At 44.3% G+C, this 114,573-nt stretch overlaps 6 protein-coding genes across 8 annotated transcripts; 3 read left to right on the top strand and 3 right to left on the bottom strand.

The window, feature by feature from the left end:
* Window positions 1-1,771: 1,771 nt before the first annotated feature.
* LOC117898150 (probable E3 ubiquitin-protein ligase IRF2BPL) lies at window positions 1,772-13,000 on the top strand. The gene is made up of 4 exons (XM_034807352.1): window positions 1,772-4,074; window positions 11,518-11,607; window positions 11,671-12,272; window positions 12,343-13,000. The coding sequence occupies exons 1-4, from the start codon at window positions 3,108-3,110 to the stop codon at window positions 12,481-12,483; spliced, it is 1,800 nt and encodes a 599-aa protein (XP_034663243.1). The 5' UTR covers window positions 1,772-3,107; the 3' UTR covers window positions 12,484-13,000.
* Window positions 13,001-18,589: 5,589 nt separating this feature from the next.
* Window positions 18,590-73,147, top strand: LOC117903188. 3 transcript variants are annotated; one of them, XR_004649488.1, is made up of 10 exons: window positions 18,602-19,441; window positions 19,597-19,974; window positions 20,613-20,769; window positions 57,276-57,413; window positions 64,814-65,474; window positions 66,438-69,716; window positions 69,779-69,962; window positions 70,032-70,151; window positions 70,236-72,693; window positions 72,749-72,762. XR_004649488.1 is itself a non-coding variant. In XM_034815050.1 (9 exons), the coding sequence occupies exons 1-9, from the start codon at window positions 18,924-18,926 to the stop codon at window positions 70,420-70,422; spliced, it is 5,622 nt and encodes a 1,873-aa protein (XP_034670941.1). In that variant the 5' UTR covers window positions 18,602-18,923; the 3' UTR covers window positions 70,423-73,147. The 3 variants fall into 3 exon arrangements, 2 of the variants coding, with proteins under 2 accessions (XP_034670957.1, XP_034670941.1); XM_034815050.1 differs by having other exon boundaries at window positions 70,236-73,147; XM_034815066.1 differs by lacking the exons at window positions 69,779-69,962; window positions 70,032-70,151; window positions 70,236-72,693; window positions 72,749-72,762 and having other exon boundaries at window positions 18,590-19,441; window positions 66,438-67,777; window positions 67,812-67,960.
* Window positions 31,929-33,400, bottom strand: LOC117903202 (pupal cuticle protein 20). The gene is made up of 3 exons (XM_034815092.1): window positions 32,560-33,400; window positions 32,181-32,408; window positions 31,929-32,116 (listed from the first exon to the last, which is right to left on the bottom strand). Exons 1-3 carry the CDS (start codon window positions 32,838-32,840, stop codon window positions 32,014-32,016), a joined length of 612 nt encoding a protein of 203 aa, XP_034670983.1. The 5' UTR covers window positions 32,841-33,400; the 3' UTR covers window positions 31,929-32,013.
* A 3,449-nt stretch (window positions 73,148-76,596) lies between the features above and the next one.
* On the bottom strand, window positions 76,597-96,883 carry LOC117903193. Its single transcript, XM_034815080.1, has 5 exons — window positions 96,611-96,883; window positions 96,433-96,490; window positions 77,371-78,383; window positions 77,188-77,313; window positions 76,597-77,124 (listed from the first exon to the last, which is right to left on the bottom strand). The coding sequence occupies exons 2-5, from the start codon at window positions 96,451-96,453 to the stop codon at window positions 76,881-76,883; spliced, it is 1,404 nt and encodes a 467-aa protein (XP_034670971.1). The 5' UTR covers window positions 96,454-96,490; window positions 96,611-96,883; the 3' UTR covers window positions 76,597-76,880.
* A 902-nt stretch (window positions 96,884-97,785) lies between these two features.
* Window positions 97,786-103,243, top strand: LOC117899069 (Meckel syndrome type 1 protein homolog). The gene is made up of 3 exons (XM_034808839.1): window positions 97,786-98,115; window positions 98,206-98,382; window positions 101,536-103,243. Exons 1-3 carry the CDS (start codon window positions 97,816-97,818, stop codon window positions 103,165-103,167), a joined length of 2,109 nt encoding a protein of 702 aa, XP_034664730.1. The 5' UTR covers window positions 97,786-97,815; the 3' UTR covers window positions 103,168-103,243.
* A 1,330-nt stretch (window positions 103,244-104,573) lies between these two features.
* LOC117894922 lies at window positions 104,574-106,691 on the bottom strand. The gene is made up of 4 exons (XM_034802269.1): window positions 106,609-106,691; window positions 105,515-105,729; window positions 105,262-105,441; window positions 104,574-105,191 (listed from the first exon to the last, which is right to left on the bottom strand). Exons 1-4 carry the CDS (start codon window positions 106,618-106,620, stop codon window positions 104,795-104,797), a joined length of 804 nt encoding a protein of 267 aa, XP_034658160.1. The 5' UTR covers window positions 106,621-106,691; the 3' UTR covers window positions 104,574-104,794.
* Between the last annotated feature and the right edge of the window lie 7,882 nt (window positions 106,692-114,573).

The raw sequence follows: 114,573 nt of genomic DNA, 5'->3' as shown, positions 1-114,573 counted from the left end.
AGAATGCCCTCTGCAAAGGGTATCACGAAATAAACAGTTACACGCCAAAAGCCGTAACCAATGCACCGTTACGGGCGTGTTATGTTATGTGTCGTGTGTATCTTTCAGCGTCACGCATTGCACTTTTCCAGAAAGCTTCTTGACGCGCACACTCGCCCACGCAAGTACACTTGCATACGTATATGTATATATGTATATATATTCATATGTGTGGGCGGGATGTATGTATACATACATAAATACAAACAAACATATGTACAATGTATGTATGTACATAACATACAGCACGACAGGTTGTATCCATCGTGGATTTTGTCCCAGACCATGGTTCGTCGGATCGATAAAGGCCAACAGCCCAGGACAATGTATACACACCCACTAGCTGGGAGAGAGAGAGCCGACAGAGCATGCAATGACATATTCAAGGTCTACCTTCGTGTATGCACACCCAAAGAGTGTCCCTTCAACAGCCAACCACCACCCAAGTATACATATACAATATTAAAGCACACACAATCATGTTTACATACATACATATGTAGACAAATGTACATTCACCTAGCCTGTATCCCATGGGGCGAACACGAACACCAACAACACAAATGTCGTCACCATTATTGGCACCTCTGGTCTTACCGGGCACGGAATGGACTAAATGGGGCATGTTCAATTTGCAACAATCAGCCAGAAGGAAGCATTTCGTTTCTTCCCACCTCTCTTAGTTTATAATTTGTAAGTCACCATTAAACGGTCAGATCCTCAGTCCCCCTCCTCAACATTCGGTCAAAAATTGTACATATGAATGTGTGCACATATTTACAAACTAATGGGTATCCTAAGTTGGGCTAGGCAAACGTTCCTGGTTTTGTTGCTTATGACGTGCTCGCACGTACGCAACTGTTTATCCAACCACCGCCAGTCAGCCCAATACACATACATACATAACAATACAATACAATGTGTATACTATGTTAGTATACACATGTATGTATATGTACTTCCACATCTTGGACCAGGAAAAGCGAGTGTGACGTCAAGGGAAGCCAGGCCGTTTCCAACGGCTAGGAAAAATTTAAACACGACAAAAAGCTGCCAGACCGAATATCGTATATCGTGTTTTACGAAATTTTGCAAATTATAGGTACCGAGACTATCGAGATCGAATTCATATACATGAAAGGTATATAAATAGGTTTAATCATAAAATAAGCTTGGAAAACAGAATATATTGAATTAATCAATAGTCATAGGGTATACACCAGTTGACTAGCAGCAAGTATCAAATGACGTAACATTCCATTCGCATTACGTTAAGGTCGATTTAGACGCTGATTCTGAATCGCTTGGAGCTTTCATGTATGTGAGGAATCACGCTTTGTTCACACGTTGAATCATTTGGCATGAATCGTGGATCATAGCTGAGGGCAGCACGAGAGAGACACAGCCGAAAAGCTCCGAGCGCAGGAGTCGCTCAAATATCTAAATCGATTTAATATTCTGTGAATCATTGTGATTGTATGCGGGAAATGAGAATGTGAGCATCACACGTACAGATGAATCAGCGATTCGGACTCACCGTGTAATTTCAGCTTTACACTTCATCGGTATATTTTGAAAATGATAAGGTATATTTTGGTATATCGCTGCGGTATTTTCCTGCTCATATTTGCACCGCAAAAATGAGTCGACTTCGCCATGGCAAGGTATGGACAGCAGGCAAAAACGAGCAAGCTTTTCACAAGGCTCACGCACAAAGCTCACCTGGCCCTGGCCCTGCTTGTACAATATATCTTGAAGTTTGAAATTTAAAAGCTGGTGTTACAAGCATCGCCAGGCGAACGTGCCGGACCAAAGGGAAAAACAGAAAGTTGAATGAATTCGGAAGCATCCGTTGATTGTTGATATATCCCAGAAAAATCTCCATATTTGCAACAAAAATATCACCCACAAATATATGTAGTAAAAAAAATATATCAACATTCGATATATATGTATGCATGTACATACATACCTACCGTGCACAACGACAACGCAACCCCAGAAAATAACGAACGACGTCGTGCCGAGTGCTCTGTATACTCCGTGTGTTTTGTTTTGTTTTTCCGAAGTAAATACATAATAAAACTTAATAAAATAATTAATAAGTGCGTCCAGTTGAGTGCGTTCTCCGGAATTGGGTTCGATTGGTTCCTCCACGTTTTTTGGCGTCGTCGGCTGTACGTGTCTTGCTCGCTCTATCTCTCTCTCCCTCTCTATCTGTCCTGCTCCGCATGCAAGCGCAACGAAACGAAGAAGAAACAGAAAACGTAAACGCGTACGTACACATCTGCATGTGCGAGTGTGTGTGTGTGTGTGTGTATGAATGCCGCAGCGCAATAGAAAAAATGAAATGAAAGAAAACATGAGACAAGAGAAGAGAGCAGTACGCAACCGAAGTCCCCCCAAAATAATTGTTCTACCATTGTTTTTTTTGTGTGGTGCTAAATAAAATACACAAAAATATAAACAAACAACAGAAGCGTTTAAAGTAAATGAAAAACAACTGTAAAGTAATGGCCATGTGTGTGATGGCCTGGCCCATGTACGTGTGCGTGTGCGAAAATCAATAGCAAAAAGCAAAGCACGAAAACATAAAAAAAACGAGTGAGTGGGGTGTGTTTGTGTATGAAGGGGATAAAGGGGGATAAAATGAACAAGCAGCCGCCCGTGTGCCCAAGAGCAATGCGTCGCCGGTTCCAGCTCAAATCCGAATCCGAATCTTTGCAACGGCAATTTCTGAACATTCACATCAAAAGCAATTAAAAAAACAAAACGCTGAACTGAACGCTAAACAAAACGAAACGAAGCCTAAAGAAGGAGGATAGAGCAAAACAGGAAGAACAACCCCAGAAGAGGAACAGTTGGTGAGAAGAGCAACAGCAGCAGAGACGCCAACGCCGACGCCAAAAGTAGGGCGACTTGCGCGCGTAAATTTGGGTCGTCGACTGCAACTGCAACAGCAGCAGCAGCAGAAACAAGAGCACATCCAGTGGGCATTCCATTGGAGGATTTCCAGTGTTCCATCGCAACGCCCCCTGCATTCTCTCTTCAATACAAATTATCGCAAAATGTCGCTCCAAACGAAACGACAGCACTGTTACCTATGTGACCTGCCCCGCATGCCTTGGGCCATGATCAATGACTTCACGGAGGCGGTTTGTCGCGGCTGCGTCAACTATGAGGGTGCCGACCGAATCGAGGTGGTGCTGGACGCCGCCCGGCAGATGAAGCGACTCCATCCGAGCAGCAAGCGTGCTCACGAGAACGGCGAAGTGGTCGTCCTTCAGCAGCAACAGCAGACAGTGGCCGGGCTCCAGCAGGTACCAGGATCGCATCGTGGAGCGCCTAGTAGCAGTGCCGGCGGACCTGGTCCGTCCGGCGCCCCTGGTGGACCTCTTTCGCTGGGTGGCAGCTCCGCTGCAGTGGCTGCAGTTATGCATCATGCCGCCGTGGCGGCCGCCTACCAGATGCCCGTTCCACGCATCGGACCGCCGCCGCAGCAGACCACCAGCCTCATGGACTATCCGGTCAAATTAGAAGCGTCGCCTCATGACGGGTCTGGCGGAGTGCGACCTGTCCGCATCTCCCACATGACGCCCCACCATATGCCGCCCAACTCGGGCCAAAGGGCCGCTTCCGTGGCCCAGCAGCAGCAACAACAACAACAACAACAACAACAACAACAGCAGCAGCAACAGTCCGGTGTGGGCGGGGGCATGACCGGCGGTGGAGCCGGCAATGGACCCACGCTACCACCCGCCCTTTCCGTCAATCTGAAACGTCCCTCCTCCGAGGATGTGGACGATCAGCAGCAGCCTCATGGCCCCCACGCAGTTGTCCCATCGGATGGAGCTGGTCCACCTGGCGTCAAGAGAAGCGCTCTTGACGATCCCAGCGGCGTTCGGCCGCCCCTCACACGTGGAGAATCACTGCCCGCCGCCGTCAGCTACGTGCCAGAGCGGCAGCTTAATTTGCGGGACAAGCAGCAGCCGGTGCGGGCGCCCAGCTTCGATGCTTCGACCTTCAAAGCAGGCGGTGAGTACCATTCCACAAAAACAGAAAAAACAATGGGTTGAGAAAGATAGAGGGAGAGCGCGAATCTAATTTCAGTAGTGTGTTCTCATTACACCATATGTAGAGGGTTTGGAGGAGCCGCATGTGAATGCAGTCTTTATAGGGAAGAGGCCGATAAGGCAGCCATGGAACCAGGCCAGAATGTGAAAGCGTGATTTCTGTTGCTGTAAGGTGGTGGGTGGAAGAGGGGTGCTTATCGCCCCTTGGAACTTGATGGGGGAACTAGGCTTAGGGCAGGGCTTCGGTGCTGGGTTGGTTGCTAGAGTACGTTGACAGGGGGGATGGGGATGGTGGGTGAGCGATAAGCGGTGTCGTTGCTGGTGGACATGGCTGATAACCAGGTCCGGCGAGATTAGATAACACGGTCAGGCAGGCAGGCCTCTTATCAATCCATCCAGTATGTTTTGAGTCTTATCAGGGCTCTGGTTCCTCTCAAGCGTTAATGTGTGTGCGTGTGTGTGGTTAGGTAGGTATTGGAAGCGTGGCAGCAGCTTTTCCAGGCTCTGGGCCACAACAACAGATGTGTGTGTATGTATCCAATACATACACCAAAACACCAAAGAAGCTAAATGCAACCCCCGCCTGGCAAGGGCTGCAAACCCTGGCCATTGTCATGCGCACTTCGTATCATGCACACTCAGCCACATTTACACACACGTATACGTACGTATTCGCATTCGTCCGGCTCCTGCTACATCTCTAACACACTAATACAAGGGCATTGTCACATGCACGTACGTAATCGTAATCGCTCAAAAGGGCGGTCGACGCGACGCTACGCGCAGAATGTAATAAAAACAAAGACGTGCAAAAATCGTCGTCGCTGACGTTCCCCCATGTAACTGTGTGTGACCCCTCCAACCACCCCACATTGCCATCCCCAACAATCGGTCGTTCTCTGTCACTGACTATTCTTCCTCTTCTCACTTGCTGCTGCTGACCGAAAACCCGTTTCGACTGCTGGTTTTCTGTGTGTATCCGTATATATGTATGTAGCAGTGTATGTGTGCCTATATATGTACATATATATTTTTTTCTTTTAGTGCGCGCGCAAAACGTCATTAAACTTGTTTTGGTTTTTACTTTTTCGTCTGTTCGGCTTTTCTGTGCTGTTTTTACGCTATGCGCGATAACCGGAGTATAGATAAATTTTGTTAGTTTGTATATGTACATACATATGTGCATACTATGGTATGCGTAGAGGGGGGAACGGGAGAACTGCAGTGACAAGATCACTTACTGGAAGAACAACTGAGAAAGATGAAGACAAAAAGAAACTGCAATAACAACAGCAAAAATAGTTGGAACTGGGGGGAACTGCAGAACGCGATGCCGTCATCAGCCCTACGCACAGTGGGCCAAGACAGCATATGATTTGAGAACGAGGAAAAATAATTTAAAAAAAAACGGTACAACAATGTTTATGTCGTTAATAATTTTAAATATGTACATATGTTCTTGGTTAGAAAAAACGTTGCACTGTGGCAATTTTCAAGAGCTTTTTGTTTTTGATTATTTACCTTACATTTCTTCGTATGTGTGCGTTTCATGACCAAAATTCCTTCTACGGCTATGTACATATGTATGTATGTATACATACATATAATACATATATTTTGACTTATGTACGTACATAAATGCATGCATGAATATGGATGTATGTACATACATATGTATATGTACATATGTACCAAAAGTATAACAAAACAATTCCACGGGTACATACAGGAAAAAACTTGTAAAACGTGCGCGCGCTCGTTTCCAAGCCCCATCCCGCCACCAGCCGACGGGCTCCACCTCCTTTTCGTTTCGGGCCTCCTCGTTCGCCTTCATCTTCATTCAGTGCTTCGTGTATGCTTTGTGTGTATGCATTCCCACCTAACGAGTCGAGTGCGTCGGACTGTGTGTGTCTACCGACTGACCATTCCAATGCGTTCGCCAGGAATTTGTCTCTGCATGCCAAAAAGGGGATGTGTTGGTTGGAGAGGAGTGGAAATTAGGCAGACATGCGATGCGTGTGCTTGCATATGTGTTATTTGACTCTTTCAACAGCGCCAGAATTTGTCTGCCCAGCGGCGTGCACAAGAGAGATGATAGAGCTCAGCGTGGAGTGGAGTTCGCATGTTAACCGTTAAACACGTGAACAAGCTTGATGGGGCGGTACTGCTGCTACGCCGGTCTACTCTGACACTGCTCTGTTGCGGCACCACGGCTGCTGATAAGATAGATGCATTATTTCAACTGTTGTTGCTGATGGCCTCGCACAGTGGCACCGCAGTCATGCGCCCTTGCATCGGCTTTCTGTGAATGAAAGCGACAATGGTTTCTGTATTATACTTGTACAGTTTTATTTTTATGTATGTATGCATGTACATATGTACATATGTATGTACCATTCTCTCTGGGGAGAGTGTCAACCGAGTGGCACTTTGCTGTTATATATTTACATATGTACATACATAGATAAGCAGCTTATCGGGGATAAGATTGCGCCATCGACCTAGTCGTACCCATACAAACGATAAATGTACATACACATGAATTTACAAACATGTGTAGGTGTATCTGTATTTATCTTATCATATCTGAGGTAGCCGACCATGTGGATAGATAAGACAAAAAACTGCTCGATAAGGGGACTAAAACCCATGACATGCGACCAGAAAGGCAAATATACTGAAGAGTCTACGGTGCTCTCAGAGGAACGCACCGTACGTCCTGATATGATATTACTGATGTTGATAACTTAGGGGGCATTTGCCCCGGGCGCCCAAATTGACGGTCGCCGATTTCAACTCGAAACTATTAAATTTTGAATATAAAGGGTTCGCCGCGGGCGCAAATATTCCCATACTTGGCCCTGTGTATAACACTTACCACTCCATTCCACTTTCGTTTGCTTTTGGCCGGTTCTATAAACACAGCTGTTTTATTTATTATCTTATCGTGAAATTGACGGACGGGCTGTTCGACGGGGTGTCTCTCCATACACGTCCTCTACTATCTTATCGTCCATGGCCAACTTTGACTGATAGCGAAACCCGGTACCGGGTCGTGTCTTACCTCTCTGGCTCTTGGTGTGACTGTTCAACACCCTGTGAAATATTCATGCATATGTAGAAATTTGTTTATTATACCCGGTAGTCGAAGAGTAAATAGGGTATATTGTATTTGTGGTCGAAATCGGATTTATGTAACGCATAGAATACAACGTTTCCGACCCCATAAAGCATATGGTCTACATATGTATATATACATATATGTATATGTTTATTTACATATATTCTTAATCAGCAGCAATAGCAATAAGATCAGTACGTCTGTATGTCCGTCTTGCTTGACGCCTCCTACTCAGATAGCATATGTACCAGATCCCTGAATTAAGATCAGATTTGATCATTATTATAGCCAGAATGACGAAACTCATGTCCAGTGCCTACCCCACACCACTTCTAGCTGCTTTGTTTATTGTTTTATTATTTATTTATTTAGAATAGCATATGTACATACATACATACATACATACATACATACATAATTAGAAGGGCGATTTTTAAGTGGTTTGGCATTAGGAGAGAGGAAACCAAGACAATCAATGAATCCACTTAAAATCGTAGCGCTTTTGAAAGAGTCTGAACGTTAGGTCGAATCAAAGTACATATGTACATCTTTGTATGTGCATATGAAACAGATCCTATTAAAGACGAATAATTGGAATTGCCCCGAAATTCCACAGATACAAAATATCATACTTCTATCAATTGGAATTTCCATGGAAACCCAGAACTATAACTTTGGTGGGGTGTGTTTGGAGGCAGAGATTTTGAGGAATGTGCGGTGTCTGATAATGAGATTGATCGAAGAATCTTCATTCATACGAAGGTAAATAGTTTATTTTTTTACATAGCATAGTATACACAATATGGTTTATTTTTATTACCATAGAAAGTTTTATAAATATTGAATTGTTTACAATGAGTGCCCCCAATCCAAAAATGTATCTGTATACATCTGTAATCCGTAATCCAAGTGTAAACAGTGAATCATTCCTGCTTCTGCTGTTCCGCTGCTCGGGTAGTGCGAACTTTCGATCATGAAATACGGTTCCATAGGCAGGCAATATGTGTGAGTCGGTTCGTGTCGAAAATTAAAACGGATCTATAAATAGAAATCATATTCGATATGGAGAACTGGGATCGCGAAAATGGATGTTGCTTATTCTATGCAAATGCATGGGCATGTGGTGTGGGAATTGGGGTGTGTACTGTATATGAAATTCGGTGGAAATGGGAATTGTCATGGGGAACCAACACTTTTATAAACAGAGCAGCCTCAATCATAAGAGGCCGAAAGTGAAACGTGCCTCTTTCTCTAAAGATTCTGTTCCGATTCGATGCGGCCCACTGTCCTGAGCCGGCCCATCTTCATTCTCGGAACTGTGTGTAACCTGCGCAGGAATGTTGTCCCTCTCTGGCTTGCACTTAACTATCTGCACATGCTTCTTTTCAATGGGCCATGTGCTGTTCTGCTGTTCTTCTCTACTCTGCGTGTATCTGCGTGAGAGCGAAAGGGACAGATTTGCGTGAGAGAGGAAGCTCCGTTGCAGTGCTCTCGCTGGTTTTTACATATGGTTGCAGTTGTTGCTTTTCACTCTCGAATGCAAAATATAAACAAATGCTATAAATATACCAACTCACGCACACATATTCACTGACACGCGATCAGGCACAAACACTTCCATATACCACATTTATGTACGCCCGTGCGTACATGCTGGGGCCACACAACATGCACGACGACAATGGGCGACACCCCGAAATTGGCCATGTCGACAACGTCCTTTCCCCTGCAACTTTTTAAAGACATGTGGCCACTGCCGCGTAAGCAGTTTAGTCATAGAGCAACAGTCTTTTTTCTTTCAAATAAACAATTATAACAGCACACAATGCTGTGAGTCGCTGGCCATTTCGTATGTGTGGCCATTTCGTATGTATGGCTGCCGGCCTGGCGGCTCCAACTGACAGCGTCGTCGACATTTGAGCAATGTGCTCGTGCCGTGTTGGGCATACAAATTAAAGATCGCTAATGTCGTCTCTGCCTTCTTTTTTCAATATCAAGCAGCAGCAGCAAAAGTAAATTGTGGATACGCGTGCGCGTGCAATGCCTACGAAAAGCGGTACGAGTCGTGGTATAGAAGAGTAAAAACGGCGCAGCCAATAAGCAGCAGATGTGGCAGCAGCCCTAGCGGCAGCAGGGGCCTGTTTAAACTTGCACGCTTCGTCGTCATGTCACGACGTGACGAAAAATGAAAACCCAAAGCACAGTCACAAAAAAACTAAAACAAGACTTAATTGAAGAATGATAGACGACTTACTTTGCGGCTCGAGCCTGTCGATACCCTGCAGAGTCAAAGCTTTTACGGTAGCTTCGAACTGTATGCATATAGAATTTTAAATAATTTGACTAGTTTAAAAACTGTGGTATTATCTACCGTGGAAAAAGAGTGACATGATGATCAAGGTCATTTATGAATATGAAAATACTTAGTGTTACAAACACGTGGCAAAAATAATCATACTGTATGCAAAGGGTATAATATTCGAGCTCGCTGTATGAGAGTTGTGTGTGTGTTACTTGTGATACATACACAGTATTGCATGTCATGCATGCAAAATATGAAAACGAAAAGGAGTTGCATGAAGATGACCGAGGGAGAAGGAGAAAACGTCTCGGGCAAACAACTGCAATTTTTGCCGCGTTCTTCCTCACCCTCTCTCACTTGGTTGCATGCAAACCGCCGCTGTCGCTGCCTCGGCTTTGTACTGTGACGTATTTTCTGCAGCAGTGCTACAGAGAAAACTTGTTTCGTTTCATTTCGTCTCGTTTCGTTGATGTCGTGTCGTGTCGGCTGGGCACATTGCCAACTGAACTGACGTTGACGTTTGCAAAAACGAAGCAAAAAAAGAATGCGCAGAAAGTAGGAGAAGAAGCTGCCAAAAGCGGAACAAACAACAAAACAAAACAGACACACACAAAAAAGACCAGCTGGGACGGCGCGGTGCACAGTGGAACCAGACTTTAAATGCCACACAATGACACGCAATTATGTGGGGCTATTGTGACGTCATATATATTGAATGGGGTTGGGGTATTGGGGCTTGTTGGTGAATGAAATTTGTTGTTGTTGCTGCTGTATCTGTTGCTGCCGCTGCCCAGATATACATATATATACAAATATGTACATATGTATGTCTGTATGAATTTTGTATGCATATAGAAATATTTTTGTGCCAAGTTCTAAAATTACATTGAGAGAAGAAAAACTAGCCGAAAAGAGGAGAGGTATTCCAGCAAATGTTTTTGCTTTGAAAGTTGAAGGAACCATAATTTGAGTTCGATTCATAATTCGTACATACATACAGTCAAAATAATAATAAAACTAGATTGGGAATTACATGTTGCTAATTTTTCCGCTGTTCCTTGAACAATACAATTTGTTGCCTTCCTCGAAAAACTGTCAAGCCATTCCATGCTTGATTATAAAGTTATAGTAGCGTGTCCCGTTTCTTTGACTTTTTTCGGCAAACATCACCTTTTCGATGCGGTCAAAATAAGGGTAGTGCTACTAAAATGTTTGAAAAGTAACAAATCCACTAAAGTTTCCTAAAAATACACTTGATATACTGTAAAAACAGCGGAATTTCGCCAGTTGATGGGTTAAAATCATTGGATCGCCATTTATATATTCAGATATCGATCGATATGATGCCACTGTTTGCATCTGCTGATATGAAGCTTATTTGGGCGTCCCGGGAAGACAGCAAAATACTGGTTCGGTGCCAATAGAGTGCATTCTATGGAATGACCCTTTCGGTTACCCGATTTCAATTAAATATAGAATTGATCAAGTAATGAAAAGGAGAAGTCTCACAAATAAAATACTCAATCTTTGTGTCGTTTTTCAAAAGTCCTAGAGGACGATTTCTATGGAGAGGTAGTCCCTTTTGAAAATTTTCACTACTGTTTCAACTTTAAAATTTGTTTCTGAAAACGTTGATGATTTATCAAAAGTGTTTTATATTATTGCAATCAGCAATTATCGTGGCTATCGTGCAATACAATTTTTAAATGTCTTGTAAAAGTGCTCGTAAGAAAGTAAGATTAATTATATTGGCACTACTATTATTTTGACCGTAGCTGTATGTACATAATTGCATAGAGCGTAGAGGGGCCAAGGCGCCCCCAGGTACAATAGCACTTGGCTGCTGGGGAAATAAATAAGTACAAATGTGTTGCACCTGTACATCTACATATGTACATATCATAAAAAGATAGTCGTAGTATCAATAATTATCCAAAACATACATTTACCTAATTCAAACATCCACCTGCCCTACATTCCAGATCACCTATCACCGGCCAGTCGACGAAATGGCTCTAGCCCGCCCTCGGGACCGCTGCCCCCACGAAGCGTACACTCACCTAATAGTTCGGGTTAGTTGTTCATTCATATTTTCGGATGTGTCAACTTCTAGTGTCAATTTCGTTTTCATACAGGCTCCTCGTCGGGTCGGCGATCGTCAGGCTCCCGACACGTGTCTAGCACAACAGTCACAAGCACAGAGGTGGGCGGTGCGAATGCCGGGCAGACGTCCGTGACCGGTGGCCTGGGCGGCGGAAGTGGCAACGGAGGAGGAACCGGTTCTTTGGGTGTTCCGGGCGGCGGCAGCAGCTCCCAACTGTCCGCTGGCAGTGCCACACCTGGCAACCCAGGACCCTCATCGATGCCGCCAGGTGCGGGGGCCGGCGACGGCAGCACGGCCGGGGGCAGTAATGGCGGCACCGGACTCGGCGGTGGCGGTCCATCCGGAAGTAATGGCAGCGGAGCAGTGAATCCCGGACCTGGGAGCAGTGGCAGTCAGGGCACGCCAGGCATGGGCAGCGGTGGGGGAGCTGGTGCCGGGATTAGTGGGGCGCCGGGCGGCAGTGCAGCATCAAATTCCGCAGCAGCGGCAGCGGCTGCGGCCGCTCAGAATGCAACGCTTAAGTGCACCTTATGCCAGGAGCGGCTCGAGGACACGCACTTTGTCCAGTGTCCTTCGGTGAATCATCACAAGTTCTGTTTCCCCTGTAGCCGCGAGAGCATCAAGCGGCAGAATGTGAGTACCATTAGCTTTTCTTCACTTTCTTCAAGGAGCGTTTAACTGATTTTCTCTCTATCTTTCCCAGGGACTGGGCAACGAGGTGTACTGTCCGAGCGGGGACCGCTGCCCTCTGGCGAACTCTACAATACCGTGGGCGTTTATGCAGGGCGAGATCACCACCATACTGGGCGAGGAGGTGAAGGTTAAGAAGGAGCGCGAGTCTTAATGTCCGTTTTACTGTAAAAAGCTGCGAAGAGCTTTGGAGCACTTTTGAGAGAATTGTGTGTGTGTGTGCGTGTGTGATCTCTCTTTCCCTTTATATCTCTCGTTCGCACACTCACTCGCCAAAACTCTCCCTCTCTCCCTCCCTATTGCACACGGTGTCCTCCAGCTGGAGTACGCTGTGTGAGTATGTGAGGTGAGTGCTTGAGAGGCAACATTTTGTACGTGGCAACCGCAGCCAGTGACTCCGGAGGCGGTGGTAACGTTAGCGGTAGGAGAGCAGTCAGCATTAAAAGCTTTCTCCGTCTTTGTCAATGGCGACCGACCGAGCGATCGATAGACCGACCTATCAATGAACAACAATAATTTTGTAGGAGTAAGCAGCAAAGAAGAACCGCTGGGAGCATGTTCCACCAGATTGTAGGGGAACCCCACAAACAAAACAAAAAAATGGAATCAAATCAGAGGCGTAAGCAGAAATACAAATTCAAGCCGTAGAACGGGAATAACACCAACCATACCAAGAACCCACGATAAGATGAGGCAATTTAGTAGCATACTTATGGGCGGAAGAAAGGAAATGGAGCTGATAACGGAGAAAAACCACGAGAAGCGAGTGAAAAACTGAAATATTTCTTATTAAAAACAAGAAAGAAACTCTACAACTTATACACCTAGAAACAGATCATAGAAACAGCAAAACAGAAAAATACACTTGCATAGATGATAACCTTCCTTTTTTTTAATACACGTAGATCTACATATAAATACTATGCGATAACTATAGATTTTGTTATGTAGGCAGGTTCAATCGAGAGCGATTTCAATAATAAGTTTACCTTTAGTTTGTACTAATTACCTAATTTATTTGAATAGACGTTGCCTAATTTACTTTACACCCATACACCCCATGCGGGGTGCGGATAGCACTACTGGAACGAATCCCAGTAATATAAATATATATTTTTTGTTTTTTTTTGTATTATTACTTAAATTGTCTTTTAACAGATATGTACACATACATACATAGGCTATATAACTTTTTTTTGTACTCTTAACTAATTTAAAATTATGAAAAGAAATAACACGTAATGAAGAATGAATGAAGAAAAAAGAAACCATGAGAAGAGCAACTACTATTGCTAAAGAGATCTGTACATACATGCATACCCCATAATCGGAATATAAATATAAAAATACTATATTTAATAATACATACATACAAAAATATTTTCGATGTTGAAACCGGAGAAGCAGCAACCAGAAGCAGGGCCAGAGCCAGAAACAGAATCCGGGGGCGCACGGGTATCTGTCTATCTGGCCACAAAGTCAAATTTTTAACAAATTTTTTAAAATAAGCGAATGCCGCAGAAAAATTAAATGAGACGCACACAAAAGAGCAGCAGAGCCGTATATTTGTATCCATGTTTTCGTCGGATCGGAGATGGAGGTAGTGCACTGCAATTGCAGTTGCATCGCGTCGCTGCTAGACATCTGGCAACATTGAATGTGCTCCCTTGGAAATTATTTTGAAGTTTAAGGTGGTTTAAGCGCTGGCCAAGATCGATTAAGCGAATTTTGTAGCTCTACATTTCTGAGCCGATAACTGAAAACGCACAGGACCAAACACCGAACCCGAACCACATCGGGTAACATTTAGACCCAAAAACAAATAATGGATACAGGGTTAAATGAAATGTGTTTTTTGATCAGGTCTAAGTCCATGTACACGGCCTTCGTTTTGTGGGGGACTGTGCAGTCGATCGCGACTGTACTTTTTTGCAGTCAAAACTAAACTAATTTACATGCATTTTAGTACATTACTTAGTACTTACCACTAGCGGTTTTTTACTAGAAAATAGCGAGCAGCGTACAGCGCACAGCAATGGAGGAAATAAGGAAAAAAGAAAACAGCAAGAATGTATACTTACGCCGGGTGAGGAGTCATTCTCTGGAGCACCATGACCTTGTAAATATACCCGGTAATGGCAATTTCCAGGGGGATATCCATTCATATACAATTTTCGTATGCATATTCATAAATACACAAATATACATACATGTAGTGAGGTATCTGAGGTGAGGTATTTGAGGTATCCCTGAAAGGTATTTGAATTGAGCTTAGAAACGAAAGCAATTCGGTGGGGAATTTCGCAGACTCGTTCTATCAATTCTTTCAGGAATACCAAGTTAGCTATTTATCTAATGAGGCTGGTTATCATATCTGGTCTCGTTTAGATAGGGCTTAGCCCCATTATGGCAATGACATAGTAGCTGTTAATCTCTGTGTAGCCTTTTCTAGTGGCACGTTTGCTTCGATACCATTCCCCTCCCTTATTTCAGTAAAACCAAGAAACGAAAAAAAACACATTTTGTGATATAGCCTAGCAAGAAAATGATGGAATGAAAGGAATAAAAACAGGATAGCAAGAAGCAGTGGACTAAACAAGAGGGATGTCAATCGTATCGCTCTCCCACTGTTCAAGGGAAAGAGCCATTTCGAGTTAAGGCGAAAGATATATGGATACTGATGGCAAACACAGGTCCCCAATACTATCCGAACTATCTGCGAACAGTGGTCCCAAAAATAAACAAATCTCACATTCGCAATTGACAACAAAGTAGTATATACATATAATTACATACATATGAAAACAGAAGACAATTTGAAAACATTACCCTCTGCTAGGGTATACAAAAGTACATACATAAATAATAAAATAGGCCAATACCAACGTTTTAGCAATCTAAGTTTAAGAATGAAACTAATCGAAACTTTCTTTATAACATCAAATAACAAAACAAACCTAAAAAAAAAACCAAAAAAAAATTTGAAAAACGTTTACAAACTTGTGCGTGTGTTTGTAATACAGTAGTTCTATATAATATAGATCAGATATCGCCTAATGCATCAACCATATATAAATACGATACATATTACAAAAAACAAAAGAACTAAAAAAGTAACAACTATAAAATATATGTATTTGTGTGTTTGATGTCAACTAAATGTTAAAGTCAACTAAAGGTCTAAAGGTCACGTATGTAATTTGATTGAAAGCCCAACATTTTTTGAAACAAAGCAAACCGAGGCGATTCGATTTAGCATGAGATCAATCTTTAAACTATACATACATATATACATACATACATTACATATACATATGCACATAAATAGGCATATACATATGTATGTGGTACGACTTTGGCAAGAGAATATGGATATGGCTGGCGGAATAAAGGGCTGAGCTGAGGCTGACGACGACGATGATGATGATGATAACAGGCAAAACAATTAAAAATACTATACAAAATCGAAAAAAGAACGATCGAAGATATGTATTTATTTCCTTTTGAGTTGTTATGCCTGGGTGGGCTTCAGTGGAGAATTCAATGGCACGCAAATTTACTGAAACGATGCGAGGACTTCTATGACGACTTCCAAGATTTTCTGGCTTCTCCAAAGGGACCCAGAGTTTCAACCTTTGCTATTTCAGACAACACCCACGTTTCCCTGTTGTTTCCTTTGCATATGTGGCGCGGAAGACGAGTCATAAGAGGTTCGGGTTCGTCGTATAAGGATCCCATGAAGATGGAAAGATGCACAATTATTTGCAGGTTTCTTTATCGTTATCGTTATCGATATCGATACTTTGTTTGTACGATAGTTTGGTGAATTTAATTGTTTCGCGCGAGCATCCTGAAATCCGGCTACGGTGTCCCAGGTCCAGCATCGACGGTGATTCGGATCGATTCGGATAATCTCTGAAGGCCAATATATTGCAAATATTATCCAGTATTACACGTATCAAGCCATAACGCTCTTCAGCTGGATGCTGGGCTTCATAGTGAGCTTGTCAGATCCCAGGGACTGACTAGGGTTACAATTTAGCATTGTGCACTATAATTTTAATTATTTTAAGTTATGACTTCAGTTAGTTTTATAAGTATTTTAAATAAATTAATAAACGCATCCACCATATACACTTAGTGTTGTGTGGACAAAACTTTTCTATCGATATGAAAATGTTGTTGCAAAAAATCATCGGTTTTTGTAATGGTTTCGGTTACGTACCGTGCCGTGTCGTGCCTTGGCGTGCCTTGGCGTGCCGTGCCGTGCCGTTCGCTGCCGTGCCGCGAATCTTGGTTGCAGCCGCTGCTGCTGTAACCTGACGCCGCCAGAGCCACTCTGTTATTTGTGCGTGCGCGTTGCCAATAAACGGGCAGCGGCCTCTGCTCTGCTCCTGTGGCCAAGTGGCGTAGCCGATTTGTGTGATAAAAATGTGAATTTGGATTGCCATTGGACTCTAAAATAATAACTAAACAAAAAGAAAGTCAAAGTGCAACTCCAACTAAGTAAGCTAAGACCATCGTGGTGCGTGGTAGTGTCAACGTGTGTGTGTTCTGGTCCCAAAATGTAGGCAACAAAAACATGAATTGAGGCTGCAAAGCGGAAGAGAAAGCATCTGTGAGCTGTTATCGACTCGCTCTTCCTCTTCCTCTCCCGCTCCCTCTCCCGTGTCATGGCATGGAATTCCTTTGAAGAGAAATGTGTTTGTGTTATACACAGGACACGGCAACACGAGAAACGGCACGGGTGCTCCAGGACAGGAGCCTGACAGGAAACAATGCTCTGTCGCGCCATTGCCGTGCCTTGCCTTGCGCCCACGCACCTCCCGAAGAGAGAACTCTTGCTTTCTCTCTCTCGCTTTCGCTGTCTCTCTTTTTGCGATGGTTACTCTGGTATGTACAGTGGCACAAGACCGGCAAAAAGGAGTTAGTCGGTTTCTAAAAGGAATGACACAGTTCAAGATGGGCATCAAATATTTTAAAAGCACTAAAAACTCATATTTTGTTGTAGTTTTTGAGGAATTGTTCTGATACATTGGACTATTAGAAGAACTTAAACAAGTTTGAATGAAGAAAGCAATGGCTAGACGCTGTGATATTTAAACCTTCTTGGAATTTCTTCCTGTAGTCTGAACTGTGTATCCCTCCAAAGTGTGCAGTGTAGAAGCCCAATTGTTTTTTTTTTTTCGTGTGTTCTGGTGAACAGAAATCATGTTGACTCAACGTGCCAGCAGCCCGCCAGCCGGGCGCTAACCACAGCGGAAGTAGGAACCAGACCAGCAGCAGCATCAGCAACTGCAAAGAGAGGGAGCAGCTGAACCGGGCTGACCATTTTAGCCACAAAACCTGACAGCGGGCTGGTATCCTACCAATACGTTGCATATTGCAAGCCTGTGTGCTTGTAATATTGCTTATTATTTATGCAAAATTACACAAATATTGTGCGCAATTTCCTGGTCTTCACCGCAAGGTGTGTGCGCGACTGCGGTGTTGCTCTCTCTCGCTCTCGCTCTCTTTCTCTCTCTCTCACTCTCTCTCAGTCGCACCGTTTGGAGTGAGTGGAGAAAAGAGAGTGAATGGGTGACAGATATGCAGGGACTGAGAGGCTTAGTGGCCCAACAATAAATTCCATTCACAAGTGCAACGAGAATAAGAACAACAACAACCAAAATACAATATGAGTGAAGCGCGTGCTTAACCTAAAAGTGCAAGACAATGGGGTTCTTATGCGGCCTCCACATACCCACATACCCACAGAGATAGAGAGAGTATAAAGGGCAGAGAGAGAAAACTAAACTCGATTCATGCTCTTTGTTTCTACTTCCGTCATTGCATAGGCAACAACAAGCAAAAGCTGAAAGCTGAAATCGAAATAACAAAGAACAATCGAATTGACTCGGACACTATTCGAAGTTAAACTAATAAAATTAAACAGCTCCGGATTCAATCAAAATTTCAATTATAATAAAATAATTATCGAATTAACATTCAAAACGATCGAAATTGAAGCTACAAACGCCAGAATCGAAATTAAACTAAGGCAACGAGAAATATTCACAAGCCACAATGACAAAAATTCAACATTAATCCATATTCAAAGTACGCCAACGAGTAAGAACGGAATACAACAACAACTAGAGAAAATCAACAACAATCCAACTACGGCAACAACTTTTATCGAAGAACTAATTACACTAACGAATATTATGAAAACTACAAAACCAATGCTCCACATATAAACTAGACAACAATCGTGCAAAAACTAAGAAAACTAAAAATCAACAACAAATTAAAACAACAATGTATAGTTCCTTCTACGTAGCTTTTTTTGTAAATGTGTTTGTGAGTGCAAGTGGGAGAGAATGTTGCAAGAGAAGCGGGCAGGTAGCGCAAATGAATTCCACGAAACTCAAAACCATAAGCGTAGCCCTCAAACATTAAGGAGACACCAAAAAGTACGCGCTGCTGAAGGAGGAGTTCCAGAGGCGGAGGCGGAGGCGGAGGTCCCTAGAGCCCCAATTTTCGTAGGTAGTTCAAATTGCATAGGAAAAGGAAAGCAAACCCCTCCCCCGAAAAAACCTACACGCAAGGAACATGGAGCGCATGTGGCGGAAAGTCAACCACAGCTTGCGCAGCACCAAATCCCAAAGCCAGCAACAGCAGTCGAATGTCACCAGCGGCTGCAGCGGGGCGGGCACCACCGCCACTTCCATCGCTTGTGGAGCCAGTGGAGGCCTAGCCGCCACACCACAGTCGACCGACACTATCAACTCGGCGGGTGGATTCGGCGATGCGCAGCTGGTGGTTGCCGTTCAGGGATTGCCCAGTGCAGCAGCAACTTCCGCAGGAGCGGTTGTAAGCGCCGCTTGTACCACGACTGCCACTGTCACTGCCACCGTAGGCAGCAATGCCACTGGCAGGCGTCTGGCCAGCATCGGCCAAACGTTGCCAGTTTCTGGCGCCTGCAAGTCGCTCAGTCAGCATGTCCTGCAGACGCGGACAGCCTCCTCCGAACGGCGTCGGCGCCGCAGGCGCAAGAGTCGCCCACGACGCGGCGGAGGAATGGGAGCCGTCACCAGTTGTGTAGGCGATCCGAGCGGCGATAATATGTCGTAAGTGTCCAAATACAAGCATGGGATCTTGACGAGTAAGAAATACGAGTAGGTCCCTGGTTCTGTGTTTTCCGAATTGATGTTTTCATATTGGTTTACCATTAGATTCGAAGTACATTCATTTCCAACCGAACCTTGGTTTGTCCTCTTTTCAGATCATCTGGCGGCTTCTATACTCTAAAGGACCACCACCAGTACCATCGTCACGGGCACCATGGCCACGGAGCCGTCGGCGGTGGAGGGTCTAGTTCCTCGCGTCGCCTGTTTGCCACCTCGGCGCCCAGCGGCACAGTGATGATGTATCCCAATCCCCAGCGAGCGCCCACACTGACAGCGGGCGTTGGATCTGGATCTGGATCTGGATGTGGTGACGCCGTAGGTGGAGGACCCATTGCAGTTGCCAGTGCTGGGGCTGGGGCCGGGGCCGTGGCCCAGCCGGACATCTCTTTGCGCCAGCGAGCGGTTGCCAAGCTGCGGATGTTCAACTTCCACCTCAACTGGGATCTGCACATGACGCATTGCAAGCCCTGCGGGTGAGTGACATCTGGATTTGCAAGTGGATGCTACCAAGTGCTTACCACTTGAGTCTGCTCCAGTGGCTTGTGCTTTTGTGTGCCGCAAAGGGAACCCTTCCCACCTGCTTCTAGACCACCCCTCCCACCCTCTCTAGCTTTCCCATTGGTTTTTCTTGCGGTAAAATGGGGACTGGGTTCACTTGGACTCCATTCAAGTGCCCCAACCCCGCAGCACGAAGCAGGCGTTGAATGAACCCAAATGCAAAGTGGGTCGCCGCTCCATTCCGTTTTAAGTTTTCTGCCATCAACTTCTCTGTGGCTTTAAGCCGACGGATGCATCGTTGCAGGGTAATAGGGTAAATGGAGCAAAGTTCTCTTTACCAGGCCCCCAAATGTGTGCAATTTTAATGAAGCGCCAGCTAACGAGCTATGGCTACGGCTACGGCTATAGCTGTGCCTGGTATTTGGACAGGATAGAGTCGGTTGCCTAGTATTTATTATCCTCTAACATTTTTTTAGAAATTCCGAACACACACTACTCGAAAAAGCCCGACTGGTGAATTAATTACACATCTCGTATTGAAACATTTCGCAAGCTTGAAATCCTGCATCCGTTCGACCCGACTAATCCAAAACAATTCAATTATCTTCGACAGACCCCGCCTAAGTGGGAGTGGCAATATCATCACGCGCCGTCTGTGCCGCAACCGGAGGCGGGAAGACAACGAGCTCTACCGCTCCAACAGCTTCAAGTTTGAGCGCTTCGAGCGCAAGGAGTGCCTCGAAGAGCTCTCCAACACATTGCAGAAGCAGGTGAGTACAGTAGGTGTCAAGCCGTACTCCAAAAGTACTCCATTGTCAGCAGTGCGACAGGATGGCTATTGACCGGATGGTTATTGAATACCAAATACGGCTTTGTGGGCTGCAGGGTGGAATGGTAAAAACAATTAGCCCTGAGGGCTGGCCACGGCGACCGCAACATGTTGCATGCCATCGATCGTGGCGCTGCGCTGGAAATTTTATGCGCATAGATTACATCTAATTGAAGTGTCCAAAAAGAGAGCCAGCAGAGTCGGGCACACTAATTAGTGGTGCTGCCACCTGCTCCAGAGGTGTATTCAAACGGGTGGGGTGTCTGTCTGAAAGATGCCTGCCTCGGAGGAAAGTTCCAGTCTCTCTTTCGAACTCATCGCCCAATCCACATCCCAAGCCCTATCCATACTCTCCTGCATCCATCCGTCACTGAGTGCCAGTGTAAGTGCCAGTGCCGGTGCCCGGGGTGTGGGAGAATCTAATTAAGGGCGCTCAACAAATTGAATTTTAATTGAGCGCCGAATTTGATTTGGGGTCCAAAAATGCTGGGGCATGCTGGGGCCACCGCCGATAACAAAGTTAAATTGAAATTGAACCTTAGGCAGGGCCAAATTTATAATTACTATTAAAGTCACTAGATTAAGATGAGAAAAATGTTTTACCGCTTTAGCTGCTCGTGCTGGGAACAGGTGAACATGCTCCACGGTTACACTTTCTTCTGTCTTCTGTTTTTTTATAAATAAAATGTATTATGGCGCCGCCAAGTGTGGGTAAATAAACACTCTCATACCGCAGAGAAACATTTTGGCCGATCAAGCACTCCATGACAACAACTGATTAAATCACGCTTAGTGCTTCAATCCTTTTCTAAAAACACTCATCGTGTTTTTATAATCACTCGAGTTACTCACCAACCGACCAGGCAATGGCAATGGCAATGGCTATGGACATGACAAATACATGAATACTTGATTTGATTTTCAGAATTTATCCCGAGACCTGGCCACCTGGCAAAAAACTTTAGCTGCAGCTTCTGCTCCACCTCCTTTTCCAGATTCGATAATGCGATTTTTAGAACGCCTCAAGGCGGGCCTGTCTGCTGACGCTGTGCGGTTCCCGCTTGGCTGAGTGGTTGGGTGGGTGACTGGGCGGGTGGTTTTTTGTTTGGTATGGAGTACTCCATCAAGAAGCGGCTGAGTGACAGGCAACCATTTATCAGCTGTCTGGTACGCTGCGGTTTCCGCTGTCTGCAGAGCACTTCAAATCGCTGTCTCGCTGGCTCATCTTCATCTAATCGTGAATCCTCCTCCTACTCCTCCTCCACCTCGTCCTACAATTTGGAAGAGCATGTACAACTGTCAGCTGTCGGTTTCGATAAGCTGCGTGGACAGTAAACGAAACCGAAACAGAATCCAAACTTTGCTTCACCTGCAACAATTCGCTCTAAAAATAAATAAATAACCCGCATAAGAGGAACAGGCTGACCAGAAACAGAAGTGTCATATACCCTGAAAGGGCACTTGCTAATGTTGTGTCATCTGTGAGAATATATGGCATGGACTTGTCAATGGTTACAGAACACAGAGCTCTAGTAGAACCAGATGGTATTCCCACAACAGCTGCAGATAAGACACCACAAGGAGTCCCATGTACAGCAAATATTTAATCAATACTACGAGTAATTATATTTAAATCAGTCTAAATTCGAAACCATACGATTCTCAGCCAGGGTATGAAAAAAGATTCTTGTTCGTTTTTGACTCCCCTTCCCCGCCCTACCCAATGCCCATTCGCATGGGTTATTCCCATTTCCCCGATTTAATGTTTGACTGCTGGAACTTCCGGATGGAATGGATTTTGATGGATTTATCAGGTGTGGCAGCTTCAAGCACACTACATCAACCCAAAGCCACACAGCATTGATTTATGTACCCCAAGACGTACACTGACAACTGTCTCGGGAGCCGTCGTGACCCTCGTGACTTACGTGGGGCACTCTTACTAATCATGGGGGGAAGTTACAATACCTGGCCGTGAAGGACTCCCATTTCCTACGAGTATCTCTCAACTCCCAGTCCCAAGCCCCAAGCCCCAAGTGTTTGGACTCCATCCAATCCCCAGCCACTTGTGGCTGTCGCTGTCAATTGGGTTTTCCCCTAGTATGAAGCCAACAACAAGAAATAATGCATAAACTGTAGAGACTGGAAAAGCTGCAGCGAGACAAAGACAAATGGCACTTGAAAATTTCCTGGCAGCTTAAGTAGTTCCACCCCACGCCCACTCCAATGCAACGTTAATAAAAACTTCAAAATTGTTTTCATAACGCATGGCAGGGCAGGGAAGGGCAGGGCAGGGCAGGGCAAGGGAACACATCACATCACATTATTCAAGGATTTATGGGGCGTGAGTATTGAGGCATGGGGCATGGGGCATGAAGATTTTTGATTCTGGTTTTGGGAATTGGATTTACCTTGGGTTCTCTTCTGCTTTTCCTGGCTCGAGTGTAGCTATAGAAATGACCTCAAAAATGAGTAATTGATTTTATATATGTAAACTTAGTGTTTGTTTGTTTGTTAAATAGGACTTGTTTAGAAATGTAACTATTCCTCGAGTATGTCAAATAGACATTTTCTATAATTGGTATAAGTAAGTTCCATAAAACGGTTGATAGTTTTGAACATTTTTCAGGCTGAAATTCTGATCTCTTTTGTGCTTATCTTGGGATAAGGATTGATCGGTACTAATATTATATTTGAACGCCATTCAAAACAACTACCCCTCAACTCTGTCCATCCCTATTTCACTCTCTCAGCTACTCTCTTTTGCCCCTTCACCGAATCTATCTCTCAGCTGATTGCATAACATTCCTTGCTCTGGCCTTAGTTTAAAATTCGAGGATGCATACACATGTATGTACATATTGTACATACATACATACATATGTACATATATACATATATGCTAATATATTTGTCCCTGGCTAATATTAATTAAAGTCGGCTCAAGGATTATGTTTTCGTTGCAATATATTACTTTTCATACTCAATCCTTAACGATATATATTTTGGGTACCCATATCTCAGCCACTTTGGTTCATTCATTCCTGTCCCGCCTCTATCTATCGCTCTCTTCTTTTTGTTGCTCCTCCATTTGTCACTGTTCAACTTTGGCCCATTCTCCTACCCTCTGCCCAAATCACCGTCTTACCATCTCCCCGCTTGCCACAATGGACTGTCGATAGGCATCTCGAACTCTCGCCTCTCGCCTCTCTTCTCCACTCCACTCCTCTCATTGTCCCAGATAATTTCCCTCATGTAATACGTTGTCGTCGGGGTACGAGTCGGTCCTGGTGGTACGAGGGGAGCATTACCCGCCTAAGCATTATTTTTGATGGCACAATTTTGAGCATTAGAGCCGCTATGCTTCCGCCCCCCTCTCCATCCGCATTCCCATCGGCATCCCCATTCCAAGGGCTGCTCTGGCGGAGATTGCTCAGTGATCTGTATGTGCGCTGGCAATCATTAGACCCAATGTCCTGTCCGCTTGTCACTAGTCGTGCAAAAATTGTTGATTGCTACCCTTCTGGTGCCTTTTGAGGTCTCTGCTCTCTGCTCCCTGTTCCCTGCTCCCCGAACCCTGCTCTGCAGCCTGACTACCGTTTGTTGCGTGTGAATTATTGTAGGCAATAACGTGGAATTGCCTTGTCAGTCAGCAATCTGCGAGAAATGAAGGCCTGGCCTTCGCTTCGTCCGCGTCTCGTGCTGCCTGTCTCTCCTTTGACCCATAGATGTGGCATTAAGGAGCCAGAGGTGACCTCCATTTCCATTTCCCCCTCGCACTGCCGCTTCCGGCCTGGCATCTTGCAATGGAGCACAATAAAAACAAGCTCATTTCCGATGCACAAATTTACTTGTGCCAACTATGCCCACCCACTGATTCTCCTAAAAATGTAATCAAACACTCACATGCGAGAGGGAACGAGGAAGAAAGATGTTAGTGGCGCAGATTGGGTGCGGTTAAGGAGGTGCCACTGCCACTGCCACTGCCACTGCTACAACACTCGTTCCAGGCGTTTTCTGTGAAACAATTTCAACTTGTATAACATTCATAGGAGATTTTCTGGGCAGGGGAGGATGTTTTGTACTATTTGTGTGTCCCTTTCCACACATGAGGAAAATCACAGGAACTAAACAATCTTGAATAATAACGAAAAGAGGGACAGGTAAAAGATCCTTGGCACAGGAGGAGCACATGAGAGTAGCAGCAAGAAAACTTTCAAAATGATCGATGCTGCAAGGAGTGAAGACTGATTGGTTTAGTGCAGGGCTCGGCACCCATACAATTAACGAGCCGTTTTTGCGTTTGTGTGTGAAGACGCACGCAAAACGGAACACTGGTATTGGTACGAATCACTGTCATACGCTTGTACGTGAGGGCAGCGCAGCAGCACGCAGCAGCAGCGCATTTTTACGCACCCGAGGGATAGAGCGTGCCGAACCCTGGTTTAGTGGATTGAAAATAAATTAACATCCAATCCCAAGCCTAATGAAAGGTGCTGTGTGTTTGCCACGTTTAAATTTGCCCATTTCAAACTGATAAATGAAATGGAATAAGTATCGATAGGATCTTTAGGGCAATTTTTGGCTAAGAGGAAAAGTGTGGCTCTAACTTTTTTGAAACCGAATGCATTATGGAGAACACTTGCATCCTTCCAGTTCACGAGCTCACTATCATATGCTCTTTTAATAGAATTCAAGTAAACATATGCCCTTAGTTCGTGTTTCGCGATAGTTCCGTGATGCAGGCGCAGACCCCCGACTTTGAGCAGAGATCCAAGGGCAAAGCCGTCTGCTTATTCCCATCTTTCTCATCCATTGCCTTTTCCGTACCTAAACATGTGACTTTCAGCAGTTCAGCGTCGTGCCATTCGATTTCATTCCAAGCAGAAGTCCATCGCGCCATGCAACATACTTGACTGTGTCTGCCATGCACTTGTCGCCCCTGCCGCATTATGTGCCACACCGAATTGATGCGCGCAATTGTGCTGATTGGGCGTTGTGTAACGCCCTCCCCACATATCACCCATGTACCCCATATCCTCCATATCCCCACTCCATGCGAAATGGCGCTATATGGCCCTTTCTTTGTGCCGGGGCCTACTGGTGTGACTCGGAGTGGGGTTCTCCCTGGGATTTCTCATCTCGATTTATCCATTTTCCGGTGGGGCTACAGTTACATGGCTGCCTCTCATCGGAGGCTGCACGTTCAGCGGTGAAGCGTTTGAGCTTTTCCGTTTCTACGGCTCTTCTCCGACAGGTCCTTTGTGTGTTATTACTCAAAATCCAGTCAATAATACGAGACGCGATGCTAATTTATTATCCCAAATACGCACCCAAGATGCTTCAAACTGTCGGGGCACTTTCTTGTGAATATTTTACGAGGGATAAGGAGCGGGGGAGTTTCGAGGAGTTACAATTACATTGACAGCCAGCGAATACCGTTGGCCGTTAACATATCCCAGCGTGGCCAATACACACACACACACACATAAAAAAGCACAAGAATTTTTGATGCAGGATATGGGAAGGGGTATCCTCCTACTCCAAAGTGCGTGTGTCCCGGATGCTTTTCAATTGTATCCCTTTTATTGGCTTGGCATTTGTTCCAGCTGCTTAAAATTCATGCAAAAATACGAGAACATGCTCCTGCTCCTTCTTGTGTGGAGCAGGACTGCCATGGATTATGGTGGGGGGTTACCCAGCGGCTGGGATTGTGTGTTGTCTCCTGGGGCTGGGTCCACAGGGTCCACAGGGTCTACCGCCAACTGTCTGCCTGCCAGAGAAAAGTTTCCCTGGCGCTTTGTGCAAATTAGTTTATTGGAAATTCTTGTTTTCCATTTCGCTTCAATTTATTTCGATCAGAAAGTGTGGGGGAAAGTACGAGCACGGGTATAAATCTGCAAGAGAAATCGCATGAGTTCCCTTAACTCGAATCACTTTAAGTCGATTCCCTAAATGATTTCACCTAAAATCCCAGCGGTGTATTGAAGCATTAAGATTCAATCAGTCGTAACTGAAGCCGATTAGCGGGATGGATAGTTGGGTTAATTGAATTTGATTGTCAGTTAACTGTCAGTTAACGTTTAACTGGAGTTTAACTTCAGTTAAAAAAGCTCAAATATTCTGCAGGCTCTTGTGGTTCCTTAGTCTTCTGTTCTCTTTGAAATTATGACTTGTAGGTACACTTGTGAGTATCAACAACAGATTGTAAAATATTCCCTGCATTTCCATTTTGTTGGAGTATTATCCTCAACTCTCTCTTTGCACACATCTCTCTTTCCCTTAGTTTGAGTCTTTCCGCCTGGTCATCCGCATTTTTGCTAATTAATTATCTTTTGATTAGTTTAGTTTCCTTTTGCTGTCTTTTGCCTAGTCGTGTATCTGCCAGTTCCTGCCGTAAATTCAACTTTTCCTCCATTTCTTGTGCAACAACTAAAAACTAAGTTGTAACCCTAACCCCCAGTCGAGATGAAACCCTTCCCTTGTCCTGGTGCTTTCCCCCAATAGATTGCCCATATCAGTTTAGTTGTGCGCATAACTTCTTAAATTTATAATATTACGTGTTATACACTGAATGTCGGGAGGAAGCAAGTGGGGAGCCAGTTGGTCAGGCTGTAGGAGTACATAAAACTAACTGAGGAGGGCTGGGACTATTAAAATTTTAATGAAAATGCTGTCCGCTGGGACGGGTAACAACATTCTCGCATTGCCAGTGACGATGACTCACCAGAAGCCAGAGCCCAGAGCCCGCAAGAAATGTTGAACATGTAGAAAAGGGAGTAAGAGGGGGCCGACTGAGAGAGTGCGTGGTGGCGTCTTGTGCGTGTAACTGCCATATCAATATCAACACACTCGCTCTTAGCGGTTTTGTGTATCTTTCTTTCTCACATGCACACACACGTTCATCCATCCTGTGCCGCATAGGTGAATTAACATTGAAATTGACTGAGACAAGTGGCAGGTGGCAGGTGGCGCCAGACCACCCTCTTCGGCTCCAGGGACATACTGGCACACGCAACGCACATGAATTCAGGAAGCTTTAAGTTCGAGCTTAGTGCCATACCGGAAGCTTCATCGGTATGCCCGGTATGCCCGGTATGCGTACACAGACTCCATATAAACATTGACGATCCCACGATATTCTTGATACGGAAAATGACGATCATCTAGGGCATAACAAATGGCATCATGCAATACTGAAATCATCTTCTGGCGTTTTCTTCTTTTTCTTTTTAGTTTTCTTTTATCTTAAAGCTTGTAGATTTGGGAGGTTTCCGCCCTTTTCCGGGGGCGGGGCTCATTTTTGAAATACACTTGTAACAGTGTGAGCATATAGAAGTATGGATGCAACATTTGGTGGCTCTAGCTTTTATTGTCTCTGAGATCCAGGCGCTCAACAAGACGGACGGACAGAAGGACAGACGGACAGACAGACAGACAGACATAGACTCGGCTATTGATGCTGATCAAGAATATATATACTTTATGGGGTCGGAAACGTTTCCTTCTGTGCGTTACATACAACCGTTATTCGCACAAATTCAACATACCCTATTTACTCTTCGAGTACCGGGTATAACAAATGTGTGTGCTTACCGTATTACTTGGTTCGTTTAATTTGACTTTGTGGAGTGCAAACATTAACCAACTACAAAAAGTGAAGATCACCTAAAAAATCCTGAAAATATATCATTTACAGGGCATTTGCTGAAGTAAGGCCAACTGTACCTATTATTTTTCACATGACTGTATATTAATGATACATACAGACAACAGCGTGTCTTTAGGCCTTCTGGATAATGGTAGAAAGTCTCACAGATCATAAAGTATGTACAAACTGGATGAAGAGTTCGATGCACATATGTATGTACATACATAGGCATGAGCTTGTGGCCGAGAGTGTCAGTGTCTCTTCGAATCCCCCACCAACTCTAGAAATCTCGTAGCGCTCTGACCTACACCGCCCCCGGCTTCATCCCTAGCTAAGGGTTGCCGTTCGCCTGCGGCGCAATGCCAAATCCGTTTAAATTTATGGCGTGTCATTGTTTTGGCATAAAATTAAGTGAGTATCTCGAAGGCGTAGAGAGGGGAAGACAAGAGCGAGGCTGGGAACAGGGGAGAGCGTTCACTCGACATGTAGTTAAACATGCACAGACATGCATGCAAATGAATTCACTGGATCCCTGGAAACAGAGACGTAGACTTGGGCGGAGCGGAGCGCCCACAGTTCACACGTTAATGAAATTCAATAAACGCTGTAACTTTGAGGCGCAGTATGGCAGAGAACCTTCCTTCAAGCAATTGTTCATCTTCCCCAGAGAGGCCGCAACATGGAAAATAATTTATAAAACTCATAAGCGCCTTTAATTTATGAGAACATCCTGCCCCATTCCATGCACCACAATCCCCGTCGTTAGCCCCAAGCGATTCTGTGTAATTTTAATTATTGCTAAAACGGAATGCGAATGCTTAACGCACCAGACGCAGGACAAGCAAGTAGAAGGGGAGAGAATGAGAGACGGCGAAACAAGAATAGCTAAAGAAAGAAGAATGCGGGAAAATCAGCGAAAAATAGCCCGAAAAAAACAGCAGAGGAAAGTTTAGAGGCAATAGAAGAAAGGATAGAGATGCGAAAGAGATGAGACTTTTGCTTTTGAAAAGGCTTAACAGTTCACATTTATATTTGTGTGGTTTACCGCAAACACCATTCGTAACTTATGGTGCAGAAATGTACATACGTAGCTTGTTCACGTAGAGAAATTAAATAAAGCGAACTTAATTGTAATTAAATATGCCTTTAGTACAAAGACACACAATGCATATTAGAAGTTTCTCTTAAATAACTTCCTACAAACAGGTGGATCCATTTTTTTACCTTGTGCCTATGTATGTACATATAATACGTGATCCGCAAGGGCATTGAATGGTGCAGAGATGGTCCGGAAGTTCAAGGTCTTTCTCTTTATACTCGGTACTCGAAGAGTAAATAGTGTATATTGTATTTTGCTCGAAAGTGGACGTACATATGTAACGCACAGAAGGAAAGGTTTCCGACCCAACAAAGTACAAACATTTGTATATTTTTGATCAGCATGAATAGTCTAGTCTATGTTGCATGTCTGTTTGTCTGTCTGTCTCTCCTGGATATCAGAGACTATAAAAGCTCACACTGTTACAAGTGTACATATGTACATATTTCCATATTTCGCTTCAAAAGGAGCAAATTTTTGACGCGTATGAAGCGTCTCACACGTCCCTCCTCGCTTTTTTTATACCCGGTACTCGAAGAGTAAATAGGGTATATTGTATTTGTGCACATAACGGTTGTATGTAACGCACAGAAGGAAACGTTTCCGACCCCATAAAGTATATATATTCTTGATCAGCATCAATAGCCGAGTCTCTGTCTGTCTGTCTGTCTGTCCGTCTGTCCGTCTGTCCGTCTGTCCGTCTGTCCGTCTGTCCGTCTGTCCGTCCTGATGAGCGCCTAGTACTCAGAGACTATAAGAGCTAGAGCCACCAAATTTTGCATCCAGACTTCTGTATGCTCACACTGTTACAAGTGTATTTCAAAAATGAGCCACGCCCCCTTCCGCCTCCGCATAAGGGCGAAAACCTCCCAAATCTACAATTTTGAAGATAGCAGAAAACTAAAAACGCCATTTCGTAGGGAATGACCATATCTATCAGATCACCAAATTGGGATACGATTGGAGCATTATTATAGCCACAATGAAGAAATTAATTTGCAGTAGCCAAACCCACCCCGTCCCGCAGCATTCACACTCTGCTTCGCGCTGTTTATGGCCTGGCCCCTGACACGTCACTGCCTCTGCCGCTGCCTCTGCCGCTGCCGCTGCCTCTGCCGCTGACTCTGCCGCGACTCTGCAGTGTGTGTCTATAGGGGAGGGTGGCGAGCTAAAGGAGCGTGTTGGCGTGAGTAGTGTTGTTGATGTAGATGACAGATGAAGAAAAAATGTAAAATTTGACAAATAACCGCTAAGTTGCAGATGTAGTACTGAGTGCCGGGTATAAAAGTTGTGACGCGTAAGAAGCGTCTCACACGTCCCTTCTCGTTTTTATTCTGTTGGCTTTCTGCCGTAAACCTCGAAGTTACTAATATGCTCTGGAGGAGAGTGTCGGAGCGGAGTGACTGTCATAAAAACTGAGGGGATAAGACAAGGGATAGACGGCAGTTGACTTTACTTATGATAAATGCCATTGTCGCCTGAATGGGCGAAAAGTTCAAGTTGGAGATGGCCGATGAGCGGTAAGGAGGCAAGGATTGAGCTTGTTTTGATTCCAGACTTTGCAGACTCGTAACTCCTTAACTGTATATTAATCAGCTGTTGGGCGCTCTGTCTCAGTCTCGGATCTGTCTGTGTTTGTATAGGCCAATTCTCTTATTTCGGCAAAAGTCAAAAACGAAAAAAAGGACAGCAAAGAACAGCAAAGAGGCGGCCCCCATGTGTTGTCTTGGCAGGATTCTGGGGCGTGGAAAATAAATTGTTTCCCCAAGTTAGATATCAAGACCGTTTCGCTTTCTGTTTCTGTTTTTGCTGTGCAAAAAGAAGAGCCCTGAAGAACCCAAAGCAACTTTTTCAGATAGATTTCGGGTATTCAATTGTTTTAATGTTTTAAAGATGTTATTTAAGGCGAAATTTTGAAATACACTTGTAACATTGTCATATCCCAGGCAGCTGGATGTAAAATTTGGTGCCTCTTGCTTTTATAGTCTCTGATATCCAGGTGCTCATAAGGACGGAGAGACGGACAGACAGACATGGCTATATCGACTCGGCTGTTGATGCTGATCAAGAATATATACATATATTTTGTTGGGTCGAAAACGTTTCCTTCTCTGCTTTACATACATTCACTTTTCCCCAAAAATACCCCATTTACTCTTCGGTTACCGGGTATAAAAACGTCTCATCACACCATTTGTAAGCCCCTCATCTTTCAGAAAAATTTGGTTTGGTTCCTTGAGGGATGATCGTGTTCTTCAGTCCTCATCGAATTAGTTGATGAAATTCTATTTTAAATGACTGCGTTCTAGACTGTATTATGGAATGGGGGGAATTTATTTTCAATTTATATGGAATATACAGGGAAAAAAAGGATCGGTTCGGATCGGATCTCTGATCAAGGATCATGTGTTGGCAAAGGCAGGATCCCAGTGCCCTTAGTAGTGTCTTCGCTGACGATAGCCGGGCGGCAGATATCTTGTGTTCGGTGCCTGGACATGCGACGAGGCCGATCCCCTGTAGGAGGCTCCGGATGCCCGTCTGTAGATTAGAAAAAAGAGTTTGAAAGGCTTACGGTTGCTGGTAGCAACGCGAGACAACTCACCCTGCTGGGCCACCGACGGGAGCGTGAGCTGCGGGCACTGATGGAGATGTTGGCAGATGGGCGCCCTCGGCATGGAATCCGTTCTTGTCAGCCTTGTAGTTCACCGTATATTGTTTGCCATCGTCACCCGTGTAGGAATAGGAGCCGCGCACTCCCAGCGAGCCATGGGGCCATCCGCCGCGGAACTCTCCGGTCTCATCGCGGTGGATGCCATTTCCCGTTTCGAAGCTGTTGGAAGATGCATGGAGACAGTGGGTTTTTATTAGAATAAGATCTTGGCGTGACCGCAAAAGCGGTTGCTGTTGTGCATATGTACGTCCTTGGATCTTTGGTTCGCATGGATTCTTATTTTGTGGTGCTTTTTCTGAGGGGTACTCACCCAAAATTGTAGTTGCCATTGGCATCGCTCTGGTAGTCGCTCCTCACGATGGGAATCTGTGGCTGCTGCTGGCGCTGATAGCCCGAGGCGAGCGAACCACCGACACCGGCACCATGTCCGGCTGCAGGGCGTGCGTGTCCCTGTCCACTTACGCCGTGGTAGTGGAGCTGCGAGGCCTGGGGCTGGGGACTGGGCAAATACCCCTGGCTGAGGCGTCCGGCTAGGGTGGCAGCAGGGACGGTCAGGAGGAGGCTGGCAACCGTCAGCAAAAAGCGCCACATACTGCAAGCGCTCGAATCACACACACCAAAAAAAAGCACAAGAAAAAAAGATCACCAAAAGTAATGGAGTCGATTGGCAGATGGAGCGCGGGGAACGCTTGAACGGCGACTGTTGCTGGCTCTGTCGAATCATTTGGCTTTATAGTCTCGACCACGATTTTGGCCCGGCCAACACACATTCACATACAGACGCACAGGGACAGCCACTGGAGCAGTCCGTTCTCAATTTTAATTTTGTTTTTTTCAACTTCTTAGACGCTTTTTGCCGGGTTGTGTTTGTTTTTTGGCCTCTTAATTAGCGAAAAGTCAGACGCGACTACCGTTGCACCAACGAACAATTTTTGGAGTAGTTTCTCGCTTCGCTGCACCTCTCTCTTTCTCCCTTCCACACTGCCCACTCCTCAGGGTGTCGTCTCCGTCTTGTTCTTGGGTCTCGTGGCTAGGAGGGTTTCGGGAGGACTTGAACCACCCCTTGAGTCGTAACGCTGGGTCGATGTGCGGTTGCGGTGCGGCTGGGGTGGAGTGCAGCCCGCTGTACGATACATGCCACTTGGCACTTGCTCAAAATGGTGCGGCTAAAAAAATTAGAAGAAGAAATTTTAGAAGTAAAAAAAACAAAAACGCGGTTTTTGTCACTCTGCATTAGAAAAAGGGTTAATGTATTTTAATCAGTAGGCTTTTTATGAACTGTATTGTATGTTAAAGTGAGTCCTTCAATATCAGCCAATTAGTATTGAAAACTAGTTTTTGAAAATGATTATTTAAGAGACTAGTCCCACCTTGCAACCTATTGTGTGTCGAAGAATAATAAATTCTTGCCCAAATGTATTAAGTTAGAAACTCCACATTTGACCACAACTCTTCAAATTGGTATTAATTGATCATAACTTAAAATTAAAAATGTCGGTGTTTTTTGCTGGAGTTGCCACTCCCATTTCTTCAAGAAACCTTCCTCTTGCTATTTTAAACTAATATAAAAAAACGAAAAAACGAAATCAAAAAATCTTGTTTCGTTCGCGTTGATAATTTTGGCCAACAAAAGTGGTCGGTGGGACCATAGTGCGATGGCATCCATTCTGACATGGGGCACTCCGCCAGTCAGTGGCGTAGTCTCCGAGAACTCGTTAAAAATGTAACTCTAAAGATCTTCTTTTTTAGCTCAATGTCCATTTCCTATGTACATATGTACATATGTATCTCTCTCTTTGAGCATGGTAAAATATGATTATTTTACTTTTTAAAAAGGATAGGAAAAGGTTTCCCCCCATTACCCTTTGTTACAAAATCGAGTGGACGCATCTGTCTGCTATTATTAGCTGAAATCCCAAAACACGAAGAGCAGCAAAAACTCATTTGCGGAGTTCCGGTTCGTGGGGCTGGAGCTACCCAAAAATGCCCTCACACACTCGAGGGCCATTACAAAAAAAGTTGCCGCTTGTCAAATGCTAACAAAACAACTTCAGAGCTGGAAAATAAACTGCGATAGTGATCGGCTGGGCTGAGCTCAGCTGAGTTGATGAACAGATGATGATGATGATGGAGATCAGTTGATGATTAAGATCAGTTGTGAGTGAGATGATAATCCCAGAGAGACAGTAGCACACAGTCCAAGAGACTCCGCTGTGGACTCGTCAACTATAAATATTCTGATGTAAAAAAATGGATGTACGTAATTCCCCCTGTGGCTCAGCGTTAGCAGAATGTATTCGTAAATACTCGTAACGGTTGAAAACTTTTACTTTTGTTATGGGTTCCACTTTCCCATGACAATCGAAAAGAATACACCAATCATTCCCATTTAGGGGGGGAATTAAAGCTTAAAAATACTTTTGCAGCATCATCGTGAAGCACCTCTCCCTCCTACCTCGCCTACGGAGGGGCTGCAGTTGAACCTAAAAACAGACTTGGAAACTGGTTCTCAATGGCTTCTTATGAATTCTGCGGATTTTCCATGGTACGAATTGAACTATACTCGTTTTCTACTCAATTCTTTCGCTTGGTATGTATGTACATCCGCAATTATTATGATAATCGCAGTGAATTTTGTTTTGCCCGTTGGAGCTGCTAAATAATAATTAATAATAAATAGCAAAAGCAGCAGGCAGCAAAAGCTGACCAAAGTTTCAGTTATTAATAATAATAAATGATGAACATATCAAATAAAAGCGTGAAAAGTGAAGCTGCGATCTCAAAGCTAATGATGTTTCGGGCTAAGATCGATCATTAGTGGTTTCGCTTCTCTGTGGTCATATCCATATACCATAGACGATAGACGTACCCCACCGGATAGATAGTCTTCAACTGCAACTGCCCCCCAAAATTGAACGCTTCGCTGAAGCCAGAAACTGCATAATGAATAGTTAGCTACGACAGTCACTAATGCCATCTCATTATGTTTCATTAGTGGTGACTGTACCTGTACCCCACTTCACTTCGTGCATCATCTACGGATAAATACGAGTGCGAATAGATCTACCTGTCATCCTCCTGTTTCTGTTATGTTCTGTTGTGTTCTTCTGTTGCTTGCATAATTTATGCGGCAGCGGCGCAAAGCTTTCGTGTTGCGAGTCCCCGGCTTAAGCGCTTAAGCGGATGTAATGCCAGCAGCAAATGAACTTGTAATTTACTCGTGCAATGCATCTGACACTGACAGGCCTGATGGCTTACAGTACTCGCGTACTGGTACTGCTTTTACTCACTGTTGCACTTGTTCAGTTCTGGTAAGGTTCGAGGGTATATTGGCCTTCATGCGCCTTCATTGCTGCTATGAGCAGCAGTAGAAGTTGGCTAGTGCCCCCAATGGTTGATACATCTTTAAAATATCTTCGATGTGAACGGAACATGTACATAGCGGAAAATATCTGCTCCAAAGGACATTGTTTCGGGGAAAATCTGTCTTGATCGATGGTTTGTTGTTTGCAGAGAGAAAATTTAGAGGCAGAAAAGTCACTCCTCTTTTTTGGGGCACATTGGGCGCACTTGTCTGTGGCTATTTGAATCATGAACGAAACTGAAACGTTTTCAGTTTTTCAAATTTTGTCATTGCAATTTAAGTAATCGCCTTAAAAGAGATGATGCGATTAAGGCAAAGACTGAAGGAAATACAGAAACGCAAACATTTGCGTAGGCCAGGAGCAGGAGCCTGTTCCATTTCCGTACTCCCCGCAGCTGCCTTCGATGACTGTGGCCCGATAAGAACTTCAAATAGTCATCGACATCGTCTTCCAAGCGGGGGGGTGTGTTGGGTGGGCAGATTTGTAGTGAAGGGGGAGGATTACCAAGGGTGGGCCAAGGGGGATGTCCTCTATTGTGCTGTCCTGATATTGTGCGCTGTTGCTGTCAGAGCTCATATCGGGCTCGTTCTCTGCCCATCGACCTGCCGTTATTCCGTTTATGATTTTCTCTTTGAACTTTTTTACACTCGCAAAAAGGAAAACGTAAAAATGTCAAACTCAGCTATTTGTTTAATTGAAAATAAAGCAAAGACAGCGACAACAAAACAGAAACAGCAGGAAAATGCCCTTCAGCCTTTAAGAGGGGGCGTATCCAATTGTTGCTGTCATTAATTTTAACTTGAGCTCGATGGCCCCCATTTCGCCTCGATTTGCTACTGCTACTGCTAGATGCTCAGCCGAACGAATCATCGTCTTCATCCTCTCAGCCCAAAAGTCATCATCATCAGTCAGGACTTGCGACAGGGGACTAATTAGGGAGATTCTTTGACACTACAATACGAGCATATGTAAATCTGTTAACGCAAAGATGTAAATCAAAAAGGCATATACTTTTACCTATTCACTCAATGTGAGAACAGCTGAGAAAGAAATTCATCGTCGGAGTAGACACATGTCTATGAATGAATGTAGGTCATCGGTGCTGTCACGAATATGTTTTGCAAATCAAAAAGAAGACAAGACACAAATCACGGGAGTAAGTGATCCTCCCAAGTGATCCTTGCGCATCATTCCTACATACCCCATTCCACCACGAAACCATAACAAATTAGATACTAAACTAAGATCGTTGCGTGACTTCCGTGCTTCTTTATTTAATTGAATCTAACAAATTAAACGAGAATATATGTTATATTTCGATTGATATTGATATGAGCCACCGAGCTGAGGGCATACTTGTTGGGATATCGTCAGTACCATATGAGACGTTTCTGTAAATAGATAAAAGAAGAAGAAATTTTATTTTTTCTATTCAACGCAGTCTATTAATTCAATAGGATCGTTTTTCCTGTATTGTATCCTGCAAGGGACAAAAACTCCAATGACCTCAGTTGAGTTCACAATCATGTGGCTGTGCGCTCCTACTTATGTATATTTCCTGGCCCACCAGTGTTCTCCCACCCTCAACTCGCTCCCCACTGCCCATTGGAGTCCCACTTCCACTTCCAAGTAACTTGAACTTTACTCTTGTCGCTTTCAGCCTGGCAACAATAACAATTTGCTGCTAATGCACATGCCCCAGCCACTGCCTCTACCCCCACCCTTAGCAGCCTCATCTCAACCCCCTCATGGAAACGCCTCTGATGGAACCCACATTATGGACCTTCAATTGGCGGCGGGAACATGAGCTAAACTACTCATTAAACCAACTTTGGCGCTTGTCCATATGAAACTCCAGCGATTTGTCCAGACTCACCGATGGGGTTGGTCTCAATAGAGATGACATGCTGGGATATGTTTTAAATGTTTGGTTGGAGAGAATGAGTTAATCCCAGTGCCATGTTTGATTAAGCAATTCCAGGAGGAAATTAAGTGGACACGCAAAACAAACTCCGAGCTGGACACCTGGTAAAAAGGGTGCGCCTTTTAGTTAGAGGGAGAGAGAAGGATAGAGACTGATACTCGTGGCTGTGGATACAGGAGGATTCTCCTTTTGGCCTGACCCCTGGGATGGGGTTGGGGTTGATGTGGTGTCTCCATCAAACTTAACTGAGCAGCGATCAAGTGAGAAGATTAAATCGCTATAAATATTAACTACAGTTACTTCCTGCAGGCAGAAGTGAGTTGGGGGGAAGATAACAAAGGGAAGGCACAGGTGGAAGGTGAAGTTCGGTAGCAGCTGGACCTCAATGTGGGCCTGGACCTGTGAAAGGTACATAGTATATAAGACAATTTGAAAGCGGTTGCCTTGATTTAGTACCGGAAGGCACGCACATCACGTCCAACCCCGCCAAAGGTCCAACAACTGGTCCCCTGGTGTTGCCACGCCTTTACCACTCATCCTCACATCCTTTCCGCTTGCCAATGCCAATGCGAATGCCTTGGGGCAAGTGTACAAATCAAATGATTTATTAGTACAACCGTAGAACTGGAGCATCTCGCGTGAGAAGCCGCCAAATAATTGAAACGTACGCATGTCAGTCTTTCAGGAGAGGGGAAAAGAGAAACATGATCTAGGTAGAGCTAGGAAGGACGTGTAAGACGCTTCTTACGCGTCACAACTTTTGTACCCGGTACTCAGTAGTACATCTGTACCTTAGCGGTTTTTTTCAAATGTTACATTTTAAATTTTTTCTGCATTTGTCATCTACATCTACATAACTTCTCACTTCAACACGCTCTTTTAGCTCGCCCCCTTCCCCTAGAGCCTCACACTACACGAAGCTGAGGAATGTAGAATGAGAGAATGTGCAAAAAACAAAAAAAAGCAGCTGGACGGGGTGGGTTTAGCCACTGCAAATTAATTTCTTCATTCTGGCTATAATAATGATCCAATTTGATCCTATTTCGATGATCTGATAGATATAGCCCTTCCCTACGGAATGACGTCTTTAGTTTTCCTTTATCTTCAAAATTGCGGCTTATGGATCATTTCTATAGAATGATGTACATATGCGTAGGCATATGCATATTGTACATACATAGAGGCTTTTGTGGTAGTAGAAGATTTTTCCGTTATTTCCACTGGAAATGTTTACAGTTTCGTGTTAATTTATGGCCAGCAATGGGCGTTGGGTGGAGATGGAATAGACATTTGCTCTTGTGGCAGTTAAACTGAATTTACCACCACCTCTCTCCTTGTACACCCCTCCCCAGGCAGTCATTTAGCGGTAGCCCGATTGCATTTGCCGTTTGCTTTTGGCAAATTTGCGTTGACTAGAAGCATTCGAATCATGAACCAAACAAACGGCATACACCGCACGCCGCATCACCCTGCATTCCGCTTTTCACCGGCCGGTACTGTTTAACGTAACAAGATTTCATGCGATTTCGGAGCAGCATCCAACAGTGCCCCCTCCGACCCCCACCCATCACATTGCCACAGTAGCGACCCGCCAGTGCTGGCCATTCAGGAATCAACCCCATTTTCAGTTAGTTAATTGCTAATATAACACAAGTGCCAGAGCCGAGGCGCACTAAGGTATGCCATCCTCTCTCTCTCTCGCCTTCGCGAAAGCTTTCACTTGCTCTCTTTCTCTATCTCTCTCTCTGTCACTCTCTCCTTTCCTTTTTTTCTCTGCCCACAGAACGCTGGGTTGGTTACCGCACCGCCCGAATTAAAAGAGCTTACGATAGCGAAATTGGATGGTCGCACGACGATGAGTCCGCATTGACCAGGTACTTCAGTTTATCTTGGGGGAATATTAGAAAAAAAAATATTTTACTGAAAATGTTGAACTCATTAGGAGTTATTTGCCGAACGGACAGCAAAAATAGAATGAAAATTTAACTGGAGGAAAAATGTAGTAAATATTATTTTCTACTTATGGAAAATAATTATATATTTTAAGCTCCTAATACATAATTTTTTAATATATGTATGTCGCAATCAGTCCACATACTTCCAAACCTCACTGTTTGATCCGTTATTGTCACTATTTTTGCGCAGGCGCTGACAGCAGGCCGGCAGACCCGACAGAGACCGGCGCAGGGTTGCAGCGTTGCCTCTGTGGTTGTGATTTCCCCTCTGCTCTTCTACTTTCGCCATCACCCCCTGCTCTTCACTGTTTTGGGTGCCACGGCACGTGCCAAGCTTTTGTCCTGCGTTGGGGGTTGCTGCGGCAGCCGCTGCCAACAGACGGCGCGAGAGCTTGCTTCCTCAGAGCCAGAGCCGACGTGGCAGCGGCTCGTCACAGTTTCGCGAACAGTTCAGCATCAGCCCTTGCAACCAGCGCTTCGTAACGCGGGCGCCGCTGTCTTGCCTGTCGTCGACGACACCTGAAACGCAACCAAACAGCATTAACAGTAACGGGAAACAAGTGTAACTGTGAACAGTGTGTCACAAGCAGAACGAAGGCAAGAGTCCAGAGCGCGCGAAAATATCTGGACTCGAAGAAACAGTTCAAATCCATAAAGTGGCTTCATTTTTTCTATACATTTTTGTTGTTGTTATTGAGTGAGTGAGGCAGCGCACGAACAACAATAATAACGCAACGAAGAAGGCAAGGCGGGTGGCTTCTCTCAGTGTGCACCGTAACCACACACAACAAACATATCAGCACAGTGAAAAAGAGTGAGATAGATGCATGGGAGAGAGAGGTGAGTGAGTGTTATTCAAATTAACAGCTTTAACAAAAACAAATTCGTGCAGGAGAGCGTCAAAAATGCTTAATTTAACCACTAATAAAACTCTGCGTTAGAGCTTGTGCCTTAGGGCGCAATTAATATAGGAAAGATTAATAACAATAAGAGACAAAACACGAAATACAAAATACACGAAAACACAAACAAAACATGTGCGCAAGTCGAAATTGTCGTAACATTGCGAAATTGATTTTTCATCTGCCCCTGGTCTCTTCTCGCCAACCAACGGTGTGTGCCAGCAAGAGAACTACGCTCTCTCTCTCTCTCTCTCTTCGAGAGAGCGCCAAACTGTCTGGGAGTCGCATCGTCAACCTCTCACAGTAGCAACAACAAAACGAAAACGCTTGTTTTTTTTTTTTTACGACGACTAATCAAAGCGGTGCGTTTTGGCAGCGACTTGTTCCGCTGGAAGCGCGCTTCTGTCGTCATGACCTTCATGACTCATCGTTTTGGGGAAAGCTCTCTTGAGCTCCCAGCCCCAACCGCCTCAACGACGAGTCCCTCCACCCCGTCGCAAGCCTGCTCTGACTTGCTTGGGCTCGCCATTTGCTCTCTCGATATTTCACTCTCTTATTACGGCAACCACTGTCCGGCTTTGGGTTTGCTGTATTTGCGCATTTAATTAAATTGTCTCTGCATATTAGCCGTCTCTTCACTCGGCACCCTTCATTGTTTTTGTTGCATCAAATTGGAGCGCGTTTAATTTATAGTTGACCCATTGTATCCATTCATTCGTTCTGGCAGCTCTGCTGAAACCACACCTTTGCTGGGAGAGCGTGCTGGAACGGGCCTCATGCCTGCTATGAAATTGCGATTCCCTTTTGAGAAAGAGGGGAATAATGGTTTAGATCAATCGGAGGACACGTTTGATCTCATTGGGATTGATCTTTGAAACTTATTTCTCTTACTATGACCGTCCTTCTATAGCTCTACAGAAACAGTTGATTTTACTATTTTTATAAAATATAAAGTACATATGTATGTACATACATACATATAAACAACTTCATTGTTAAATAAGAATTCACTGCGGCAATCAAATATTAAATCAAACCAAACAATCAAATAAAACAATTATTTTTCATAAAAAAGTAATTCTCTTTTTGTACCTTTAAGACTTATGTACATATGTATGTACATATGTATGTATGCTCTCTAAAATAGTTGCTTTTTGTTTGTATGAATATTTCCACAGTAAGTCCTTTTAATTTAGTTTGAAATTTGTATTTGTTGTTTACTTTTTGGACCAAGGACTTCCTCACACTATCTGTTCGTCTCTGCCTCTTGGAACACAATATTTTATTTTTGAAACAGGCAGTGGCAGCGGTCTGTGTCAACTTCTAAGCCTTTTAAAGAGCCTGAGGTCTCTCCTACCTGACAGTCAAACTTAATTAAAAGAGTTGCCAAACAACCAACAAAATATGCAAATGATTTTAGCAACACAAAAAATATATAGTAAAATGGAACGAAGCGAAACGAATTGCCAGGGAAAACTTTTTCGGCTGTTGGAGGCGTTGCCGGGTGGGATATATATTTACTGGACTAGGCGTGCCAGGGGCAAGATCATGGATAGGGACTGTCGGATAGGGACGACAGTCTAATACCGAAAATAGAGTTTCCATAATAAAAAGGAATACCGAACCGAATCGAGGAGAAATATAAAGGGGGAGAGTAAATGTAATCAAAGAGCATGCTGCTGTCCTTTTTCTTAGCTTTTGGTCAGGCATCCTCGTAATAGTAACAAATGGCAGTGCCATCAATTTGAGGCTTATTTAATGTTCGTTCAACAATTGCCCCGAAAAAGGGAAGGCGGCTACTGTCGCATTACGTATGCCAGCCACTGTCAAATTATATAAGCGCCTGCCTCACAATCACAAAAAAATCCACTGAAAAATGGTCGACAGTGGGCAGTGGCAGTGGCAGTGGCAGTGGGGACGTGAAATAGTGGGTTCACTCGAGAATTTCTGCATATAGGGACATGAATAATAAATTATCTGAAAAGAGGGCAGCCACAGCAACCCTTCCTACCTGCAGCCCCCTCCCTGCGGTGTATGTAGTCGGTGCTTTATGAAGTGATTTTCCGCAATTTTCCAGAACCTGGCAGACGTCTGTCGAAGACAAGATAACAAAAATTGTAGGCCTCACAAATAAATGTACCCCATTTTTGTTATGTCGGAATGGTGCGTTGGGTTAAGGGGTGGGAGTGGGATTGGGCGCGGGTATTGCCTTCAAAGAAAAGGGCCAGAAAAAAGAAAGCATCAGAGGAAGAAGTGACACAAGCCGCTTAGCGATGGCCCGCACGTGGGACTCTGTGAAACGCTTGGTACGCTACACTCTTCTACACTGTCCAAAACAGACATTTTGATGTAAATTGGATTTACTTACATACATACATATGTGAATATGTGCATACTTTATTTGTGTAATGTGAATTTTGTATATTGTTGAATTCGTGGAATTATGGAAAATACCCATAACCTTGGCAAGAGACACCTGAGACAAAAGAAATTTTCGAATGTATCGATTTAGAGTTCTGTGAGAGAGGAAGTACTTTCTGTCAGTTCAGCCAGTCCGTGGATGATGATGGGCTGACTCACGCCTGACCCACACCCTCAGACTGAGAGAATCGTGGCTGTAGGCTGCGTCATAGACAGGCACTAGTATTTTCGCGCTAATGATTAATGGTTTTCGTCCTGTCCTGTAAGTCTTCGTCGTTGTTGTCGTTGTCGTTGTCCTCGCCCTTTGCCTGCGGGCTGAAAGCAGCTAAAAATGCAAAACTCTCAGCACCCCCAGAGCAAACCTTGGGTGTTGGCTCCTCCTTTCTCGTTTCATCGTTCCACTTGTCGATGGCAGCTGTTGCAAATCTCAGTTCAGAGGAGGAAGATGTCTTGGGTCCATGGCCCTTGCTGCCAGTGTTGACAAATGCATTTTGCCCGTGCAGCGTTCGCCAGGAGACTGGAGACAGGGGACAAAATACTTGAGTAACCAGCTTATTGGCTCACAGATAAAAAGAGAGACAGAGAGCCCACTTGCCCTTCCTTGCTTTCGTTCGACACCTCTCATCAAGCTATATGTTTCGTCAGTGGTTCTAATATCCAGTACTCAAAGAGTAAATAGGGTATATTGTATATAACCTCGAAACTGGATATGTATCTGCTATTCATTTCATTCATTAAATTCAGTTTGGATCCTCAATTAGATTGTCTGGATGTTGGGAATGGGAAAGCTCTTCGCTACGATAAACCAAATGAAAATTGACCAGTTCACGCTTGCAGAGGAGTATTTATGTTTTATAAACAGGATGACAAAAGAAAAGGTCGCAGGGGAAAAGAAAAAAGGAAAAAAGGACAAAGCGTGGGTGGGGAGTTTGGTGTGTGCGGCCGGAATCGTTTATTGAATTTTAAAATGCACGTGACAGGGGCTCCAAACAGGTGCAAAGAAATAAGAGTGAATCGATTGATTAGTCACTTCGATTGCGCCCATGGCTTCGTTTTTGGCAACCCGAAACATGGTTATCATTGAGTTCTGATTCCAGATTTTCTATTCGTCATGGTAATGGACATCACAGTCGACACTGTAGAGTGCAGTAGACTGAGATCTCGTTGGCATTTACATTGAAAACTCAAAAATTTTAAGCCAGAGTTTTCTTTCGGAAGTGTTTGCTTTGAATTATCGTGACAGATGATCATCAGCATTTTCTGGAGCAGATAATTCGAGTACACTCATTTTAGAAACATTAAACATTTCCTTTTTCATTAAATTTTAATTAAATTTCTGCCACTACACTACTGCTCCACGAAACAGAACGAGTAAGAAAATTTGTGAGACGCTTCGTACGCGTCAAAACTCTTATAACCGATACTCAGTCAGAATACATTTAACATTTTAAATGTTTTCTACATCTGTCATCTACGTCTACATCACTTTTCCCGCAAACACGCCCTTTTAGCTAGCAACCCTCCCCAAGAGATGCACACTGCATGAAGCAGACTGTGGAATGAGAGAATGTGCAGAATATAAACAAAGCTGCTAGATGGGGTGTGGGTAGCCTCTGAAAATTTTTTGTACTTGTATTTTGTATTTTTTTATTTTTATTTTATGGGCAAAATTGTGGATATATCAGATTTTCGGCCTTTGAGCTAGCGGAAGGAGGCGTGGCTGAATTTTTAAATACACCTTGATTCAGTGTGATATCACATGAGTCTTCACACAAACTTTGGAGACGGACAGACAGACAGATATAGACTCGGCCATTGATGCTGTTCAAGAATATTTATTCTTTTACATAGGGTCGCAAACGTTTTCTTCTGTGCGTCACATATGTATATATATACATCCCATTTTTGCCCACAAATACAAAATACCTTATTTACTTTTCGAGTACCGGGTTTCAAAAGGGGAAATCTTAATGTTTCTCTAGTGTAATCGCTAGGAAATCGCGTTGAAAGGTCGCTCGCTGTAGCTCTGTCTTACCCTCTCCCTCAGAACTTTATTCATATGGGAATGAAAGTACAAGAAGTACAACAAGAAAGTACAATAACAACAACAAGTGTTAAGTCTAACACCTTTTGTGGCAAACCTACCCCACCCCATCAAGCTCCTGCTACTCCTGTTCTGCGTGCTCGTGTTGCCCAGAGCAATTTGTCATTTGGTAAATGAAAATGGAACAATCGAGGAGGAACGAGAAGGGACGTGTGAGACGCTTCTTACGCGTCACAACTTTTATACCCGGCACTCAGTACTACATCTGCACTTAAGCAGTTATTTGTCAAATTTTTACATTTTTTCTTCATCTTCCATCTACATCAACAACACTGCTCACACCAACACGCTCCTTTAGCTCGCCACCCTCCCCTGGAGACACACTTTGCAGAGTCAGGGCAGAGTCGTGGCAGAGGCAGCGGCAGAGACGTGTCAGGGGCAGTGGCTATAAACTGCGCGAAGCAGAGTGTGCTGCTATAAGCTGCGGGACGGGGTGGGTTTGGCCACTGAAAATTAATTTCTTCATTGTGGCTATAATAATGATCCAATCGGATCCCAATTTAGTGATCTGATAGATATGGTCATTCCCTATGGAATTGCGTTTTTAGTTTTCTGCTATCTTGAAAATTGTAGATTTGGGAGGTTTTCGCTCTTTTGAGGAGGCGGAAGGAGACGTGGCTCATTTTTGAAATACACTGGTTTCAGTGTGAGCATACAGCAGTCTGGAGCCAAAATTTGGTGGCCGACAAACAAGATGGACAGATGGACAGACGTACAGACAGACAGACAGACATAGACTCGGCTATTGATGCTGATCAAGAATATATATACTTTATGGGGTCGGAAACGTTTCCTTCTGTGCGTTACATACAACCGTTATTCGCACAAATACAATATACCCTATTTACTCTTTGAGTACCGGGTATAAAACACTGAATGGAAAAGTCTGGGGCCAGCTCTATTAAATATTCATCCCTTTATGTTGTTTTTTCGGCCAAAAAAGAGAGAACGGTACGCTAACCTGCCACTTGCCACCTGCCACCTTTCACTTCCTTTTGTAAGTTGTCGTTGGTTTGCTGATGTTTACAAATTTTCACGCGAAAATTAAAAAACTTTTTCGGCAAAGGTAAACTGCGGTGGGAAGGAAAGCAAAAAGGCATGGGAAGAGGTTTGAGATCGAAGGTCGCTCTTATGCAACCATCTCCTTATGGGTACGTGAGTCGCCTTCAGCTGGAAACTTCTTTTGTTTTGGCTTTTGGCTCTTCAGCTGCGGCTGCTGCTGTTGTTGTCGTTCTGATTTTCCTGTCATGTGCCAAACGTTGAGGCGAGTGAACAGCAGAAACGAGAAGGGACATGTGAGACGCTTCTTACGCGTCACAACTTTTATACCCTGCACTCACCAAATTGGGATTCGATTGGATCATTATTATAGCCACAATGAAGAAATTAATTTTCAGTGGCCAAACCCACCCCGTCCCGCAGCTTATAGCAGCACACTCTGCTTCGCGCAGTTTATGGCCTCTGCCCCTGACACGTCTCTGCCGCTGCCTCTGCCACGACTCTGCCCTGACTCTGCAAAGTGTGTTTCTAGGGGAGGGTGGCGAGCTAAAGGAGCGTGTTGGCGTGAGCAGTGTTGTTGATGTAGATGACAGATGAAGAAAAAATGTAAAATTTGACAAATAACCGCTAAGGTGCAGATGTAGTACTGAGTGCCGGGTATAAAAGTTGTGACGCGAAGAAGCGTCTCACACGTCCCTTCTCGTTTATACTAAAGGCTGTCTAACACACACATAAGGAGTGTCTTTCATTGAAAATAGAAGCAAACTATTCAGAGGAGAAGGATATGAACATCCTTGTCTATGTGGTGGTGGAATGTCTGGAATGATATTTCTTATTATTTATTTTTGACTTAAGAATCCTGCAACGAATAGTATGCCTCCCATTTCCATACCCCCAAAAGATTGTAACATGTAACATTGTAGTCTCTTTGTATAACGGGAATGTAAATGTAGTTGCTCCAATTCCATGGACAGGATGTCACCACAATACCTTTCATAATTAAAACGCCAACCCCCACATGGGCAGAGAACAAGTAAAGAGTGAGAGGTGAGTCCTGCATTCCACGATAATGCCTAACGACAGCCGGCAACAGTTTGCGTAAATTGCTTATTTATGCCTGCTTCGAGGATTTATGGTCCTGTCTGTCGTTGTAGTGCAGGTTCTGCCTTCGTGCCCTCCATGAGTATACATTCATTCCCGCTGTATTCGTTGTAGTTGTTATGTAAAGTGCGCTTAGCCGAATTTTTCGGCCAATCATAAAGGTTGTCCGTGTCGCGGTTACCTCACTCTTATCGCAATCCTCGCTTCTATTACTCTACACCTGGAATCATTCATATCTTTAGCGCTTTGTCATTTTAGTTGATTTGTCACGTACGCGCCAAGAGATGGCTCAGCTGCGGTTGGCTCAGCGATTGACCGGCCGGCCGGCGGCAACAGGCTCCAGCAGCGTGTGTTTAAATGGCGAATTTTGCTAATATCTGTGCATATGTACATATGTACATACATATGTACACATACAGGAATATATGTACATATGTACATACATACATATGTACATATGTATGTATATGTATCTATCCCAAGTGGGTGCTCTCTGTTTGGTTTCGCACATTTAACGTGTTAAAAATCTAGTTTTCTACCGTCCCCGTGTTATGTTTCATAAAATATTTACATAAAAAGGGGAGCGGTATCTGATAGACAGACACCGTACCCCAGAGAGAGGTTCCACATGTGCCGCATAATGCGTCATCGTCATCGGCGTCTGGCGCTGCCCTAAGACATACATACATATGTACATACATATGTACATACATTTGTACATACATACATACACGTACAGAAAATGCGTAGTGTCTCCACATGTGCGCAACAAATTGCGTCTGCCGTTTTGTATTTTAGCGGTTACATTTCCGTTGCAACGGCGACAAAATCCCACGTCCCACTTGCCACATGCCATATCCACCTTCCATATGGACGTCGATGGTATTTCAATAAGCAGAAGCCGCAGCCAGAGGCAAATGGCAAAGGTGGAGCTCAAGCATCGAACTGAAACGAAAGACTGCTCTCACTCCGCCTAGTGATTTCGAGGCAGACTTATTTTATAGTGGTGCAAAACTTATAATTTGCATGATGTAATCTAGAGGCCAATATTTAATATCTGATTAACTGCACTGTGGTGTTCGTTTGTTCGGGGTTTTTTTTTTTTTTTTCAGAAACAGTATCTAATACGAATCCACTTCGAAGTTCAGTGATTCTCGAATTGCCATCAACATTCGTTAGATAATCATTAGAATCTATTAGCAAGCGCTTTCCTGGTCTTTTATATTATTTTACTGGTATTTATAATTATATTTTTTACTACATATTAAAAAACATAGCTACTTTTTGCGCCACTGTGTGGCCCTTGTAGCTCACAGAGTGTGTAGCACACTCATACTCATACATAAATGAAAAAAAGAAAATATATGGGCCCCTCACATGAGTGTGTCCTGCATGTCTGGGTTGCCCTGGGTGCTTTCGAGGGTGCCTCTCAGAGGCATAGAGATAGAGAAAGAGACAGCAAAAAATCGCTGCAAATTCGCACCAAATTTTCATATATATGTACTATGAATTACAAATTGTGAGATTATGGAAATGGCTACATATGTATGTATGTAAAAGCCGAGAGCCCCAGCTGCGATTGTGGGAAGCCAGAGCTTTAGCTCTAGACTCTAAGTTCAGCTTCTGTCCGTTATTGATCTAAGCGAGTACAGTCACGTCTCCCATCTCTCATGCACGCATGACGATGACTGTTCATGCAAGAGTGTACCACAGATTTAAAGCATAGTCGTCCTTAGATATTGATATTATGACTCATCTTGTTGAGGCTCTAGACTATTGAGATATAAACAGAGTGGGGATTATGTGGCTTTCGCTAACCATTTGCACTCTGCGATAGACCTAATACGACAGCAGACAGCAAAATTATTCCATTTCATAGCAAGTAATACCTGTGGACAAATTACAAACAAGGACACTGCCAGCTGAGAGGACGTGGATGGGTGAGTGCGGAGAGTTCGGAGAGTGCGGTGGATGGCTGTGCGCCGCATATGGCATATTTAATGACAAAGAAACTCGTGTCAAGGATTACTAATTAGTGTCTGGACGTTGGTGAAATCCTGACGATGATGATGATGATAATGATGATATGGTTTATGTGCAGGGTTGATGAAATATTAGGGGATTGCTGGATTCCTCAATTCCTAGATTGAGCGGAGCTTCAATCTGATGTTTGCTTTTTAAATTGACATTGGTCGAGATCCCAAACTAAGTTGTTTCACCCTCCCCCTCCCGCCCGTTCCGCTGACTACCCTGTCTACCGTACGTCTGATAAGCGTTACATCTCTAACCTGCGTGTGTGTGTATGATAATGTAACATGTACAATGTAATGTACGATAATGCAACAGTTCCCATAAGCAGAGCACAAAGTGTACATCACAGAGTGATGTATGTACATACATATATTTCTAATCAGACTTGCATAACTGTATCTGGTTTGGTCCATTGCCCCCCCTATTTAAAGAGGGATTCCTCTCTGTGTAGTGGATGTTATTCTGGCAATTATCATCGCTGCGTTGTGGCTGCTGCTTAAGCTGATTTGTTTTTAATGAGCAGCAGAAGGCAGACAAATTACTGTTACTGTTATCGTCACGATAGCAAAATGAAAACATTTTCAAGACATTGTATGGGCTCTGGCCTCGTGCAATGCCCCTGCTGCCAAGGGGAAATCCCATTCAAGTGGCTTCTGTGCCTACTGTATCCTGTCGGGAGTGGACTTTATCGCCCGTTTTCAGGCGGTTTTGCACTGCAGCTGAGGCTCTCATAAGAGCGAGACACCTGTCTGCGGTACATCAGCGGGTCTGCAAACATCTCACATTTTCCCACTCATATTTGCCCAACGAACATCATCGACAGTGCTCCCAAGCAATTATTTGTTTCTCTTGCGGCAAGTGGATGAGCGGATGGATTCGTTGATGAATTGGTGGATGGAATCGTTGCATGAATATGCAGAAGGTAGCTCTGAGGGACATAAGGGATGATTATCTTCTGGAATATTATTGTATTTGCTTAGCATTATGCGTTGCGTTTTGATGGTTAGCCCCTGGCCTTTTTTTGCCTCAGCCCCAAAGGAAAATCGTCGCAATGGGGGATTAAATAAGTTAAATTCCTTAAATATTGTGATAAATATTACATTTTCATGTGTAACCTTTTGGGATAGCGAGTGCTTTCCACAACGAAATGGGGATGAAGCTAAGTTTGCTCAAGTTTCTTTGATCCTGTACACAATAGATTCTTCCGTTGAGCCTCTCTTAAAATTGTTTTCTTCCGTGCGTTACATACATTCACTATTTACTCTTCAAGTTCCGGGTATAAATAAAACATCAGACCATTTTTAAGCCCCATTTCTTTCAGAAAAAGTTGGCTTGGTTCCTTGAGAAAAAATCGTGTCGGATAGTGTAATGAGGACGATAAGAATGGGCTGTGGTATTGTGGGAGTGTTGGAGTCAGGGTGAGACGTTGAGTTGTCTCCCATAGCCGTAACTGAATCATATACAGGACATAAACTGTTCTTTGGTAGTGAGTGGCAGAGACTCCCTGAGTGTGTCCTTGGCTAGCCGAGCTGGTCTTTTCTCTGTCCTTTCTGCTCCTTTCTGTTGGTGCCACACAACGGACAAGGCTTAATCGACTTTGCCAACATTTCATGTGAGCGGTTAGCCCAAGAAGCCCAGTGGCGGTGGCATGTGGCTGGGAAAAGTAACCTCCCTCGTAAAAATGATGTGAAAGACAGCATTCACCCGCCCACAAAAAAGCAGAAGCGTGAGAGAGTTGTAGCACGCCGGGGGGGATCTGACTGTTGTATTATTTATGCCCATAAAAATATTATTGCCATTTTTTCGCTTTTGGATTTCTTTCCCTCTTTTCCCCCCCTTGGGGCACGACACAGCAGCAGAAGCAGCAGCACAACACCAGCGTCTTGTAAAATGTCAGGCGTGAAGTGTTTGTTGATGAGCCGCCAGCCCCAGTGGCGGTGCCACACTGGGGGGCAATGGGATGGGAAATGCAGGATATACAGGATATGCTGCGTAATTGGACCCATATGCTTAGGAATGCCATCAAGGAAGAGAGAGAGAGAGAAAGGAGAGGGTGATGGGTGTGGAACGTGGAACGTGGGCATTTCTTGGGTAGTTCCTTGGTTCCTTGCTTGATTTCTTTGATTCGCTCGGTGGTTGCGTTGGCTTGGGGTTGGCATAGTTGGGGTTCCTGCAAGTGGAGCTGGAACTGCCATCAGATATTGGATTTATGGATTTGGACATTTATGCCATGGCATGGGACAGGGTTTGCCACTCGGAGCATTCTCATGTCATTCCAAATAGAAGAGTTGCCAGTCGAATGCGAAGGGCTTTGCAAATCATTCCATTGGAATATGCTGGTCATTCTACTCCATTGGTACGAGTATGTCATGCCCAACCTGACGATTCCGATTGATGCGAATTGTATACAAAAATTCGTCTCAATGAGTCCACGCTCCAAGTTACTCTACAAAGAAGTAAGAAAATGGTAGGAAATGGGCTAATGATTTCCCATAAGCGAACGGACTCGTGTGCCAGTCAGACGTATTCGTGTGAGATTTGAAGTAATCGTTCAAAGAAATCATAGATATAGCAACAATTTCCTCCGAAAACTCCTCAAAAATATATTGAAGGCTGAACCGAAGGAAAGAAATCATTTGCATCACAAAATTCGCAATTCTAAAGGGAGAAAGCTCTACATTTTTTTTGAGAAAAGGCGTAGAGTTCATGGAATTTCAAAAAAGGTTATATTGCCGATTGGAGGAATTTTCAAGCAAATCGAGAGTGGTAATGCCAATGATTGATGACCTACGGCAAACCGATTTGTGGATAGAGACAAAAGTCTGATTGCATTTTGAGGTTGAATCGAGACTAAAATCCGCATCAGCAAAGAGCCAGACCCCAAGACCCTGGACCTAGTACCCTAGCGGGCAATCGTGGCAGGGGCTCTGGGTGGGGCTGCAATTTCCGATATGAAATGGCCATTGGGGTCTCAATTATTGCCACTTTGCTTTGTTGGCCATTCATTTGGAGCTTGCCACGAAAACGCCATTTAAATGTACAACAACCAACCCACCTCACTACCAACACCAATCAACAGCAAAGAAAAAACTGTAGGGAGGCGGAGGCCGAAATGTTCGCAAATAAAGTGGCGATTGGATATTACAACTTTCCGGTCACTGCATTTCTGCAAAGTTCACAAAACTACAAAGGTGTGGGGAGGAGTCTGTTTGAGTCCTCCAACCTCACCGTTCAGTCACCCGCGCAACTTCCGCTCCCATAAGCAGAACAATTTTCAGTGTTCGCTCAACTGAGGTGGCAACAGAAGGGTGAACGTGCCGTTGGAAGGTGGAAGGGACACAGAACAGAAAATACCCGTACTCGTACTCGTACCAGTACAGAAAGGATACACACGGAACACGAACAGGAAAAGGAAGTTGGCTTCGCTTACCACAGAGTTCCATGCAGAGTGGGTGCCACGAGTGGTGGCAACATGTGTAGCATTTAAAATTCAACCGGCCTTGGGTCAGCGATGCGACGGGCAAAGGCAACTGCGGGGGGTGCCGCAAATGAATTTATTTACTTTACCGTTGCTCTTCGGTTGCCATATTTTCTTCTATTTCTTCCTGTTCTACCGTGCCTTTGCATATTCCCCATTCTCTTCTTTCCATACCCTTCTGCTGGAATGGTACCTCTATCTGAATCTGTATCTACCCGTCGATATGTGCAGAAAGCTGTCGAGAAAACAAGAATGAAAGCAGACTGTCGGAACTTGCGTTTTCCTGTGGGGTTTCTCTCTATTTGTTGGGATTGCACGGATTGTACGTCAGGGTATTTGCGTTGCCTGCTGTTGGTTTTTTGTGTGACTTTCATTATATTTTGGCCAAACAATTTATGTGGCGGCACATCAGCGTTGTCGATGTTTCTGCTACTGTCCCTGTCACTACCTACTGGTGGTGGCTGCCCCTGCCTCATGCCGCATGCCTCATTCTCCTAGTCGTGGTCGTGGTCGTGGTCGCGGTCCCGAGCCTGCCCAGCCACCCTTGACTCTTGGGCAAAGTCAAATGTTGTCTGTTTGGCACGCATCGCAGACATCACAGCAATCGACGAGTGGTTTGAGTGTTGCGACATTGAAATTTATAGACCCTGTACCTCCCTTTAGCCACTGTCTGGTGTCTGTCAGGTGGCACAGCATTTCGAGTGGCGTATGCAACCCGCACCCATGAAACCTCCTCTCTCTGTCTCTCTCTCTCTGCTCCTGCGACTACTTCTGCGACTGTCAGTCCTTAAAAAAACCACGGAAACAGTAATACCAACAAAATATTTAATTAAAATTGATATACCAACCCTTAAAGGGGAAGGAAACTCAAGGGAAGAGTCTGTCAGGATCTGCTACAGCCACTGCCCGCTTCAACATCCGCTTCATTCCGCCATTGGCTACTGTCCACTGATGTCCGCTGATGCCTCCTGCCACCTGCCACCTGCCTCATGCACCACATCTCCGCATGCTCGTTGGGGGGTCATGACGATGGGCTGCATGCCTTGGCGATGACACCCTTCAGGACCTCCCTCAACCTTTCCTCCACCTTTCCCTATTCCTCTCTCTCTCCTCCCATCACTCCTCTAAAAAGAGGGGAGATCTGGGGAGCACTTGAAACTTTGCTTTTTACCGTTTTGCTACCCCCCGCTTACTCGTTCTCCCCAGCAGCAGCTTGCTTCCACCCTACTCCAAAATGTGCCATTGACGAGGACGCGTCAGCCATTTTTAATGTTTCCGTCGTTTGTTGCTGAGGGCTGTGGCAGGGGCAGGGGCATGAGCAGTCAGGAAAATTACAAAAATTGTGCATACTTTCCAGAGCATATGCCGAAAAAATACCGCCGCCCTAAGAGCTTTTAAAGAGTTTCCCAAACTAGGGAGTGAGGTAGAGTAGCGGAAAGGAGGGAGGAGTAGTTAGAGATTGGCACAGGGAACTGTGGCGTGGCATACAGTGTTTAACCATTTCCACAAAGCATGCTGCAGGTTAACATTTACCTGTAATCGTTCCACACATTACCCAAACAAATCAATTGCGCGTTAAAGGCCAAAAAGGGCATCCACACTGATGCACAGAAGGGTCATGAGGGGTGGCGAGTGCTGTGTGTGTCAGCCTTGTTGGTAATTGGTAATTGAAAGTGACCCTTAACCCCTACCCCTTAGCCTTTACCGGTTGGACCCGAACCGCCTACTAATCAATCAATTGAGCAGCCGACGAGCAGTGAAAATAGCAAGCAAAACGGATGGGCAAGGCGAAGTGGAAGTGGAGCAGCGGGCGACAGGGCAGCGAATCGATTAAGCAATCAATCAATCAGCTAGAGGGGGAGGAGAATGAGGACTACTACCAGGCGATGGCAAAGGTCAAAGGCGTCCTGCATTTGTTGCCAATTAGCAAAGCTAATTATCCAATCTGATCCCATGATCTGATACATATCCTCCTTCCCTACAGAATGGCATTTTTAGTATTCTTTAATCTTCTAAAATTGTGGATACAGCAGATTTTCGCTCTTTGCGGGGCGTGGAAAAATTTTGAAATACATATGGGGTCTGGAACGTTTCCTTCTGTGTGTTACATTCATCTACTTTTGTGCACAAATACAATATACTCTATTTACTCTTCGAATATCGGGTATACAAAATATGCTGGACGGGGTGGCGGTAGCCACTGCAAATTAGTTTCTTCATTCTGGCTGTAATAATGATCTAATCTGATCTCAATTCGGTGATATCTGAGATATGAGCCTTCCCTACGGATTGGCAGTGACCCGAAGCTGGAAAAAATACGTCTTGCCTTCTTCTTGAGGTGCTGCAACTGCAATCTCCGCAATATGCAAGACAGCAGCCAGCAGCCAGCAGCTTCACTTCCTACCCGAATAGCCAGAATGTGTCACACAAAAGAAACACAGGAGGTTGCAAGGGCAGCATGTGACAGCGGCAGAAGGGAACGGAAAACGGAGGCACTGCTGCAGTCAAGTTTCAATGTGTTCAGGGCGTTCGCTGTGCCAAAGTGGCTGAGGCTATGCGCCATGGAGGAGACACCGAAACTGTGGATGTTCTGTGCCTGTGCCTGCCCCAAGGCTACCTGCGACTGTGGCTGCTGCCCATTAATGCCGCTTCAAAAATTTATGATATTTACTCAACCAGACAAAGGCAATGAGGCGGGCCGCTGTGCCTATGCCGCCTCCATTTATGCCTGGCCAAAAGGAGATGAGACTCTTGGCAGATCTTTGCAATCACTAAAGTCTGGTGCATGGGGCATGAGTGGCTGCTTAGTAAGTCATCAAGAGGATGGTTTGATGGAGGTTTGTATGTGGTGGGTTGGTGTATTACACAACTTTCACTTACAGAAACTGGCACTGAACGCGTGGCTACTTTTTAGATGACACCATTTGATAGTGGCATGCCACAGGGCGTTGGTTTTTTCTCCATATAGTATGCACACTCAGAATTGAGTGTCCAGTACCCCACTGTCACCACCAGACTTTACCTATATGAATCCTTTGCCAAGATGATCCACAATCCCCCGCTTCAAATGTTTTACAGTGTTGGTTTCGAGAACAAATTCCACAGTTAGGGAGAGCTTCTTTCAAGTTGTTGCCTTTGCAGCCCAACGCGATCCTTAACCACGGGTTGTAGCTCAATTATGTTGTAGAGTGCCAACACCAGCCATCGGGTCCCAGCCCCAGCATTCATCCCATCTTATCAGCTATTCTAGTTCGAAAAATGGCCCCAGGGGCTAATGGATGGTGGTGCGAGTACGCTGGAAATGAAAGGACTTAATATTGGCCCTAGTTAGAGGTTCTCCCCCGCCACCCATCTCCCTCTGTCCAATGGAGGGCTTGCTCTGCGTTCAGTGCGCTGCACGCCGTTTGCATGTTAACACCTGAATACGCCTCCGCGCCTACTCCTTTCGGTGTCTTTCAGTGGAAGAGTTTTAATTTACCAAAGTGTCGTTGTTGGAGGCAAAGGTAAAGCCGAAGCTAGAGGCAGGGGTTGGCAGGCAGCCGTGGAAATTATTAGCAAATGTTCTGTCGTCGCTGTTGGATTGATTTTAGTGCCGGCGAGGATGCCGCATCAGTGGTGTGCGTTTGCCATTGTGTCGAGCGATTCCACCACATATGTGTCGATGTCCCCGGGGACACTACTTTGGCGCGTGAGCTACTGCATTCTAGCATCCCGATCTCTGGCTGTGGCACCAACTGCGGCTCTGCGTGGATGTGGATGTGGATGCGGATGGGCATGGTATTGTCGCCATTGTCGTCACCTTTATCGCCTGAAATTGTACTTCGAGGTACGGCTCGTAAGTGAAACTTGACATTTAATGGGGCGAGCAGACGGTGGCAGTAGGGGCAGTTGCCTTCGTGCCCTCCTGCATCTTGGTCTTGGGACGTGCAGCCGACAGAAGGCATCGTTTGACTCTGAAGGCTCGAGGCGCCTTTGAGGCGACTGTACCAAGTGACATCTGAATGAGTCATAATTCAGTTTTACTTTTATTCAGATATAATTTGTATGCACAAAGTAAGAGTATTACTATTCAAAACTGCACAGAATTCCAACCGAATCAGCACGTGGGCAACTGTACTTTCCTGTCTGTGACTCGCTATTGGCTTTAATTTGTTGGTGGCTTTAATCTGTAATCCATTTGAATTCTGTCCGTTCCTCCCCCCGTGCGCCTTTGTTTTCCCACTTAACGATAATTGCAATACTTGAGCATTCCTTTCTGTTGGCATCCCTCTATCGGCGGCAGAGCATCCGACTTCTACATTCCACATTTATGTATGTATGTATGATGTATGCAACAGTGGAAGGAGAAGGGTGGTTATAACAAAAGCGAGACGGGATATGGCAAAGGGGCGTAGGAGCAGGAGCGGAAAAGGAACCGTCGCCATTTTTAATTGTAACTGTAATTTAGCCATTGTTGTGCACTTTTGCCGACGCAGACATTCGCTGGCTGAAGACTCAAGACGACTCTGAAGCATTCTGAATTTGTAGCACCCAGCAGTGTGCAGTGTTCTGCCGCTGGGGCACAGAATTGTGTTGTCTAGTGTTTTGTTGTGCTCTACGTGTGGTGAAATTTGTGGCGTTCGTTATTTTATGTAACATTTATTTTTAGCATACTAATGTGTGCCACTCTCTCTTTCTCTTTTCGCTCTCTCTCTCTCTCTCTATCTCTCTGACTCTCTGACCATTTTCCATTTTTATCTTTTGCAGATTGCCATCTGTGATGATTACAGCCTGCCCGTAGACTTTGTTAAAAAACGACCGTCCAGCTTCGATCCGTGTCTGGCGGAGGCGATACCATCGAATCCCGAGCACTGGATAGTCCCCAGTCCACAGCAAACGGAGTGTGTAAGTGCAGCACAACAGATACGTATTCTAATCCACATTCCCATCCTTTATTCCTCATTGCTCATCCCATCTGCATCATTCATCCTTCATCCTTCATCGTTAAGTGGCAATTAACTGTCCTGGACAGCTAATTGATAAACTGCACGCTCCAGCAGCACTCACGATTCAGGGACAGATCCCAGATTAAGAGTCAGAAGGGGAAAAGGCCCTGCCACTTTGGCTTCTCGCATCTGAGCCGTATTATCAACAACAACAGTTTTTGATTTAGTTTTTTAATATTAGTTCATATTAGTGAGAGAAATGTATGTTTTAAAAATAGTCGTGGTAACACCCTTTCTTCAGTTTAAAATGGAATTTTTATTTTATTTTTAAATCGTATCAAACAAAAATGATGGGAATATATCAAGTCATACCATATTATATTGAAGAAGCTATGCCTGGATTTAAACAAAATGGGGAACTAGAAGAAATTACGATTTGTACATTGACTTCCATGTAGTATACTGCAAGCAGCTTATTTTCTTCGAGTTAAAGATTTTGTTGACAAACAGCACTGCACGTGAGTGCAGAGGTACTGCAAATTTCTCGATTTTAATATAATTACGCGATTGTACACGAATTTACACAATCTGCATATTTAAAAGAAAGTCTTCAAAGGGTCTTCAAAGAGCACTTATCGTTCTCAAAACTAGTGGAACTACCGCTTTAATGCAATGCAAATTGGCATACTCTTTTGCAATTTAATAGGTCAATGTGTTCCACCTTGAAAACAACTCGCAATTTTCGAACGTTAGGTCATATCACCTACATTTAAATATCTGCGAAGACGCAGAGACGCGCTATAATTGCATTCATTTTATCAAGAATTGAATACTCTACAATATCCATTCAGCTTAACGCTTCCAGGAGTTGGCAAACACATTGTAAGCCATATAAGACATATTTTCGTCACATATGTAGACTTGTTGAAAAACTAGCCCTTAAATATATTATGAGGTCAATTTTTTTATTTAAACCTCACAAACACATTTTAAATACCTGTCTGAATCGAGTTAATTTTAAACGAGAAGGGACGTGTGAGACGCTTCTTACGCGTCACAACTTTTATACCCGGCACTCAGTACTACATCTGCACTTTAGCGGTTATTTGTCAAATTTTACATTTTTTCTTCATCTGTCATCTACATCAACAACACTGCTCACGCCAACACGCTCCTTTAGCTCGCCACCCTCCCCTATAGACACAAACTGAAGAGTTGCGGCAGAGGCAGCGGCAGATGCAGAGGCAGCGGCAGAGATGTGTCAGGGGCAGAGGCCATAAACAGCGCGAAGCAGAGTGTGAATGCTGCGGGACGGGGTGGGTTTGGCCACTGAAAATTAATTTCTCCATTGTGGCTATAATAATGATCCAATCGGATCCCATTTTGGTGATCTGATAGATATGGTCATTCCCTACGGAATGGCGTTTTTTGTTAAGGAGTCGGGGCTCATTTTTGAAATACACTTATAACAGTGTGAGCATACAGAAGGCTGGATGCAACATTTAGTGGCTCTAGCTTTTATGGTCTCTGAGATCAAGGCGCTCAACAATACGGACGGACGGACAGACAAACATGGTTCAATCGACGCGGCTATTGATGCTGATCAAGAATATATATACTTTATGGGATCGGAAACGTGTCCTTCGTTACATATGTATATCCACTTTGTGCACAAATACAAAATACCCTATTCACTCTTCGAGTACCGGGTATAAAAATTATGCAAGGAGAGAAAAACTGCCTTTGCGTGCACCCACACTCACTTATCGAGAGGTGCAAGTGTAAGGAGAATTGTTTTTGGTTAATTTCGAGAGCGTAAAGCCATAGGGTACGGCAATAAACAAAACAAAAATAAGTAAAGGAAAAAAATGATCGTCACTGAGAAAAATATACGAGCATTTGCGAAAACAAAGTATAAACTGTAAAGCAAACATAAAACATCAATTTTCACTTGCCTTTTACATTCTTCTTTTCCTCATTGCGCTTCTTCTTTTCGCATGTGCCGTGAAGCACTTATTGTCCTCTTTACACACATGCATACGTAACCCGCGCGACGATACGACGAAACGAACGAAACGAAATAAATGTAACGGGATCGAGCGAGAGATTCTAATAAGAGCACAGATTTGGGCACATTAATTTAGGGTGAGGCATTGGGACGGATGTTCGTACGCACACACTCAACGAGAGAGAGTCAGACTTGCACGAATTGGGTTGCCTCACCCTATTAGGGGACACTTGAAATGAGAGCGCTGACACTCGCTCTTCTCTTTGCTTTTTGCGCCTCTTCTTTTTTCTTGCGCTTTTATATGACTGCACAGTAAAGGGAGGGGACAACTTCATGCCTTTTTTGGCACATTTTCACACACACACATTGCAAGCCCTTGGTGCAAATTTAGAACATTTTAGCTCTATGTACGTACATATGTACATACATTTGTTCGAAAAAAAAAACACATTTAACACTTCACTTTCACATATTGCCGCATATTTCCAACGCCGATCTGCTTTTAGCCTTGTTGTGCTCCTCCGCAATTGATCTCGCATTTTTTGCCCATTAAATGCTCAACCATTTCACCATATTTCACTAACACACACTTCACTTTCACATATTTCACAATTGATCTCGCATTTTTTGTCCACAAAATGTTCAACCATTTCACCATATTTCACTGCACTTCACTAACACACACTTCACTTTCACATATTGTCGTATATTTCGCATATGATCTCGCATTTTTTGTCCACAAAATGTTCAACCATTGCACCACATTTTATTTCACTTCACTAACACACACTTCACTTTCACATAATGCCGCATATTTCCATCGACGATCTGCTTCTAGCCTCGCTGCTGTGCTCCTCCGCAAATGATCTTGATTTTTTATTGATTTCACTAACACACACTTGTTGTTGTACACTGCACAAACTGCACGATACTTTTTCCCGTTTAGTTTCCCGAATTTTCCCTTAATTTCCCGATTTTACCCGATTTTTTCGATTTTTCGCGGACCGAATCCGTACCGGACCGAACGCGCTGACAAATTTTTAACTACTGAGTGGGGATGAGGAAGCTGCAAAAAAAGTAAACTGCGTAGGTGTTGGTGGCTTGGGCCGCGCTCCCCTACTCTCAAATCTAATGCACATACATTGTGACGTGCACTTGGGCCTACTGCTCTCTGGGATTTTGAGCTAGCCGACCAGACCAGATCAGTGTAGGGTGAATCTACGTTTTTTTTTTTTTTTTGCGCTCTCTTTACATTTAGCTAATGAGGAAGTGAAGAGGAGAAAGAATAAGAAAACATTGAGAGCGAGAGAGCAAAGTAACGGCGAAAGATTGCGAGACTGAGCTGTCGTTCTTTTTGCCTTGTATGAGTGAATAGGAGATACACTTGGATTCTTGGTGTTGGTGGATTATGAGTCGCTCTCCTACTTTTGACTCGGAAATTGTAAAGGGAGTTACATTTAAGATTTGTTATACAGAAACCATCATAATGCGCCGTTTCTTCTTTTTGCTTTTCTCTGGTTTTCGTGTGAGAGTGAGATAGCAAAGTAACTGTAAAACAACACAAGACTGAGCTCTCTCGTTCTTCTTTCCTTATATGAGTGAATAGGAAAGACAATTGGATTCTTGGTGTTGGTGGATTATGACTCGCTCTCCTACTTGCAAATCGGATGTACATTTATTGTGTCTAGCACTTTGATTATCGGTCTCTGGAATTGTCAGTAAAAAGGGGGGTGATGAAGAAGATGCGCTGCTGGGTTTAGCTACTGCAAATTAATCATTCTGGCTATAATAATGGTCCAATCGGATCCCAATTGGTGATCTGATAGATATGGTCATTCCCTACGGAATGGCGTTTTTAGTTTTCTGCTATCTTAAAAATTGTCGATTTGGGAGGTTTCCGCCCTTTTGCGGGGGCGGAAGGGGGCGTGGCTCATTTTTGAAATACACTGGTTTCAGTGTGAGCATACAGCAGTCTGGAGCCAAAATTTGGTGGCTCTAGCTCTTATAGTCTCTGAGAACTAGCCGACAAACAAGACGGACAGACGGACAGACGGACGGACGGACAGACAGACATGGCTCAATCGACTCGGCTATTGATGCTGATCAAGAATATATATACTTTATGGGGTCGGAAAAGTTTCCTTCTGTGCGTTACATACATTCACTTTGTGCACAAATACAATATACCCTATTTACTCTTCGAGTACCGGGTATAAAAATTCACTTAAATGTATCAAGTTAACAATTTTTTCCAAATTTTTCTTGATGAAAGAAATTCTTGTTCCGAAAACTTTAGCTTGTTCATAGCAAACAGCTGACTTAAACAGCTGTTATTGTAATATTGGTGTTAAGTGCGGTTAAAACTGGTATTATTCTTATGTACATACATATGTATGTATGTATATCGGTTAAAAAAAAAATTAATTTATCGTCTTTTGGAAAATAAGTTTTGGCCATCAAAACTGGTCAAATTTCTCATAGTGCATTAGTGCATTGGAGGGTATTCCTTTAGACATTCGTGCGCCTGCTGCTTCCTGCTACCGCATGACAGCTTCAATATTTGCTGGGATTGCTCGTATTCTTATCCTGAAATGGCAGAAATAGTGCCAGTTTCAGGACAAACAAAGCACTTGCTCAAACAATGCACGGACTATTGGACTGAATATTGCAAAGAAAGAGCGAAAGGAAAAAAACCGACCTTCGGCTATCGACAAAAATAAACCAACAAACGGAGAGAGCGAAGCCCTACGATGCATCGTCCCATCGCGATGGAACCTGATGGCTGGCCATAAAAAATAGCCACAGACAAAAGAGAAACAGAGAGGGAGAGAAAAAACGAAAGAGCAGGCTGCGGCAAAAGCGGCCCGAGCCACAAATCTAAATCACGACGATATTGCACCCCACAGAATTTACTCCAAGCCTCCGCACAAAACGGCACCACTCCACTCCATTCGTTTTCTGTGCAGGGTTCTTCTGAGTTTTTTTATGGCCCTTCGGAAATATTTGGTGTTTTGTCTTCTTTTTGCAAATTTCCTTTAAAAATAAAAATGAAAGCATGAGGTCATAAAAATTGAGCAGGAGGCAGTAGGCAGCAGGCAATAAGAAATCAGCTTGCCCCTTGAAATGCATTTTATTGAAATTTGTTTGTGAATTTGATATGCAGACATTTTTGAAGAAAGAGAGAGAAAGAATATGGGAGATGGGAGATGGGAATGAAGGAGAGGCAAAGTTGCGAATATGATCTTCGGCAACGACCTTCAAAGAGTTTCCAAGTTTGTTTAGAATATTTAGTGATATTTAGTGCGATCCACAGTCTTGCGCTTTTTCCGAAGAATTTTACATTTAACATTATAAATTTTTGTACATGTGTCATCTACATCTACATCACTTCTCACGCCAACACGCTCTTTCAGCTCGCCCCCCTTCCCTAGAGCCGCAAACTTCACGAACAGAGTGTGGAATGAGAGAAGATATGTAGTTAAAGGATGAGGATGAGGAGGAGGAGGAGGAGGAGGAGCATTAGTATTTAGCCAGGCATTTACCCATTTCTCTTCTATGTCTCTGTCTATCTGGCAGCACCTCTCCCTCAGACGTGTACGTACACCCCCATTAGGATTCCTCTTTTATATTTATATGTACAATACATATGTACATATACATACATACATATGTACATACATATATATATTTTTTTTTCATTATAAAAATCGTACATACAAATCACGTTGCTGCGGACGACATTCTATTCCGACTACCAGACAGGGTCCAACAGTTTCCATTATTTGCCGCACACCCTATGGCCACGAACCACTCAACCTTCATCTCATGTTACCCCCCACCCCACAGATTGGTTGGGGAAATCGTGCATGAGGAGAAACGAGTACGATTACGAGAATCTACGGCTAAATGGTACTTATGTACATATATACATATGTACATATCGTATGTGTATAATCAAAGGCAAATATTTAAACGGGAAAACACTCGATTGGGTATGTGGAGAGGAGGGGGGGGGGGGTGGGGGTGGTTGCGAAGAAACACACGCAGCACAAGAATAGCTGCAGCGAAGAACGCACGCAACTAACCCTAACAAGTCCCCCAGTTGGATGCACCCTAACCCTACCACTACTCCTACCACTGGCATGCACAGAGGCAACCCCTCTATTATCAATATGCCTCGCCCCCATCGCAATCGTTTTTGAAACAAAGGACCTGGCATGGCACTGAGGTCTCTGCGGCAACCATTTTTTTGTGCCCCAAAAGAAAGAATGTGCAGAGACATCAGCATCAGCTATCTGCTTTGCATTCGGTTTCAAGTTCAAATTCATTAAAAATCGGTACCAAGCCGCTTCTCCTTTTCACTCCCTCCTTTGCCTCTCGAATGGAGAAGCCTCCCCATACAAGTGGTCTTTATTTATGAGTTTCAATTAAAAATGTTTTGATGCACAATGGCCGTCTGCTCCTGCTCATGCTCTTTTTCCTTGTTCTGCTCCTCCTTTTGCCTTCCGCATTTATGCAACTGCTTTCAGGGATGTTGTCTCCTGAGTCGCCCGTGGCCAAACTGAAATTTCCCCTGAACAGGAATATGGATATGTATATATGTAGATATGTAGATATGTTCATACATACATACATATGTAGGATTTGGTCGGATATGGTCGTGTTAGCGGAAATTTATGTTTAACATAATGACCAGAACGCACAGTACGTACAGGATGAGGACAGCCTCATAATTTGCAAATGTACACTAGGAACATGTGAATGTCATAGTGTTCCATAATTTTCAACTTTTTGTAATGCTTACGGCGGAAGTAGATCGAGGAACAGGACAACGAGACTCTGGGAACAGAGTATAATGCATACTTACATATTTGCATATGTATGCATGTAAACAGTGATTAAACAAAGACGGATGTTGTGATTACAGAGGAATTTACATTTGTGACAATATGGACTGAATTCTTGGGGAACCAAGCGAGATACATACATTGTATATCAGAGGAAAACTTTTCATAATTAAGTTAGCCCTGCAGATGCGTTAATCCATTTTCTGAGAAATATATTAATGTTTAATGCAAGGAATACGATAAAAGTATTACATGTACATATGTACATATGTACATACATACATACATATGTACATCTATAGACATGGTGCTGTGGGTGTTGTGAACCCTTGGGAAAACTTGCAATCGCGCAAGCGAGTTTCCATTTGGATTTTTTTCCTTCTCCATTTTCCTTTCAATTAAATGCCAACAAATTGAAAATTAAAATGCAAATCAAATTAGTAGCAAACACATGCTAATGACGCCTCCCTGCCCGCAACCCAATCTTCTCTTTATTTCCGACAGCTGCCATTCGGGGAAGCCCAACAAGCGACGCAGCAAGTTGCAGCAGCGGCAGTACCTCCTCTACCCGTCCCCTTGGCCACTTTGCCCATTCAGCAGGCGGCAATCGCAGCGACATCATCTGCTGCAGCAGCAGCCCAGCAGCAGCAGCTACAGCTGAACAATAACAACAACAACACGCACATCGGAAACCAATCGGTGCACCAGCAGCAACATCATAACAAAACATCCAATAACAATAACACGTTGCCAGTTGGAGCACAACAAGTGCAGCACCAGCAGCCCCAGCAGCCCCAGCAGCCCGAGCAGCGTGCAACATTGCAACATCCGCCGCTGCCCAACAGCAATATCAAGCAAGCCTCAGTGAAGCTAATAGAAGGCTACTCTGATCCGAAGGACACACGCCACCACAGCAGCAACAGCCACCACAAGAAGGTATACCATAAGAAGGTCAAGCGCCGCACGGCCCCCAGCCACAATCGACACCAACAACAGCAACAGCAGCAGCAGCAGCAGCAGCAAAAGTTGCAACATACATTGCCGACGCCGCGCAGCTCCCAACAGCAGCAGCAGCAGCAGCAGCTGCAGCGGCATTCCACCTACAACAACAACAACGACCACCAGTACCAACGGAAGGATAAGCGGAATAGCCACTACGATTCGGGTGAGTGTGTGTTGGCAAGCATAAGGGAGCAATTGATGGAATTCATTCAATTCATTCATTGATGTCATTCATTCAATTATAGGAAAAGGAGTAGCAACGTTGTGAGATCAAAGACAATGCAAGAATAAGATGAATAAGCGTATAATGGGGAGGTTGGCAAGCTAAAAGGGCGTGTTGGTGTTTGAAGTGATGTAGATAAATGTAGATGACAGATGTAGAAAAAATGTCAAATTCGAAATGCGATATGCTGATTGAGTACCGGGTATAAAAGTCGTGAGGCGTGAGCAAGCGTCTCACAAGCGTCCCTACTCGTTTGCTTTTACTTTATAGACTGCAAACAAGTATCAAACAAAATTAAGATCACCTCAACATTCCTGACAATAGACATTTTACAGAGCATTTGGCCGAAGTAATGCCAACTTTCCTTATTATTTTTCATTTGACTGTATTTATGGGCTGACTGTGTTCCGGGTAAAAATGTTGTAGCGCCTAAGACGCTCATTGTCTAACAACACTCCTCCACGTTTTAATTATGCAAGTTTGATAACGAACTTCTAGTTAAAGGGCGGAAAGTGAAGGAGCAGGAGCAGGCCTTCACTGAAGGATGACAATTAAAAGGAGCCCGAAATCCAATGAATGTTCTAGCTTGGGATGCAGACACTTGCGGCAAAGTCAGCTTCGATTAGCCAAGCGGAAAATGGAAAATGCAGTCTCTGCACTTGCCTTGGGGCAGATCTCAGACTTAACTCTTAGGAATGGCGTTAGAATGGCTGGAGACTGGAGGCTGGTTAGGGGGTTATCCAACCGCAAAATAGACTACTACGGCGACGACGACTCCGTTCCTTTTGGGTGGCTCTATGCTTGAGGCCTTCTTTGTGTTAGCGCGACTTAATTGGAAACTGTCAACGATGTCAGCGGTGTCAGCAGTGTTACATCTTTTTCATATTTATCTTTTCTCGGCAGAGTCCTCTGCGCCCAAGTCCTCCGATGAAGAGGCGGACATAGACGAGGAGGCTGATCAGCCCCAGAAGCAACAGTCACAGCCGAAGCAGCAGGCTCCGTCTCAGACTGAAACGTCGGGTACAACTCCTGGAGCGGTTCTCAATTCGCCAGATTCCATATCGGACGATTTGGTGCGCCCACTGCCGCCCCAACTACAACGGAGCCCACGAAAGCTGACCGTCGCCCCCGCAGCAGAGTGCGGCAAACGTCAGCCTTCGCCCTACTACTACTCCGATCTCCTCAAGAGCCGCGATAAGGATAAGGACAGGGACAGAGAAAAGGCCAAGAAAGAGGCCAAACAGAAGTGCCGACAGTCGACGGCCAGCGAGTCGCCGCAGCAGAGAACAGAGCTACCGTGTCTGGGTGGCTACCGCAAGAGCTCCAGCTTGGATGTGCGCCAGCAGGAGCACGGAGAGGAGCCGCCGTCACCAGCAGTAGGAGACAGCAACGAGGACAACGAGGACAACGAAAACAAGGAAAAAAAAGCAAACAACGACGACAAAGCCGACGACCACGACCACGGTCAGAGGGAGAAAGAGGCTGACCGACTGGAAGACGAACCGACGGAGGAAAACAATCGTCTCGAGGAGGAAGAGAAGTCCGGTGAGCCAACTGGCGGTGACCAGTCGACGCCCAAGCGCTACAGCTTCACGGAGGAGGGGGTGCACATTATCCGGTGTGAGACACCCAGCACCAGCACATCGGAGGAGTCCGACTGCAGTGAGTGCCTGAAACGGCGCGAGTGGCATGCCCGAGCGTTGGCCCTAGTCCGCAAGACCTGCAACGTCCAGCCACGTCACCAGTCCCAGTCTCATCCATCTCCATCCACTAGCAGCGAGCTCCAGCTGCAGTTGCAGCACTGTGACGCCGGCGAGGGGGAACTGCTCAAGTGCTGCCCCCCGCTTCCTGCGAACGCCACGAACCCCACAGCCGCGACCTCAGCGGAGTCTTCGCCGCCGATGCCACCGCACCGTCTGCTCGGACCAGCAGCCGTGTGCGGAGCCTGTATTGCCACCACCCAAGCCGGAGGCGGAGGTGGATCTGGAGCTGCAGGTCGACTGAGCGATGAGCCGGAGGAGGAGCTCGAGGAGTACTTCCGGCCGCGCAGCATCTTCTATGTGCACCCGCATGGCGTGCACGAGTGCGCCGAGTGCGCCCCGATCCCAATCCCGATCCCGCTTCCCCTGCCGCTGCCGCTGCCACTGGTCCGTTCCGAGAAGCTGTTACTGAGCGGACGCTCAGCTTCGCAGTCCGTCAACTCGCTCTACGGGGACGACGAGCGCGAGGAGGAGGACGACGACGTCGACGCAGACGCAGACGCAGACGCAGACGAAGGCGAGGAGGAGGACGATCCCGACTCGGACATAATGGCCAACCGCAGGCGACAGATATACGAGACGGCCTTCGACTGCAAGATAGCCAAGTCGGACGACGACCTGGACGAGGTGGACCGCATAACCAACCATTCCGTGCTCCTCCAGCTCAGCAACGGCAACAGTGAGACCGTTGCGGCGGCTGCGGCTGCGGCTGCGGCGGCCAAGGCAAAGAGTCGCCTGGAGTGTAAGCGAACGAAGAACTCGAAGAACCAGGCCCTGCAGGAGCAAAAAGGCGATGGCCACGCCCACGTCCAAGTGCACCAGGTGCAGGCAGAGCTGGGAAATATGCAGCTCGAAGGTGATCACCAAAATCAGAACCAGAGCACCAACCCGGCGGCGGCAGTGGGAACGGCAGCGAGTGGAGCCAGTGCCTCCAGCACGCAGCAGTTGCCAGTACGGGGCTACACGCCCTCGCCACCCTCGACGGCACCGCTGCCCATGAAGTTTCCTGGGAAACAGGAGCGCTACATGAACAGCATCAAGAGCGCCCCCAACCTGCCCGCCACCAATCCTGCCCATCCGCGGCTGCGCGACCTGCGCCTGCCCCTCCAGGCGATGCGCCTCCACCAGCAGCAACAGCAACAGCAGCCGCAGCCGCAGCCGCAGCAGTTGTGTGCGTCCAGCAACGACAACAGCCTCACCGACAGCGCCTACGTGAATCCGCCCTCTACCAACTCAAACTCCGCCTCGGCTGGAGCCTCGGCTTCCGCATCAGTTTCCGTCACAGCATCTGCTTCGGCCGCCGACCGGCGGCCACGCTCCTTTGTGCTGGAGTCGGGCCGAGTTCTGGAGCTGCGACGCAGCGCCCAGGCCCACCCGCAGCAGCAGCGTCAGCACCACCACCACCACCATCACCATGCCGCAGGTGTATCGGCAGCACGACGCACCCGCCACGGCCAGGGCCAGGGCCAGGGCCAGGCGCAGGGACCCAACTACAGCTCCACGGAATCCATAGCCACATCCAGCAGCGGGGGCAGCATGGAGTCGCTGCGTTCGAGCACCAGCGAGGGCAACCGGAGCACGTCAAGCTCAGAGTCGCGCCACTCAAGCTCTCTTAGCTCCCACAGCTCGGAGAGCGGCAGCTCCAGCGTGGCGTACCCGCTGCGGCCGGCACCTCTCCTACTGCACTCCAAACTGCACATCCTCAGTCCCATCTCAGACAAGTCCTCGCAGGAGCCTGCCTCGGTCAGTGCCTCCGAACAGTCACAGCAGCCATCCCAGAGCCAGCCGCAGGCCCCTTCCCAGGAGCAGCAGGAGGCCCTCGTGCCGGGCACCTCCGCTGTCGCCACCTCCGCTCCGTTTTCGTCCAGGCAGCAGCGCAACCAGCGGGGAGGAGGTGCGGCGCCCAACAAGGCGCTTCTGCACTTGGCAGACGAGCTGCTTGGCTCTGACAGCGGAATCTCGCTGCATTCTCGTGAGGAGGGCAAGCCGCTGCCTGCCCTGGCCGTACAGCGCCTCACGCTGCCCAAGCTGCAACTCATTGGGGCAGAGCCCGTCAGCCAGGGAGCTGGCGGGGGATCCTCGGCCGCAGGTAGCTCAGGCACGGGCACTACCGCCGGCGCAGCAGGAGCACCAGGATCAGCCAACGTTGGCATACCACAGGAGCTGCGCGACCTGCCCTTCGACATGCCAAAGCTGCGGCGACGCAAGACGCTGCAACAAGAGGCTGCCTGCACATCCGGCAGCGCCACCTCAGTAGACCTTGGCGAGCTGCCCTTCGACATGCCCAAACTGCGGCGGCGCCTGCGCGCCAACCAGGCGGAGATCAATAACCTACTGATGCACAGCACCGAGTCTAGTGGCATATCGCAGACTTCTTCCAGTCACTCGATGCGGGAAGATCAGAAGCTGGCCAGCAAGATAGGTAGGATATAGTCGTCGATATCGGAAATAGTTACCCCCCTCTTTGTACCTACCCCCACACAGATACAGCGCTCTTCCGGCAAAACCTCACGCTGAATCTAAGTGAGCCGCGGCAGGCCACGAAACAATTCGGAAGCCTCGACCTGCGGGGACTCAATAGCGCCAAGGAGCTTAACATAAATATATGCCAGGGCTATGTGACGGCTGTGGATCTGATTGATGTCAGCATACCGCTGGAACGGCAGGGGTAAGGGATACTCTTTAGTCAATCGATTTCACCGATATATGCTAATCGATGAATGTCTTGGCATTTCAGTTGGTATCACGGCGCTATTACGCGCATCGAGGCGGAGACAACGCTCCGTCCACTGACAGAGGGCTCTTTTCTGGTCCGAAACTGCGAGTCCACCAAGCAGGACTACTCCCTCTCTCTCAAGTGAGCGTGTAACCAGCGACATACTGTCACTCCATATCCATATCTTGCTAATCGTTCTCTCTACCCGTTTCTATCCGTCACCAGGGGAGCCAAGGGCTTTATGCATATGCGAATTCAGCGCAACGAAACGGGACAGTACATCCTGGGGCAGTTCAGCCGTCCCTTCGATACAGTGCCTGACATGATCCGTCACTTCTGCCTAAACCGGCTGCCAGTGCGGGGTGCCGAGCACATGTGTCTGATCGAGCCAGTCATTGCGCAGCTACTCTAGGAGGATCGTCGCAGCGCAGTGGAGCAGAGGGAGCAGCAGTCATCGCGATCGGATGGAAACCAAACAGAATTACATATTAATAGCATATAGAGGATATATAGGAACAAACAAAATACAACATACAAAGCGAATTCACTAGTTATACATACGTATATGTGTGTATATGCGATAGTTTTAAAGCGAACTTGCAATTCATTTTTCTTCCCAGGTTATTTTTTGTACTTGCATCGTTTTTGTACATCTTCGATCTACAAAACAGCAAGGCAGAACCCCTCCCAAGCACACACTCACACACCTTCTCCCTCTGAGATACAAACTATTGTAGTTTAGCGTTTAAAATACGTAGCACATTCAGACAATACCAGAAATTGACATAGAAAAAAAAACCATATTTATATAGAAGGCATATATACAACCAAACATACAATGTAGTATATACACATATACATACATACATACATATATAGTATATACAGTATATACATATATATTGATATTGATATTGATATAAAAGAGCACTTGACAACAGTTGCTAGACGTAGTACAGTACGACACACACGATATGATATAATACAAGAAGAACGAGAACAACATTTTTTTAGATGTGTTTACACAGTGGATAGCAACAGCAGCAGCAGCAGACGCAGAAGTAGGAATGGAAAGGACTACTCCTGCCAGAGGCAGTGGCAGAGAGCATCTCACGTTTGGTTAGAGGTTTGTGGTAGAACACACAGATCTTATTACTGTACGATCGATACTTAAGCAACCTAAGAAACTTTCTGTAGCACGCACTGACGCTCTGCACCAAACACACTTCTTACACACACACACACGCACCAATGCCGTCACAGAAGGCCCCACCTCTGGTTGTATTTTAGTTGCGATTCCGCTTTTCCCGGTCACTAACCGTAGTGTGGGGCAGGGGCATGGATACCGCTTAGGGCACGATTACGCTAAGAATGAAAACAGTTTCAAGTTTCGGCAAGCAACTCTAAAAATTTGTTGATTAATTTTATGTTACGATGAGGAAAACGGGATAAAACGATTAGAATCAAAGCAAAGACGAGACCGATAATGAGAAAGAATATGAAATATGTAAATGTACGTGTAAGTTAAGCAAAGAGGATTCAAGCCAAGAGGATTGTGTCATTTTTTTGTCTTAGCTGTACGCCAGAGGTAGAGGACTCTCTCGCACGTATGTAGAAGTAGGACGCTCAAAGCGGTCTCAGTTGGTTGATGAGTCGAATCGATGAATGAATGTAGGGAGAGATGGATGAGGGATATGGATGAATGGGGCAAGGATATAGCAACGCATATGAAAATTTCGGTTTTAAGTTTTAGTTTCTAATTGAGTAATTGATGAGGGGAAGCGTGCAAATACGAACGCAGAGCAAAACTACATACATACATATGTATATACATTTATACATTATGTATTATGAAAGCAAACAGATTATACATACATATATATATACCTACTATTTATATTTCTATATATATACACGACATACATATTAAAGAGCAGTCAATGGTTTTTTGGTTCCAGTTCCAAGAGAACCAACTTTGCAGTGCCATTGGCAGTGCCAGGGTCTATCCCAGTATACCCAGTATATTCCCCAGTGTCAGGATCTAACTAATTATCGTTTCTAGCAGTTTCTTTTCTGTACCACCTTTGTACCGCCGAGCATTACGAGTATATTATTATTACATTGACATTGTATGGTATGTGTGCAACAACTGAATACCAGTCCCTTATCCAGAGCTATGTATGTTTTCTACATTAGTTGTACATGTGTGCCAAAGTATTACGCTAGTCTTATGATATATTTTATTTTCGTTATATTGTGTTTTTTTGCCTAAATTATAATCCCAGGCAATCCGATGCAGTGCAATATACGTTTATACTTAACTAACGTTTGACTAATTGGTGACTAATTTACGAGTGGCTTTAAGCTTTCCATACTAGTAGATACGGGTATGTGTGCAAACAATTTGTCCATCAGATGTCAGACCACATTCCTGCTTCCGGGGCGATAGTTTTCCCATTTTCCGTACTCCCTTCCCTTTCCGCACCTGGCCAACGTGTTGGTAAACAAAGCTGCGTCAATTTGTAAACGGCTTTTGTAAATATAAAAAAAAAATCCAAACATATACTATATACACCAAAAAAAAAACACTTGAAAACTCGAGTGCATACAAGTACAGTACGATTTTATTTGAAATACAACCGTTAAGCATAAGATTTCAACTTCACATAGTACGAATAGCAGAGTTAGCAGTGCAGCTGCACGTGCATTGTCCATATGTTGCATCGAAGCATCAACAGGCAACAGGCAACAGCATCCCAAAACAATACCAATACCCATACATACATACATACATACATAGCGATGTATTTGAGGCTTCCGTAGCAATAAAGAGCGAACCAACACCTACCACACTGGTAGAACCTCATGTGGAGACCCACAGGTTCACAAAGAGCAGCCCCTTATAGCACACATCCGTTGTTTCATGATGAGTGTTGATCAAACATTCGTTTCAATTTCTGTTGTGTATAAATGTACTTAGTCTTGTACTCCAACTATCTCTCTCTATATGGTAACCAAATAGTATCTGATATCTGATTAATTTGATTAATCTGAGTACAATTAATAATACACGCTGAACAGCAACAAATCTAACAAAAATAAACCGTAAAACCAACCACAACAACAACAAGAACAACAGCAACAAATAAACCAACAAAATGTATTTAGCAAAAATAATTATAAAAATTTTAAAATATAAAAAAAAGCATCTATTTTGTACTGATTCTTTTTCGTTTTAGTTAAACATACATATGTATGTACATATGTACATATGTAAGTATACATAAGGTGTGCGAAATAAGTCACCTTACAATGCCTATGATCTGCTGTCAAATCTTCTTCGTTGGGTTTGTTCTATTGTTTTTTGAGCAGATGTGCTCCTTAATGGCAACTGCAAAGTACAGTAGAAAATCCAATTAGGTTCCGATGTAATGTAAACGAGAAGGGACGTGTGAGACGCTTCTTTCGCGTCACAACTTTTAAACCCGGTACTCAGTAAAACATCTGTACCTTAGCGGATTTGATCAAATTTCATATTTTTTCTTCATCTGTCATCTACATCTACACGCCAACACGCTCTTTTTGCTCGCCACCCTCCCCTAGAGCAACACACTGCAGAGTCAGGGCAGAGACGCGGCAGAGACGCGGCAGAGTGGCGGCAGTAGCAGTAGCCACTGCAAATTAATTTCTTCATTGTGGCTATAATAATGATCCAATCGAATTCGGTGATCTAATAGATATTGTCCTTCCCTACGGAATGGCGTTTTTAGTTTTCTTGTACCTTCAAAATTGTAAATACCGCAGATTGTTCACGATTTGCGGGGGCGGAAGGGGGCAGGGCTCATTTTTGAAATACGCTTGTAACAGTGTGAGCATACAGAAGTCTAGATGCAAAATTTGGTGGGTCTAGCATTTATAGTCTGTGAGATCCAGGCGCTCAACAAGACGGACGGAAAGGCAGACAAGTGAGTTTATTCTTGTTATGAGCTGTTTCATATTTAAAATTAGTTTATTTGCGATAGAATTTCTCAAAGCCTCTGTATTTCTAATAAAGAAAGTGCCAAAATTTCAACTTTTCGCGAAATGGGGAAAATGGGTAAAAGATCCTGAAAATCAACACAACCATAAGAATGGTTAGTGATTCATCAATGGCACCATCCATCGGTTACTGGCTGCTCAATTACTTTTTACATTCTACTCTTTATGCAAACTTCGTTTGTTGTACCTTAAGCGCCCTCTAGCTGTCAAACCTTTGTTCGAAAGCTACTATAAGCAGCACGTTAGCACCCTCTGTGGGTTATTCTTCACTTTTCGCAGAGGGCACTGAGGCGAATTTGCACATATGGGATATTCTTGGCATATTCTTAGGCATTTATTGTTTAATATTATTTCAGAATTTGTTGTTCTTAACATTTATTATTCAAAGATTATATATGTATCTTTTTTTATACCCGGTACTCGAAGAGTAAATAGGGTATATTGTATTTGTGCGGATAACGGTTGTATGTAACGCACAGAAGGAAACGTTTCCGACCCCATAAAGTATATATATTCTTGATCAGCATCAATAGCCGAGTCGATTGAGCAATGTCTGTCTGTCCGTCCGTCCGTCCGTCCGTCCGTCCGTCTTGTTTGTCGGCTAGTTCTCAGAGACTATAAGAGCTAGAGCCACCAAATTTTGGCACCAGACTGCTGTATGCTCACACTGAAACCAGTGTATTTCAAAAATGAGCCCCGCCCCCTTCCGCCCCCGCAAAAGGGCGAAAACCCTTCAAATCTACAATTTTGAAGATAACAGAAAACTAAAAACGCCGCTCCGTAGGGAATGACCATATCTATCAGATCACCAAATTGGGATTTGATTGGATCATTATTATAGCCACAATGAAGAAATTAATTTTCAGTGGCCAAACCCACCCCGTCCCGCAGCATTCACACTCTGCTTCGCGCTGTTTATGGCCTTTACCCCTGACACGTCTCTGCCACTGCCTCTGCCGCTGCCTCTGCCCTGACTCTGCAGTTTTTGGCTCTAGGGGAGGGTGGCGAGCTAAAGGAGCGTGTTGGCGTGAGTAGTGTTGTTGATGTAGATGAAAGATGAAGAACAAATGTAAAATTTGACAAATAACCGCTAAGTTGCAGATGTAGTACTGAGTGCCGGGTATAAAAGTTGTGACGCGTAAGAAGCGTCTCACACGTCCCTTCTCGTTACAACAAATTTTGAGAACAACGACAGAACAGTTTTGTTTTCTTCTTTTCTCCTATATTTGTGGGCCGATCAGAATGTGCCACACCTTTTCGTAATCAGGACAACTTCCCCGATCCTTTTCAATCTCTTTCGCTTTTAGTCCGATTCGACATCGTGTAGAGGTGGCGACTTGAGGTCGAAGTTGAAAAATACGATATTTGACCTATGGTTCCAATTGCAGCTTTACCAAAAATCGCTCTGATCAGATTTCATTTTTTGTATGATTTAGAATATTAAAATACAATCCTGCGCAATCAGATTAATTAGTAAATATATATTTCAGCCAAGAATAAATAGTTTACGTCCCACTGTAATTTAAATGAAGGCATTTTTATTATTTAATGGATATTGACTAGCGTTTTGTTTAGTCATGTTTTCCAACTTCGCAAACGCTTCAAAAACGTAGTTCCATAGAGAATGGCCATATCTATCATATCCCTGAATACGGAACAGATTGGAACATTATTATAGCCCAAACGATGAAATTAATGTCCAGTGCCTGCCCCACCCCTTCCTGCATCTTTTTTCCCCATCTCATTCTGAAGGATCTATTTTCATCAGAAAAATACCACAAATGGCAGGAAGTCTTATTTAGAACTACATTTGCAATAATCAGATCAACTTCTTTCAACGCATCTAAATTAAAAGACCATATTTAGAGCTTCAAAGCTAATATAAAGCCACTATTATTTTAAGGTATATGTACATATATGGCCTTAGGCATCCAGCATGGTGCATGGTAAATTGGTCCATTAGGTCGGAAACGAAGACTTTTCGGAACAAATCCCAACAAATTTTGAATTAACTCCAACAGTTATATGTAGTCAGTATGTGCATGATGTTTTGTTAAATCGACTTGGCAGAAATTGATTTTTTAATTTCTTTAGTCATTTAAATGCGTTGCAATGTACCTATTAGATACACCAAACTTAAAGTTGGATTGCTCAATACTGTTCCAGGAATCTTGAAACCTCGCAAAGAGTGGTACGTTTGTACCTGATGCTTCGGCGCATGTTTGAAATGCTGCCCACAAGTATATTTCACTGATGTGATGTCTGCACTGGAGGTATAATAGGTTTCGTTCTAAAAGTTGCTCTATGCGGAAGTCGTCTAATATTATCAGCTCTGTATTTTGTTATATTTTATTGCATCATTTCGTATATTGACTTCGTATATGTTTACATACTCGAATTAATTTTTCGTTTATATATGTATATTCATATCCAATATAAAGTATTGTATAAAGTTTTTTTGTAATAAATTATTAGCAAGTCGGTTGCAACCGCACTTGCACTGGAAACATAAAGAATTATATACAACAGGGTTCTCGAACAGTTCACATTGAGTACACAGTTTAAATTACACATTAATCGGATGAAGTGCAGGCTTTCAGGCACAGGTGAAGATTGGCCCGCAATTTCAAACGGCTGGCGTTAAGATTAATTCGTTGATAAATGGGGAGAGGGGCGCTAAGAAAGCGGCATGACATTGACGTGCGATTCGGGGCATAAGCCAACGATCGTCGGAAGGGGGAAGAAGTGCTTTATCTGGCTATGTGGACACTACAATAATAATTTGGTCTGCTCTGCACCAGATCGTTGGTGTGTGTGGTGCGGTTGGTCTCCTTAGATGACCGCTTCGATTGCTGCTCCGCCCTCGGCGTTCTTTTTGATCAGGCTCTCCCACTGTGCGATGAGGCGGTGGGACGAGGGGGCCTCCTCCGGCGTCAGATCACAGAGCTGGGCCAACGACATGGCCGGACGCATGCCTCCATTGCAGGTGGCATTCTCATTTCCATTTCCAGTTGACGTGATATAGACATATCCAGAGGCTACCCTTTGCGAATTGTGGACAATCTCATGCTCATTTCTTGAAAAAGAAACCCAGATTAGACTTACTTCTTTTCATACTTTTGGACCGCCCTCAACTCACCCATTTCTGTCAAGCTCCTGCGTGGACTGGGCATGGCGAAGTTTTCCCGGGCCATAGCAATGCTCCTCCTCGGAGTCCTCATCGTCATCCGCCTCTCCATCGGCCTCATCATCTGTGCACAGTACTCTGTGAAATGGATTGGATTGATGATTTATCCCTTAAGAGCGGTCACTGGTTACTTACAGCTTGTCTTGCGATGCCCTGAGGGTGTTCTGTCTGTACAGTTTGCGCAGACGCTTCAGCTCCGTCTCTCTAGACTTGAGGTCCTGCAGCTCGCGCTGTATCTTTTGCTCTACGGGCACATAACCGCGGCGCAAGGGTCGACCCTCCGAGTCCCGTTCAATGGCCGTTGGCGACAGGGTTACCGTGGGCGAGTTGTTACCGCCCGTCTCCAGGAAGGCCAGGGCGCTGCGGGCGTTCAGCTTTAGTGCCGTCTGAGTGCTGCCGATCACGTTCCCATTAACGTTACCACTGCTGCCGTTGGATAGGGTCAGTGGAGAGGATGGGCTGCTCAGGGTGCTACTGGACCCTACCTTGCCGTGTGAGGCGATGAAGCGCTGCATCACCCCCTTGGTGGAGCCGCTAAAGGCAAACTGCCGCTTCTGCTGCAATCCGTTCAGCTGTGGCGTGGAGATGGTGCGTGCCATCAGCTTCTGCTGGGGCGGCTCCGGGGTCATGTTGTAGCAATTTGGTCCGATGTAGCGCTGCTCCTGGCGGCTCACCACCGTCAGTTTCAGCGGCTGCAGCTGCTTCACCAGATTGTTGTTGTTGTTGCCCTGGGAGGAAGCCGATATGCCGGAGTCGTCAGAGTGTTGTCCATCGAGGCTCTCCTCCTTGGTGCTGTTGACGCTGGATGCCAGCGAGTGTGTGTTCGAGTGCTCGTCGATGGGCAGCAGCAGCACCAAGGTCGGTCCAGCCGCCAAAGCCGGCTGGGCCGTGACCAGAACACCCTGGTCCTGCTCTCGCTCCTCCTCATTCTCGCCTAGATTCATCAACTGCTCTTGTCCCTGTGGCTCAATGAAGTCGTTGCCATTGCCGTTGCCATTAATCGTGTACGTCTCGAATTCGTCCCCCTGAATGGGGGGCGAACTGACAGTGCCACCCTTGGTGGAGAGCGTAGCCAGCTGACGGTACTCCTCCTCGCGTCTCACCACTTCCTTGATCTCCTCCTGAATGCGTGTCAGGGGATCGATTTTCTGCAAGCAACAAAAAAAACGAACAAAGGCTTTAGACAATAGTTCGTCTTGGGTGAGTGAAACCCGATATGTTCGGCGGGCGGAAGTGGACATCCGTTTACCGCTTAAGGCTTTAAATCTGATCGGATCGCTTTGGTTAAACCGAGATATTGCTCCCGCATCGAAATCATGTCGTAGGAATGCAACTATTTGAGGGGAAATCGGAGGAGACTAATCCCCGATTCTTACACAATCCACAGACCACACGCGTGTAGTGCAAGTGGTGCCATGAGGTGGATCCGGGCGTAACCCAAGCCAACCAACTTTTTATTGTGCATGAATTCGACAGCAGACTTACTCGTATACATATGTTAGATTGGAGATGGAGGTGTGGATAGATGAAATAATTGGATTCCTCGGTTTTTTGGTTGGTTACTCGATCGTTACTTCCCTATCACATTCACTGTGGCTAAAAATCTGTTGCAAATCACTAGTACCACAACACAAACAAGACAAATCGAGAGTGAAAGAGTTTGAAAGTCTCACTTTCAGTTTTGTCCCGTTACTCGAAAAGTAAATAGGGTATTTTGTATTTGTGGTCGGAGCAATGTGCGTAACGCACAGAAGGAATCGTTTCCTACCCCATAAAGTACTATATATGTACATTCTTTATCAGCATGAATACCCGAGTGCATGTCTGGCTTTCCCCAAATTTTGTGTGAAGACTCCTGTGATATCACACTGTACAAGTGTATTTTAAAATTTCGCTCCGCCCCCTTTCGCCCCCACCAAGGGCAAAAATATCTCATATCCACAATTTTGAAGCGTCTCACACGTTCCTTCTCGTTTTTTTTCTAATGACTGTATGTTCTTCTGTTGAATGATACTCTAACTGACCTAATTGGAGGTGGAGTGCCGAGTGAACGGGAGATGGTAAGGCAATTCAAATTCACGTCAAGCTTCAAAGTCTCTCTCATCTTTAAAAGCTTTCTACAATCTGTACATCTACTCATTCTTTGACGCATCTAACCCTATTCTACCCATGAGCAACACAGGTTTCACACAGCAATCAGCATCCATTTGATAGCTTAATACTTCCCCTGCTGTAATCTCGCACTTACATACATACATGATCTCTAATGAGAAATGGTGCTGGGGGAAGCTTGGGGAAGTGAATAGGGAAGAGGCACTCTTCCTGCTTATCTGCTCTTTTCGTGTCACTAGTTTTGCAGTTGTGAGGGCGCCTAAGGTCTTCCAGGTCTATGACTCTTCAACGTGGGCGCGTTGTCGCCAGTTGTTGCCGTTGTGGCTTCCAGCTGTTGTCGTTGTAGTCACATTAGAAAGTGCCGCGGAAAGTGCCCCGCTATGAGCGTTTGCTGCCTCTTTTGTTCCGTTTTGTTGTTGTGCCTCTGCCGAAATTCGTTGCCGTCGCTGCAGTCACTGTTCGAGTCGCTGTCGCAGTGATTGTCACGTCACTGTCACATCCCCGATCCACCGTGTCCTATCGATTCGATGCAGATTTTCACTCAATTGTGTGGGGCAGGCCCGGACCAACACAGACCAAAGCAGCAACAGCAGCACAAAAAAACGAATCGAATCGAAATGGGCGTTTAACGACGCTGTTTTCACTCGTCTCAAACAAATAAAAGCCGAGAAAACCAGAAAGGAAGCCCAACTTTAGGCCCCCGAAGTATTGAATACACTGCAGAAGCCCCAACTCTGTAGTTTCTATAAAACCAGAAGGTATTGTCGCCATATAAAGCTCAAGGGTCACGTCACTGATTATTCCTCAAATGGAGCCGACTGTACAAATGTATGTATAATCCATCCCAGAACAGTATGTATGATATAGCTCAGCAGCTGATATATGAAACATGATGCACATTCCGTAAAGAGTCTTATGTAATAGCTTGTTATTAATTTTAAATTACCCCCTGCCAAGAGTATAAACGAGAAGAGACGGTGAGACGCTTCAAAATTCGAAATTTTGAAATACACTTGTAACAGTGTGTGCATACAGAAGTCTGGATGCAAACCGTGGTTGCCCTATCATTGGTGTTGGTATATTGGTATATTGGTTGCCTATGGTCTCTGAGTACTAGGGGCTCATAAGGACGGACAGACGCACAGACATGGCTATATCGACTCGGCTATTGAAACTGATCAAGAATATATGTACATACATACATATGTACATATGTATATATGTACTTTGTGGGGTCGGAAACGCTTCCTTCTGTGTGTTACATTTTTCCCCCACATATACAAAATACTCTATTTACTCTTCGAGTACCGGGTATAAAAAGACGCCAAATATAATCAAAACACAACATAATAAGCAACAAAATACTGGTACAAAACTTGTTGCAGCCGTTAAAGTTCATTGACAGCGGCAACGGCAACATTAGCCGCAACAGCAAGAATAACAACAACAACAACAACAACAACAACAACAGCATCAGTGATAGTCACATCGGTGGCAGCTGCCTAAAGTCAAGTTGACAGCTGCTCCTCGCCCGACTGTCACTTTTGGTGTGCGAGCTCGGCGATCTGCCTCCTTCCCGGTCAAAATTTACCGCAACTGGAAATGCAAATGGGAGTCAAAGTCAAAGTGGAACTGAAAGACAGAGCCTGAACCCGTTTTAATGCCACATTCGCCTGGGTCAAACCTCCAATGGATCGCGTGAAAAAGCAGTGGAGTAGCCAACAGGACAGGGAACGATGAAAGAGGGACAAGATACTACTACTACAGAGAGCACTGGACCCCTGGCCACAAATTGTGGCCTGTTGCTTTTGTTTCGCATGACAAGAACAGCATGCCATAGAACAGCAAGCAGGAACATCAGAAGACAGAAGACAGACTCGTATGTACACCGAGACAAATTGGTAAAAGAAAACGACGAAGACAAAAAAAAACGAGAAGGGACGTGTGAGACGCTTCTTACGCGTCACAACTTTTATACCCGGCACTCAGTACTACATCTGCCCCTTAGCGATGTTTTGTCAAATTTTACATTTTTTCTTCATCTTTCATCTACATCTACAACACTTCTCACGCCAACACGCTCCTTTAGCTCGCTCCCCTTCCCTAGACCCACACACTGCAGACTCGCGGCATAGGCACTCTGCGCGAAGCAGAGTGTGAATGAGAGAATGTGCCAAAAAAACAAATATAAGCTGCGGGACGGGGTGGGTTTGGCCACTGCTAATTAATTTCTTCATTGTGGCTATAATAATGCTCCAATCGGATCCCAATTTGGTGATCTGATAGATAAGGTCATTCCCTACGGAATTTGGGTGGTTTTCGCCCTTTTGCGGGGGCGGAAGGGGGCGTGGCTCATTTTTGAAATACACTTGTAACAGTGTGAGCATATAGAAGTCTGGATGCAAAATTTGGTGGCTCTAGCTTTTATAGTCTCTGAGATCCAGGCGCTCAACAAGACGGACGAACGGACGGACAGACAGACATGGCTCTATCGACTCGTCTATTGATGCTGATCAAGAATATATATACTTTATGGGGTAGAATTATTGTAATTATGGTTTTTTCTCATGCGTTTGTTACTCTAGTGCAGGGCTCGACACGGCCCTATCTATTGTGCATAGGCCAAGGCTTTGCCGCGGCGCTGCCGCTCACGTATACGCGTATTGCAGTGATTCGTACTAATACAAATGCATTAAAATGTTCCGTTTTGCATGCGTCTTCACACACAAACGCAAAAACGGCGCGATCATTGTATGGGTGCCGAGCCCTGCTCTAGTGATATATGTATGTACATACATATATACCCATTCATTCAGAGCAGAATTAATGGGTACGAAATGCGAGGCAGAATGAAAAGAAATGAAGGAAACGAATAACGAAATGAACAGAAACAACAATGGGAGAACGTGACGAGAAACGTGACCGTGACTTGGGCTCTCCGCTCTCTCTACCCTCCTATCTTACTTCCACTCTCCGATTTGTTCCCTCTCTCTAGTATAAAGCTATCTCCCTCTAGCAATTGATCCAAATACACAGCTGCTGCTCTGCTCTGCTGATACTCTTCTGCTGTCGTTTCCAGACGATCGATCAACGTTCTCTATAGTATCCCCTCCCAAATAAAATAACTGTTCATGAACATGAACAGGAAACAGCATAAGTTGTGAAAATAAAACAGTTCGAATTTACAACCCGTCTCAGTTACAGTAACCAACACCATTCCGATCAGCGCAGACACTGCCAGAAGTTCAGAACGTTTTGCCACATCTGCCACGAAATTGGAACTATCTTAAAGTACAATGCCATTATCTTTTTTGAGCAGCTTGTAAGCCGTTGAGCAGTACCGGTCCCCGGATCCAGCAGCAGCGCTTAAACATGGCTTAAGCCACGATCAGTTTTTGTTTTACCCGTATTTATTTCAAATTGTGATCTACACAGACCACCGGGCGAAACACTATAAGAAACACCAACAGAAGAAAAAATAAGAGACGAAAAGACAAGAGAAGAAAAGGCATGAGAAGAGAAACGAAAATTTGGGTGAAATCTATGGCGGATGCACTTTAAGCGTCTGTCAATTATGACGCCATATCATTAGAATTAAGATTACCAATACTCTTGCCCCTTACCATTTGCCATTATGAATGAACCGGAACGTTCCGTCATTAGCCGCCTAACCATGCCAAATCTTTACCAAAAGAACTATGGCCAAAGTCACGTCGTGTTCAGGTCACTCAGGGCGCGCACCACAGCAAAAAATACACGAAAATTGGTCGAAGACAAAAAGAAAAGGCGGAAGAGATGGCGAAATGGAAATGGTGAGGGAATTGTAGGAGGAGTAGCCGCGTATTTGGGACAAACGAAATTCTGCGCAATTTGTTCGCTAGCGTGGCTTTTCCTTTGAATTCGAGCCTTATCTATCGTCGGCACTGGGAAGTGGCAGTGGGAGGTTATTTACTGAAAATGAGTTCGCGATAAGCCGCTGGGTAACAGAATATCTGCTAAAAGCTGATAAACAACAGCACAAATCGATTCAATCACTTAGGAGACAGAGATAATTTTCCTTTGAATTTGAGTATTTATATCGGCACGTTTATGTGTTTGGATTTGGCTGTGACTTTGGCTCTTTTTAGGAGCTGACAGAAGGCTCTACGAAGTAACGATGCGTGACCGGGACAAATCAGAGGCTCGAGCAACGGTTTGCCTTTTCAATTTCGAGTCGACACTTTCCACAACTTGATTGCCGATTGTTTGGCCATTAATTTCGATTTGGCTTTGATTTCGGTTCAGTTCGGTCTTAGTTTGTATTGGTCCGGGGGAGCGCAGCCATTTAATTTGTTATTTAGTAATTAAATTTAGTGCTCGCTGACGAGAGAGTGGGGTGTCAACCACTCAACGCATGATTCACAGTGGTGAACCACTCTCCACTCGAATGAGGGTCCAAGACCGAGAACGAGACCCAAATTGTAAGAGTAAACATGTCATTATTATAAGATCTACAGCTCTGACAGGATCTGGTTTGCACATCCGAAAGATCACACGGGATACAATGGTGAGCGCAAAATAGCAGTGTGGAATCGGAAGCTTACTAGCCAGCTGGATTTGGCAAGGCCATGGGTTCAGTGTTCTGTTAGCATCATTTACCATGGTTGATAAAAAATACTCGAGAAAACACACACAAGTAGGTATACTCCTTCTCCTATTGGTCACTTAGGTGTTGAACTGTGGAGATTTTGTCCCAGTCACCCAGTCGACTCTCCTCTCTCCTCTCCTTCCAGTCGCAGTAACAAAGGCATTGCGATTCAAATTACTCGTACTTTGGGATGGATAAAAACAAAGCCAAAAGCGATCCGGAGCGAACCAAGAGACAAATGATGTCATTGAAATGCTCTGCAGACGAGAGCTGCATTATATGCCGATTGCCGATGGCCGTGTGGCCATGTGACCACAAAACGTGCACCGGATTATACATACACAAGAGTCGAAGTGGAAACGTTGTGGAAGTTAAAGTCGGTTGGCCACACATTATATCATCTGCGACAACCTCTGAGGTAACTTTGAGTGGCAGCTGGGGCATTGACATGAACTGTGTGTGATGCGCAACAGAAGCGAACAACCTACGATTGTACTGCGTGCATCTGATGGGTACACATGTATCTGCATCTGCATCTGCATCTGAAGCTCGAGTTGCGTGCACAGAAGTGCGCTGGGTTTTGAACTTGAGGCGCATCAAAGCCACGCTACACGAAGCATGCAAAACATACAGATACACACACTAGTACACATATGTACATATATCTAGTCTAGTACGATTATAGAGCATATGTCTCTGTCTATGTCTACAGATAATTCTTCTTCTTTCTGATGGTAATTGCCAAGTTTTCGGGTCCTCTGTCTCTGTCTCTGCCTCTGCCGCTGCTCTGCCTCTTGTTTGCACTTGTAATTGAAATTCTGTTTCATATTTTCATTTTCTCTGTCGCTGGGTGATTGAAATTTGTACAACGAACGAAACAATGGTAAATATTTGCGAAATGGTGTGTCGGCAGGTATACGGGCTACAGACACGGACAAGCAAACTCGATTCAGATCTTGTTTCTAGATATGTATGTATGTATATGTACACTCCAGCGGTACACGGACTAAAGTTAATTGAGTTGCTTTGTTCAACCTGTTTTTTCGACTCTACTTTGCTCTTCATCGGTGGCATCGGTGATGACACTCTTGTACCTGCTTCCTGGTCCCTAGTCCATGGTCCATGAATCAATCGAGTAAACAGCGCCTTTCTTTGATTGATTGATTGATTAAAAGTGAAACCATTTCCACGAACGGGAGAGTGGCAAGGTGGTGTCTGGAGCGTGACAACAGCTCTGGCCTACAATAAGTACTAGCCAACGGTTTTGGCAGTTTCCCGCCAGAGCTTACTGTTAGCCATTAACTCCCACTGTCACACACTTTCCCATTTAGCTCAACTTGAATGATAGGCCTGGCCTTGCCCGTTGGCAGTCACAGTCCCTTCCTAAGATGTGCTACGACTCGTTGCCCATTGTCCGCATTTATGAAATTTAGCGGCCGCTTAGCTGCTGCCAGACAGTCAGCCAACGGTAAGCCATTTAGACGTCTTTAAACCATGCTAACTGCACTTTATAAGCGTCATATTTTTTCCGACGCTGTCCGTCAGTCAGTTGGCATGGATAGTAAAAATTATCATTATCATTATCGTCGGTGCGTTATTTCTATGTTTTCCCCACTACACCCCTCCCACTCGCACCTGTTGCTATTTTTTTGTGAAAGGTTGTGCATACTTATTAAGACCGAGAGCTATGGAAATTCATCGGGTGGCTGGCTGCCTTTCACCCGCATGGCATGGGGCGCGCGTCGAGTGGAAAGTCAATCGTCGCTGCTATCGTGAGACGACGGAGGGAAGTTAGGGGAAACGGTTTTACACACATAACATTATTATGCACTTCTGGAGTACTCTAAACTACTGATAATGATAAGTAGTGTGGAGCTTCATAGAAGATTCGTAAATCAAATAAGGTGTAATCCCCATATCAATTACAAGATAATGCATATAACATTCACTTGAAAAGTCACTTTGGAAAATACAAAATACAATTTGTAATGCATTACATGTGCGTGGAAAGAACTTGTATTTTCAATGCAATTATGTAAGTAAATCAGTTACATATATAAAACTTGTATAATTGAGTTATTTTTGAATTTTCCACACAGATACATATACAAGTTTTGAAATAGTGTAAGGTATAAAACTAGCTTAACAATGATATAAGAGAAACATAAACTTTGCCCAAGAGCCGACAACATTACACAATACGCACAATAAAAGCAACAGCCAACCAAATCAAAGCCATATCTAAAGCTAATTTACTTAGGATCGGATTTTTTGATGTACGTAACATCTCGAGTATAGCAAGCATAACAAATATTAAGACTGCTTTCCCACGCTTTAGGAACAAATGGAGACTGTTTCCTGACGATTCAAGCTGGAGAAATAGACTTTAAGATAGAAAGATACTTAATCTAAAACTAAATACAAGTCCCGGGACCTGAGTCGGCGATAATGGCCAAATCATGTCAGAGACAACTTACGCGAAAGGCAGACATTTCCGATGCAAATTCAGTGAGACACAAGAGCCGGTGTTGGAGAGCCAAATGGTGACTCTTTTTTATGCTGGTTATGTGCTCCAATATGAATGGGCGCATGGCGGATGGTGGCCAACAGTCTATGGGGGTTTATTATACTACTATGTACATATGTATGTATGTTTGTGTGACAGGTGATGAGGCTACTTAGTGGAAATGCGCGGACCGTTAAACACCCAATGCATTATCATACGAGTACGAATACGAATGCAGGCGGCAGCGTAAGTGCTCTGGAAAATGGCTTCATCACAGATTAAACGAGAAGGGACGTGTGAGAAGCTTCTAACGCGTTTTTATACCCGTTACACAGTAGCAAATGCGTACCTTATTGGTTTTTTTTTTAAATTTTACACTTTACATTTGTTATACATATGTCATCTACATCTACATCACTTCTCAAGCCAACCCACTCTTTCAGCTCGCCCTCCTACCCTAGAGCCGCACACAACACGAATCAGAGTGCTGCTGGACGGGGTTTAGCCACTGCAAATTCATTCTTCATTCTGGCTATAATAATGATCCAATCTGATCCCAATTCGGTGAGCTGATAGATATGGTCCTTCCTTACGGAATGGCGTTTTTAGTTCAAGCTCTTATAGCTTTTTTATAGCTCTAGTTTTTATAGTCCCTGAGATCCAGGCGCTCAACAAGAAGGACGGACAGGCAGACATGGCTCTATCGTCAACGGCTATTGATGCTTATCAAGAATACTTTATGGGGTCGGAAACGTTTCCTTCTCTGCGTTACATACATCCACTTTTCCACACAAATACAATATACCCCATTTACTCTTCGAGTACCGGGTATAAAAGGGCTACGAATGGCCACATCTATGTACATATATGCTTTGCCATGCCTCCTGCTTTGCCACACACATCGGCAATGAAGTGTACAGCATGTACGGGAAGTGTATGTATCAAAAAGGTACCGAATATTTCAAAAGACGGCGGAAGTATCGATGCGATTGGTAGTCGGTGGTTATAATGAGTCACTGTGTGCGCCAGTCATTTATAATTAGCAAAAGGGGCATTTTGTTTCAATTACTTTTAAGGCAGCGTCGAATCTTATCTGGTTTCTGGTTTCTGGTTTCCTTTGCGCCGACATTCCCCTGCTTGTGCTTTTATTTGTATCTCCAGCACTTGCACCACCACGACCACCACCACATCCACTCCTACCAGTAAGTCAACAGAGAGGGTCCCGAGATGGTACCCTTTATTACAAGCCCTGCAGGGGCCCTGTGGAGACCGCCACACAAGTGCTTGGCGCCGCTAGCAGGTGTCTCTATAGGAACCCCTCCCCATAACCAACACCGTAACCGTACCCACACCAATACCCTTGCCAATAACGTATCAAGTATACTTTGGGGAACGTACATACATACATACATATGTACATATGTGTTGTACGCGCTCCTGATACGCGCTATCGGCTATCATTCCATAGCCGATATACGTGTATATAGAAACTTCCACACACAAGCAGGCCAACATTCAAGTTCAGTTAACAGAAATTGAGTCACCATATGAAAACAGGCTAAAAATATTTTCAAGCCATTACTGATGTCAGCAGAAGAATTACACACTGATGTAACAGGATGAAGACACCATCATCGTCATGGAATGGATCGGTATCATTGCTATATTTTATACCCAATAAATCTGTCGGTTTGGCTGCCGTCTGGGACCATTTGCTGTGTGTTGTTTGGAAAGTGTTGCTCTGCTTATGGAGCAGTGTTCCGATTAGATAAAGTCGCCACTAATATACCCCATTTTACTTGTTTGATGCCCTTCCATTTGCCATTTGGCAGTGTGCTCGTATTGCACTTCCAACTTTCAAATAAAAATCCACACTCTTTTTGTAATGGGCTTTATCGAGTTCCCAGTCCTAGAATTATGGTAATGATCCAACCCACATATGTACATATAACCGCTTGGCATTGAATGATGAATTACCTGAGCGTTATATCCCACCGATATGGTCTGGCATATGTTACGAAAGTGGTGTATGGTATATTGTGAATGTTAGGTATGAGCGGGGAATAACCTTATCGTACCATAGCTAGAATATAGTGCTGATAATGTCCGTTCATTCTTATCGTTCTGTTATCATTCAATAAGCCGCAATAAGCCAATATAACCTTGACTTATATACATATGTATGTATGTAGCTAGAAGTGGCGGCTGCGCTGTGGTTTTGCTTTGCTGCACTCCGCAGGCTACTCGCATGGCCATTGCCACATTAGAAGTGTGTGGCATTGGGGCTCAGTTCAGTTCGGGTGGCACTTTGGGCCCACTTTGGATTTGGAGAAAGTACAGCCACGGACCCATTGTCTAGTGTGATGTTTAATGATGACGCTGATTATTATGAAAATTCCGACACACTCTTGTCACATTTCCATTTCTATTGGCCATTGGCATGGGCTGGTACGGTGCCATCGCATGCCATTGACACTTAGAGGCAGCCAGCGGACAGACCCCTCTTTGAGACGGTCTCTGGGGCTGTCACTTTCATTCAAATTGCATTCATTTCAGTACGGCAGGGAAACCCTGGAGTCCAAAACCCAATGAAAAAGAGCTGCGCGAAAATGCCTCATAATTTTTTGTACGAGTAGAAGGCAGGGGTATGGGTTGCGGGGGTATGGAAGTGAATGGAGGAAAATGTAAAGTAGCACAAAATGCTTGCGCGTCGGGCGAACAAAATGCATCCGCAGGGGTTCCACTCAAACACCATACCACTCGGTCGGAGGAGTTGTGGAATACGGCATGCAATCGAATGCAGCACCTCTACCTCTCCGCCCTTCAAAATAGCTTTCGGTACTCTTCTGCTCGTATATGCTCCGAGTATACTCGTACACGAACTCATACACAAGTATTTCTGCCATTTTCATTGTGGGATTTTGGGATTTGGATTCCAGGTTGGTTGGTGGTGGATCCATTGTATCCATTAGATCCATGGTCATGGCTAATTGAAAAAGAGAGTGCACTGGAGCGATCTTTGGGATGGGGCTATAGTGGAAGAGTGGGTGTGGAAGCGGGAGGGAGGATGTGCATATACATATATGTATGTACATATGTACATATGTGCCAATGGGTTATGGTTGGCATGCAAATCGACCAAATACGTTCATACATACATATGCAGATACTTTACCATCATCGCCGTCCACTGCGGACAATGAAATTCCCTGATGATCAGATGATCACATTCAATGGGATATTCCAGTTGCCAATTTCACACTTGTTGCAAGGCAAGTTGTAGATAACTTTGACATGCAACAGCTAAAAATTAAATTTAAAACTCCGGAAACCCCTGGAAAACCATGATGTCTGCCATGATGAACATGCAACTTCGTATGACACCAAAATTATTTCTTCCGACGCAACGTTTTGCGGTAAATATGAATTTGAATCCAGAGAAAAAAAGAATTCAATCAAGAAAAACCAACAATAAACGGAAAAAGAGGGGAAACTTTCTAGAAAAGGAAAACGTAAAATCTTATTATTTCTTTCGCACGTTCTTCAATGATGGCCTGGGGGGATCGGGGATTGTCTATTGGTGATGCGATGGGATGCGATGCGATCTGAAGAAAGATTAAGTTGCCTTTGAGAAAACAACTTTCGAAGCGAATCATAGCGAATGCATGATCTATGAGAAAAAAACGAGAATGACAATGAGAATGGAGGAAACTTCTCAAAGTAGATTTTCTGATCTACAAAATCAATTTCCCAAGACCATCAGCGTTAGTAGATCAGAAGTAACCGAAGCTCATACCATGCCAACTCAGCTCCAGCCTCCACAGTCGAATCAAATTATATGTATGTACTAATTGCGGACCATCTACTAGCATACTCGTGGTATGTTTGAAACCATTGGAGGCACCACTCTCCTTCTTAATCGTCTCAGTCGTGTATCTATGAGATAATCGTCACCTGCGACGACACTACGATGACTTTCCTTCTTTCACTTTGATTGACATGGTTTTTGGGTTATGGCAAATTGATTTATTTATTTTTGCGAGTGAGTTATAAAATCGAGTTGCGGCCGGCAATTACATCAGCCACCCAACGGTAAACGCGTGCACCGTCCACCGACTGACGTCAGATCAAGTAAATAAGAAACGGGGCGAATGCATCGGCACATTGGCATTGGTTTTCGGTTCGGGCATCTGGGATTACCGCAGAAAATATAGTTCAGATAACTTAAAAAACAAAAACAAACTAAAAGAAAACATTGCATTGTTTTGGGGCAGATAATCGCTTGCACACACACACACACACACATGGGCACACTCACTCAATACTAACGGTTCCTCCTCTCGCACCATTCACTTTTCATAAGAAACCCTGAAACTTTATTTGAATTTGAATTTCGAATCGAAAGAAATGCTTTTTTTCGTCTTATTATTATCATTATTCAGATTTGTATGGCTTAAACGATTTCGTAATCTTTTTTTGTGAGCGTTTCGCTTTTACACCTCGGAAACTCTCGCAATCTCTTGGGTCTCTCTCTGTCTTTCTATCCCATCATTAGACTTTGGGTGCCTTTCGGACTCATTGTCAGAATCGACAGAGTGACTTTTGGTCCGGTTTGTTGTTAGATTCGTTGACGGTTGACTGTGAAATTTATGATGCATAATATTTGTTTTATTTGCCATTGTTCATGCTCAAACGTTCGTACTCGGGGGCTGCAGTCTATTTTTAAAGACAGCACTCGGAGATGTAACTCCAAGAAAGCCGTCCAAGTGCTTCCCAGAAGCACAGTCCTAAAGTGGAGTAAATGCTTCATCTGTGCATCCCTTTGTTTACCCCTTCAGTAGAAATTACTGCTTATTACTTGGTTGAAGTCAAATTTCCTACAAGTATATTTGGAAAATAGGATCCACTCTGCAGGTTCTGCAGGAAAAAAAAGATTGATTTTATACGGCTAGATTTGTTTCCACAAATCTCTCTTCGAGCTATTCGTTTTAGTGGCAGTTTTTAAAGGGAGTTCCGATTTTGATTATGATTGATAAGTATATGTACGTTTAAAACCATTAGTTAATCATTCAGGGACATTAACAATTCCTTACGTTGCATTGACAAAGGGAAACACACATATTCTTCTAAGGACAGCTTGTACGTTTAGCATGTTAGCGACTGCTACCGATTCTTAGAGGGCTCTTACAACATCCCAAATGTTACATCTCTCGGTTTCCTTTTCACCATTCCACTCCATTCCATTCCACTTCATTCATATTGCTCCAGTTTCACGGCCCAAAAGATCTAATCTTTTCGGTTTCATTTTTAGTGGGGTGGCATGTTGTGTAAAAAGTCGGGGAGGGGAGGGAGAGTTTTGGAGGCTTCAACCAGTAACTGCTTTAATTTTTTTTTTCGAGCGCTTGCCAGGGGTCAAGAGTCATCGACCCGCAGACGCCCAACTTCTTCCAAAACCTAATTTACCTCGGCGATCGTTGAACGAGAAGATTCGTGTTTTGTTTTTTCTTATGTTTGTTTGGCATACTTTTAAGTCATATATTTGACTAGTTTTAGATGCATGTAATTACTGACAGGATTGTGGGTAGGGAAAGAACACTCTTCTGTGGATCCGTGCAATATGCCTAATGGCTCTTTTTCAGCTCTGAATTTCACAATGATTTTCTTCAACAAAATCTCGCTTTGGGCTCTAACAAGAGACTTTTTTGCCTGTACACCTACTTTTATAAGTATCTGTATGATTTTTGGTTTGGGATTTACATTGGTTTGACTGAGAGGTTCAGAAAATAAAGCCATTGAATAGGCATTTATCAAAACGCCTTTCAGGATCAACGTTTCGGAGTCAGTTTGTGTTCATTTTATTTGCATTTTCTGTGGACCGGTTTTCCTAACAATTTTACTTTCAATTGCAAAACGTGAAAATTGTACTACAAGTACGACAAAATGCCGTTTTCTGTGTCCGCCTTGTCCGTAATGAAAAAAAACGAAATTTTAATGGACTGAAAGACAACTGCAACAAAATGATGCGTCAAATTCTAACCGGTTTCGAGCTTTTGCTCGCACCTTTTGCACCTTGCTTTTAGTTGGGTTTTCCTAAATACGAAACAAATTTGGGAATAAAGTTGTGCAGGACAAGGCCATCTCTTTTATGTACACATGTGCATACATCATGTACCTTATAAGGAGTTGAGGCCTAACCTATCCATAAGTTTGACTGGCTGACCCATGAGATCTTATTGTAAAGTGATCTTCAGCTTGGCCTAAATCGCATCGGGGATATCCTCAAGCTCAATCTTCTTCTATAGAAAATCATCAGCCGGTCTCAATCACTTGACCATGCCTGCCCCTTGCCACCGTCCTCGAACAAAATACCACACACTCCACTCCATCGTCCATCGTCTTTCGACATCTTGGAGCCGCTGTCCATTGCAATTCTTGAGGCATTTTCGTTCGTTTTCATTTATTTGGGTCACGGACAGTCATCTCTGCCCCACTCTAATCTGTCTCTGCCTTTACCAAGTGTGTTCTCTACAGGTTTTTCGACTTTTACTTGCAACTGGGAACTGGCATTGAATGTTGACTGTTGGTTGGCTTTTTTGGATGTTGGTGGTTCCGTGTTTCTTCTCTTGCAACAAAACCGAAAATTCATTTGTCAATTTTTTTTTCTTGTATGTATGTACACATTTTGTTTTCTTTTTTTCTAGTTCTCTTCTCATCTCTTTTCGACCATACTGTTGATTAAGCTGTAAAAACAGCTGTTCTTCATAGTATGTATGTATGTACATACATATGCATGCATTTGCGCGGCTTTCGTTCTGTTTGTCTTTCTGTCTGTTTGTCTTCTGACGTGTTATTCTGATCTTACTTGTCACTTGTCATTTTCCTATTGATATGTATGATTTTAGGATTTCTACGAAAACATTTTGGACGTCTACATGATCTAATAAGGGTATCTAATGAGCAACTAACTGTTTTTTCTCTCATGTTTTTTTTTTGGCTGTCCCGTCTTTCCTAATCGTTTTGAAGCAGACTGTTTATCAATCTTGACATTTCTGGCACACTTTTGATGGGAGGTTTTCCCCGTCCACCAGCTCTAAAATCATACTAAAACATCCAGATCTTAAAGGCAGGGAGGTATACATATACAGTGGGGAGCAATGATGAGTACATGTTCACATTAACTGACTTTCGTCACCCATAACTTCTAAACGCATAATGCAAACGTAACCAATTTGTTTGTAGATATCAATCACTTTATCCTTAACAAATAGGCAATACCAGAAAAATACAAATGTGAAGCTTTTAAATAGCGAAAAATAAAAAACCAAAAAAAGTCGCATGTACTCATTTATGCACTTTTCGTTGTTTTCACTTATTTAATATTTCAAAATTTTCTAATCAACAATATGCCTGCAGATTTGATGTTAAATATTTTTTTGGTTATATTCTAGTAATACCAACATAAAATTAAGACATTTCTCATAATAATCGAAGCAGATTTCATGAATTTATTAAATAGTGCCTATGTTGTACCTGAGACAGCAGAAACAATGTCTACAAAATTTAAATATTATTGTGTAGCTTACTGAAAATGGCTATAAGACAGCTAATGCTGCTGAAAAACATGGAATTAGTCAATCGGTGGTGATCAGAGTGGAAAAGATGCGAAATTTTGACCTGAAACAGCAGAGCCAAGGTTGGTCTAAGGCGCTAGCAGGCCCAAAAGCCACACTTATAATGTTGCAAATTGGGAACAAGGACTTTCTGAGGCCCAACGAGGTTCTTTTCGCATAAAACTATCAATGTTGTTCTAGATGGCTAAGTATGGCCATCGTTCCACCGCCTAAAACATACTTACACCATTTTACATCTACCGGCACTTTTCACGTGGTAGGTAAATAATGGTAAAGCAAACCCGAAATTTTCAAATTATCATAACAATTTGACCACGGATGATTGAAAACGTGTTATCAGGTCTGATGAGTCCAAATAATCATATGGGTGGCAGTATTGTTAGCGTAAGTCCGAAAAAAGGCTTTAAGGACATCATTTAAAGCAAACCATGAAACATGCCGGTAGATGTAAAATGGTGTAAGTATGTTTCAGGTGGTAATACGATGGCCATACTTGGCTATCTAGACCAAAATTGATAGTATTATGCGAAAATAACCTCTTTGGGCCTTAGAAAGTCCTTCTTACTAATTTGCGACATTATTAATGTGGCTTTTGGGTCTGCTAGCGCCTTAGGGCGACCTTGGCTTTGCTGTTTCGGGACAAAATTTCGCGTCTTTTCCACTCTGATCACCACCAATTGACTAATGCCATGTTTTTCAGCAGTATTAGCTGTCGCATAGCCATTTTCAGTGAGCTACACAATAATATTTAAATTTTGTAGACATTGTTTCTGCTGTCTCAGGTACAACATAGGCACTATTTAATAAATTCATGAAATCTGCTTCGATTATTATGAGAAATGTCTTAATTTTATGTTGGTATTACTAGAATATAACCAAAAATATTTAACATCAAATCTGCAGGCATATTGTTGATTAGAAAATTTTGAAATATTAAATAAGTGAAAACAACGAAAAGTGCATAAATGAGTACATGCGACTTTTTTTGGTTTTTTATTTTTCGCTATTTAAAAGCTTCACATTTGTATTTTTCTGGTATTGCCTATTTGTTAAGGATAAAGTGATTGATATCTACAAACAAATTGGTTACGTTTGCATTATGCGTTTAGAAGTTATGGGCGACGAAAGTCAGTTAATGTGAACATGTACTCATCATTGCTCCCCACTGTACATACATACATACATATGTACACAAGTACAGAATAAAGTATGTATATATGTACATATGTATGTACATTCGTACAAGCCAAACAATTGAAAAGAAAATTTCACTGCTGCGGCCATGACTGGGCGATTGCACTCTCGAGCAAAAGATCACAATGGGGCTGGGCTGCTGGCTTAAAAAAAAAGCACTCCACACACCGCACTCCGCGTAACTTTCGGATGGTGCGGGCGAGTGAGGCAACGCGGCGGCACTGGAAATGGCAACTGTGCAAATAGCGAGGACAACAAAATACAGAGAAACAGACGAAAACAAAACCACTAATGGTACACGCGTGGTTAGTTATGAAGAGGGGAAGAGTGAAAAAAAACATGGAGTGGGAGAAAGAGAGCAAATAGCATACATAAAAGTAACAAAAACAAAGGCAAAGAAGAAGCAGATTAATAAGATGACAAGGAATAACAGAAACATGTAAATGGAAAACCAAACAAAATCATTTGATGTACAATGAGAGAGACAGAGAAAGAGAGAAAAAACAATCTCTCTCTCTTTCTCTGTCTCTCTCTTTGGTGTTGCTATTGTTTTTCCTCTTCTTCTTACCTTTCTTCAAGCTGTTGTTGTTGTTATTTTTGTAGGTTGAAATAGTGGAGAATCAGTGAGTGGAACGTCACGGCACAAGCACAAGAACAACAGCAACATAGAATCAGCCTGAACGTCGACGTCGGCAGTACGCGAGGCGTGATGCAGAGCTCATTGCGCGGGGGCGGAAAGGCAAGAAGGACAGTGAATTGACGCAAATGAAAATAGGATCGTACTAAAAAAAGGGAAGAATGGAGACAACTCTCCGGACTCAAACAGAACCATGAAGCAATTATTTATATACATATATGTATATAATTACTTCATGAACAGAACTAATAAAAAGTCAGCCAAAAAGAGGAAAGCCGATCAAGGAAGAAACCGAAACAGGCCTCCTCCTAGAGGAGAACCATCCAATCGAAGAAAATCAACAAAAAAACATGTCACGACAAGAGCAATTTGCGATTACATTCGTACCACTCGCAGCACACAGTGTTCCTGACCCCACCCCCAAATTGTTTGCTCCTTAGAATTGTTTTTATGCCAAGCAGATACCACTTTTCACTGTGCGGGTACTAACCTCTTCCACCTTTTGCTGCATTTTGGTTAAAGTTGGATTGTCTTGGTGTCGCGCTGCGCTGCAAAAAAAGCGGTTGAGTTTACAATCGTACAAAATAAGTCACTCAAAAAAAATGTAAAATAAAAAAAAGAGCAGTGCACTTTCACTGTCGCGGCAGCAGTTTACGTTTATTATTCAAAATTTAATAATTGCTCTTGTTCGATGAGAAATGTTCTCTTGGAAGATCCGTGGTTGCGCGCGCGCAAAGCTGCAGAAAACAAAACAATGCACGAGAGCACGACCAGCACGCAAGGTCACTATATAATTAAATATAAGATGTATTTTTCTTGCAATTTGTTGTTCGAAAATATCTAAGTCAGCGGACTTCTCGAAATTCAGAAAATAATTCGACACTATTCTTCTGTTGTTAACTAGTCCGGGGCTTTTTGGATTCAATCATGGGCGTTCGGTAACTGAATACGTGACTGCGTCTGTATGTTGTGCTTTCGAAATTTCTGTGTGGAAAAATTTAAGGTATCGACCACATGACGTCACAAAAATTCCAGGTACACCCGGTGATTTCAATCCACCGTTCATGTCGAATTTTCACCAGGTGCGATGAAGGTGAGGGCCTTAAAACATGTTCGTCCTTTTTACCTGTGATCCATACCTTGCCATGCGCCTCTCAGAGAGAGGTTTAGGTAGCTAATTTACTCTCTCTCTCTCTCTCCCCCATACTCATATTTGCGTTTTAAATATGGGTACAAAAATACCCCAGAAATATACCAAAAATAATACACGTTCACACTTAAATATACCGTAAATATACCGTAAATCTTAAATCATTTTCCCTCGACTTTGATCTTCTGTCTTCTGATGGATGAATTATAGATCTAATAAGGACACATTTGTATTGGATTGTATGTATGAAAACGATATTTATATTTATATGGCTTTATATGGCTTTTCAAATGGATTCGGCGACATTTGTATTCTGCTAAAATCACACCACAATCGACATTATGTAGAAAATTGCATGCCTGTGTAGTTTTCATGTAGCAAACTCAATTGAGTGCTGTGGACTTTTTATCTAATTGGTTTGAACCATATTTTATAACTATTCCAATGAAAGGAAGTACTTCAAATTGAACAATCTTATAGAAAACAAAGTAGTTTATCCAATAAATATATATGTTTTGCACTCAAGGTAACTTATAGCTAGTAATATGAAACGGAACATCAAGGTCGAACAATATAATTTTCGATTAATGCGAACTTATTTAGTTCGTTCACACCAGTGAATAGTTAGTTAGTTCATGAACGACGTATTGCCATAACGACCTAGGGAATTCGAAATAAAAAACACAAAACACAGAAAATTGTCAGATTCAGAAAAAAAGGGAGATGAAGGAAAAAAGCAGAGACGCCAAGCGAACGGGCATTTACCGTCTCCGTGGGAAAATCACCGACTTGCGGGTGGACATCAAGCTGAGGCACCTAAGCGAATGGCTGCCAGTCCCGAAGCTGGACTACTCCGGAGCTGGAGTTTACAGCACGCCCCCAGCCAGCAGTAGCACCGATGAGTTCGGCCCAGCGATCTGGGGCGACTGCTTCATCTTTGTGCCGACTTGCGACGATCCCATCTTCAGCCTGGGCTACGGCAAGCAGGCCTACTACAACTACTACTATCCGGCCACTGGCAGCTTGTGTACCTCTCGACGCAGCTGCAGCACATTGGCCAGTTCCCAGGGACAAGTACCTACTTCGGGCAGTCCTCGGGGACGCGTTTTCACTTCGAGCAGCTCCCGACGCAGCTACGGTACCTTGGCCAGTCCTCGGAGACACGTAGAAATTTCGGCCCGATCGCACGAGCACACGCAGGAGCCAGTGCCAGATCCAGAGCTGGAGCAGGGTCGACCGGAGACAGAGACGGAGAGCCAGGAGCAGAATAAGTGGAGCGTGATCAGCGAGGCCAGCCGGGCCTTCTACGCACTGAACAAGGAGCTGTGCAACGGGTGCACGGCCAACCTGCAGATCGCCTGGCAGCAGAAGCACTTTAGTCGCGCGGAGCTGGAGACCTACAGCCAACCAAAAGACGCCTACGTTACGCCGCTGCAGCGCCGCTATCACCGCTATGCTCAGGACATTTTACAGCTGCAGCAGCATCATCTGCGGATGGAGGAGCAGCAGCAGGAGCTGGCAAAGGAGGAATTGGTACACGTTAACCGCAAGGTACGCAAATCGAAGCGATGGCGCAGTGAGTCATCGACGATGTCGTGGTTCCCAAACGGGAGCAACTCCTCGGCGTCCATGTCGCAGGTGTCGTTCCTAGAGGATCCCAACTTCGCAGCCCGCACGTGCCTTATCCACACGCTGATCGATGCAGATGGCGTGGAGCACCTCCCAACGGAGGCGCGGCAGCTCCACGCCGACGGCTTTCAGGTAATGTACGTTTACGCCGATTTGCAGGAGGACACATTGCTGGTGACCCTCCGGTACTCACCTGCGCTTGGGTTGCTCTACGTCTATCCTGACTTCACCTGCAGCGCTGACGACATGGACTATGAGGTGATGATCGACAGGGTTGACGATTGCCGCCAGCTCTACTGCTACGGCTTCCAGAGCACTCCACCGCTGGAGGCGGTGGGCGCCGAGGAGTGGAACCTGCAGATGGAAGCCCTGATGCTGAATAAGCGGAACGCAGAAGACCACCAGGGGAAGAAGGAACACGTGCAGTCGAATGAGCTAGTTCCTCTGCCTGCGAATGCCACCTCACAGGAGCTGCTGGACTACTTTCACAGGCAGCGGTCCCCTCCAAGGAGCTGCGTGTCCTAAGCAACTTCGCGACGCCGCCCAACCGGATGCGCCGCGTCTCGCTTCTGCTGGATATACAGGAGGCCCAGCACTTCGAGCGCCCAAACATCCATGTGCGTTACCACATCCAGCCGCCTCCCCACACCCTAGTGGAGACGATGTCCACCGGCACTAATCCGGTCCCGTTACGCGGCGCCACTTCCACCTGCATGGACGCGGGCGATGCCCGTTGCGCCCAACTTGCCCACTGCTGGCAGCTGACGCTGCTCTGCGAGGAGCAGTTCGATCCCGTACACTTGCTTCACATCTACTTCGAGGTCATTAGCATAGACGGATGGCAGCGCGAACGCTGCGAAGGCTATACCCACTTCGCCTGCTCCGTGGTGGACCCGCTTCCGCCGTTGTCCGGCGAGGGCCTGCGATTGCCGTGTATACGTCCGATGGGCAACTGGCTGGACACCCTCAACCGCTACTTCCTTGGCGGCCGCCAGAACTTCGACTTTGTGGCCTTCTTCAGGGGCCGTTCCAAGCCTCAATCTAACCTTAACTCGCGCCTCAGCCTGGACACCGCAAATGCCATGCGGAACACCGGCTCGCTACTCTTCCGTATTCGTAAGCTGCAGCAGCGCCAGCCGGAGATGCTGCACCAGCTGAAGATGCAGCTGGACCTGAACAGCAGCGAAGAAAGCGAAACAGGCAAGGCTTCCACACTGGACGAGGTCATATCTGCCTTTATACAGGCCAGGGATCGCATCCGGGAACTCTTGGGCCGTTCCGTTTCGTATTGAAAGGACCCTCTGCACCCTCCACTTGCTTCCATGCGAAAACTGGACTGAGTAATACTCCTCGCAGAAAATAAAATATAAGAATTTATTAATTTATTAGACATGGGGACTTTTTCAAATTTTACATATTACATTTTTTCTACAGATGCCGGATCTGGTGATGGTTTTTTTTTAAAGCTTTTTTTTCAGAGGTAGAGGTTTTTTTTTTAAGTAAGTAAGTATATAACTTAAGTATCTTATATCTGGTTGTTAAGAACTTTGTTTATCTGGAAAGTCGGTTTGGTTCCTTGAGGAAAAAAACATAAAACAAAAACCCCAGAAATATACCAAAAATAATACACGTTCACACTTAAATATACCGTAAATATACCGTAAATCTTAAATCATTTTCCCTCGACTTTGATCTTCTGTCTTCTGATGGATGAATCATAGATCTAATAAGGACACATTTTGTATTGAAAACGATTTAAACAGAAGGTGCAGAAAATGTATGAAAACGATATTTATATTTATATGGACAAACATTTATGTATGGCTTTATATGGCTTTTCAAATGGATTCGGCGACATTTGTATTCTGCTAAAATCACACCACAATCGACATTATGTAGATAATTGCATGCCCGTGTAGTTTTCATGTAGCAAACTCAATTGAGTGCTGTGGACTTTTTATCTAATTGGTTTGAACCATATTTTATAACTATTCCAATGAAAGGAAGTACTTAAAATTGAACAATCTTATAGAAAACAAAGTAGTTTATCCAATAAATATATATGTTTTGCACTCAAGGTAACTTATAGCTAGTAATATGAAACGGAACATCAAGGTCGAACAATATAATTTTCGATTAATGCGAACTTATTTAGTTCGTTCACACCAGTGAATAGTTAGTTAGTTCATGAACGACGTATTGCCATAACGACCTAGGGAATTCGAAATAAAAAACACAAAGTAAGAAAATTGTCAGATTCAGAAAAAAAGGGAGATGAAGGAAAAAAGCAGAGACGCCAAGCGAACGGGCATTTACCGTCTCCGTGGGAAAATCACCGACTTGCGGGTGGACATCAAGCTGAGGCACCTAAGCGAATGGCTGCCAGTCCCGAAGCTGGACTACTCCGGAGCTGGAGTTTACAGCACGCCCCCAGCCAGCAGTAGCACCGATGAGTTCGGCCCAGCGATCTGGGGCGACTGCTTCATCTTTGTGCCGACTTGCGACGATCCCATCTTCAGCCTGGGCTACGGCAAGCAGGCCTACTACAACTACTACTATCCGGCCACTGGCAGCTTGTGTACCTCTCGACGCAGCTGCAGCACATTGGCCAGTTCCCAGGGACATGTACCTACTTCGGGCAGTCCTCGGGGACGCGTTTTCACTTCGAGCAGCTCCCGACGCAGCTACGGTACCTTGGCCAGTCCTCGGAGACACGTAGAAATTTCGGCCCGATCGCACGAGCACACGCAGGAGCCAGTGCCAGATCCAGAGCTGGAGCAGGGTCGACCGGAGACAGAGACGGAGATCAGCGAGGCCAGCCGGGCCTTCTACGCACTGAACAAGGAGCTGTGCAACGGGTGCACGGCCAACCTGCAGATCGCCTGGCAGCAGAAGCACTTTAGTCGCGCGGAGCTGGAGACCTACAGCCAACCAAAAGACGCCTACGTTACGCCGCTGCAGCGCCGCTATCACCGCTATGCTCAGGACATTTTACAGCTGCAGCAGCATCATCTGCGGATGGAGGAGCAGCAGCAGGAGCTGGCAAAGGAGGAATTGGTACACGTTAACCGCAAGGTACGCAAATCGAAGCGATGGCGCAGTGAGTCATCGACGATGTCGTGGTTCCCAAACGGGAGCAACTCCTCGGCGTCCATGTCGCAGGTGTCGTTCCTAGAGGATCCCAACTTCGCAGCCCGCACGTGCCTTATCCACACGCTGATCGATGCAGATGGCGTGGAGCACCTCCCAACGGAGGCGCGGCAGCTCCACGCCGACGGCTTTCAGGTAATGTACGTTTACGCCGATTTGCAGGAGGACACATTGCTGGTGACCCTCCGGTACTCACCTGCGCTTGGGTTGCTCTACGTCTATCCTGACTTCACCTGCAGCGCTGACGACATGGACTATGAGGTGATGATCGACAGGGTTGACGATTGCCGCCAGCTCTACTGCTACGGCTTCCAGAGCTCTCCACCGCTGGAGGCGGTGGGCGCCGAGGAGTGGAACCTGCAGATGGAAGCCCTGATGCTGAATAAGCGGAACGCAGAAGACCACCAGGGGAAGAAGGAACACGTGCAGTCGAATGAGCTAGTTCCTCTGCCTGCGAATGCCACCTCACAGGAGCTGCTGGACTACTTTCACAGGCAGCGGTCCCTCTCCAAGGAGCTGCGTGTCCTAAGCAACTTCGCGACGCCGCCCAACCGGATGCGCCGCGTCTCGCTTCTGCTGGATATACAGGAGGCCCAGCACTTCGAGCACCCAAACATCCATGTGCGTTACCACATCCAGCCGCCTCCCCACACCCTAGTGGAGACGATGTCCACCGGCACTAATCCGGTCCCGTTACGCGGCGCCACTTCCACCTGCATGGACGCGGGCGATGCCCGTTGCGCCCAATTTGCCCACTGCTGGCAGCTGACGCTGCTCTGCGAGGAGCAGTTCGATCCCGTACACTTGCTTCACATCTACTTCGAGGTCATTAGCATAGACGGATGGCAGCGCGAACGCTGCGAAGGCTATACCCACTTCGCCTGCTCCGTGGTGGACCCGCTTCCGCCGTTGTCCGGCGAGGGCCTGCGATTGCCGTGTATACGTCCGATGGGCAACTGGCTGGACACCCTCAACCGCTACTTCCTTGGCGGCCGCCAGAACTTCGACTTTGTGTCCTTCTTCAGGGGCCGTTCCAAGCCTCAATCTAACCTTAACTCGCGCCTCAGCCTGGACACCGCAAATGCCATGCGGAACACCGGCTCGCTACTCTTCCGTATTCGTAAGCTGCAGCAGCGCCAGCCGGAGATGCTGCACCAGCTGAAGATGCAGCTGGGCCTGAACAGCAGCGAAGAAAGCGAAACAGGCAAGGCTTCCACACTGGACGAGGTCATATCTGCCTTTATACAGGCCAGGGATCGCATCCGGGAACTCTTGGGCCGTTCCGTTTCGTATTGAAAGGACCCTCTGCACCCTCCACTTGCTTCCATGCGAAAACTGGACTGAGTAATACTCCTCGCAGAAAATAAAATATAAGAATTTATTAATTTATTAGACATGGGGACTTTTTCAAATTTTACATATTACATTTTTTCTACAGATGCCGGATCTGGTGATGGTTTTTTTTTAAAGCTTTTTTTCAGAGGTAGAGGTTTTTTTTTTAAGTAAGTAAGTATATAACTTAAGTATCTTATATCTGGTTGTTAAGAACTTTGTTTATCTGGAAAGTCGGTTTGGTTCCTTGAGGAAAAAAACATTTCGATTTTGTCGAGCAATGTTTTTACACTTTGAGTTTTATTTTTTGAGCGGAAAAATAAAACTCAAAATTGAATCATTATTTTGAGCTTTATTTTTTTATTACTCAAACATAATTTTTATTTATAATTATTAATAATAATTATTATCAATAATGATTATAGTAAAAAATTAAAAAAAGTTATTATTGAATGCGTTTTAAAAGCCAGAATGAAGAAACTAATTTGCAGTGGCTTGTTTTTTGTTGCTCGTTCTTTCTCGCTCGCAAACTCTGCCTCGTGCAATGTGCGTCACTGGGGGAGGGTCGCGAGCTAAAGGGCGTGTTGACGGGGGAAGTGATGTAGATTACAAATGTAGAAAAAATCTAAAATGTAAAATTAAAAAAAAAAACACTAAGGTACAGACGTACTGAATGAGTACCGGGTATACAAGTTTTTACGCGTACGAAGCGTCTCACAAACGTTCCTACTCGTTTTCTGGCTTTCTGGAAATGCCAATCAAACAATATACAATTCTTGCCGAACTTTATAGCTCTCTGAACAAACTCTTCAAGCTATCGTGGAATCTATATGGAATATCTATATCAAGGAAAAAAGTGATATATTTTAATCCACACAAGATCCTAAACCAGCGCACCTTTTGTAGCCAACTAATGTGCTCTTTCTACACGTTCTACACAAAAATATTATTTTTATTATTTTTCTTCCGTAATTGCTCTTCGACTATTAGGATTATGGGTAACATCCCTATATATGTCTTTTGGCTTTTAACGAACACGAGTAGCAAATTGGTGTGTGTTGATATCTCCGTTCTATAGAGAGAAGGGTATTCAGACCAGTTTCAGTGTATTGGGACTATATATGTGAGATATACCTACATCCGCATCGGTAATACATTGACTGGGATTGGGAATTCCTCTTGGAATACGAATATTCTTTGTATAAAAGAAGACACTCCTGAGTTAGTTTAGCCATTTTATTTACTACTAATATCACTCAGTGTATATACATAGATTCGATTCTTGTTTTTGTCGGATTTTGTGTTTTTGTGTGTGTGTGTGTCTGTGTATGTGTGTGGTGTAGATATACATTATATATCAGTATATATAGGTATAGTAGCATACAATATTGTGCATATAATTTAACACTAAAAAATGATTAAAAAAAATGCACCATCTTTTTACTCTGGTTGTTGTTGGATGTGTGGTTCCCGTTGGAGTTGCACTTAAGCCTAAATACTTGCAGCTGTTAGCTAATGAGCATGGGAGCAGGGGAGCGGGAAAGGGGATTAAGGATTGGGAAGTTCATGTACTGGGGATTCGTATGGATCCCTATGCCACGGGCAGGTACTGGCGCGATGGTGTGGCCAGCTGCACTTTGGGTGCCTGGTAATCATACCCGTTGCCATACTCATTTACGTTGCCAAACTCCTGGCCGTTGCCATTCCCATTTCCAAATCCATGTCCGAAAGCTCCATTAGCATTGCCGTAGTAGTCGCTCGATTGCGTCTGCTGGCCACCGCCGTAGGTTGAGCCGAAGAGCTGGCCACTAGACCCATCCTTCTGGGGCGTGTAGCTGTAGTCGTCGCCGCTCTGGCCGCTGCCGCGCAGTGGACCAGCCTGCTCTGGATTGAGGCTCTGCTGAAGGAACTGGAAGCGGTTCTTGTTACCCAACAGGCTGCTGGCATCCACAGCGGGCCTCTGGCCAGCTGGGGCCAAGGGCTGGGGCCTGCAGGCAGACACAAATGTCACACGATAAAGAGATCTCCTTTGGAACTCGGGCCAGACGTGAAACTTACTCGGGAATGTCCAGATCCAGTTCGGTGATGGGATGGTAGCCGAACTCATCGGCCGTGTAGCGCGTTCTGTAGCGCTTGCCATCGGCGCCAGTGAAGGAGTACGATCCACTGACCACAAAAGTCTTGTCGTCCTTCAGTTTTCCCACGCTACTCACCTCAATGCCGTTTTGGGTCTTTAGTCTGTGAAGGGAATGGGAGAAAGGGAATCGCGGTCTTAGCACATCTGCAGCGATGGACCTGCTAATTTACTCACTCCAACTTGAACTTCTTGCCGGAATTGTAGTTCTGAAGCTTCTCAGTCTTGGCCTTCATCACATCACCGCTGAAGTGAACCGCTGGCTTGTCATCGTCAATATCCTCGGGCAGGGTATAGATATCGCTGGGATCGTACTTAAACAGATCCAGATTGCGGTCCGTCAGATGCTTTACATCTGCCATCGACAGCGCCGCCATGCAGACCAACAACAGCTAAAAAATGAGGAGTAGAACCCAGATATTAGTCTAATGAAATCCAATCGGGACAAATCCCCATTTATCCAAAGATATATGTATCTTAATGTATCCAAATCGCAGGACATCAATCACGGACAAAACGGCTGGACGGTTGTTTCAGATAATGTTTTAATTTAAAACTAAGTCTTTTGAATTTAGCATTTAGCATTAGCGTGCAATTATTCAAAGTGGCGTGCGTTTTTTCATCTTTTTTGCTTTCGTCTTTTCCAGCGCCTCAGTCGCGCATCAGTCGCGCTTTGTTTAATTCTCCTTGACAGCGCGACGCCGGCGTTGTGGTCGTCGTCGCATTGTCTCGCACGTTGCTTTCGGTTGTCTGTTGTTGCCAGCTGTAGATTGCCAGCTAATACGTTTATTTGATTTAATCGATTTGGTTTTGGGACTAGGTGGTAATGGCTATGGATTGGTTTTTAGCTGCTTCAATATTTGTCATTCGATTACTCTTCTGACCGATGGGGACCCGCTGTAGCTCAAAGGTCTCTTGATGGAAAGCGGAACGTAAGTCTTATTTACACTGCAGCTGGCCAGGCTGTCGGGAAACTTCCTTGCAAGAAGTATTCCATCAGATTCCATGCAAATTTAAAGCTTTCATCCTTTTTGCCTTCCATTGTTCAATGGCCACAGTCTCCCTTATAAGACTTTTCTTATAGTTATGTTTATGATTTATCATGCAGTTCCACTCGCAAGGGCAATGCAATAAATCTTTCTGGAATACACTTTCACTAAATCCCTTTTTCACATGCGACACCATAAAAAAATTTTCTGTTTTGGATCTCTTATTTATTTAAGTTTGTATCTGTATGTTTCTTTTTTTTTTTTTTTTTGTCGGGCACTTACAAAACTCTTCATTTTTCTTTTAGCGGGATGAGGTAAAAAATTCAAATCGAGGATAACGGAGTCTGAGCTTAACGGATCGATCTGGCTTTGAGATAAATTCCACTTTCAGCTGGTAAGCTGTTCCGGTGCGCACAGATTCTAGCAAATAAATACAACCGATGCCAGCGGCTCGTTTCCTTATATACTCGTATGATCGGCGATCAGCACACGGTTTGCCGGAGAACGAGAAAACGAGAAAGAAGCAGTGGCGAAGCAGAAGCAGCAAGCGAAGACGAACCGGACAAAGCGCTGCTTTGCGCTGCTTTTTTGGTGCTTTCGTTACTTTGAATAATGTTTGCGATGTTGATGTTGTTGTTGGCACTGCCGCCTGCTAGCCACATTTTGTGTTTAGGCTGCATGTGATTCTGCGGCACCTGTCGTTCCGTGGCTTGCTGCTTGATATGCTTCTGCTTTGGCATGCTCCTGATAGCTGAGGTTTAATTGATGATTAAATGAACTGCTTTAAATGCTGCAATTACTGCTTGCTGCTTCTTTGCTTTGTGGGGAAAGGATATTTGTGTAGCTTGTGATGTTGATGCTGCTCTCTTATCCATTCCTTGTCGCTCTAGTTAATTTATGTGCTGCTTTTTATTCGTTTCCGTCAATGCTATGAATTCTGCTTGGTAGATGCCGGCGCGTCGCCCAGTCTCTGATACTTTGACACTTTGTCATGATTTCGAATGTTGTCTGCATTTGTCATCTGTCAGAGAGGGGGCAGAAATCAGGCTGGAAGATAGAAGGGGGCTACTGATCCATCCATCTTTGAATTGGACTCCGAAGATGTAACAGTCTAGGGTTGTTGTTGGGTGGTTTTTGTGTGCCTCGGAGATCGCCGTGGATGGTTCCGACGAACCCCGCATGGAAATCTCGTTTTGGGCAAAAAAAATTAGAAAACCGCCATCATCGAATTAGCATACACGTTTAATGATGGCTTTTTTCGCCTCATTTGTTGGCTTCAGTATCGACGTCTATCTGCCTGAATCTGTTCAAATACGAGAAAACATATGCGTAACTTCTACGTTAATTTTTTATAAAGCGTCGAGTACAATCCGATATAAGACACATACTAAAGAGGCTGGGGTAAGGGTGGAACCTGCACGAAGAGCGATAAAATATGCGTAGTTTCAAGATTAACAATTTTCCCAGGTATCAGTTTCAGGGGACAGTTGACCATAAACCATGAACTCCTCCGGAATTCACTGGGTCCGAAACTTGGAGACATTTTGTGATTCGCATCCAAACCTTGGATAATTCTGTTGAATGAACCAAATCGTTCAATGTTCATTCTGATTCGAAGCAAGAGATCGAGATGGGGATTGAGACTTGTGTGCGCTTAGCATATCTATCATTGTGCTGTTGATGATCATCAGCACATTCTTATATGGTAATAGTCTCAGATCTCGTTCAGCCTTCGCTTAATTAACCGTTTCGATTCGGGCTTTTCATATTTATCAACTTTGGTTCTCCTCTACAATCCGGCGATTCTTTTATCTTATCAACGTCGTCAGGTCTGCGACTGTCTGCAACGCGCAAGCTTTTTTTTTATTATTGGCCATAAATATAGATTCGTTTTTCATTTATAAACTTTAAAAGTCAGTAAAACATCATTTTCTTCTTTATTTTTTGTTATCAGTATAAAAGATATGAATTTTGTTTAACTAATTTTGACATACTCTAAAACTATTTTCTACAGAAAAGTGTAGGGTGTGTTAGGGTAGTTTTGAGTAGCTAAAAGCACAGCTGAAACACTTTTGAAGGGGTCCTTGACATCAAATTCTGACTCTGGCTCAACAGATCGGACAGATCTTTCATTCCCGTCATGGAGATGGAGTGTTGAGAACAAATATAACTAGTCAGAAATCGAATGGATCTATTTGGAATCAAATCGGACCGGACACGCAGCTCTAATGATAATCGCTAATGTCGCCTCTAATTTAAGTTTTATGCTTAATAACTTATAAAAATGCCGTACGGTATTAATTTTTCATCCAAAAGCGACGAAACCCCCAAAAGCCTTAGAGCAGCACAGCCCCACCCCACCAGAAGAAGCAGACATCTCTCTGTGTAGCTCTGTGCCGTGGCCAGATTCTTCTTCTGGGTACTTGCTGATCTGCTTGGCTAATGAAAACGTTTTGGACATATCAACAGCTTGTCAGCGGTGTCCGTCCGTCCGTTGATGATGGCTTTTGCCTTGAAGAAAAAAAAAATATGTTTTTCATTTTTTATAAATCGAATTTGCTATGCATACTTGCATCCACGCCACAAATCTAATCTTGGAGTGGAGTGGAGTGGAGTGGCGTTGAGTCGAGTGGAGTGGAGTGGAGCGGAGTGGAGCGGAGTGAAGTGATTAGACATGATGTCTCACTTAGTCCCAAACGAGTTCTTTTACTGTCCGCCCAAGGGAGTGGCCCCTCGCCTGAGTCATCATCATAATAGTCGTGTTTAATCGATTTCATCTGATTCTCCCGCTGTTGCCTAAAAGTTGCAAGTAAAAGCCTTTGTGTAAGTTATCTCCAAAATTTACTTAATTTTGAGATTTGCATAGCAAAAAGAAAGTGTTTCTTTTGGATTTTCTGTCCCAAAATTTTATTATTATAGTTTGCGTTGTTTTACGATTTTTTTTTGGGCAAATTAACAGATTGAACAACTTGTTACGCAGCCTCCAATTCCCTCGCTTCGCTATCCGTTTGAGATAAAGCCGAATTTAAGATTCGTAAACATTTTACTTGCGATGTGGGGTGCTTTGGCTATGACAGCCAGTTTCTGGCTGATCTGATATGACTTACGTTCTGTATACACATACATACATGTAGGTTATGTTTGGTTAACCCGGACGGCCCTCAGAGGGGCCCCTCATAAGCTCCCGGATGGTATGTTTTTATGTACATATAAATACTACTGCCTCTGATAGAGAGTATTTAAATCTTCGGCCCCAGCATTCCCTTCTCGCTATTGTGTGTATTTTTTAAAACCAATAAAGAAAAGAGAAAAAAATAGCATAAATTAAGTAAATAAATTAGTAATTATAAGGAAACAGAAACGAGATTTGCGAGAAACCAAAACACTCCGCTCTGTTCTGCTATGTGTTCTGTTTTTATTCATTTCGGCCTCTCCTTCTTCTAAGGCACTGGAATAGAATGCCCTTGGCAGGCGCTGCGGGATCCATTATGTTAAAATTTTTTAAGCTCCAAGAAGAAGAAAACATTTAAATCAGGCCCTGAATTTGAACAACGTGACTAAGAATCATCTGAAACGATGATTGCTTTAAACAGCGCAATGGTTGTTTCGATTTGATAGTCATTATAAACAGAGTATTCCAAGTGTCCTCATTAAGATTTCAATATCAATAAATAAATTCAGATTCCATTTCTTAGTTGTTCTCTTCACAAGAATCCTATCATCCTTGTTGTCTATCTGACAATTAGTATCTGTTTACATAGACCGATTTTAATTTTTCCTGCCCCGTTGCTTTCCAGCATCGTTCGTTCCAGCATCTACCACCCTAGCATCCGAAAAGAGTTAGTTTTTTTTTTTTGATTAAATAGTCGCAAGGATGATCGGTTTTTGATCGCAGCTACGTTGCCGCATTGATCAGGTACTCGTGGTAGAGACACATTTGTAGTACATGCTCTCGTGTTTTCTTCCTTTAACCACTTTAACCAGTTTGGTTTTGCAAGGACTTTCTGCAAACGAGCTTGACTGGTTATGCATAGATCGATCATGAAAATATGTAAGATCAGTGTTTATCAATATATTACTCCACAAAGAGTTTTATAATTAAAATATTTGACCATGTTCATACATACATATCACAATATTTATCTTGACTGTCTTTCAATGTCATCGCTTTTAGAACTAAATCATTCCTTAAATCAGATTTCGAACGCTTGGAACATTACTTTCCACTCTTCACATTTTGGAACTGGTTCAGTTCTGACGCTCCTCGCTGTACGTATTTCTGTCCGTTCTGTCTCCGAGACTCATTTGCATGGGGATTCATGCACGAGCCAGATTTCAGCCCACTCCCCTCCATATCGTTCCAATGCGATCCAATCGTTCTTTCCAATCGGATAATCATGATTTCTTGTATGTGGACGCGATTCTGGATTTGGCGAACGCGGATTCTCGTTATTGGAGCATGTCTAGGGCGATGATTGAATTTGGATGGAATAATCATATAAGAGAACTGTTATTGCTGTGTGGCCCCCGTTGCCGTCCTCAGCACTCCCATAAGTCTGATGAGACTGTGAATCATAGATCTGGTTACCTGCTGCTGCTGCTGCTGCTGTCTTTTGTCGACAGTTCTACACCATAAATAATAAGTGGCTAAATCATATTTTATAGCTAACTTAAGGAAATACTCATACAGCTACAGTTCGGCGACTGCAAAATATTCATTCTTCGATTTTTGAATCGAATCCGAGTCCCATTCCAGCCAGACGACAAGACAATCCGGACGAGCGATCCAACTAAATTGACTTGCGATCAGGTTCTCTGTTGTCTTTGACCGGTTATGTATATTTCTCCGAGCCACCAACATAGTACCACCGCCAATCGCACAAGCGCTCCTTTTTATGGCTATTTTCTACAATTTTTTTCAGGGGTTTTTATTAAGTTTTATTTTATATTTCTTCTATTTTTGTCGTTGTATTTGTGTTATAGCCATAGAGATAAATAATCAACGCGAAATTAGCATAGTTTAAATAGAAAGCTAAACACGTTTAGCTTTTACCCAAAAACGTAAAGACGGTTCCACGGCTCCCCGTTGTCTCCCTATTCTCTTGTCTTGCCCCTCTGTCCGGTTGTCTGGTTGTCCCGTCTGTCCATCCCAACGCCTCGTTTTTTCCATCTTTTTAGCTTATATTGAATTTCGTCATGTAGGTACATATGTATATGAAAACCAGATTTACTCAGGGTCCCCGATAACATTGTATCTATTCACTATATCTATGCATCCAGTGAGTATAAGTTAAGGATATTTTCTGAAGGTACACATGTGTGTACGTACACTCAAATTTATGTACATACATTACTATTTACGTATTTAACTTAAGGATATGAAAAAAAGTGTAAAGCTGCAGTTTTCTTGTCAATAAATAGGAACGTTACAGTTTCCCAAACAACAAACATTACCAAGAAAGTTACCAATTGTGTCGACTTCTTCTTTGGGCTGCTTGAGGTCTTGAGAGGTACCTGTGCTACAGAAACTTTGATAAATTAATAAGGCATTGCTAAGAAGCAAATCACAGATAGAACTCACTCAATAACGAACAGAACAGCAAAATAAAGAGAAAACAAGCAGAAAAGCTATAGAAAGATTCATCACTACATACGGTTGAAGCACACCATCAAGATCTTTTGAAACGAAAATAGTTTTGGACAGGATGAATCAAATGAAAAAAGACTTGACTAGTTTTCCAATGCAGATCTCATGTGCAGGTTCCACGTTGACCTCGTCGCTCATTATCGGAAACTCCCACATCCGCTCTGCATCCTCGTACTCGCTAGCTCATCACCGTCTTTCTCCACCTGAACCAGTTCAGTGGGACGTTTACGCTTCTTCACGGCGTACTTCAACGGCACAGCAACAGCTGAAAGGAAAATCGAAGACACATGCTCCACTTCTGGTCACATACAGCGCAGACTGTTCGTCTCCGTCACTCTGCCTTGCCGATAGCTCTCTCACGCTGAGGTGTGGTGTGCACTACGCACTGTATCAGTAAAGTAGCAGGCGCGTGCGCGTCTCTGCGAGGTACAGTTAGACATAAATTCACCAATACTAATTCGTTGATTAAAGAGTTTGAGAGTGTTAGAGTGCTTTGTGTGGTCCAGCGACGCGTGCGTCGCATGCGCAACTTTTTTTGAATACCCTATACTCAAGGAGTATTCGGGTATATACAATTTCTTAAGCGCTATGGAACATCCGGAAGCCAACTTTTCCGCTTCTGGGTCAGAAGAAGAAAACGGTTTCCAATACATTTGGTGGTAAGAGAGAGGGAGAGACGCTGCACTGATCGGCAGCGATACCAATTACGGCGTTTCCGTAAAATTATTTAAAAAATATATTTTATAAGCTAGATCAAAAGCTAACATGGCAATGTGTGCATATATATTCTGACCGATTACCAGGTATTGGAAGAGTCGCGTCCATGTGTCGTGAATCAGAACTTAGCGACTGGTTTTTATTTTTCTATAGGTTGTGTTGTTTTTTCAAACCGATTTGATCACCATCTTCTCGCCGTGGATTCATCCCCTCTGCCTGCTCTGTCCTATACATGTTACCGCACTCGGTAACTGGGGATAGTTTTACCTACACATCTTCCAAATTCAGTATCTAGATACTACATACATAAACATATACCCTTGCAGAAGTGGGTATTGTGAATGTTAGGTGTCATAGTGTTATTTTGGTGTATCAAATTATTGAAAAAAATATCGGACACTTGTTTGTCCCATCGTTTAACCGTGATGCAAGGGTATCAAATACCTCGTCCCCCGAAAGCCAGCATTCCTTTTTGGGTTTTGATTTTGTTAATTAGATCCCATCATAATTTGCACCTGAACGAGAATCGCACTCGCAAATTAGCTCTGGGGGCCATGTGCTGGCTGAGGCAAAACAGTCTAAGCTAAAATTGTATGCCCAAGCTACAATTTTTTTTGTTGGGGTAAACAAAAAAAAGGGAAATTGTTTCTTCAAGAGGAATTTGCATTTGGATTGTTATATGTATATATTTTAAATTCAGAGATCATGAATAATTTCACTTATGGAAACCAAAATGGTGCATGATGGAAAAGCTTATAAATCGTTTCAGGGTGTGAACTTAAAGGCTGAGCATTGATAACAAATAATAACACTACTCGACAAAATCAAACTTTTATTTTCCTCAAGGAACCTAGCCGACTTTTTCTGATAAATTTGGGGAATTTTTTTTAATGAATTATGGTTTTTTTTTCTAAGACATAACTTTGTTTTTAAGAATTTGAAGAAACTGTAATTTTTTGTCAGAGGTAGCGGTCCGATTTTGTAAATAACTTAAGTACCTTATCTTGTTGTAAAGAGCATTGCCATTCTGAAAAGATATTTGATGCAGCTTAAAATTTATTCTGAACACTTAGTTGTTTTTGTTTACCGTGTGGGAAGGCTTTCAAATGCAAAAAGTTTTGATTTCTGTGCGGTATTTTTATACCCGGTACTCGAAGAGTAAATAGGGTATATTGGATTTGTGCGAATAACGGTTGTATGTAACGCACAGAAGGAAACGTTTCTGACCCCATAAAGTATATATGTATATTCTTGATCAGCATCAATAGCCGAGTCTATGTCTGTCTGTCCGTCTGTCCGTCCTGATGAGCGCCTAGTACTCAGAGACTATAAGAGCTAGAGCCACCAAATGTTGCATCCAGACTTCTGTATGCTCACACTGTTACAAGTGTATTTCAAAAATGAGCCACGCCTCCGCAAAAGGGCGAAAACCGCCCAAATCTACAATTTTGAAGATAGCAGAAAACTAAAAACGCCATTCCGTAGGGAATGACCATATCTATCAGAACACCATACGATTGGATACGATTGGATCATTATTATAGCCACAATGAAGAAATTAATTTGCAGTGGCCAAACCCACCCCGTCCCGCAGCATTAACACTCTGCTTCGCGCTGTTTATGGCCTCTGCCCCCGACACGTCTCTGCCTCTGCCTCTGCCGCGACTCTGCCCTGACTCTGCAAAGTGTGTCTCTAGAGGAGGGTGGCGAGCTAAAGGAGCGTGTTGGTGTGAGCAGTGTTGTTGATGTAGATGACAGATGAAGAAAAAATGTAAAATTTGACAAATAACCGCTAAGTTGCAGATGTAGTACTGAGTGCCGGGTATAAAAGTGGTGACGCGTAAGAAGCGTCTCACACGTCCCTTCTCGTTTTAACTAAATTT

The sequence above is a fragment of the Drosophila subobscura genome, chromosome A (assembly GCF_008121235.1).
Source record: "Drosophila subobscura isolate 14011-0131.10 chromosome A, UCBerk_Dsub_1.0, whole genome shotgun sequence".
Classification (NCBI taxonomy): Eukaryota; Metazoa; Arthropoda; class Insecta; order Diptera; family Drosophilidae; genus Drosophila; species Drosophila subobscura.
Note: the sequence above shows the minus strand (reverse complement) of the source record. Positions and strands in the feature narration are given on the sequence as shown.

Excerpts from the sequence above, each read along its gene's own strand:
- LOC117903188 (XM_034815050.1), top strand. The coding sequence starts at position 18,924 with ATGGAGCGCATGTGGCGGAAAGTCAACCACAGCTTGCGCAGCACCAAA. Across the intron at positions 69,963-70,031 it reads ATACCGCTGGAACGGCAGGG|TTGGTATCACGGCGCTATTA; the intron begins GTAAGGGATACT and ends TTGGCATTTCAG. Across the intron at positions 70,152-70,235 it reads GACTACTCCCTCTCTCTCAA|GGGAGCCAAGGGCTTTATGC; the intron begins GTGAGCGTGTAA and ends ATCCGTCACCAG.
- LOC117899069 (XM_034808839.1), top strand. The coding sequence starts at position 97,816 with ATGAAGGAAAAAAGCAGAGACGCCAAGCGAACGGGCATTTACCGTCTC. Across the intron at positions 98,116-98,205 it reads ACTATCCGGCCACTGGCAGC|TCGAGCAGCTCCCGACGCAG; the intron begins TTGTGTACCTCT and ends CGCGTTTTCACT. Across the intron at positions 98,383-101,535 it reads AGTGGAGCGTGATCAGCGAG|GCCAGCCGGGCCTTCTACGC; the intron begins GCCAGCCGGGCC and ends GAGATCAGCGAG.
- LOC117903193 (XM_034815080.1), bottom strand. The coding sequence starts at position 96,453 with ATGCAGCAAAAGGTGGAAGAG. Across the intron at positions 78,384-96,432 it reads TGCAGCAAAAGGTGGAAGAG|AAAATCGATCCCCTGACACG; the intron begins GTTAGTACCCGC and ends TGTTGCTTGCAG. Across the intron at positions 77,314-77,370 it reads AGGGCATCGCAAGACAAGCT|AGTACTGTGCACAGATGATG; the intron begins GTAAGTAACCAG and ends TCCATTTCACAG.
- LOC117898150 (XM_034807352.1), top strand. The coding sequence starts at position 3,108 with ATGTCGCTCCAAACGAAACGACAGCACTGTTACCTATGTGACCTGCCC. Across the intron at positions 4,075-11,517 it reads TTCGACCTTCAAAGCAGGCG|ATCACCTATCACCGGCCAGT; the intron begins GTGAGTACCATT and ends CCTACATTCCAG. Across the intron at positions 11,608-11,670 it reads ACACTCACCTAATAGTTCGG|GCTCCTCGTCGGGTCGGCGA; the intron begins GTTAGTTGTTCA and ends GTTTTCATACAG.
- LOC117903202 (XM_034815092.1), bottom strand. The coding sequence starts at position 32,840 with ATGTGGCGCTTTTTGCTGACGGTTGCCAGCCTCCTCCTGACCGTCCCT. Across the intron at positions 32,409-32,559 it reads AATGGCAACTACAATTTTGG|CTTCGAAACGGGAAATGGCA; the intron begins GTGAGTACCCCT and ends ATCTTCCAACAG. Across the intron at positions 32,117-32,180 it reads CCCGTCGGTGGCCCAGCAGG|ACGGGCATCCGGAGCCTCCT; the intron begins GTGAGTTGTCTC and ends TCTAATCTACAG.
- LOC117894922 (XM_034802269.1), bottom strand. Across the intron at positions 105,442-105,514 it reads GGCAAGAAGTTCAAGTTGGA|ACTAAAGACCCAAAACGGCA; the intron begins GTGAGTAAATTA and ends TTCCCTTCACAG. Across the intron at positions 105,192-105,261 it reads CTGGATCTGGACATTCCCGA|GCCCCAGCCCTTGGCCCCAG; the intron begins GTAAGTTTCACG and ends GTCTGCCTGCAG.